The sequence below is a fragment of the Prionailurus viverrinus genome, chromosome X (genome assembly GCF_022837055.1).
Source record: "Prionailurus viverrinus isolate Anna chromosome X, UM_Priviv_1.0, whole genome shotgun sequence".
NCBI lineage: Eukaryota > Metazoa > Chordata > Mammalia > Carnivora > Felidae > Prionailurus > Prionailurus viverrinus.
The window spans coordinates 82,460,088-82,599,154 of record NC_062579.1 but is presented as its reverse complement, the minus strand read 5'-3'; the positions used below and the strand labels follow the sequence as shown (position 1 = coordinate 82,599,154).

At 40.5% G+C, this 139,067-nt stretch overlaps 2 protein-coding genes and 1 pseudogene across 2 annotated transcripts; 1 reads left to right on the top strand and 2 right to left on the bottom strand.

Annotated features, from left to right (window-relative positions):
- Window positions 1-7,404: 7,404 nt before the first annotated feature.
- Window positions 7,405-8,652, bottom strand: LOC125157504 (mitochondrial intermembrane space import and assembly protein 40-like). Its single transcript, XM_047844285.1, has one exon. It carries the CDS (start codon window positions 8,607-8,609, stop codon window positions 8,175-8,177), a length of 435 nt encoding a protein of 144 aa, XP_047700241.1. The 5' UTR covers window positions 8,610-8,652; the 3' UTR covers window positions 7,405-8,174.
- Window positions 8,653-27,223: 18,571 nt separating this feature from the next.
- On the top strand, window positions 27,224-116,955 carry GUCY2F (guanylate cyclase 2F, retinal). Its single transcript, XM_047844265.1, has 18 exons — window positions 27,224-27,953; window positions 38,244-38,545; window positions 52,368-52,722; window positions 54,117-54,201; window positions 58,086-58,182; window positions 63,341-63,472; window positions 70,546-70,635; window positions 85,936-86,112; window positions 88,343-88,499; window positions 93,909-94,058; window positions 97,036-97,184; window positions 99,415-99,578; window positions 100,358-100,550; window positions 103,821-103,995; window positions 108,080-108,178; window positions 111,046-111,140; window positions 116,691-116,779; window positions 116,868-116,955. Exons 1-18 carry the CDS (start codon window positions 27,224-27,226, stop codon window positions 116,953-116,955), a joined length of 3,327 nt encoding a protein of 1,108 aa, XP_047700221.1.
- Window positions 59,885-59,979, bottom strand: LOC125158053 (uncharacterized; annotated as a pseudogene).
- Window positions 116,956-139,067: the final 22,112 nt, after the last annotated feature.

The following is a 139,067-nucleotide window of genomic DNA, read 5'->3' as shown; positions in this document are numbered from 1 at the left end:
TCAACTGGATTCTCTCCTCAGACACCCCGGTGCTTGCCTGATTGACTCATGACTAGAAAGGACATGCAAGCAGGGTTAGAGGTTCAGCCTGAGCCTGGCATTGTAAAGCTTAGTAACGTTGATTCTGGCTACTACTCCTGCTGGATGTCCAACATGCCAATAGCATAGGCCAGTGCTGAGGCTCTGATATGGCACCATCCCCTGGGAAGACCAGTCGGTTTCCTGGTGGCTGGTTGATTACATTAGATTTCTCCCACCATCCCTGTGCCCACAGGGATAGACACATACCCTGATATAGAGTTACCCATCCTGTTCACAAAGTTTCTTCCCAACTGCCATCATTAAAAGATTTAGAGAATGATCTATCTGTGCCAGAACCAACACACTGTGATGGTTCATTTTAATGTGTCGACTTGACTGTGCCCAGACATTTGGTCAAACATTATTCTGGATATTTCTGTTGAAAGTGTTTTTTGAATGAGATTAACATTTAAATTGGTGGAGTTTGAATAAAGCAGATTGCCCAATGTAACATGGATGGGCCTCATCTAATCAGTGGAAGGCTGAAGTAGAAAAAGACTGACCTGCCCCAAGCAAGAAAGGATTTTCCCAATATACTGCCTTTGGACTTGGATCCCCCAGATCCACTCCTCTATTTTGTTTCACCCTGCTTTCATCCCTGGGAGCCTGGCCTTTATGGATTACATCAATAAGCTTCCTTGTCCTTTAGTTTCTAGTCAGGTTTGCCCATTGGGAGTCTATGGCAGAATATCATAAAGAGGTAAGAGAGTAAAATTAGGCTATTTATTACCCCCAGCTCTGCCCTTGTAGGGTCACCTAGAGCTGGTTGTGTCCATAGACCAAAAGTCACAATTGTTTTCAGAGTTCATTCTACATGAATCTTTGATTTATGAAAATCACTTCATTCCCTCATTCCTTCTAGCTTAGAGGAGTTTTAACAGCTCATTGCCTAGCGTTATCCCGTGTGGTTTTGATACACCCTGCCCATACCGTGTAGACCATTCTGTTTTAAACCCTCCTTGAATTTTCCTATTTCAAATATGTCATCTGTCTCCTCTGGGGACTCCAATATGTTCCTTCTTGTTTCCTCTCTGTTTTATCCCTTTTCTCCTCTAATTCCCTTCTGTAAATACTGTAGGTATTTACTAGGATTTCAACTATGACCTCTAAGCAGATGACTCCTGAATCTATAGTTTGCTGGCATACAGGTCTAAATCTCAAAATCATATTTGACTCATAACCTTCTCCCACTCTCACCTCCACTGCCATCCACCCTGTCCTTTCTAGTTCCATAGCTACTATGCCATACGGCATGGTGATGAAGAGCATGGGCATTGGCCTCAGTCAGACATAGGCTTGAATTCCATTATCTACTGCTCACTTGAATAAGTTCATCCCTCCGTTCAATGAATATTTATTGAGCATCGGCTTCATGCCAGGTACTGTTCTAGGCCCCGAGGATTCAGCAATGAAAAACACGAAATCCCTGTCTTCATGAGGCTTACATTCCAATGGGGACACAGGTTCTAAATACATGAACAAAACAATAAATAATTTCAGATTGTGCCCAGAAGAAAACAAAATGGAGTAATGGGAAATAAGTGTCATGGGAGGAGGAAATTTTAGAATCATAGGGAAGTGTGGCTAGAGAGGAGAAGAGAGTCCTGGGCCATGCTCTGGGACATGATAAAATTTAGAAGTTGGGAAAAATAATAGCAAATGTATTTATGGCTTTTACTAAGTGCCGGATATTGTGCTAAGTGTATTGCATACAGTAATTCCCTCGATCCTTGCTATAACCCTAACAGGTATCACTTTGACCTTTATCATCATTTTACCGATGAGGAAATTGAGGCACAGGGAGGTTAAGTAACTCACCAAACGTCATCTAGATAGCAAGCGGTACAACTGGGATTTGTACTTAAGCAGCCTTGTTTTGGAGTCCATGTTCTTAGCTTCCATGAAGAAAACTGTCCTCCAAGAAGAGAGAGAGAAGGAAGGGTTAGTAAGAGACCAAGAAGTAATATAATGTCCATGACCTCAGTTTTTCCATCCATGAAGTGGAAATAAAAATAGTGTACTTCACAGGGCTGTTGTGAAGATACAATTTTATACTGCTTGCAAAGTACATATCACAGTGTCTGTCAAGTAGTAGCCACTTGGTAGATGGAAGCTGCTATTATTACTTCTTAGGCTAGTGTAACAATTTCCTAACTGGCCTACATGGCTCCTCCCTCTCCAGCTGCACCTCCAACCCAGACTGAACAACTGGCTCACATAGTCCAATTTACCGCTATGCAGTGGTGTCATTGTGATCTTACATACTGGTCACCTGCTCAAAATCCTTTGGTGGTTCCCAATTGCCTATGGCAGTGATAGGCCAACGTTTTATGTAAAAGACCAGATAGTAAATATTTTTAGGCTTTGTGGGCCATGTGTTCTCTGTTGCTACTACTCATTCTTGCCATTGTAGAGCAAACACATTCAGATGTGTTCCAATAAAACTTACCAAGTCAACCATGGAAAAGGCTAGATTTGGCTCACAGGCCATATTTTGTCAACTCCTGGCCTACAGAATTAAGTTTGGCATCAGGACTCTATCTGCCTCTTACAGTCTTGCCTCCTACTGCTTCCAACTGTTGGTTCACAAACTGTACATGGAGGGAGAGGAGAGATCAAAGAAATAGGCAGGCCACTGCAGATTGGTAAATGGCAAGTTTAATAAGCCAAGGAGCTTACTTACAAGGTTTGTCTTGGATGGCCACAAGACAAGTAGATTTCCATACCTGCCCACCAGAATTTTAAGTTTTTACAAAGGCCTTGACTGGGTTCAGTCATGTATACCGTCTAGATGGTTTCAACACATTACTATCTCAGGGCTATGTCCTTGGGGAAGCTTCTAGCCTGGGTGAGGCAAGTGGAACACACATTCCAAGGACAGGGGAGGGGACGAGGAGCCTCCAAGTGCCTAGGTCCAACTTGTAAGCCAACCGGTGGTCATGTCCTCTTGATGACCTCCTCTAACATCAATCACCCATTCAAACACTCCAGCCAAACCATATGATGCTCTTCGTTTACACTCATTCTTTTATCTGAATTGCCCTCCTCTTCAAGCTCTGTCTATTACAACCCTATGTATGTGTATTGATTAGGGTCCTTTGTAAGCAACAAAACTGATTTTGGCTGTAGTATAGACAGCAGGGGCTCATGAATATCAGTGTTCTTTTTTTCTGGACGCCCACCTAGATTACATTGTCCAGCCCACCTTGCAGTGAAGTGTGGCCATGTAACTGAGTTCTGGCCAATGGAATATGAACAAAAGTGATATGTGCCATTTTTTCCATAAAAACATCTGATCCTGCCAGCTGAATGCAGAGGTTGCCTGTGGTAGTTAGTTCAAGCTGCTGTGACAAACTCCTATAAACGGAGTGACTTAAACAACAGAAACTTATTTCTCATGGTTCTGGAGCTTGGAAGTCCAAGATCAAAGTGTCAGCCAATTCATTTCCTGGTGAGGATTCTCTTCCTGGTCTGAAGATGGACACTTTATTTCTGTATTCTTGCATGGTGGAGAGACAAATCATCTCTCTTGTCTATTATTATAAGGGTACTGATCCCATTCATGAATGCTCCCCACTGATGACTTAATTACCTTCCAGAGACCCCACCTCCAAATACCATCACACTGGGGATTAGAGCTTCTACACATAAATTTTGAGGACACAGGAACATCCAATTCATAACTACTCCTAAGATCTAGAGGAGAGAAGAGCCAAAGAATGAAAGGAGACTGTGTCCCTGAGTAACTATGGAACATAGTCCTTCTGCTGACTCACTTTGGATAGGGCATGAATAAGAAATAAACATTTTTTGAGCCACTAATATTTCAGAGTTTGTTTATTTCTTACCCAAATTATTACACTGGCTAAAGGAATTTATTTGGAAGGCAATGGGTTAGCTCACAGAGGGAAAAACTAAACAACCAGGTCTCAGAAACAAGGTATCTTCTGGGATCTAGATAGAGAGAACTAATGGATCACTTTTCCAGGGCACCAGTGGCACTGTCAATCAGGTCTAATTGTTTTCCATCTTTGCATCGCTCAGCTCAAGATTTAAATTCCTAGGAGAATCTAATTGACTTGGCTTAGAACCTGTGCCCACCTTTTGACCAGAGGAATGCAGGGAATATCGACTGGCAGTCCCCAAATGCTGCATACAGTGGGGGTGGGGAGTCTTCCAAAAGGGATGACATAGCTGGCACTTGATATGTCCAGCAAAGGAGCAGTAAATCCTGGGCTTTATGTGGTCCATCTATTGAATTCTTAATTTCAGTTATTGTACTTTCAATTCTAGAATTTTCATTTGATTCTTTTTTATAGATTCTAGCATTCTGGTGAAAGTGATCATGTTGTCCCTTATTTTCTGGAATGTTTGTAATCTATGTCATATAACTGCAATAACTGGGTCACTATGAGTCTGTTTCTTTTTTTGTTAATTTTTTAAATGTTTATTCATTATTGAGAGATAGAGACAGAGCATGAGCAGAGGAGGGGCAGAGAGAGGGGGAGACACAAAATCTGAAGCAGGCTCCAGGCTCTGAGCTGTCAGCACAGAGCCCAATGTGGGGCTCGAACCCAGAAACCGTAAGATCACGACCTGAGCTGAAGTCGGACGCCCAACCGACTGAGCCACCCAGGCACCCCACTATGAGTCTGTTTCTATTGTTTTGTTTTTTTTTTTTCTTCTTGGACTTGTTTCTTGGCACATCAGTTATTTTTTTATTGACCACCAGACTTTGTGTCTGAAAAGGCATATAGGCTCTAGATGACCTTATATCCCTTCAGAGAGGATTCACCCTGTTTTCCTCAAGGCAGCAGAAGCACAAGTTACCTTAATCCAATCAACCACTGCGGTGACTTGAGGCTGATTTATAGCATTTGCTAGACTCATCATATCCTCAGTTGACCTGATTTCTAGGATATAGCTCTCTAAGAGGTCCCAAACGAGAGCCAGGAGGTAGATGTTTCCTAAGGATTTTCCTCCTTGGGAAGTTCTGAACTCCAATTTTTGTCTCTTCAGCTCTGTGAAACTTCCAAACACTCCTCTCTACTTTTGACCACTCTCCTTGACTTCTAATTTGTTACTCTGTGCAACTTAATCAGCAATTTCCCGGAGGGGAAAACCTGTGCTGAGTGTCAGGTTCACTTTTCTGTGCTTCTCCACTCTCTAGATCTTGGACATTCAAATTCTAGCTGGCCTTGCAGACTTTAAACTCCATTTTTTGTCCCCTGGGTTCTGTGGTATTACCTAAAGCCCTGGTGGCTTCTCTGCCTCTTGAGAGACACTTTCTACTCAGTGTCTGGTCCAAGAATTAGCAGTTATTCTAAGGGAAAAAAGCAACATGCAAGAAGTTGGTCTTACTTTGATGAGTTTCCCTTCTTTCTGGGATCTCACCTCTGAAGTCCTAGCTCTCTGATGCCTTCAGAAAAGAAAATTTTTTTTCATATTTTACCTGATTTTTCTAGTTGTTCTCAGAACAGCATTCGTTGGTTATAAGTTACTCCATCTTTAAAAAATTATTTTTATGTTTATTTTATTTTTGAGATGAAAGAGACAGAGCGTGATCAGGGGAGGGGAAGAGAGAGAGGGAGACACAGAATCTGAAGCAGGCTCCAGGCTCCGAGCTGTCAGCACAGAGCCCAACGCGGGGCTCGAACCCATGAACTATGAGATCATGACTTGAGCCAAAGTCTGCACTCAACTGACTAAGCCACCCAGATGCCCCCTTTTTAAAAAAAATTTTTCATCTACTTTCAAAAATATTTTATTTTTAAAATTAATCTTTATACCCACGGGGCTTGAACTTACAACCGCAAGATCCAGAGTCACATGCTCTACTGACTGAGCCAGCAGGTTGCCACCAAGTTACTCCATCTTGAAGCAGAAATCCCTTGAGTGCTACAATATATTTTTTAATTGAAGTATAGGTGACATACAATATTATATTAGTTTCAGGTGTACAGCATAGATGATTCTATATATTATGAGTGTTTACCACGATAAGTGTAGTTACCGTCACCATACAAAGTTATTATAATATCATTGACTATATTCCTTATGTTGTACTTTTCATTCTTGTTATTTATTTTATAACTGGAAGTTAGTTCCCTTCACCTGTTTTGCTCATCTTCCCACCCTCCTCCACTCTGGCAACCACCAGTTTGATCCCTGTATTCATGAGTCTATTTCTGTTTTCGTTTGTTCATTTGTTTTCTTTTCTAGATTCCACATATCAGTGACATCATACGGTATTTGTTTTTTTTTTCTGTCTGACTTATTTCACTTAGCATAATACCCTCTGGATCCAACCATGTTGTTGTGAATGGCAAGATTTCATTCTTTTTATGGTTTATATTCCATTGTATACATATAATACTGTAATAAGTATTGGGCCTCCAAGAATTTTCTTGTATATTTCTCTCATTTATGAGGTCCTTAACTGGATAGGAAACCAGATATTTGCAATACCTTAGATATATAATTTTTAGTTATGATGATGACAGTATGACACTGTGTGTATCAGAATTAAGTGCAGGAAACAGAAACCACTCTAAGAAATTTAAAAAGTGAGGGGCCCCTGGGGGGCTCAGTCAGTTGAGCGTCTGCTTTGGGCTCAGGTGATGATCTCATGGTTTGTGAGTTCAAGCCCCGCGTCTGGCTGTGTGCTGAAAGCTCGGAGCCTGGATCTGCTTCGGATTCTGTGTCTCCCTCTTTCTGCGCCTCCCCCTATTCACACTCTCTCTCAAAAGTAAACAAACATTGAAAAAATTTAAAAAAAGAAATTTAAGAAGTGATGCCCCTTACCTCTTTTTTTTTTTCAAAATGGAATTATACAACTTGTTTCATTAAATATATCATGTATTATGGCATACTTTCAGGGCAATACATATGCAGCCTTATTCTTCAGTTTGATCTATAATATTCCATAGTGTGGATGTCTTATAATAAATTTAACCATTCCCTTATTGATGGACACTCATGTTGTCTCCAGGGTTTTTGCCACTAAAATTAACACTACAGTAAATGTCATTATACCTCTGTGACAGTGAGTCCTGGTATTTTTATTTCTGTGCAGTGGAAGTTTCTAAGTGAGATTGCTGGGTCACACACACACACACACACACACACATCTTTAGCAGGCTCCACACTCAGGACAGAGCCTGACTCGGAGCTCGATCCCACTACCCTGGGATCATGACCTGAGCTGAAATCAAGAGTTGGACGTTCAACTGATTGAGTCACCCAGGTGCCTCAATATTTTTATATTTATTTATTTATTTATTTATTTATTTAAAATAATATTTTCTTTTTAATTGACTACTTAATTCACACCGTTTCTTCTCTTGGCTGCTACTTTGGTAACAATTAGGTCCCCACCTCTCAAGAACATTGCACTGAACAGGCTGACACAGAGCCAGTGTGAACACAGGCCCCAAACCAGGGCTTGTGGAAGAACAACAACAGCAAAACCAGCCTTTCTCTTCATTTAGAAAGGAACTGTGAATCAGAGGGTCCAAAGTTCCAATTTCCAAGCATGGAAAACCTGGAGCTCAAAGTGAAAATGGAAACCAAAATGCATCAGAAATGAAATATAGTACTCCTCACATACTCAAGGTCAAGATGGTTCATGAGAAATAAGTGATCATGTGGCCTTGTATTGGGAATGGCCCCACTCCAGCATTTTTAAAGGAAGATGGTTTTGTTTCGTTTCCCACAGGGGTATAAAATCTACAAGGGCATATAATCAATCAGAATAAATCAGCTCACTCACAAGACACTCCCAGATAATGATTTTTAGTTGCTGAGCATAGTCAGTACATTATTTCAAAGAGGAAAAATTCAGGATAATCTGAGAATTCAAAAGTGACAGCTACATTTGCTGATAGGTTTATGTGAGCCACACATACATTTTTTCCAGTGTATATGTCAAAGGACCAAGACCCCGATCATCAAAATAAGTTATTTTGTACATTATAGTGCACAGAACAACAGAGGGAAAGACACGTTCTTGGAGAATGACCAAAAGGCATCTTACAAAAGGTTCATATCACTCTAAAGGAGAAGGACTGGAGCCCAGTGCCTTATGGCCTTCATTAGCTTGACCTCTCCTCTTCTTTGGTTGCAGTGGCTTCAGTAGGAACTGTCTCTTCTAAACGTTCTGCTGGCTTCTCCTCCTCCTCCTCCTCCTCCTCCTCGTCCTCATCCTCCTGGGGATACAGGTCCGGGTATTTCTGCATGCATTCTTGCATGGCCAGGAACTGGTCTACACAGTCTGACCCCTTGACATCCTCTGTGCTATGGTGGAAGCAGGAAAAGGCCGACTTGAACTGTTCCCCACAGGGGCCACTGGCCATTCCCCCAAGGCACCGGCAGTTCCAGTTAATGTCTCCATTTGGCAGGATCAATCCATGCTCCTCGTACGGATCGTTGGGGTCATCAGCCACCAGCTCTGCATTGCTTGGAGTTTCATGGTCTTCTTTGGTCACAAATATGATTCGATCCTTCCCTTCCTGCCGGCAATAGGCCATGGCTGCAGCGTCGGCACTCAGACCTGGCGGCGAGAGCGGTGGCGGCGGCCCAGGCGGTGGCAGGCTCCTGCTGTGACCTCTCCCCCAGGCTGGGCGGGAGGCTCCGAGGCCTACACGGACCCGCCCCTCGAGGTCTGCCCCGCCCCGCGCCTGCCTGCTCGCCCTCCCAGCCCCAAACCCTGTTCCCCTCCGCCTCAATATTTTTAAACTGTAACAGACAGAATTAGATTATGTTCCAAAAAGTTTATAACAATTTATGGGAAGAGATTTAAAACAGAGAATTTAAGTCTTACCAAATTGCTGGAAGTTCTAAAAGAGCAGGGTATAGGCTAGATTTAAAAGAACAGGTCCAGTAAAATACAGAACTGAAAACCCAAGGGAGCTACTACCTTGGATGTCACCCCTAGAGCTCTGCCAAGAGTCAAGAACCTGCCATTGTAGCCTCTGTACCGGCTGCAGCCACCTCTAAATACTCAGGGAGATAGATGAACAGCATCTGTCGCCGCGATCCAGCAATTATAAACCAGATCAAGAAACTGCTGTTGCTGCCTTTGCTATGGGTAACCCCTCATTTTTTTTTTTTTTTTTTGATGCCCAGGAAGCTGGAAGAGAAACACTGCAGAAAAACCTCATGTATACAAACAGGACTGTTCTTTCTAGCTTGTGAGCTCACTTCCTTCCACCTGCCAGACATCACTTAAGTGCATCTACTTGGTGATCTCGAATTTAAATGCAAAACCCGAGCTCCATGAGATTGAGAAGTGGGATGGAAGTGGAATAAACCTATCCATAGTATTAGCACAGTCTGTGATTATTATGTAGTTTTACTGACTACCCGCTTTTGCATAAGGCTGGATAAGACACTAAGTTCCGGTATTCACTGCCTACCACTGGACTTTAGAAGTGAGGGAAAAGACAAAGAGGCAATTCACAAGACAGGAAATGCATATGACTTACAAAATTAGTGGAGAAGAATTTTTAAACAACTCATCGGTGATTCAAAATCAGTAGTAAAATCAGGTATCTCCTTTTTGGCTTATAAAATTAATTAATATAAGTTAGACACAACTTAAAACTAGTGACAGAGTAATAAAATGGACACTTTTATTTACTGTTGGAGACAGCATAAAGCTGTCCAAATATTTTGGAAAATAAAGAGACCATATATGTCAAAAGTCATTACTGATATTCATATACTGTGTCCCAGTAATTCCAGTTTGGGGAAACTATCCTAAGGTAATATTCCTAATATACTGAAAGGAGGTTTGCATTCAAAAATATTTATTGTAGCATCATTTATAATGGGGAAAGTTGGAAACAACCTAAATATATATAATAATAAGGGAATGGTTAAGTAAATTTTGGAACAGATACAAAATTAAATGTTTTGCAGCCATAAAATAATGCATAAGTGAAATGATCATGTTACCAGAGACTTTTCTTCTCTTTAAGTTAATTTATTTATTTTTGAGAGAGAGAGAGAGAGAGGGAGAGAGAGCACATGTGGGGGAGGGGCAGAAAGAGAGAGGGAGACACAGAATCCAAAGCAGCCTCCAAGCTCTGAACTGTCAGAGCCCGATGCGAGGCTTGAACCCATGAACCATGAGATCATAACATGAGCTGAAGTCAGATGCTTAACTGACGAAGCTTCCCAGGTGCTCCCAGAGACATTTATTTTAATCCACTGATCAATATGGGCACAATGCCTAAGTCATATGAACTTTTCAAGGACCTACAAAGGTAGCTGAAGTTTGACGAAAATTGCTGGCTTGAAAACATAAAGATAACTGCAAAATTAAAGTCAACAAATGTTCTGGGGGGCTGGGTGGCTCAGTCGGTTGGGCGTCCGACTTCGGCTCAGGTCACGATCTCAGGTCCGTGAGTTTGAGCCCCGCGTCAGGCTCTGGGTTGACGGCTCGGAGCCTGGAGCCTGTTTCCGATTCTGTGTCTCCCTCTCTCTCTGCCCCTCCCCCGTTCATGCTCCGTCTCTTTCTCTCTGTCTCAAAAATAAATAAACGTTAAAAAAAAAAGTCAACAAATGTTCAAGTAAATGTCGAAAAATGTAACATTTTTATAAATTATTACGTTTTATATCTAGAAAAACTACATATTCTTTATCCATTCATCAGTCGATGGAAATTTGGGCTCTTTCAATAATGTGGCTATTGTTCATAATGCTGCTATAAACACCAGGGTGCATGTATCCCTTTGAATCAGTATTTTTAGATCCTTTGGGTGAGTACCTAGTAGTGCAATTGCTGGATCTCAGGGTAGGCCTGTTTTTAATTTTTTGAGGAACTTCTACACCGTCAAAAACAAAATTTAAAATTTACTTCAAATTTTTAGCAAAAGTTGTATTTAATGTAGGATATGGGTACACCTTAAAGTATATATGGTAAGATGCAGGGTGACATCTCCAAAAGCAAGGGTGCTTAGGGTTTAGCATGGTCTTAAAATATCTTGCATGTTTTGAGCACCTACTATGTGCCAGAGAGGGAGAGAGCGAATTCTTTTTTTTTTTTTAATTTTTTTTTCAACGTTTATTTATTTTTGGGACAGAGAGAGACAGAGCATGAACGGGGGAGGGGCAGAGAGAGAGGGAGACACAGAATCGGAAACAGGCTCCAGGCTCCGAGCCATCAGCCCAGAGCCCGACGCGGGGCTCGAACTCACCGACCGCAAGATCGTGACCTGGCTGAAGTCGGACGCTTAACTGACTGCGCCACCCAGGCGCCCCGAGAGCGAATTCTAAGCAGACTCCATACTGTCAGTGCAGAATCTGACGTGGGGCTCGAACTCACAAGCAGTGAGATCATGACCTGAGCTAAAGTCGGACATTTAACCCCAACTGAGCCACCCTGGTACGCCTGTGCCAGACTGTTAATATGCACTATCTTCTTTATTTTTTTTTAAAGTAATCTCTGCACCCTGCGCTTGTGAGCGCTCATACTTGCAAACCCAAGATTGAGAGTCACATGCTTTACCTACTAAGCTATCAAGGTGCCCTGCACCATCTTCTTTAATCCCTACAACAGGACAGGGTTAGTTCTGCTTATTATAATTTTTTTTTATATAAGAAGAAACTTAGGTGTCAGCAAACTTAAGCAACTGGCCCAAGGTCACATGTCTGGGAAGGGTGGAGCTGGAGTTTGTAGGCAAGTGGTTTTGACTCCAAATCCTGAGCCCTTAGGATTGAGCCCTGAGCCCTGACAGACATATGTTATAGCATCAAAGTAAAAACAGAAATGAAAACAAAACAAAACAAAAAAAGCTTACAAAATTGTTGACATGGCTTAATTACAATGTTAGAAATAACACAGTGCTCGTTGAAAATAAAATATTTTTTCTGACTTTTACTGTTTGGCATTTTCTAAAAATATTTTTACAAAAGTCGTGTAACATTAACTTTTTAAAAATTGGGGTTTGCGAATGCTTGTATAATAGTGACATCCCGTGGCTACAAGGGATCATTACAGAAGTAGTCGTTAAATTAATGTAATTTCAATTCTGGAAGTGACTACTAGAGGGCAGCACTGGGCTTTGTTCTGGTCAAGTTTTCTGGGCTGAATGTGGCAGAAAGTTGGGTCAAGGTTCCACCTCTCCCCTCAAAACTGCCATAATAAATCTATAGATAAATAGATTGATCGATAAACGAAATACTCTCAAATAGCTTCTTTGCACTCTGAAGCAATAATATAGCAAAGTTATGAAGCTCTGAGCCCTGGCACCATGCTGCCTAAATTTGATCCCTGACTCCACCATTTACTAGCTGTGTGAACTTGCCCAAGTTCTATAACCTCTCTGGATGTTATCTTTTTCTCCACACCTAAAGTGAGAGTAATAATCGTCCTCACCGTTTAGGGGTGTTATGAGAAATAAATGAAAAAAAATATACTGATAGCTCCACTTGAGAGGAAATAATTGGCAATTATTATATTGCTTCCTATCCCCAACTATCTTTCTTTTAAGAACCAATATATACGTATTTTGTTGAGCGCCATAAGCAGAGAGAAAAATTTGTTATTACTGTTGAATTCACCAAAGAACTTTCAGTGGGGTAGGGTTTATATGCAACATTTTAAAGAGAGGTTGAGGATTGCAGTTCAGAGCCTTCACTGGAATCATGCAGATCCGACTTTGAATCTGGCCTGGGCAGGTTACCGACTCTGCCTAAGCCTCGTTTATCTAAAATGAGGAAAATACTATTACATGCATCATAGTTTTTTGTGACGATTGACATGAGAGGGTGCCTTTCATGCTGGTACACCATGATTGGCATGTAGACCTCACAGCTTTTGTTTCCCTCCTTATCCCCAGGGGGGTTATATGTGACACGGAAGCCCTTGTGGCAAAGTGTGGACATTTGTCTAACATCCTTTCTTGTAGTTTTCCTTCTACTGTCATTCGTCTTCCCCCACCTCCCTTGCTCCCCAGGTTCTCACGTGACTTCCTGACTGCAAGGAGCTACTTGTCCAAGCCTTGTTCTGGATGATTAACTAGGAATACATCATTCTGGACCTATTTTTTTTTATAGTCCATGCCCCAGCCCTGCAGAGCTATTCAATTTGTGTCTCAGTCTCAAAAGGAATACATAGATCCCAGGCTAATGCCCCAAAAAGCCACTTTCCCACGATGTATATAATTGGGGGTTCCCTGTAGTGTTTAGCAGTAAAAAAAAAAAATAACCCATTAAATGTGAAGTGACTATGTTTTTGTCTCTGCAACTAAAGTTAAGAGGGAAACTAGAGAGATGTGTCTGATTTCACAATTAGTCTTGTGGGGCAAGAGAGTGTGTCATTTGGATGCTTTCATTCCATGGCTTCTTAGGAAGATCATTCAGAGATAACTGAATTCTGTAAATTGTTAGGCTTCAATATTGGGAATGTAGAACAGGAACGGATATGTTTCCATAAAATCCAGTAGGATCCTATTAACATTCTGGTGCTTTAGGTCAACAAGACCCCCCATGGGGCAGTATGTAACCAGACAGTGTACCTGAGGTTTCTGACACAGTGGTTTTAAAAGTTCTGTAGGAATGATCCATGATTGTACTCATGCATTTGGAGTTATTGCATATTTTTAGACTCACAAGGAACCCAAGCAGTTGTTCTAAAATTGTCATTAATTATACTGTCACTGAAGTCTAGAGATCCAATGGGTATTTTTGAGCCTATAGCTAAACCCAATGGGCCCACCCTGTGATTTCTTTTATGAGGCAGTGGTTAAGGGTCTTGACTCTAAATCTAAACCACTTATTTTTTTTTTTCACAATCTGGCTCCACCACATACTAGCTGTGTGTCCTTGGAAAGTTACTTGAACTCTCTGTGTTTCAGTTTCCTCATCTATAAAACATGAATGATAATAATACGAACCCTACGGGACTATTGTAATGATTCAATTATTTAGTATATGTAGAGTGCATAGAGCATTGCCTAGCACACAGTGAACACTCAATAGGTGTTAGCTATTAATATTTACAGAGAGACACAAGTGTTGATGGAACTCTTAATTTTACAAAAATCACTTCAGAAATTTTTTATGTGCGAATTCACAGCTACTTCTACCTGTAAATTTGGAATTTCATGTCTGTTCAGGATTTGGGAGCATTCCTTGAATGATGGTTCCTTGAACATCTGGATCCCCATCAGAACTCTCTCCTGTGGAGTGTCTTCTGGGGGCTATTCATGGCACTGATAGATGAAGAAGGCTAGACGGCCCCTCACTTCCATGAACATTTTTGATCAGGTCACCCCAAATTCTACAATTAGGGATTATTTACTTTGGGTGGTCACCTTGTTTTCCTGGAGCCCTTGCTAAAGAGCAAGCAGCCTTGGAGAATTAGTATAAGAGCTGCATTAGTGGAATGTAGCAAGGATAAGCATGGGCTTCATTGGAGCCAAATGGCCTTGGGTTTGAATTATGACTGCACCACGGACCCCGAATCAGACTGTCTGGGCTTAAATACTGGCTCCACTGATTGGTGGCTATGTGACTTTAGGTAAGTTACTTTAAGCTCTCTGCACATCTGGAATTCACACAGCATCCACCTCATGGGATCATTGTGCAGATTAAAGGAGATAGGGCTTCTAAGAATGCCTGTCACATCATCAGTATTCAATAAATATCATTGCCTTATTTATCTGGGTCTTGGTGTCCTCATTTACAAAATGGGGAAAATTATATCTATCTTCATGGTTGTTGTGAACAGAAAATGAGGTGATGTACATGTAAAAATGCCGACCATACTAAAAAATAAAGAAAAGAAAACAGTGAATGTTGGCAAGGACGTGGAGAACGAAGAACCCTCACGTATATTGCTAGTGGGAGTGTAGGATGGTACAGCCTCTTTAGCAAACAGTTTGGTAGTTCATCAAAAAGTTCAACAGAGTTATCATATAACCTAGCAATTCCAGTTTTAGGCAGATACCTAGGAGAATTGAAAACATATGCCTGCACAAAAATGTATACACAATGTTCACAGAAGCATTATCCATAATAGATGAAAAGTGCAAACCACCCAGATGTCCATCCATTGAGAAACAAATGAAAAAAAGTGGTGTATCCCATAAAATGGAATATTATTCAGCCATAAAAAGGAATGGTGTACTGACACGTGCTGCAACACACATGACCCTTGAAAACATGCTATAAGTGAGGGGCGCCTGGGTGGCTCAGCCGGTTAAGCATCAGACTTCGGCTCAGGTCATGATATCGTGGTCCGTGGGTTTGAGCCCCAGTCAGGCTCTGTGCTGACAGCTCAGAGCCTGGAGCCTGCTTTGGATTCTGTGTGTGTCCCTCTCAGCCCCTCCCCAATTCTCATTCTCTCTCTGTCTCTCAAAAATGAATAAACGTTAAAAAAACATGCTAAGTGAAAGAAACCAGTGATAAATGACCACATATTGTGTTTACATTTATATAAAATGCCCATAATAGACAAATTCATAGAGACAAAAATTAGATCAGTGGATGCCAAGTAGCTGTGGGGAGGGGAGAATGGTTACAGGATTTCTTTGTGGGGGTAATAAAAATGTTCTGGAACTGGATAGTTGGTGACAGTTGTACAGCCTTGTGAATATATTTTACAACACTGAATGGTATACTTTAAAAGAGTAAATTTTGTGGTATGTGAATTACATCTCAATTAAGCTATTACTTTTATTTTTTTAATGTTTGCAGGATGCCTGTGTGACTCAGTCGGTTAAGCATCAGACTCTTGATTTCAGCTCAGGTCATGATCTCATGGCTTGTGAGTTTGAATCCCACATCGGGCTCTGCAGTGACAGCGCAGAGCCTGCTTGGGATTCTCTCTCTCTCCCACTCTCTCTGCCCCTCCCCTGCTCTCTCTCTTTCTCTCTCTCTCAAAATAAATAAATAAACATTAAAAAAATAAGGTGTCTGCCATATAGCAGCCCTAATTTAATACAAGTAGTTTTCAGCTACCAATCCCTCAGCTCTTGCCTTAGGAATCTAGAACAGGGCCCTGAATGAATGGTACCCTCAACAGAAGGAATGCTCAGGAAGAAAGGATAGATCTAAAGTATGGGAAGTTCGCCGAGGTATGGGGTAAATTGGAAGGAAAGGCAGTGAAGACATTTGAAGGAACTAGAAGGAGACAAACTTCACCTACTTTGAATTTTTCAGGGAGCCTGCCTGGATCATCTTTCATATCCTGGGCTGAAATTACAGCTGATGAATGTTCTGGCATTTAAGCTGTCCTGGAGAAGGGGCGACGTGTGGCTATTCCACAGAAGGGAAAAAGGAAGAAAACAGAGGCAAATCCGAGGGTACGTAAGTCTCATTTTGAAAGGCAGAAAAGGCAGTAGTCAGTGGAGAATGAGTTTATCTAGAGGACTCTAATTGTTTGTTAATCTCTGGGTCAATGGATTTAGGTCAGCACTAACTCTGCTACAGGTGGGATCAATTTAAAGGATTAGAAGTGTCTGTCTAAATCCTAATCCGGGTCTTGGTCTGGGGATGCTGAAGAGTGATTTACAAGAAGGTTTACTACCCCTCTCAATTATTTACCCCATTAATGGAATTTATCAACAGCCTGGAGTCCTTGGCGGATTATGAGCGAACAGAGGATGCACTGAAATGAACACACTGGGTAGCCATGCCAGAGATTTGCATGCGCAGAAGGGAAATTGAAGACATTTGAGCGGTGACTTACATGGTGAGTAGTTGACAGCTCTTGTTTATTAGAAAAATCATAATGGGGAAGAAACACAGCCCATGTGGGAGCTCAGACTTTTGACTGAGATATATCAGTTTTACTGCAATATGTTATAAAAATAAATGAAGCAAAAGAAAGAATAAAAGAGAAAAAGAAAGAAGGAAAGAAAGGGGGGAAGAACTTTCAGCACTTTAAATCAAGATTTGGGCTCAAATGTTCTCACTCAAGGTCTCATTTAGATTCACTCATGATTCTTTTTTATTTCTTCCTGATGTTATCTTACACGAGCTGTTAACCTGATTCAGGCTGTCACAGTAAAGATCAATCATCCATAGAAGTCCTCGGCTTGACAAGCTAGGCTGAGGAACCATTTTCCTCAGAGCTATTTTTCATAGTCTTTCTTTGTATATGTTTAAAGAACAGCTTTGTGAAATCAGCTTTCCCACCAGATTTTGAAAGCCACCTGAAATGAAATGATGTATCCCTATGCTCTAGCTACTTTCCATGGAAGCCTGATTCCATGCAGGTGTTGAATCTGTGTTACCTAGGCAACGGCCCCGGAAGAGCTGTGGGTCAGTAGTATGCTATCTCCAAATTTTCGTACCTCCAAGCTTTTACTTAAGTCCACATTTCCCATTAGCCCCAGGGGAGGCTTCAGCCTGATGGTTTTGAAAACAGTGTCTTTTACAAAGAGCTTTATAATTTTAAGTTCAAATCAGCAGGTGAATGCACAGGGCATCTCTCTCCTTCCTCCCTTCCTTCCTCCCTTCCTTCCTTCCTCCCTTCCTTCCTCATACCCTCCCTTCCTTCCATTCTTCCTTTTTTCTCTGTCTTCTTTCTCTGTCTTCCTTTCTTCTCTGTTTCCTATTTTTTTTTTAAACAATAAGTTTCCTTCTGCAAAATCTTGGGATCAGGAACATGACTAAATCCTAGAGCGATATAGAACTTTCTGGTTCTACAGGGAGTCCTACCAGAATTGGAAATACCACCCAATTCATGAAATAGAGCCCAGAAAAAAAATGGAGGGACAAACTGTCAGCAAACCGAGAACAAAAAGTCATGTGTTAGAAAGTATGTGACTTGAGGAAAGACCCATGTTATAAATGTGTTAACTTGGAAAATGTTATTTTAAACAGCACAATTTTTATTTATTTATTTTTTTATTGTGGTAGGAAGACTCAACATGATGTCTACCCTCAACAAATGTTTGAGTGCACAATACAACATTGTTAACTATCTGCACTATGTTGTACAGCAGATCTCTAGAATCTAGTCATCTTGCTTGACTGAAACTTGCTTGACTGAAACCCATTGAACAACTTCCCATTTCCTCTCCATAGCCCTTGGCAACCACTATTCTCTCTGCTTCTGTGAGTTTGGCTATTTTAGATATCTCGTTTAAGTGGAATGGTGCAGTATTTGTCCTTCTGTGACTGGCTTATTTCACTTTGCATAATGTCCTCCAGGTTCATCCATGTTGTTGCCTATGGCAGGGTTTCCTTCTTTTTGAGGCTTAATACTATTCTATTTGATGTATGTACCATATTTTCTTTATCCATTCATCCATCGGTGTACGTTTGGGTTGTTTTCTTATCTTGGCTATTGTGAATAGTGCTACAATAAACGTAAACGTGCACACAAGCAAAGGGAAAAATGAGAGAGAGAGACAGAGAGAGAGAGAGAGAGAGAGAGAGAGAGAACAAACTGATGGTTATCAGAGGGGGGGTGGGGGGTGAAGTAGGTGATGGGGATTAAAAAGGGCACTTGTCATGATGAGCACAGGGTGGTGTATGGAAGTGTTGAATCACTAAATTGTACACCTGAAACTAACACAAAAGCTGTATGTTAACTAACTGGAATTAAAATAAAAACTTCAACAAAAACACATAAATGTGCACACATCTCTTTGAGATGCTGATTCCAGTTCTTTTGGATATATACCCAGAAGTTGGATTATTGGATTATATGGTAATTCTACTTTGAATACTTTGAGGAATATCCACACTATTTTCCACAACTATTGTATCATTTTACATTCCCACCAACAGTGTGCAAAAGTTTCCAGTTTCTCTACATCCTTGCCAACACTTGATTTCTTTTTGTTTTTTGATAATAGCCATCCTAAGAGGTGTGAGGTGCTATCCCACTGTGGTTTTGAGTTGCGTTTCCCTGACAATTACTGATGTTGAGCACTTTTTCTTATACTTACTGGCCATTTGTATGTCTTCCCCAGAGAAACATCTATTCAAGTCCTTTGCCAATTTTTTAATTGGGTTATTTTTTTTATTGCTATGGAGTTGTAGAAATTTCTTTTTCTTAATGTTTATTTTTTTAATGTTTATTTTTGAGAGGAGACAGAGCATGAGCAGGGGAGGAACAGAGATAGAGAGGGAGACACAGAATCCGTAGCAGGCTCCAGGCTCTGAGCTGTCAGCAAAGAGCTCAACGTGGGGCTCAAACCCACAAACCATGAGATCATGTCCTGAGCCAAAGTCAGATGTTCAACCGACTGAGACACCCAGGTGCCCGAGTTGTAGAATTTTCATATATATTTTGAATATTAACTCCTTAGCTCATGTAGGGCTTGGAAATATTTTCTCCCATTCTGCAGGGTGTCTTTTCACTCTGTTGATTGTTTCTTTTGCCTTGCAGAGCTTTTTAGTTTGATGTAGTCCCATTTGTTTATTTTTGCCTTGTTGATTACATTTTTGGTGTTGTATCCAAGAAATCATTGCCAAGACTAATGCCAAGAAGATTTTTCCCTATTGTCTTCTAGGAATTTTTTTTTAAATTTTTTTTTCAACGTTTATTTATTTTTGGGACAGAGAGAGACAGAGCATGAACGGGGGAGGGGCAGAGAGAGAGGGAGACACAGAATCAGAAACAGGCTCCAGGCTCTGAGCCATCAGCCCAGAGCCCGACGCGGGGCTCGAACTCACGGACCGCGAGATCGTGACCTGGCTGAAGTCGGACGCTTAACCGACTGCGCCACCCAGGCGCCCCTCTTCTAGGAATTTTATAGTCTTAGCTCTTACCCATTTAGATCTTTGATCCATTTTGAGTTAATTTTTGTTTATAGTGTAAGATAAAGGTCCAATTTCATCCTTTTTCTTGTGGATGTCCAGTTTTCCCAACACCATTTTTTGATGAGACTCTCTTTTCCCCACTGTGTATTCTTGGCTCCCTTGTTGAAGATCAGTTGACTGTAGGTGTGTGTGTTTATTTCTATGCCCTTTACTCTGTTCCATTGGTTTATATGTCTGTTCTAATGCCAGTACCAGAGTGTTTTTGATTACTGTAGCTTTGTGATATACTTTGATACCAGGAAGTATGATACCTCCAGCTTGTCCTTCTTCCTCAGGAATGTTTGTCTATTCAAGGTCTTCTGTGGTTGCATATGAATTTCAGGTATTTTTTTCTATTTCTGTAAAAAAAATGCCATTGGGATTTTGATGAGGATAATACCAAATCTACAGATTTCTTCGGGTAGCATGATGGACATTTTGACAATATTAAGTCTTTAAATCCATGAGCTGGGGATGTCTTTCCATTTATTTGTGTCTTCTTATTTTCTTTCATTGGAATTTTGTGGCTTTCAGTGTATGAGTCTTTTGCCTCTTTGGTTAAATTTGTTCCTAAGTATTTTATTTTTGATGCTTTGTAAATGGGATTTTCTTATCATCATTAGTATATAGAAATACAACTGATTTTTGTATGTTGATTTTTTTCCTGCAACTTTATTAAGTTTGCTAATCAGTTCTAGTGTGTGTGTGTGTGTATGTGTGTAGTCTTTATAAGTCTTTATAAGTTTTCTACGTATAAGGTCAGACAATCTCGAAGCCAACATAATTTTAATTCTTCTTTTCCAATTTGGATGCCTTTTATTTCTTTTTCTTGCCTGACCTCTCTGGCTAGGAGTTCCAGTACTATGTTGGATAGGAGGGGTGAAGACAGGCATGACTGTCTTGTTCCTGATCTTAGAGGGAAAGCTTTCAGTTTTTTACAATTGTGTCTGTTGTTAGCTGTGGGCTTGTCATATATGGCCTTTATCATATTGAGTACATTCCTTCTACACCTAGTTTGTTGAGAGTTTTTAATCATTAAAGGATTTTGAATTTTGTCAAATGACTTTTCTGAATCTATTGAGATGATCATGTGATTTTTATCATTCATTTTTATCATTAATGTAGTGTGTCACATTTATTGATTTATGTATTTTGAACCATCCCTGCATCCCAGGGATAAATGTCCCTTGATCATGGTGTATGATCCTTTTAATGTGGTGTTGAAAATCAAACTTTTTAGAACTGGAGATGGGTAGGCATTGTGCTTAGGAGGAATGACCTAGATTATAACATAAAAATGCCAGTCTTACACCTAGAATAGATGGCTAGTCGCTTTGATCTGAGGAGCACCAAAGTCCCTTCATTTTTCTACTCAGAGTGCTCTCTCCTCTTTGCCTAACTGCAACTGATGCTTGAAATTGAAGTTATAACATTAGAGATTAATTCCTTTGGCATAAACTTTTCTTGACTCCCCCACTAAAAAAGAAACACCAGGGCACCAGGGTGGCTCAGTCAGTTAAGTGTCTGACTCTTGATGTTAGCTCAGGTAATGATCTCACAGCTCATGGGTTCAGGCCCCATACCAGGCTCTGTGCCGACAGTGTAGAGACTGCTTGGGATTCTTTCTCCCTTTCTCTCTGCCACTCCCCTACTCGCACTCTCTTTCTCTGTCTCAAAATAAATAAATACACTTAAAAAAAAAGAAACACCATTGGTTGGGGAGGAATATGGGAAATTTTCACATATTATTAATCTTTTACATATTAGCAGAAATTATGTAAAGAGCTTCTTTTTCCAGAGTTATTTTTCTTTCCATTAATAGACATGTTGGAGAGCTGGACTAGGAGTCTGAAGACAAACTTTACCTACTAGATAATTTTCCCAAAGGTGGTTCCTGACCAAGGCCTAAATTAGAACCTATTCAAGAACATAAAACATTTCATTTGTAATCTATTTCTCTTCCTCACCAGGAAAATGGGGGTAAATTTAATTTAATGCTTTTGAAGTAAGGGATTAAATAAGGTAGAATTCTGAGCACACAGTTGTCTTTCTTTTTTTAAGATTTAATTATTTTTGAGAGAGAGCCACATTGGTGAACATTATTGCCCCCTTACTTCTGATGTACCTACCTAGCTGTATTTCTTAAATTTTTTTTAACATTTATTCATTTTTGAGAGACAGAGAAAGACAGAGCATGAGCAAGGGAGGTGCAGAGAGAGAGAGGGAGACACAGAATCTGAAGCAGGCTTTAGGCTTTGAGCTGTCAGCACAGAGCCCGATGTAGGGCTCAAACTCACAAACCGCGAGATCATGACCTGAGCTGAAGTTGGACACTCAACCGACTGAGCCACCCAGGCACCCCCCGCCAAGTTGCATTTCTTAGTGAAATTTCAGGCCATATATTTTCCCAATTTTGTGGTTTCAGGCTTGGCACAAACCAGGTTCGTGATGTACACTTGTTAATAATGACAATAAGATAATGAATGGCTTTAGGAACCCAGATTTTCAGTGTAGCATAACTCCAACATTGGGGGGGGGGCAGTCACACTTCATATTGTAGGTATTTTGATAGAGGATTCTAGACCAGAGTTATAAAACAATCAGGAACTGGATCTGCCAGATAGAAGTAAGTACAAACCACTTGTGGGAATATGACACTAGTAAAAAACTAATTAGTACAGCAAAGGCTAGAGAATGTTGAGTGAATTCAGAAAGTAGGTTAACAGTGCAGAGGTTTAATAAAGTCACTGCCTGGAAGTACAGAGTTCCAGGATCAGTGTATATCTAAGAAGAAAGGGACTTGCAGATCCTCTAGTCCAGCTGAGGGGAAAAAAGAGAGATCTAGAAAGGAGGAATGATATGTTCAATATCACATGGCAAGTCAGTAGCAGAACTGGGGTCAGGACCCAGGCCTTCTGATTCCCAGTGCAGTCCTGTCTTTAAACAGCAAGGAAGAACTAGTATGTATTGAAAGACAATTGTTGGGGCGCCTGGGTGGCTTGGTCAGTTGAGTGTCCGAGTTTGGCTCAGGTCATGATCTCACAGTTAGTGAGTTCAAGAGCCTGATGCGGGTCTCAACCCGCATCAGGCTCGCTGCTGTCAGCTCATAGCCTGGAGCCTACTTCAGATCCTCTGTCCCCCTCTCCCTGCCCCTCCCCTGCTTGCACTCTCTCTCTCAAAAATAATTTTAAAAAAGAAAGACAATTGTGTGCTCAGCATTCTACCTTATTTAATCCTTTACTTCAAAAGCATTAAATTAAATTTACCTCCATTTTCCAGATGAGGAAATTGAGAATCAGAACTAACATTCCAAAGGTTGTACTCCCAAGACCTCCATTCTCAAACACTAAGATTAGCTATATATACAATACAGTGTGGCCGGTGCCCTCCACCCCCAGTGGTGCAACACTGAACCCTGACTGAGGGGTAAGAGAGCTGTCCCAAGACTGGGCTTGAACAGTACAGGTAAATTCCTTCTGGCTGGATAATGAATGTGTTTTCTCCTTCCAGTTTACTCTGCCTCTGCCCCACATTATGTAATGGGGGACCAAGGGAATTTTTTAACATCACAAAGGAATTATTCAAACTCAGTATGGGTAGCATAGAAGGTATAATAATAGTGGTCTCAGTGATTCCACGGATAAGGGGCTGTCAACAGTCTCTCTACTGTAGTGCTTAATCAACTGGGTTGCAAATCCCCATTCTACAGCGGTGTGCCCTCAGGAAAGTTACCATTTCTGAGCCTCTTTCTCATCATCTGTAGATGCAATCATCATACCTGCCTCAAAGGGCTGTAGTGATTTTTTTTTTGATTGAGTTTTAACAATAAGATAATATATGAGTTTAGCCCAGTGCTGGATACATAGCAAGAACTCAGTAAATCTTAGACTTTGCTATCCAATTGCTAATTTCTGGCTCAAAGGTACCACTTCTGGGAGAGAACTCACCAAACTGGGTGTGTCTGGGGAAGAAGAGGCAGTTGGTTGGGCCTCGTTGCTTTGTTGCTGTGAACAGGACTCTCTTCCCCATATAGAGTTACATTCTCTGTTGTCCACTCCTAGTGGTTGAAAGAGTGAGGTGCTCTAAGGACAAAGATACCATCTAGTTCAATATCCTTGTCACAATACAGACCAGAAATATCAACCTCTCCCATGCTATCCAGACAGTGCCCTGGCTCCCAAGGTTTGCCATGATAGATAAAAGATTGGAGTTGAGGGAGAGTGGGAACAGTATTGCCCAGCTTGTCATGCCAGGCTGGGAGCTCTTTGAAGGCCAAGTCTACATTTCATACCCCGTCCATTGTGAATCTCACCCTCATGCCTTCCACATAGCACACAGAATAAATCTGTTTGGGGGGATGGAGATTGGGCTAGATTATTTTGAAGGTCTAGGAATAGATTTGAGGTCCTTATGGATATAATCAGCCCAGAACCTTTCCACCACCCTGGAAGCAAAGTTGGAAGTTTTGCCTCTCCATCATATATGCCTTTCATCTCTGGCTCATGGTGTTTGGGGAGACATTTCCTTTCTAAGTCTTTCTTGACCTTCATTTTAACGCACTTTCACCTATTTACAAATTTTGGGGTATACTATTGCAGTAGGTCTTTAAGATCCTGCAAGTGTGTCCCTGACAGTCTCTTACGGAGTCAGGCTTTCTCATAAAATTAGGAATGAGACTCAAGAATCATAACCAACAGGCCTGGCACAGGCAGAATTGTTGCTGGTAACAAGCAACCAGTTGAGCTTGACTGGTACACACCAGCACTGATTATCAGCCCTGAAGAAAGCCATGCCATTGTTTTGATCTTTGGATGGAATTAAAATTTGCTAAGAAATTTCCTCATTAATATCTCCCCCAAGGAAATGATTCTTCTTATGGCTGCTGAGGTTATTTCTGACCTTGGATCAAACTTAATGTTTTATTAATTCATTTCACAAACATTTATCTCATAGCTACTATGCTGGGAACTTGCTTAGGCATTAGAACTATGAAGAAGACCGCTAGGAACTCCCAATCCAGTGGGCTCTGTTTCCCATATGGAGTTGCTTTCATTGTTGCTCATCCCTTGTGGTTGAAAGTATGGGGTCCTATAAATATAAGAGATACAGAACAATATCTGTGTCACAATATAGACCCAAAATAGGGACAGTTTATAAATCAGAGTGACACCTTCTCTAATGGGTAGAAGTATGAATATGAGACACAGATGGAAAAACCAATAAACTTGGTCTGAGGGTGTTAATCAAGACTGCACAGAGTAGGGAACACTTCAGTTGGGTCTTGAAGGTAAAGTTCATCAGAAGCCAGAAGTAGAGTGTGGGAGGAGGGAATTCCAGGCAGAAGGAATGGCATTTTCCAAATCCTATGCTTGATAGGCTATGTGATATAAGTCTGTAGAACTGCAAGAAATTTACTATAGCATCAGGTGAAAATAGTGGGACATGGGGGTATAAAGGCAAGGGCTAGATGGAGAAAGGCTTTGCATGCATCATCTTGAGAGTTCTCTACATTTACTGACTCCATTTCAATAGTTCCCATTCATGTTTGACTCACTGTAGTCCCTTAACTTGCAGCTTTACTCTGGGTCCAAACCCAATGGACAGATTATTTTCTCTGTTTAGCTTACTTGACTTCTCAGTGGAGTGTAAGATGTGATAAACACATTTCATCCTCAAAGCTTCATCTTCCTTGGATTGTAAGATATCATGCCATCTCTTGGATTTTGCTGTTTCTCTGGACTTCTCATGTAAGTTTTCATTATGACCTCCTTTCCCTCTGCCTGACCTTTAAGTGAAGTGGATTTTCAGGGTTTTGTCCTCTGTCTTCTTTCGTTACTTCACAACTCTCTTTTGTCAGTCTTCCACGTGTCTTCAATTATCCTGTATCAATTGATTACACTCAAATTTATATCTTTAGCTCAGCTTTATGTTATGAGATCCAGTGTATCAAATTGTCCACTGGTTATTGCCACTTGTATATTCTACAGGCGTTGCCAGTTCAACATGTCTAATAGAATGCATTATATTGCCCACCCCTTCCTTCCGTGTTCCCTATCTCAAGAGACTTATATCATTTTCCAACCAGTTGCCTAGGTCTGAAAGCCTCAAAATCATCTTGGAGTCCTTTTTTTCCTTACCTTCTCCATCTTGTCAGTCACCAAGTTGTTGTTGGATCTACTTTCTTAATCTCTTTGATATTTTTTTTTAAAGCTTGGTGGATTTCATCTCCATTCTTCTACAACTTCACAACCACTCTCTTGGTCTATCATCATTTCTCAGGTGGAATTACTACAACAGCTTCCAACCTGGTTTCCCTACTTCCAGTCTTACCCCCTTCCAACCTGCTCACCACATGGCTACTTGAGCAATCTTTTAAAAATGGAAATCTTGATTATACCATTTCTCTGATTAAAACTATTGTCTACGGGATTAAATCTAAAAACCTATGAATGGCATATAGGACTGTTGGTGATCTGGCTCTTGCCTTGGCTGATATCATAGATCTAAGCAGAACAAATGCCTTGGAATTCTGAGAATCTAACATATCTTTTTCTTGAACAACATTAAAAAAGAAAAAAAAAACCTCTGGGTCTTACTGTACGTTGTTCCTCCTGCCTGGAAGGCACTTAGCACCAATTCCCTCATAACCCTATTTACCCGGCTAACTTTTCTTTTAATACTTGAGTGAGAGACACAGTCCCTTCTCCTCCCTCCTCACCTCCCATGAAATCTGAGTTTGGAGGATGATCCTCTCTATCTTCCCCTGCTGAACTACTCCAATCATACTTTTATTTTTTTTACTCTGTGTTGCCATTATTTGTTTACCTCTGTGTCTCTCTCCAAGAGGCAGTATGATGGAGAAAAATGGGCATATTTAAACCTATAATAATCGTAATAATATCACTAATATAATGCTAACCACATGCCAGACCCTGTTATAGGCACTTGCTGGATGTTAATCCATGTAATCAATCCTTGCAACACTGTGAGGTGGGCAGCTATTGCTGAAGTTCAATCAACGGGACTCGGTGATAGATTGAATGTGAGGACAGAGAAGAAGGAAGAATAACAGCTGATTACCAGGTTTCTGATTGGAGCAAGTGGGCAAACAGTGGATGGAGGTGCCATCTACTGAGATAAGGAATATAGGATGTATTGGAAGAAGAGTTTGGGTCAGGGTAGGGGAAAGAAGCTTTCAGTTTGGGGACTGCCATTCCTTTGCCATTCTTTTATAACAAATATTTCCAGAAGCTTTAGGAATAATGCAATGATTTTTTTTCTGATTGACAGGCATTTGGGAACACCACTGTCCATCTCAGGAAAGCAGACTAACCTCCCAACATCTCTTCACTAGCTTGCTAGAAGTGGGACGGCTATGTTCTTGGGACCTTGGCCTTTCTTTCACCTTATGCTCTGGTTTGCAGCTCCCAGAAGACAGCGAAGACACCATGGCCTTGTAACTTTCAAGCTCCTGTGGTGTGTGTGCCTCCTGGCCCTCACGTCCATCCCGCAACAGGTGTGCGGACCCCCTTACAAGATAGGGGTGGTGGGCCCTTGGGCTTGTGATCCGTTGTTCTCAAAAGCTCTGCCTGAGGTTGCTGCTCGATTAGCCACTGAGCGGATCAACAGGGACCCATCATTTGACCTGGGTTACTCTTTTGAATACGTGATTCTCAATGAAGACTGCCAGACTTCCGGAGCCCTTGCCAGTTTCATTTCTCACCACCAGATGGCCTCAGGATTTATTGGACCTGCCAATCCCGGCTACTGCGAGGCAGCCTCGCTCTTGGGAAACAGCTGGGACAAAGGGATTTTCTCTTGGGCCTGTGTGAATTATGAATTAGACAATAAAAATAGCTATCCGACCTTTTCTCGGACACTTCCTTCTCCCATCCGTGTGCTGGTAACCGTCATGAAATATTTCCAGTTGGCTCACGCTGGAGTCATTTCCTCAGATGAAGACATTTGGGTGCACACAGCCAATCGAGTCGCAAGTGCTCTTCAGAGCCGGGGCCTACCTGTAGGGGTCGTCCTGAGCACAGGACGAGACAGCCAAAGCATTCGGGAAGCTCTCCAGCAGATTCGCCAGGCTGACAGAATTCGCAGTGAGTGCTTTCTCCTGGCTGACGTTTAAACGTGGCTCCCGGAAAAAAAATACGACCATCTCCAAAAGGTTTTCTACCCTCGCACCCCGGGATAGCACATCACTCCCCACTTTTTCATGCATTTGCCCTCTTTTACTCACACTCAGGCTCAAAGACCGTCCCGTTTCAACAGAGTCCATCTTATGAACTAAATAAAGGTGCAGAGAACTTGGTGGTTAAGATGCCCTTGGGTTCCAGTGCCTACTCTCAGCACCTGGGTAGGGGGAAGACTGTAAGAGTGACTGTAGCTGAATACCCTCTATGCCCTTAGAACCCCAGTAGTTTCAGATCAGCCAAAGAGGGTTGCGCTTATGGCTCCATTTTTGTCTGATCTTGTTATCTATTTCATCACATTTCACATATGCATCTTCCTTCTATCCTCTGCTCCCCCCCCCCCCCAAAAAAAACCAGGGCTTATCTCTTTGCAGCACCCAACTAGCTGATTTGGAGGGACCTAGCTGATAAATAGGAACATATTAAAATGAGGAGACTGCCTACATTTTCACCTTTCCTCTTCCAAGAGAAGGTTTATGTTCAAAGGTGATTCTTGCAGAGGTAATGGACAAAGTGTCAAGCAAAGGAATGACCCAGTGAAGCTGCCATCAGCAGAGTGAGTTGGGTAGATTTGGCGGAAGAGGAGTCCTTCCTAGTCCTCTTGAATCAGATGTCTCTTACTAATACTGATGGCAAGCCCTTGTGACACTTGGTTTTGATATTTTCTATTCCAACTTTTTTTGCAGATTATTTTATTTTTTTAATGCTTATTTATATTTGAGAGAGAGAGAGCACTGGAGGGGCAGAGAGACAGAGACAGAATCTGAAACAGGCTCCAGGTTCCCAGCTGTGAGCTGTCAGCACGGAGCCCCGATGCAGGGCTTGAACTAACGAGCCCTGAGATCATGACCTGAGCCAAAGTCGGACGCTTAACCGACTGAGCCACCCAGGTGCCCCTTGAAGATTTTATTTTTAAGTAATCTCTACACCCGACCTGTGTGTGGCTCAAACACACAACCCCCAGATCAAGAGTCGCATGCTCCACTGACAGAGCCAGCCAGGCGCTCTTCTATTCCAACTTGCCAATCTCCACTTTACCTTTCTCTGGAAAGTGGCAGCGATTTGTGGGAATACTGCTCATTTCTCTATTGCGGCCACTCCGCCACTTTAAATTGGACAGTTCAGCAACTACTTGTTAAATTGATTACTGCTAGGATTAGTCCTAGTCCCAGGCATTTCCTTACCATAACAATGGGTTTGTTAGAGAATGGTCCAGATTAGCCCGGCCTGTAAACAGAAGCCCATTTTAAGTTCCAAGTGTCCCCCCGGATTGGACCGTAATTATGATCATTATGGGAAGATAGGGGCAAGAAGTTTTCGTTCCAGGAACTACAGTAGTCTGTCTCCAGCTCCCTTCTACAAGATCCTATAATGTTAAGCAATCAGCGTGGCTCCGATTACTTCATAATAGAGCTTGATACTTTCAAAGCAGAGCACAGTTATTTTTTAAAGATCTAAAACCATTTCCAGGGAGGAGTCATGCCAGTAACAGGCTGACATGTTTAGTATCATAACTTTATAATATGTTACAAATCTTCACGGAAGCCCAGTGTCTCCTGCAAGTTTACATTCCATGAGTGTTTCACATCCCACCCATTTCTAAATAGTATGCTCTTTGAAATGACATTTTGGCCTCTACCATGAAATGTTAAATAAATCCAGGCGCTGAAGCTCTTCAGGCTGTCAGACTGAGAGAAGTTAGGACTGAGTGCTCACCACCCACAAGTCCTTTGAGGTGGAGAGGTAGCAAATGTACATCATCTTGCCCTGCTATTTGAGATGTGTTCCTTTAGGTCGATGGTTCTTACTCTGACTGCACACCAGAATTACCTGGATGTCTTTTCAAAATGACTGGTGCCAGAAAGCCACTTCCAGAGGTTCTGGAGGTCTGCAGTGGGGCACCAGTAAAGGCATTTTCAGTAGCTTCCCAGATGCATGGAAAATGCAGCCAGGGTTAAGAACCACCTGCTTTAAGTTAATGAAACTGCAAATAAATGTTCCTTACTTTAGATTGCCATTTTTGTCTTAATATAGCTATGTTTAATCAAATTGTTTTCTTTGTAACAGTATGGATCAGCCTACTGAAGGAATGGAAATTTTAAGATTGCTGGGTTGGGGGGGTGGTGGGCAGGGAAGCCTAGAGAGGAAGGTTTGTGGTTGTGGAGCAGAGGCCCACCCTGGGCTGACAGGACAGCAACAGGAAGTGAAGTAGGGACTCAGAAAGGGAGATAAAAGGGAGCAAAGACAAAGCTCTGCACAGCAGGATTTTGCTTCTGGTTTCTGGCAAAGCAGGGGCAGACTCAGAGGGGGCATGCTGGGACCTCAGTGACAAGAGACCGAATGCGAGTGGGGGAGGAGGGCACGTCAACTGAGCCTGCTGCATATGACCTCTGACAGTGTGGAGTATTCAAAGATGTGTGTGGCACTCACGTTTGGTATAGCCAGCTGTTGGCATCTGAGGCATGCCACAGCAGCGGGTGGGGTATGACAGCAGGAGTTGCAGAAGGACAGTGACTCAAAGTAAGGTAGTCTTGTTGCCTGGTGAGAGAAGTGTCTCAGCCAGCAGAAACATGAGAAGCAGGATCCAGGGTATGAACATAAATGGACTATCAGGACTTGAAGCAAGCTGCCTGGGGTACAGGGCACCTCTCCTGTCCCATCAGAAAGTGGGAGAGCTGGGGCACCTGGGTGGCTCAGTCGTTAAGCATCTGACTTCGGCTCAGGTCGTGATCTCACAATTTGTGAGTTTGAGTCCCACATTGGGTGAGCACGGGGTCCGGGTGAGCCCCACTTCTCTCTCTCTCTGCCCCTTGTGGGATTGTCTCTCTCTCTCTGCCCTCTGTCACTTGTGCCCCCTCTCTTTCTCTCTCTCTCTCAAAAAAAGTGGGAGATCTGGTGAGAAACCAAGCCAGAGGCCAGTGAGTATGGACTGGGACAGCAGGGCAGTGAGGAAGTTTACAGCACACCAAGCACAGAATACACCAGATCAAATCTCTGGCTGATTCTCTAGCCCCTCTCATCTGGTCGGACTGAGACTGCTAAAGTATTCGTAGCTGTGATCCTTCTTGATTGGAAAGGCACTGAGCTTTCTTGTGTGACCTCAGCTGAACCTCTTCCCTATTCTGCTGGACACGAGGCTACTTCTTACACTGTGGACCCCTGGTGAACCTTCAGAAGAGGACCTTTTGTGATGTACAAAATACGGTGGCAGGGATAAAAAAAATAGTTGAGAGGTGGGTTTTGTCTGATCTGCTCACAGTAACAGTGACCACAACCCCATGTGGGGGTGGTAGTGAGGAATTGTGCTGGGGGGGGGGGGTGTGTGTGGAAGGGGAGAGAAAGCTAGTCTACTACTGGCTGGCGTGTCACTTCTCGTTTTTTGTAAATTTATGTTTCCAATTAAGAAGTATTGCTGGCACCTTACTGGAGTCAGAAGAAATGTCTTTCTCAGAAACAGGTCTAAATTGTGCTTACACAAGACTGAGACAATGATAAAATTTACTAGTAAAGATGATAATAACAATAATGAAAGTTGCGGGGCCCTTTGGAGGAGAAACAGCAGGGGTGTTATTAGATGCTGCCATAGAGACAATGAAAGCAATCATAATACCACTTTACATGTGAACAGCTCTCTACAGTTTACAAGGTATTTGCATATAGATAATCTCATTCCATCCTCAGGATTACCCAGAAGATAGGTATTTCCTTTCAAGTTTTACAACACCTGTGGGTCTCACATAACAAGTAGGTAGGTGTATGCATTATTAACAACAAAGAATGGGGTAAATGAAGGCCCAGGGAAGGGGGGATTCAGCCTCTCCCAGATTCTAAGCTCATTTCCTTTAAGCTTCAAAAGCAATTACCAATAACCTTTGTTTCTGACGAAGTCAAATAGGAGAGATCGATCGTAATCAAAGACTAAGTCCTCGATTTACAGTCAGGGCTCTGTACGCGGTTAGGTAGGTTGTGCCCTGCACAAGAAGATCTAGCTGAGTGGGCATGAGGGCCCAAATCCAGTTCCTTCTCTACTGAAACCACGAGCCCTGGTGGAAGTTTTGATCCAATGGCATAAAAGAGCGTCCACTCACTCAACAGGGCACAGCACCTGTTGGATGGCAATTTCCCAGAAGAGGTGCTTTTGCTAATTCTCACAAAGGCTAGCAGGAGGCCTCGCTAAAAAGCTCTTTATAGAGAACTTTTCAAATGGCTATTTCAAGCCCTCCTCTCCTCTCCTCACCTTTTTGCCTATCAATGCCTGGCTGATTGTGAAATCCTTTCAATTTGGGCTTACCAGGTTGTCGAGCCCTTGGGGATTCATTTAAATCCTTTCAAATTGGGAATGCTTCATTACAATATGATATTTAGTAAATAGGACACCGAGTGGTCTTCCCTTTTTTGTCCAAAATGAAATACCTTGTTACTATGTTACTGCCAGGGATCTGGCTAGCCTCTTCCCATCTATTGAAGATTATTGTACATAAAAAAGACAAAAAAAGAATAGCAACTTTGGTAATAGTTAATATTTACTGAGAGTTTCTTGTGTGCTAGTCATTTTGCAAGAGCTTTGTATAGACCATCTCGTTCAATTCTTGCAACATCCCTATATAGTAAGGCTAACTATTATTGAACACACTTTATGGATGACTCTTCAGAGGGCAAAAGAGGTTAAGTAACTTGCCTAATGTCACACAGCTAGTGAATGGGAAAGCCAGGCCACATACAAGCAGGTTGGTCTAAAGCAGACCTCTCAAACCTTGGTGTTTACCAGAATCCCCTGGAGGGCTTGTTAAAACATGGATTGCAGGATTCCTTCTCCAGAGCTGCTGATTCAGGAAGGAGAGCTCGGAAGGGCCCCAGAATTTGCATTTTTAGCCAGTTCACAGTGGTGCTGGTGCTGTTGGTCCAGGGATCATTCTTTGAGAAACACTGGTCTCATGAAAGACTTACACTCTATTGCCTCCTGTCTCCTTGAGGTATGTCCCTAAAGCATACTCACTTGAGATCCTGGGTGCCATGGAGGGTGTATAATTCAGCTCTTCCATTTTTCTTTCTTAATTTTTGGGCTCACTGATGAAATTCCTTAAAGTGCCTCAAAGGTAGCAGGTGTTGGCCTGATTTTCCTACACTAATAACAACAGTGATGCTGATAATACTATGGCCAAGAACCTTACTGTTGTTAGGGAATTTGGTATAGGATTTGGTATAGATAAATGTAAGTAAATGTAAATGGTAAAAGGACAACTTGCTTTCATGAATGGGCCTAATATCAGATAAAATGATTGAAGACCCAGCATAAGAGGAAATCTCTAAAGAGGTTTCCAACATTTAAGAGGCCTTATCTGGACAGCAGTTTGAAAACGTTGAAGAAAACATATGTTGCAAGGTGTGGAAAAATAACAACTTATCTCAAGCTGGGCGGCCATTTGCAGGGTTTTATTGGGTGTGAGAAAACACGGTCTGATGTGGGTGGAATGGCCATTAAAGGTAATGTGTGTCTCCCATCATGCAGAGCTTCTTGCACTGGTTCAACACTGGTGGCAGGTACTTAAGTGGTCTGTGGACTTAGAGACAAAAATGCGTGTGGGTGGGTGTCCTCAGCTGATACAAACGGTCACACATCGCCTAGTGCAGTGTTCTTAAGTTGTGCTTTCAAGGCCTTCTGCACTGAATCACATTGGGTGAGGGGGCAGAACTGGGAAACCTGCAGATTCCAGAGCCTCCTACGCTCTTCTTATGGATCCATTTTATAGACTGGCCTTGGAAGAAAGTGGAGAGGAAGAGGGTCTGAATGTACTTCTTTCACTGTATGGCCAGATGGCTGACTCCTGGGGGAATATGAGACTTGGGATAAATCGCAGAGTATGATTCCCCCTCTCTCAACATTTGTTAAAACGAAATAGGTTAAAATAAATGTCAGTAATGGGAAATGTCACAAAAGGACTAAAATGAAGATAAAGAACCGTTGAAGTGGTGGGGTGTTTCTGTGGATTGGGAGCAATACTGCAGGGTCACAATGTGAATATGACTCCTAAGGACTTCTTCAATGCTAGCTAGTAGAACTATTTCCATTTCACAAGGTATGAGAGTGCACCCAGTTTCCTCCACTAAGGACTCTATAGCCAGTAATCTGTGAGAAAGAAAAAAAGTGAACGTTGCCTTTTGAGAAACACAGATCCTCTATCTCAAGGAAATATCAGACAGAATATTTCAATATGAGAATTTCAATTTCCTTCCTCAAAAGGAGGAGTTGAGCAACTTAGTAATTGGCTTTTCCTGGAGTTTCATAATGTTTCTTTCTGCTATTGTTGAAGGTGAAAGAGATGATTGATCCTGGACAGCCTGCCATAATGGATACTACCGTATGAAGACATAGCTGCTGGATGTCTTTCTAAAAAATGTTTATTTATGTATTTATTTTGAGAGGGACAAAGACAGAGATGGAGAGAGGGAGAGAGAGCGAGAGAGCAAGTGCATGTGCACACGGGGGGAGGGAGGGGCAGAGAGACAGGGAGAGAGAAAATCTCATGCAGGCTCCATGCTGTCAGTGCAGAGCCCGATGCAGGGCTTGATCTCACAAGTTGTGAGATCAGGACCTGAGCCAAAATCAAGAGTTGGACGCTTAACCAATTGAGCCACACAAGGGCCCCATAGCTGCTAGATGGCTTGAGTGGGGCTCAGGAAGTTCAGAGAAAGTGCTAAGATTATATCTTAGTGAGATGGTATCTCAGGTGGATGTATCTCCTGGTCCTTGTGTTGGCTATCGAGTGGCTGACTGTTAACAATCAGGATGGAAACTTATAAATTAGCATTATTCAGTGATCACTCATTGGCCCAGGCCTTGTCTAGGATTTAAGGTTTCTGTCTACTAATCCTTTCCTGACAACAACTTACAGGTAAAACCCCATTTTAATGAATGTAATTTTGAGATAATAAAACTATTTAGTAAAACCATCATGTAGAACAGATGCATCCACAAATCCCTTTCACAAAGCACTCAATCCATTAAATTAAATTGCTGTTGTTTGAATTCAGTATTGATGCTTTCTACTTTAGTCATGTTCAATGGCAAGGTCTTGCCATGCAACAAATGGAGGAGCCTGTGATCATACCTTCTCAAGGATTCCATTTTCTCCTCTGGAGAATAATGGGGGAATAAGAGGAAGTAGTAGGTCTCAAAGAGTCTTTCCAGCTATAAAAATTCTGACTCTTTGTCTGAAGTGTCCTTAGTGTGCCAATGGAAAAAAAAATCACAACAAGAGATTAAGGTAGAGGGTAAGGTCTTGAGCATAGTTAATGACTCTAAGCATTAAGGACAAGTATGGTAGAATTTACTTGCCCAGCAAATATCACTTCAAATCCTTCCTCCATACTAACAATCCAAATATGTCCATGCCTCACACCTCAAGGAACCCACAAATGATATCCAAGGGTACAAACTTTCTGAATTTTTCAGGCGTTCATTTAAACAATGTTCTTTGGGTTCATCATATGTACCGGGATACAGAGATAAATAAGACACAGTCCTTGACCTCAAGGAGCTCACAGTTTCATAGTAGAGGTTGACATAAATAAATAAGGGCAATAAATCTTGTAAGTGCCATGGTAGAAGTCAGTTCAGGGTATGATGGGGCTCTCCACCAGTGTGACAAGTCAGTGTCCTGGAAAAAAATTCTGTCAGATGGAGATTTGTGTGCAGGAAGCTTATTGTGGGAATGCTTTCAAGAGCAACATTTGTGAGGGAGAGAAAGCAGTAGAATGAGGCAGAGAGAGGAACTGAATGGTCATGTCATCACAACAAAGGCCTCAGCCAGTCCCAGTGGGAACTCTGAGCTGGGATGGCCCTTCAGAGTTGTCCAGAATTGAGATGAGGAAGGAGTTTTAACCTCTATGCCCCCATGTTGACCAGTCATTGGATACAGGCTGATGCAGAGAGAGGGGTACAATGTGATAATAATAGTTTGACAGCCAGCTTGTCAGGGGGAAAGTAGTCCTAATTGGTAACATTTGCTGATTTCCATGGAGTGATTTCCATAATCACTCCCACCATGCTCAATTTCAAGCTACCAGTCTGAAACGAACTGGTGCACAAAACCCCCCAAAATTTAACCACAGGCTCTTGGGAACTAGCACAAGCCAGCTCTAGCACACTTCTGAGAAGGTGTGACCTTGTGAGAGGTGGCTCTCATCAGCTGAGGGCAATTCTCAGAGAGACGTTAGCTACCATCTTCTAAACCCCACCCCCAGCAGCTAGGAGAACCAGTGCTTCAGTCATGAAGGGTGCATCTGGGTGGTACACCACAGCACCCAATGCACGTGGTGTATGTTATAGTATTTGCTGTATTTCAACCAAAACAAGTCACTTAATTCCATTTAACACATTCCATCTAGTGAAGTAATGCTAATATTCTTTGAAATACAGCAAATGAAATTTTATCTCTTTTGGTAATCTTGGCCAAGTCACCTAATCTCTGTTTTTGTAGAAGAAAGATGCTAATACTGAGTAACTTGCTAAGGATACTGGTGGATGAATTGGCCAACTACTTAAAGGGCCTCACTTAACTCATTTTCCCCCCTCAATGAGTTTGTTAGTGGACTAATCTGACCAAACGGATTCACATTTAATGGTGTAGCCAAATTTAGGGAGTTAGATGTCTTTGGTTCTAGTTTGTCCTTCTAAATCCAGCTCTTGCCTTGTCAAGCCTCTTTCGCACTCCATTTCCTCATTATGCAACGTGTGGTTATGAACGAAGGAGGCTGAATTCCTAGGGTGGCTCATGAACTCGCTCCAAAGATATCCCAGAGTATTGGAAGGAAGATGTGAGCATCATAATACATGTAAAACCTCTTAGGGACATTATATTGAGGGAACTAATGGTCATTTGAAAACTCAGGTTTCTGTGTGTGTGTGTGTGTGTGTGTGTGTGATTTAAATCATCTTCAGAACTTGCTAGTTACACCTTAAAACACTGAAAGGTATCAGCTGTAGGTCAAATGGGAAAATTTCTGGGGGTATTTAACCAGTGTAAAAAAGATTTCTGAAAATAGATGATGAAATATATAAATGCAAAAACCAGTCACTGAATGTAGTTAAGCATACTCATTTCCTGAGATTAAAGGTTCCGTGTAAGCACGTATAATTAATATTTACCAATAGCAATAGGACCTTGGCCCTTTCTGCAAAGAGCTCTGAATACTTGCCAGGCATTATCTAATTAAACTACTCAACGCACCTGTGAAATGCTTTGGACTCTGTATTTTAAAGATGTGCGCACTGAAGCACAAGTGGGCTTAAACTAAACTCATTTAGCATGCCAAGGGCGAAATTGGATAGAAGGCTTTCAGTCTCATGATCTTGCTTGCCATTCTTCAACCGTGGCTGCCTCTAATCCACTCTATTCTAGCATAGCTCTGCCAAACAACATAGCTTCATAAGTCAGGGGAGAATTAAAGAAGAGTGCAAAGTAATTCCAATTATAGGGAAGTTAGATTTTTAAAACTTGAGCCTATCACCCACAATATTATTATCATTTACAGGAGAGTGTGAGTTAGTGCCATTCACTGCCTATACTGGTCATAGTAAGGGTGGAAACAGTTGTGCGAAATCTATTGGAATGTATGTTTGCCAGAGCTGGGCAATAAACAGCAACAGTGGCTATGATAGTCTCTCCTATCCTCTCCCTCTAGCCTTCTTATTCTTAGGTATAATAATAGCTGCGATTTTTTGAGTGTCATGTGCCAAGCCTATTATACGAATTGCCCTTCAATCATCACTACCACCCCATAAAGTACATATTTTTGATCTCCATTTTATAAATGAGGCAGGGAGAGAGGTAAAGCGATTTAGCTAAGGGTAGACAGCTAACAATAACTAGTGATGTTAAGGTATAAGCCTGAGTCTTCTGATCCCAGAGCCTCTTCATTATGCTACCTCTCATTTGCTATAGTTGTTCTTGTTCCTGTCTAGTATTGGGCTCTGCAGGCTGTAGACATATCTGTATTGTCCCTATGCCTAATCCAGAGTCCCTGAACAAAGCCTTAGCTCAGGGCTTCAACATCTTGATCATCTTAGAGGCATACGATAAAAATAATTTAGCAATTGGTTGTAACACATTTATTTATTTCCCCTGGTCTGTGGTTTTTGGAAGTGTATTTTACTAACCTATTACTGCCATAACCTCCCTGCTTTGTTGGTTTCAGTAATCATCATGTGTATGCATTCGGCCTTGATTGGGGGAGAGACTCAGATGCATCTCTTGGAATGGGCTCATGATCTGAAAATGACTGATGGAACCTATGTCTTTGTTCCTTATGATGCCCTGCTCTACAGTTTACCTTATAAGCATACACCCTACCAGGTCCTGAGGAACAACCCAAAACTCCGGGAAGCCTATGATGCTGTGTTGACCATTACAGTGGAGTCCCAAGAAAAGACCTTCTACCAAGCCTATACTGAGGCAGCAGCTACACATGAAGTTCCTGAGAAGCTGGACTCAGATCAAGTAAGTGCAGATTCACAAGTTATAAGCAGAGGCCCTCAAAAATCGGGAAGGTAAATATTATTTCTATCAAGAGCCTCTATTCCATAGGAAGCTCCATCAAGAACAAGCAGCCACACACAAATTAAAAACATCTTTTGTTTGCAGAAAACATTTATAAAACAAAGACACAATGCCGGAGAATATTTTTTATTGTCACACCGCACACAATGACAGCATGCAACTATGAAGAATAAAGAAAATATACTTCAAAACAGGCAAACAAAGCTTTCATATATGCTAGTGCTGTTCAAGGGGGCTAGAGAGAAGAAGTCTTATTTCTGACCCAAGTTCAACTATTTTGAATAGTTTTGAATCTATTCAAAGTAAGACAAGACAGCTGGTATAATGAGACTCTACTAAGTTTATTACTGATAGAACTGGTATTTGAGAATGTGGCTTCTGTGTTCTTGGAAGAATTTGAGCTTCCCAATACAGAATCTGAGGATTACCCAGACTTTTCCATCTAGTCACCAGCATTGCAGGACCACCACATATTCCTGCACCACGAGGGCATGCTTTCTGTAAAATTTACAGCCTGGAAGAGCATGGTGAGTGTTTCCTATAGGTAGCTGGCTCCCAAGAGACAGAAACTAGGACAGGCTGGGCTACACATGCTTAGTTCTCCTTTCAAATTAACCAGTCAGATTAAGTCACTCCTCCTTTGTGGGAAGGAATGAGTAAGGGTTAAAGAGAGGTCAGGTGTTTTTTTTCTTTTTTTCTTTTTTTCTTTTTTCTAGCAGAGCTATCTCTGTATGAAAGGAATTATTTGGATTGGGGAAGAATTCCTCCTTTCTAATATGCAAGGCATAATATTTACACATGTATAAATGAATATATGTATAAACATATTTCATGTTCAAATCACAAACACTTAAGAGCTAGAAGAAGGTAAAGAAGTGGAGAGGGGACTGGGGTGCCTGGGTGGCTCAGTCAGTTAAGCATCCGACTCTTGCTTTTGGCTCAGGTCATGATCTCAAGCCCCTCATTGGCTGACAGCACAGAGCCTGCTTGAGATACTCTCTCTCTCTCTCTCTCTCTCTCTCTCCCTCTCTCTTGGCCCCTCCACTGCTTGTGTGTGATCTCTCTCTCAAAATAAATAAATAAACTTAAAATCTCAAAAAAAAAGGAAGTGGACGGGAAGAAAGCGAAAGGAATGGGGAGCAAAGACAAAAACAAAGAAGAAACATACAAAGAAGACAAGGAATATGAGAAGATGGGGAGGCCAAAGCTATCACTTAGATTTGAAAAAATACAGAGAGGGTTGTTATAGGTTGTAGGCCAGATGTAAGAGAAGGTAGTTATTTTCAGAAGTATTTAGAAGAAAACATAAGTAGGATTAAAAGTTCTAGCATTGGCTAGTATACTGTATCAGTTACAAAGCCTCTGGCTGCAAGAAATAGACTGTTCAACACAAAATGGCCAGTAATGTTTTTTTTTCAAAATTTGAAGCTATGGGAGCTCAAGAGTCAGTTAATTCATCAGCTCAATGATGTTATCAATGAACCAGGCTCTACTCATCCTTCCTCTTTATGAGCTATAGAGTGCTATCTTGACACCATGATTTGGTTGGTCTCATGGTCCCATGATGGCTGCCACAGTTCCAGACATCACTTATTATAGGTGGAACTGTCTACAGATAAAAATGGGGAATGTTCCTTTCTTGTGCCTCTAAGAGTGAGGAAATCTTTCCCAGAAGCTCCTCATGCAGACTTCCCTTCATACTTTCCTGATCATATTCGTGCCTCATATGCATACCTAAGTCAATAATTTAGAAAGAGGAACAAGACCATCATGATTGACCCTATGGCTGCCAGAAAAATGTGAACAGAATTGAGATTCTGTTAGTAGGAAGAAGGCTGTCAGGTAGGCATCTGATTGTGTCTAACACTCACATTCTCCATGATATTCTCCTTTTTATCCACCCCTTTTCTTTATCCTGTGGACTGCTTGTCTCTCTGAACAAATGATTTAGATAAAATTTAGGTTTAGTTTAAGTATTGATAACGAAGATGTTGCCAATTTTTGTTCTAATAAAATAAAGTAGTGGAGATATTAACAGTACTGATTTTCAACTTTATTGCTACTAATATGTTTATAATAAATATTTCTTTTAGGAGACACATGTATTTAAAAACAAATGGTCAGTTTGGTCAAGAATTGCAAGAATCCCTCAAATTGCTAAGAATGGTTGCCCAAACCATTTGTTTGGTATATTTATCAACAAGCAAAGAGATGGTGAATTTTTTTCTTAATTTTTAAAAACGTTTTATTTATTTATTTATTTATTTATTTATTTATTCCCATTTTTTAAAAATTTTATTTTTTTTAAATTTACATCCAAGTTAGTTAGCATATAGTGCAACAATGATTTCAGGAGTAGATTCCTTAATGCCCCTTACCTATTTAGCCCATCCCCCCTCCCACAACCCCTCCAGTAACCCTCTGTTTGTTCTCCATATTTAAGAGTCTCTTACGTTTTGTCCCCCTCCCTGTTTTTATATTATTTTTGTATCCCTTCCCTTATGTTCATCTGTTTTGTTTCTTAAAGTCCTCATATGAGTGAAGTCATATGATATTTTTCTTTCTCTGACTGATATTTTTGAGAGAGAAGAGAGAAAGAGAACAAGCAGGGGGGCAGAGAGAGGGAGACACAGAATCTGAAGCAGGCTCCAGGCTCTGAGCTGTCAGCACAGACCCCAACTTGGGGCTTGAACTCAAGAACTATGAGATCATGACCTAGGCCAAAGTCAGATGCTTAACCGACTGAGCCACCCAGGTGCCCTGAAATGGTGAATTTTTATACTTTTTAGCCAATGGTATGGCACCACATAGATACAGACTGTCTTTAATTTAATCACAAAATTGAGGGAAGGCGAAAGGTGTGTGTGTGTGTGTGTGTGCATTGTACATGTATATGAACAGATATTTTGATACAAAAACTCAGATCTTCTTCTCTTAATATTTGATCCAATATCTTTGAGGTTGTGGAAAGCATAAGATAATTAAGGCAAAAAAAAAAGAGACACCATTATCTTGGTTGCTAGGCAGCCTCTACTCTGCTTTAGACAAGAAAATAAAGAGAGCTAGAACAAAGAATCTAGATCTTACAAAACAGCTTGTTTTGAATCTAGATCTTATCTAACAGATTGTTTTGGATGCGTTTCCACCCCCACCTTGCAGGTGCCTATGCTATACCTTCATAACCAAAGATTGATAGAAGGATGAGACAATTATCTTCACATTTCTGATAAACAAAACCTCCTTTTCCTTAAATTATTTTCCTAAATTTTTGAAGGCAGCTGGTATAGCAGAAAGAGCATATAATAAGGAGTTAGACAAACATGGGTTTGAATCCCAGCTCTCACTCCTGCTAGCTGTGTGTCCTTGGGCAAATTACTTACACTTTTTTGAGTCTCAGTTTTCCCATCTGTAAAATGGGTTAGTGATCTACATCTTCTAAGATTATTGCAAAGATTAAACAAAGTCACACTTGTAAAGTAACTATCTAAATGTCTGGCTCACAGCTACCTTCCTTTCCACTTTCTCTTCCCTGGGGCCAGAATGACCTTATTAATTCATGGTGATTTATTATCCAAATTATAATCTGACTTGAGCTCCTTCTCAATATTCTCAGCTTTCGAGATGATTTTTGCTTTCAATTTTCTTAGATCAAATTATGTAGTTCATTGTTTGCTTGTCCCTGGCTCCTGATATTTTTCCTGTGTTCACTCAACAGATCAACAATTATTTACTGGGCACCTGCCATGTCATGCACTATGTTGAACTCCGAGATAGAATAGTAAGCAAGATTTTTGTTCGTGGTGTGTTGGAGCCAGTTTACAAAAGCTGACTTTGTGCATCTTTTCCCAATTCTCTTTTTAGTGACATCATGTTGATAGCTAGAAATCAGGCACTGGGAATATTTACACCACAGAAATAGGTAAATGATACAAGAATATTTTTTTACTTCTCATAGAGTTAAACATTTACTAGTCCATCACTTATTCCTGATCTTAGGGGGCTTAAATTCTTGTGAAAAAGACAGTTAGGAAATGAATAAACAAATATATGAAAAACATGGCTGTATTTCTCTCTTGCCAATAACTTCCAGTGGAATTGAAATTTCTATGGATGGACTATATTGCCTATAGCAGGTTTGCAATCTCTTTAATTTATGCCCTTACTTCTTTAAAAAGTAAAAACAAAGACTGTCAAAGTGGTATGTGCACATAGTTTTAAAGGTCAAGAAATCCTAAAAAGTTTGTGTCAACAACGAAGCAGTCCCTAGGCCTCCTTCCCACCTTTCATCAGGAACAACCACTTTCTTGTCTTTTTGCTCTTTATTCTGGTATTTACCTCTGGGTTGTTGACTTTCTGTTACAGTTGAGGATTTTTAGCTCTTATATACTTCCTTACCCTCCTTCGAACTTTCAATATAATTCTGTCACAATTTTTAGTTAAATTCATATTTGGTATTTCTAATATTATACCTATCAAAGTATCATTCGTTGCTGATCCATGTAGTATACTAGGTAACCATTCATTTCACATGTAACTTTTGATTTTTACTGAGGTTAATAATTGCTTTATTCTTTTTTTTTAATTTTTTTTAACGCTTATTTATTTTTGAGACAGAGAGACACAGAGCATGAATGCGGGAGGGTCAGAGAGAGAGAGGGAGACACAGAATCTGAAACAGGCTCCAGGCTCTGCACTGTCAGCACAGAACCTGACGCGGGGCTCGAACTCACGGACGTGAGATCATGACCTGGGCCGAAGTCCGACACTTAACCGACTGAGCCACCCAGGTGCCCCAATAATTGCTTTATTCTTAAATTTGTTTACCTTAATTTGAATTTGAAAGTCTTTCCACACTGGCTGATAAAGCTGTAGAATTCTTGCAGAACAAATTTTATATATCGTAAAACCCCTTATCAATTTCATTTGTTTTTTTCTGAGGCTCTCTGTCTTCCTGTTCCGATCTAAACTTACTGTTCCCTAAAGCTTCTGCACAACTATTATGCTAAGATCTCCCTTTTCATCACCCTGGAAGGTCCCTTTCTCCTTTTTTTTCTGTACTGCACCACTATTTCATGAATCTCGGGACTCCCTTTTTTTTTTTTTTTTTGTTTACTCTCTTGTTTTGGTGGAGCACATTCTCTAGTGAGGAAGGTACAAAGAAGGTAAATTTTTGAAATTTTGCATGTCTGAAAGTCATTATTCCAACCTCATTATTGATTGATAGTTTGAGTATATAAATTTAGGTTAAAAAATCATTTTCCCTGGGGTGCCTGGCTGGCTCAGTTGGAGAAACATGTGACTCTTGATCTTGGGGTCATGAGTTTGAGCCTCTCATTGGGTGTAGAGATTACTTTAAATAAATAAATAAAATCAAATAAATCATTATCCCTTAGCACTTTAAAGACATGGCACTTTGTCTTCTAATTTCCGTTGTTGGCACTGATAACTCCAATGCCATTGTTATTACTGAATCTTTGATGCAACCTGTTTTTGCTCCTCCTCATCTCCCCCAGAAGCTTTAAAGATTATCTCTTTATTCCTGATGTTATGAAATTTCATGATGATATTTGGATCTTTGACATATATTATGCAATATCTATTGTGAGGCCTTTAAATCTCATTCCACATGAGAAATTTTTGTATATTATTTATTTGATAATTTCCTTAACAACATTGTCTTTGTTCTCTCTGGAAACACTATTAGTTGTTTATAAGATTGTCTGGGTTGATTTTTTAATTGTCTGATTATTTCTCTTGTATCATCCATTGTTTTGTTGTTAGTTATGCTTCTTAAAGGAGTGCCTCAACTTTACGTTCTCTTTTGCTGATTAAAAAAAAAAAAAAACTTTTTGCTATCAAACTGTTAATTTCCAAGCTTTGATCCTTGTTGATTGATTATTCTATTTTCATGGCATCCTGCTTTTGTTTTGTAAATATAGTATTTTGTCTTATTTCTTGTCAGATACTCATTGTACTTTCTTTGAAATTTTTTTTTCCTGTTTTCTGTGTTTTTCTTCACTTCTAATTTTTCATGCTTCTTTGTTTTGGTCTTTCTATTTCATGTTGGAAGCTTTCCTTAATTCTCTGGCGATCTTGGCTGTCCATATTTAAGAATGAAGCTCTAGGGGCGCCTGGGTTGTGCTCTCAGACAGCAGGCAAGCTGCCAGTGTCAAACTCAGCCTTCCTACCCAAGTAGGCTTTAGCACCAGAAAGGGCTTCCTTTGGGTCATATGATGGGTAACATTGTGTTCCAAACACTGCAGGGGAAAGACAACAAATTTCTACTTGAATGCTTGCTTTTTGCCACCTAAAAACCAACAAATGGAAGACTGGGAGAAAACTCTAACAGGAGTACGGTAGTCTCTTTATCTGGTTATGAAGCTAGGTGCCTTCTTAACAAATTCTAAGCAAAGATATGGAGTCTACTTCTAGCCTCTTCATCCTTATTTTCCACATTGTGGCAGTTCTTGGAAAGAGATCTCTACTTCTCCTGAATGTCACATTATCCTTTAGAATTCCAGAAGCACTTCAGATCTTCAAAACTCTTAATAAGCAGTGATTTTTATAATTATTTTTAAAAGCAGTGATACTTAAATTTTTATATTTTAAAAACATGCCCGGGGCACCTGGGTGGCTCAGTCGGTTGAGTGTTCAACTTCGGCTCAGGTCATGATCTTGCTTCATGAGTTTGAGCCCCACGTCGGGCTCTGTGCTGACAGCTCAGAGCCTGGAGTCTGCTTCAGATTCTGTGTTTCCCTCTCTCTCTGACCCTCCCCTGCTCAAGCTCTGTTTCTCTCTCTCTCCCTCTCAAAAATTAATAAACATTGAAAAAGATTAAAAAAATATTGAAGCTCTAAACAACAGATTTGAAGTTGTATGTACATTACATGTTTGTTGGCCAATGGGCTTCAGCGTAGGGAAATTGGCTACCCAGCTGGGGTTGTTTGTCAATATATGTAGATCTTGCCTCTTGGGGTACACTTTTTTTCACAGAAGAATACTCCAGTCGCCTTGGGAGTCATAATCCTGGCTGTCTCTATTCTAGGAGTCATGTTAGGGGAAGGAGACTGGGACTCTCATTATTAAGTATAAAGACATTAACTTTATCATTCCTTTTGGTGGCCCATGTAATGTCTACCTTCCTTTGGAGTAAGTGTCCCAGTTCTGGAGCTGCTCTGAATCAATTTAACATGTTTTCTGCAGGAATCTGGCTTTCCTCAATAGAAGTGGGGATGGTGGATGTCGAACTACTTCTTATACAGCTATTCACACAGCTATCCCTCCTTTAGAGTTCTGCCTCACTCCCAATTCTATAGTACTTGGTGCCTCTAATTCCTAAGCCTTTCTGGGACTCTCAGGGGGAAAATCTGCTTGTTGCTTACCGATATTGCCCTCTTCAGGTACTCAGGTTTAATCGCCCTCTACTCTGCTAAATCAGTTACCACTTTCTGTCTTCATATTCTGTGGTTTGGAGTTACTGATGACTCCTATTACTAACAAATATGGAGGGTTACTGTTTCTGTTCCTTGTCCTCCTTGTTTGGGAGTGATATTTGGGAGGAGGAAGAGAGTGAAGAAAAAAATCTTGATTTCAGTATCTGTAATCAGGAAGTCATGAAAGATAAAAGAAGTCCCAAAAACGTTACTGGTGGATCTACCATAGTCAATTCATTAATTTAGCAAGTATTTATTAAGCTCAGATATGCCATGGTAGTTAGGAGCATGGGCTTTGAAGGCAGAGTGCTGTACATTTACGTAAGTTCTCTATATCTTTTTTTCATTATTTTATTTTATTTCTTTTTTTAACATTTATTTATTTTTGAGAGACAGAGTGAGAGCAGAAGAAAGGCAAAGAGAGAGGGAGACACAGAATCCGAAGCAAGCTCCAGGCTCTAAGCTATTAGCACAGAGCCTGATGCGGGGCTCAAACCCATGGACCGTGACATCATGACCTGAGCTGAAATTGGACACCCAACCGACTGAGCCACCCAGGCACCCCACCTTTTCATTATTTCAGATTGGAAATAATAATAGTAGCTACCTCATAGAGTTGTTGTGAGGATTAAATGAGTTAATACACACAAAGAGCTTGCCTGGCACCTAGTAATCTCTCAATAAATGTGTTTATTATTACCGGTATGAATGTTGTTCTTTTTATTATTATTGTGGGCTAGGCACTCTGCAGGTGATATCATAGAGAACAAAACAGAAATAAGGTCTTCCCCCAATAAAGGGGAACAGTTTTATCATTTCAGGTTGCTAAGAACACTGGGTCTAAATTTGGGATTTTTAGGGGTGCCTGGGGGGCTCAGTTGGTTAAGTGTCAGACTCTTGATTTGAGCTCCCATCATGGTCTCATGGTTCATGAGTTCGAGTCCCACATTGGGCTCCACACTGACAGTGCAGAGCCTGCTTGGGATTCTCTCTCTCTCTCTCTCTCTCTCTCCTCCCTCCCCTGCTTAAGCACTCTCTCTCTCTCTCTCTCAAAATAAATAAATTAACTTAAAAAATAAATAAAATTGGTACTTTTAGGTGCACCTCGCTGGCTCTGTCAGTGGAGCATGTGACTCTTGATCTTGGGGTCCTTTGAACCCTGCGTTGGGTATTGAGATTACTTACAAATAAAAAATCTTAAAAAAAAATAAAATTGGGACATTTACTTATTGGTCACAATTCAAGAGTGGGATGACGTACTTGAACACTACATTTCCGGGATATTACCAGAGTTCTGTGCTCCTCTTCTGAAATGCAAACAATAGCAGCGATCATGCATTCAATGCTTGCTCTGCACCCGCTAGTTAACAAAAATGGTCTCATCAAATCCTCAGATAAAGCCTTAAAATTAGGTATTATTATCTCTATTTTATGGATGATGAAACTGAGGCTCAGGGTAACCTGCTCAAGGTCATACAACTGGCAAGTGGCAGAGCTGGGATTTCGACAATAATCTGCTACTGGAACCTGACCATTTAACCACACGTTAGCCTTTCACCGTGTCCCATGTCTAATGATTTACTCACAGTAATATTACTAAGTGACTAATACTTTCATTTGAATGGGGTTTTAAGATTCTTTTCCTCTAACATAGGAGGTGATAGGGCTCTACCAGGACTCATGGAAACAGAACAATAAATCAGAATGGAGAGATTGAGGGTGAGAAGCCAGTGACAAATTTCCTAAATTAGTCTCAGGATGATTGGGCAAGGATTGTCACTTTGTACCTTTAAGCTTCGGCACAAAATAAACTTCTGAAGTATAGTTTTAGTGCCTGCATCCTTTATTTTGCTGCATTCTTGTGTTCAGTAAACTTCTATTGGCTATAAATACATATTGCTGGAACACACATTTTGGATAATTTTTCCAAATGTGGCTTCATTTGACTAAGCAAAGGAAATCCTCTGGATTTCTCAGCAAGCCCAGGGGGGGACCTTACACTCCTGCACTGATTGTTTTCTATTACCTTAAATAAAGGTGCCTGGCATGGGGATGGTTGGCTGAAGGTGATGTGGTTAGGACTGAATGAAGCATTCCAGGATAGGGCCCACGAGACAGCTGTCAGAAACTGTTGCCTGCAGCTTACATTGGCTACAATCGTCTTTGTGCATCATTCAATAAAAAATAAAGGTAATGTGTTCATGAGTATCATAGCAAACAGATTGGGTTATTTGCCATCTCTTGGCAAAGTCCAAGGATTGAAATCATTCATTGTTGGAGGTACTACCTTTAATAACAGGAACTCAATTACCATTTGGTTCCTTGCTCTCTGTATGTGCCTGGATTTTTGTTCAAAAGTGATGTAGAAAAAAAAGTGATGTTGCCATTTTGTCCTTCAAATGATATTTTCCAACCCAGGTATGTTTCAGTGTATGCTTCTAAGGACAAAATGCCTTGAAAGCCAGTTTTGTGTCTTTCAAGCACAGTAAATCTGAACTGATGATAGTCAACAACAGCATTGAACAAATTGAACAAATTTGAAAATCACTGCTCCTGACCCAGACCTTGTTCTCTGGGATACTACACTCCAAAAAGCCTAGGGTAGAGCTAGCTAATGTCAGTGAAAAACAGTCAAGGGTAAGTTTCTATTGTCTTTCATTTATTCATAATTCAATCAGGTTCAGGTCTATACAACAGGCAAAACCAATAGACTGAGTCATGAATTGTTTCACCATTCTGGGCTGTGATGTCAACAAGACCATGTGCCTGACAGAAGCTCCTGTCAATCCTGTCTTGCTTCTTTGGCGCTGTAGTCAGAAGCCAGGACAGAGGTTGTGGGTAGTGTCCTTTCTTCCCCTGTCCCACCTTCTACCTCTTCTTGTTCTCATTATTTGCAGCAGCTGCAGCTGGAGACCTTTTGTGACCAATGCTAACAGACTGTGAGTCTGACTTACAGGAAGGGGCCATTTCTACTGCTGAAGGGCTCAGTGGGTCAAACAGCAACACAGACCAGCTGGAACACAAATCTAAGCCCTCACAGTGACAGTGAGCCATTGTGACTGTTCTTTTTTTTTTAAGTTTTTATTTATTTATTTTGAGAGAGAGAGAAAGAGTGAGAGCGCACACGAGCAGGGAGAGAGGGGCCAAGAAAGCAAGAGAGGGCCAGAGAGAGAAGGAGAGAGGGAATCCCAAGCAAGCTCCACACTGTCAGTGCAGAACCTGACCTGGGGCTTGATCTCATGAACCGTGAGATCATGACCTGAGCTGAAATCAAGTCAGACGGATGCTCAACCCACTGAGCCGCCCAGGCGCCCATGACACTTCTTTTGCAACTGAATGCTGTTGTTATGCTATTGTTAACCTATGCCCTTTCCTTTAGCTTCAGCTCCCTCTACCATACTTTTGTGGCTGTGGGTGTGTGGGCATGCGTGTGTGTGTGTGTGTGTGTGTGTGTGTGTGAGAGAGAGAGAGAGAGAGAGAGAGAGAGAGAGATGATGGAGGCTAGAGTCTCCTGAAAAACAGGCTTCAGGTTTCAGTCATCTTAGAGAGTTGCCGTCAGTCAGCTCTAACAGGGGTCAATCCAAGAACACAAAGGACAGCATAGCCTGGCCAGCTCAAAATCCTGTAAGATGGGTCAACTCAGAGGTGAGGGTGTTATTTTTAATAGTTTTAATCTTTGCTTTTGGCTGTAGGTAGATGCATTCTCCTTCCCAGAAAGTTCTGTGCCTTTCAAAACAGAATACTAGCATTTTCTCTGCTTTCAGGGGCTTGTTGCCCTGTGGTATTTTACTCATTTATTTTACTAGTATTGATTTTATACCCCACCTTCCAACTTGAACTTATTGTCATAACCTACCAAAGCCCTAGAAAACAGGTGGGTCTTGCAGAAATCCTAAAGACAATTAAATGGAGCATCTGAGAATGTCAAAGGGAGAGTTAGTGGAAACCCCTCAAGAGACCTCAGTGTGTGCTAGGCAACTAAATGTGGATTCCTTGGTGGCAGCACATGCCATCCATTCCCCATGCCTATTTATTTAAAAAAAAATTTGTAATGTTTTTTGACAGAGAGAGAGAGAGAGAGAGAGAGACAGAACACGAGTGGGGGAGTGGCAGAGAGAGAGAGAGAGAGAGAGAGAGAGAGACAGAATCTGAAGCAGGCTCCAAGCTCTGAGCTGTCAGCACCGAGCCTGATGCGGGGCTCAAACCCATGAACCATGAGATCATGACCTGAGCTGAAGTCGGACTCTTAACCAACTGAGCCACCCAGGCGCCCCAGAATGGAGTAGCTTTTAACAAAGATGGGGGAAGACTCCTAGAGGAAGCAGGAAGATTTGAGGTGAAAATCAGGAGCTCAATTGTGGGTACATTGAAATTTGACATCCAGGTAGAAATACCGGAGCAAGCAGTTGACTTTTGAGTGTGGAATTTAGGAAACAGGTCTGAGATGGAAGTATAAATCTGAGATATATGGTATAGATGTGGTACTTAAAGCAAGGAGACCAGAAGAGATCACCAAAGGAATGAGTGTTGATAGGGAAGAGGACTAAAGATGGAACTGTTTAACATTCTAATGTTAAAAGATCAGAAGATGAAGAAAAAAAGAACATGTAGAGTCCAAACAAAAATGTCTGCAAGCTAAATTTGGTCCCTGTACTAGACCAGGTGTTAGGAAATTTCACAGAGGTTCATGCCAATAAAAGAACACAGGTAACACCTATTTCAATCAAAAATGCTAAACTAAAAAACAGAAAACCTGGGTTCTAGTCCTGATTTCATGTCCAGGTGAGTGACTTGGACAAATCACTAAACTACCTTGGGTCTCCCTTTCCTGTATAAAAAGAAAGACAGCTAGACCAAATGATGTCCAAGGTTTAGACATTCATGCTTCTAGACATTTCAGGGAGGAAGAAACTGAAGCCCAGAGAGAGTGGATAATAAGTGACTTGCCCAACATCCTGGAATTAGGAAGAAACCACAGGCCAGTGTGTCTTCTTCTATCTTGTTTTAAGTCCTTTGTGTATATTAGAATACCTGCGGAGCTTTTAATAATAGTGATTACTGGGTCCCAAACCTAACGTGTCTCATTTTGTTGATCTGGGTTGGGTCTGGCATTGGTGTTTTTGACACTACTTGGGTAACTGAAAACCCTCTGCTCTACACTAACGAGGCACGGCAGTGTCTCGCTAGTTGCTGTACCTCTCTGCATCTTGACTTGTATTTCCAACATGAAAATGATTCACTCAATTTTAAACCCTTTTATTCAGATGAAGTTTGTTATAGGAGGATAGCTTTCTAGATCTTGTGAAACCAAAGTAGCAAGTATCAGCTTTCTCTGAAGCTTGGTAAAATGGCATGACCATAGCTTTATTGAACTCCATCCTAGAAATGAAATGTTATGGAAAACCATGAATCCATGTTCTAGTGGGGTGGGGGGAGGAAGGAGGGAGGGATTGTTCTCTCTTTCTCCCTATCTTTTTGGAATAAAAATACAAGTTTGTTCCAAAAAATTTTTACTAATTATCAGTGCATTGAGCATAGTACACGAGTATTGTTGCTTTTACTATGTTTATATAGCAGGCAAAGTCATGTCGTCCACCTTGGAAGCCTTAATGCTTTACAGTGGCTTCTCACCAAAGCTTTGCCACTTTGGACACCAACATGAAGAAAAGGTTGCTTGATTAAAACACGCATTCTCCATATGTTGCAACATTTGGCTCTGTGTTTGTGGGTGCATATGTGTCAGGATGCATGTTTGCATGTGTATGTGTGGGGGTATGTGCTTAAAACCGTATTCTAGTGTTCACTTCCTTTGGGGAGCATGTGTCTAGGAGAATAGCCACTTTGGACTAAGACAGGACACAGACATGGACTGTGGAGACACATTATTTACAGTCTTCCCACACACACCTACCACTCTAGTAGTGTCAGTAAAATGATTTCACCATGCATAATGCACCGGTAATTAACGTGGTAAATTTCCTGTGCATGCCTTTTGCTGATTCCATTCTTTTTTTTTTTTTTAAGTGCCCTTTATAACTCTATATCACTTTCTTAGTTTAGGAGCATAAAAATATATTGTGTATTACTTGGTTTGCTCATAAAATTGTCATATTTGATATATTTAAAGATGTAAAGGCCTGGGGGAAAATAACAGAAAAATTCAGGGGAGAAACCAAGCAAGTCCTCTGAAACAATTGTTTTTTTCCTCTGGGTCTTTATAGTTCTACATTCAGATGTGCAGCCCATAATAATGAACACAGGCTTGGAATACACTCTGAGATTGCTCTAGGGCGACCAGAGCTCAAGATAATTGTAATTTTTAAAAATAGGTTTCACCGTTGTTTGGAACCATCTACAATTCAATTTACTTTATCGCACAAGCCATGAATAATGCTATGAAAGAAAATGGACAGGCTAGTGCTGCCAGCCTGGTTCAGCATTCCAGAAACATGCAGTTCTATGGATTCAACCAGTTGATAAGGACAGATTCAAATGGAAATGGAATTGCAGAATATGTAATCCTGGACACCAACTGGAAAGAATGGGAACTGTATAGCACTTACACTGTGGACATGGAAACGGAGCTGCTACGGTTCAGAGGGACCCCCATTCACTTCCCTGGTGGCAGGCCCCCTCAAGCAGATGCAAAATGCTGGTTTGCAGAAGGGAAGATCTGTCAAGGAGGTAAGGAATGGAAAATCACTGATAGTCAATTTGGCTCAGCTTGGGTTACCAGGGAACCTCTTTAAGTGAAGGCACATTTTAATATTGGAACACTCATAGAATCAGTCATTTGTATTCAGGTCAGATAAACATCTTGGCATTCCAGGTAGTCAATTTAAAATAATGAGGACAATGAGAGGTACTTTGTAGCCTCAAATAATCATGCACAATTTAAAAATCTCACCCCACCCCTCCCCCAACTCCTTTTCAAAGGATCGGCACTCCCAAAGAAGTTACTCTAATAGGAGGAAGGCATGAGTCTTCTCCTTGGTCTGTTGTTGACTATGACCTGTGATTGTTTCCACTGCCAGAAAGATTATCTACCCTTTCCCTGATGCATCCAAATCCTGTCAGTCAGGTCCCTCCACAGAAATCCTATTTCTATACCCTCTCCTCTCTGAACTCTCATTGAACTAAAAGTCTGTATCTCACAGCTTAGCACAAAATTGCTTTTCAATTGTTTCTTGTGTATTGATTGTGTCTCCCCCTCCCAAACATACTGCTCCTGGAGGGCATAGCTAATAATTCTTAGCCTCTCCCACCACCCAATACAGTCAGCATCCAATAAATACTTGCACTTTGATTGACTGATGGAACTCCTCTAGCTTGAGGAAGAGTGGAAAGTCCATCAAATCTCTGAGAGCCAGGGGGGAACTTTAGAAGGACCCATATTATTCCTATGTGAGTGTACACCACACTCTTCTAAAACCAAATGCATCTATTTGAAATGGGCTTCAATTTATCTTTTGCTTGAGCATGACACACCCAAATACCTTTTCATTAGCATCATCATCTAGTTCCTTCTGAAATCTTAGTAATCCTCCCAAATGTTTAGGTTTTCTAGAGGCCAATTTACATCTCAATGAAACAGTAATTATCAAAAACAGACTCACCCTTGAAGGACAAGTGCTATTACGTTTTTCATCTATAACTCACGAGGTCTATGGGCTCCCGTGAATTTAAAAGTTCTTTTATTTTATGAAGACAACATAATACTTACCCTTCACAGGTGAGATAACATATTTATTCTCAATAACTCTATTGCCATCCAACTTAAATTAAGGTACTCAAAGTTTTCCATTCGTGGACTTTTTCCTCCAAAGAAACACCCAGGTCAGGCTTAATTCATGTGATTTGTTATTGTCAGAGTGGTGAGTGGTTTTGCTTCAGAACAGTGAAATTGCTTTCTGTGTCCATGAAGTCAACAAGACATACTGTGCTGTAGAAAAATGGAATTAAGTTAGGTAAATGTGGTTTGATTTTAGAGTCACCAGAAAGCATGAGGAGTTGCTTCGTGGTGCCCTTTATTTACAGCCTTTCTGCGATAATGCCATTCTTCCTCTTGTTCTCTACAGACATCGACCCTGCCTTTGCCGTGATGGTCTGTCTCGCTTTGCTTATAGCCCTGTTGTCTATTAATGGACTTGCTTACTTTATAAGGTACATTTTTGTTCTTTTTGTATATGAAAGTACAAGACCATAATGGCTTTGGTAATATTTATTTCCTGGAAGTCATGTTTCAGTACAATTTCCTCATTACATGACCCACTGATTTTCCTTTTTTCCATGGTGATTTACCATCCCTATTGGCCCCATTTAGAGTGAAGTGTTTTCATGGTGCCAAGAATAACTTCCTCAGCTGTGTTGTCAGTGTTGTTGCCTGTGAGGAGATCTAATTCTCAACACTATTGTGAAATAAGAGAATTAGTATTTTAGAGCTGGTTTACTACCTAGCTGTGCTTCCTTTTCCACTGGCAGAGTCTCCTATACCCATCTCCTTCCCCCAAATGTATGGACAAATAGAAAACAGAATTGGGATGTTTTAACCAGCTCTAAGAATTGCTCAGACTTTGGCTGGAATCCAGGAGTTCAGAATAATGGTCCTAACTCCCAGGATCGTAGCAGAGATTCAATAAACCCAAGTAAGTAAAACACCTGGAATAATACCTCACTCATAGTGGATGCTCAGCAAGTGGTCAAGTCTCCCCTCCTTCCCAGGTGCATGGATTCTCCTGCTGATTGTTGGGAGCCCAGAATCCTCACCTTGCCACTCATGCCTTTTGCTCAGGGTGTCACATTCCAGGTTTGTACTGTCCTTCTTCCTTGGACAAAAGCTATCCTAGCAGATCATCAACACCATCATTATCAAGTCTTTGTCTTCCTCCCTGAGATCCCATGATAGGCAAGCAACTACTCTGATGAACTAATTCTGGATCAGGGGTAAATGGTTAAAGATGGCTTCATACATCACTCCTTTCTTATAACCTTCACATTTTAACAGATGAACCCTCCCCATATTAAGATGATTTTGGGAAAGTAAAAAATGAAATCAACCACAACTCTCCCATTTTACCCTTTCCATCCTACTAACCACACCTTTGTTATGTCTTTGCAAGAGTGGTCCTGACAAAAATATGACATGAATTTGGTAGGGAACAGAGTGGAGCTATTTTAGCAGGTTCCAAGAAAAAAAATGTCTAGAGTGTACTAAGAAGCTGTGGAAATTTGGACAAGACACTAAATCTTTCTTGGCCAGAATTTTCTCATTTGTAAAATGAAGAAATTGGATTAAGTGATCTTTAAGAGCCCTTCCAGCTCTGATGTTCTAATGACTCTGTGAAATCCTGGACTGAAACTCTTAACAGGTGTTAACTCTTAGTGTTTAGTATGTTGGCACCACTGTGAAAAACCATTATTCAATCTCCTCATATTAGAAGCTCGATAAAACCATACAGAGTGGTATGTAGCTTTTGAATTGTTAAAACATATTTGATAAAGACATTAGTTCAAAGGAAGTTTTTCTTTTAATTTCTGTGACTGTGAAATATCCCTTCTCAGAACAGAAATTTAATGTATTGAATTTAGCTGCTGCCAAAGACTAAAGGATTGAATTAACATCCTTAGATGCTTAGGGAAAATAAATGCCATCCAATCTAAAAGCTCCTCTCTCTAGGGAGATTTGAAGAGTAATGGGCTCTGGTTACCTAATGCCAAAACATCCCATGGCAAGGTGGAAAATGGAGTCACTCAGTTGCTTATGTTACTTGTCAGTCAACCTCCCACCTTACCCTCCATGACTGGTCTCCCTGGTCTTTCCCATGGAATGAACTGGTTCTTTGGGCTTAGAATAATGAGCTCAATCTGCAATTCTTTGGAAGCAAGAAAAACAAGTCTAAAAACCATGAGGGGTGTTGTTTGGAGCTTGTGGGCTGAAGGGCCAAGAAGACTAGAGTGGAAAATGATTGGAGAGGGACATGATTGGAGAGGGACATGATTGGAGAGGAAAATGAGTTTGAGACAATTGGTACTTCAAGTGGTCACAGAAAACTCAGAGATGGGAGAGAGACACATCATTTGCCAGAGCCACTTGGTCGGTGGTTCTTCAGCTAACAGAGGACAAAAGATGCCCTCTCTTTGCTGCCTTCCTCCCTCTCTCTGCCCACCACGGCTGCAATCAGAAGAGCTGAGCCTCTGATGAGTTTCTGTAATAGATGGTGATTACTTGCAGGAGAGTGACTCTCTGTTCCTTCCCTTTCTGTGTGTTTTGATTGTTTAAGTTTTTTTCTTTTTCAGAAGGAAAGACATGCAAAGAACCCAACCACCCCAAAACAAAGCATTCTTTGAACTTCTCCTTTCTCCCTGCTCTGAACCAGATTGCCTCGCCTTTCTATAAAGCTCTCCAGTGCTTTGTAATACTAATGATGATAATGATAATAATGAGCTCTTCTACTTTCATGGTGCTTCATGCTTTTCAGAGCACTTTCACATACATTATCTCATTTGATTTTCAAAACAACTCTATAAATCGGGTAATGCAGAACTATTATCCTGCTAGACAGATGAAGACACAGGGGCATGAAGAGGTTAAATTATTTAGCTAAGGTCATCTGGCTTATTAATGACAGAATCTGCACTACACCCCAGGTCTGTGGACTGGGAGTCCAGTTCTCTTTCTACTGGAGTGTGCTCTGGAGCATGGTTATTTTTACAGGTGTGCCTGCCTTAAAACAATTCACTACACATATGAAATAGATAAGTTAGGGAGCGATGTTTTACTTTGCCAAAAGATTCATGTGCTCTACCCAAGAATTCACTACAGGGCTCTTTTAATTTTCTCTGCAGGGTAGAAGCTCCCAGAGTGATAAGGGACATATTTGTTGGCAGGCAATTAGAAACACATTAATTGTTTGTTTACAAACCAGTGGAATTGCTGAGAAAAACCACGTTGCTGGTGCTTACAGCTACAGTGACATTGCAGAGTTCTTTAGAGCAACTTGACAAAGCATTTTGATTCAGTGGTTGTTTTCCCCACTCTGGAGCTAGCTTTAAAACATTCCACAGGGTGACCATTAAGGGGTTGCGGAAAAAGCGAAGCCAAACTGTTGCTGTCAGAGCCCCCAAGACAAAACAGAAGAAAACAACCACACAGACTAAATCCAAGGTACCCTCTGGGTCCTTGAGTTGCCAGGTCAGCTCAACTGAGATGACCTACCTGGATGTGTGGGTAAGGCATCATAAACTCTTATGTGTCTAGTAATTGATTTGTAGGAAATAATTACATTTGCTGCAAATTAATGGGCATGTTTGAAGAGAATCAGGTTTAAACTGTGTCTGTGTAATGCTCAGACAAGAGACCAGTTCAGTAAAAGAGAAAAAAAACCCAGTCAGCCCACTTGTTTGGAATCATGTAGACAAAGCAACCAACTGATTGCATTTTTCCACTTTTCAACCTGTTGCTTTGGCAACGCATAGATGCAACTTTGCAAGACAAGTGGTCTTGTGGGCAGAAATCTGGGCCCACAGCCAGGGACCAAGGACTTGAGTGAGTCCCAGTGCTGCCTCAGGCTAGGGGATCTCACAATTTGCCTAATTTTGTTTTGTTTCTTTAATGTGTTTTTGCGTCTATAAAATGGAGATGAATGATTCTTGGATTGGGTATTATTAGGATATATACTATGGCATATGAGAAAGGGTATTGGGCTCCATACAAGTATTACGAGGTATTGTTTTGAATGTGCTCTTGATGAGGGATCACCATTTTATTAGTCTGACCTACCATCTCCATGCAGCATCCTCACCCTCCCCTTTTGATGCCTTTTCAATACCATTTTCATTTCTCTCTTTCGCTCTTTGTAACTCCGCAAGTTGTGAGAAACAGGGTTGCAGTTTCTCTTTCCTGTGGGTAGTAAGGGAGAGATCTACGTGTGGTTATTCTCTCCATGATCTTGTATATTTCTAAAATTTCTATCATGGGGCAAATTTATCCTGGGTTTTCAAAAAAATATTCAGCCCCCTCTGACCCTCTGATTTTATGCTTATTTCAGGCGTCGTATAAATAAAATCCAGTTGATTAAAGGACCCAACAGAATTCTACTGACTTTGGAGGATGTGACATTTATCAATCCCCACTTTGGCAGTAAGGTAAGGAGCATCCCTTTCTCTTGATGCACTAATGTGGTATCCACAAGCCACAAATGACTATGGAGCCCTGAACGTGTGGCTAGTCTGAATTGAGATGTGCTATAAGAGGATTTAGAAGAGTTAGTACAAAAACCTGTGAAATATCTCATTAAATGAAAAGCATATATTAATTACACATCAGAATAATACTTTGGGATATATTGGGTTAAATAAAGCATATCATTAAAATTAATCTCACCCGTTTTGTTTTACTTTTTTTAAGTTTATTTTATTTATTATGAAAAACAGAGAAAGTGTGAGTGGGGGAGGGGAAGAGAGAGAGGAGAGAGCGAGAATATTAAGCAGGCTCTGCACCATCAGCACTGAGCCCTACACAGGGCTCGAACCTACGAACCATGAGATCATGACCTGAGCTGAAGTTGGATGCTTAACCAATTGAGCCACCCAGGTGCCCCACGTTGCCATGTTTTTAAATGTGACTACTGGAAAGCTTAAAATTATATATGTGGCTCAGGTTACATTTCTACTGGATAGTGCTATCTTAGAACAGTTTTGTGGAAGTGATGCAGTGCACTTTGACCAATAGTGTAGTTTTGATTTCGTATAGCCCTTCTTTGTATATCTGAGCTCAACATTTGGTTGCTAGTTCCTCAAGGGCAGAGGTACATGTTTTCTTAATGTTCATCCATAGCACCCGACATATATGCTGATAGTATAATAGGTACTTGTAAAAGTCTGGTGAATGAATCAACTAGCAAAAGACAATGGAGAATCGTGGAGGGTTCTGTTATGTTCAGGATTGTGTTCTAACTAGCCCTCTTCACTGAATGTCCATTACTATGTTCTGGCCCTGGGCTAGGCTTTGTGAGAGATGGCACGTGGTCCCTGCCTTCAAAGAAATTACTGTTAAGTGAGAGACAAATTATACCTCACAAGAGAGTTGATAGCTGCCATATTGCACAAAAAGACACTAGAAATATGGCAAACTTCAGAGGAGACATATCAATGGATGAAGGTTGTTTTAGAGACCAGCTTTGGTGCTGGATCTTCAACAAGGATGGATAGGACTTGTCTAAGTCACAGGTCACAAATGGGTAACCAGTTTTGTTTGACCCTTATAGTCATAAACAATAGTAGCCAGTATCTTGATATTGTGGGATTAGGAATAAAAATCTGGATTTCTGGGTGTTTTTTAAATGCTTATTTATTTTTGAGAAGGGGGGTGGTAGGAGCAGAGAGAGAGAGGGAGAGCAGATCTGAAGCAGACTCCAGGCTCCAAGCTGTCAGCACAGAGCTGGATGCAGGACTTGAACTCACAAACCGTGAGATCATGATCTGAGCCGAAATCAGACACTCAACTGACTGAGCCTCCGAGGCGCCCCTGGGTGGTTTTAAAGGTTGGAAGATATGTTAACCTTGGGTATCATTGTGACAATTAGCTGGAACTCAGTAGTAGTTGCCCTTTTTCTTTTCTTTTTTTTTTTTTTAATTTTTTTTTTCAACGTTTATTTATTTTTGGGACAGAGAGAGACAGAGCATGAACGGGGGAGGGGCAGAGAGAGAGGGAGACACAGAATCAGAAACAGGCTCCAGGTTCTGAGCCATCAGCCCAGAGCCCGACGTGGGGCTCGAACTCACGGACCGCGAGATTGTGACCTGGCTGAAGTCGGACGCTTAACCGACTGCGCCACCCAGGCGCCCCAATAGTTGCCCTTTTTCAATAGAAGATGTATCAGACATTAAATTGATAAGAACAGATACTACACTTGACCTTAGCCAAAAGGCCCAGTGACCTTTTTGGAAGAAGCATGCTCTCTGCAGCTTGTCACAGTTCCCATCACTGTCTATGATCTTCTACTCAGCCTATTTCATCAATTTATAGTTACCTTCCTGGCCCCTGTAGGCATCCTAGGCAGAGAAAACAGCATCAACCAAAGCTTGGAAAAAGAGAATGTGTAGGGAAGAATTTTGTGAACTATATCTAGTGATGGTAGAGTATGCCTCTTTGTGCCCAGTCTATGTGGCTAAAATGAAGACATTAGTTTTCTTAAATTCTAGTATTGTGGTAGCAGGATGTGAGGAGAGAATGTGAACACATCATATTGGCCCCATGTGCTATTTATTAACTTTAGCTAAACCAGTGTACCAGATAAGAGAATAATTATTTCTGTGACCAAACTGATCATTTGCCTAAATGTGACACTGAAGGGTGTGCTCTAACTAGTTGGCTGTGTAGCTGGGATCAGATGAAACATTCAGCTGTTTAGTTTAATTCTCAATTACAACCCTAACTCTTACTTGTTTAAATCATCCAATTTTTTTGTAAGGTTGATATCATGTTCCTGGAAATGTATTACTGAAAGCCAACATTATCACTGTGGCTGAAAGCTACATTCCATCCTCATGTCATAAAAATGCATTGATGTTAGTCTCTATTTTTGAAGCCACCAGAGGACCCTGGGACTCATGACACTCAAATTTGTCTGGATGTGCCATTCTCAATATGCCTTGTATGAAATTTCCCACCTTAATTAGAAAGGGTAGATGCCAAAAGTGCCAGTTCTGAAGCAATCCCAATAGATAGCTCCATACTAAGGAAACAAGTATTCAATTCTAAGACAAAATATTTTGTCCAGAAGTGGGGAATCAGTAATAAAAGCAGATGATGAGAAGTCATTGTTCAAATGTAGCCAATGTACCAAAGTTATGGTCAAAATCAATAAACCTATTTTTAAAATTCCTCCTTCTTTGGTGGTATCCATGTCAGAATGACAGTTCATGTCAATTGCCTACATGTTTTGGCTTTCAAGTGTTAGAACAACAAACACAAATCAATTTTGGGCTGAATTAGCCTCCTCTTTGTATAGGCCTTTCAGTAGTCCAGCAAAGTCTATAAAACCTCCACTTGTGCCTTCTCTCTTTCCTACTGAGACACAAACCATATTTGGGTTTCATGCCGATTCTCACAAAATCACCATAATTAACAGAATAGTACTACCTTCAGATGAACAAAATGCTTAAGTTTTAAAAATTTTGTTCATTATGATAGATCTTTTCTTTCTACTTGTGCATAAATTTTGATATAATGAGAGTAAAAAAACCCCACACCCAATCATCACCACTTTTCACCATATGAGTGAGAAAAATGAATAGCAACAGGGGTTGATAGCCTCATAGGGAATGCTTCTTCTTCTTTTTTTTAAGAGATTCTTTTTTAAAAAGTTTTATTTATTTACTTTGAGAGAGAAAAAGCACAAGTGGGGGAGGGCAGAGAGAGAGAGGGAGAAAGAAAGAATCTCAACAAGGTTCTGCACTGTCAGCACAGACCCTGAGGAGGGGTTTGAACCCAGGAACCAAGAGATTATGACCTGAACTGAAGTCGGATGCTTGACTGACTGAGCCACCCAGGCACTCTGGGAATGCTTCTTTTATTTTACACTATTTTGGTCCAAGTGGAAAAGGATGGCATTATCCTAGAACACAGCTCTTGGCCTCCAGATCCCTTTTGGCATTTGGCTTGTATCAGAGTTTCTGGTGGGAAAAGGTAGGGGAAGCATACATTTTCCTTAATTGCTGTGTAGTCACAAACTTGCAGCTGGCTGTGTCTAATCAGTCACAAAGCCAAGCCAAGAATTCCATCCAAATGGAATGTCTGAAAGTGTAAACTCTTGGTGAATATAAAATTAATTCAGTCTAGAAAAATTGGCAGGTCAGTAGAAGTCAGGTCAGGAAAGGAAGTTTTTAGAAGAAAGTAAAGCTGAAGCCCAAATGTATGTGGATTTTGGCAGATACTCTTGCTTTCTCCTTTGCTCCTTCATGGAGAGGTCTACGTCTCAATATACAGATCTAGGTGCTCCTGCTGAGATATGAAAATAAAGAATGAAAGAGAAGTAGATTCCTCCCTGGCCTTGCTCTGTTGAGGAGAGTTCAGGTCTATGCAAGGGTTATGTGAAGAGTCAAGTTTTACATCTTGTCTAAATCGCAAGCTGTTGGGATTTCAACACATTAGGGGCTGGGTATAGTTTGCTATTACCTTGGACCTTTGTGATAGTCCCATCTTGATAGAACTAACTTAAACCAGGGCTAAATCAACCAGCGATCTTCAGTTAATCAAAGACCATTAGGAGCAGAGTATGTGAAAGTACTTAAGATTAATTTGTATTGGCAAGCAAGAGTGTTAGATGTGAAGCACGATGTGTTAGAAAAAAACACAAGATCAGGAATTATAACATCACATTCTTCTTCCAGTCCCTATATCCCTCACTAGGTCTCTGTTTCCTCGCAGAATGAGGGTATTAGAGTTGGAGGTGGTCACTAGCCTAGACAATACCAAATATAACTGCTATCTCTGAATTGCTGTCATTCTAAGGAAGGCACATTTGGACACATGGAGAAAAGGAGGAACCTGTTGATTTATTATTTCTTCATGTGAAATAAGTCTGCTGGTTTAGGTGAGGACAAAGATGTTCAATTTTAAAGGTTAACACAGATTGCAGATAACTCTTCCTCATGTCATTCGACTGTGTACTTCCTAGTCCTCTCTTACCAGACTTATGTGGACAAGTTAACAAATCAAGGAATAATGAATCTGGTCTCTTTAGGCATCAGACTTATAAATCATGGGCAGATGATCTACTCACTCTCTACCATCTTATTGCCTTCTGGGATACCTTCTGCCATTAATCTTGCCTGTACAAAGAAGGATGCCATTAAAGATGGTATAGCAAAAAGAGCCAGGCCTGAGAGCCAGAAGGATGGGATTATGTCCTAGTTTTGCTACTGATTTTTTTTCAAAATGTGAGATGTTTATCTTCTTCTTATTTTTGTCTATAAAATGAGGGTCCCAGATTAAATTGTGTCTGCCACTCTTTCTTGTCCCCTAAATCTATGATTCTAATCCTCTCTAGGAGATGGAAGTGCCTGTAAACATTTACCTTTCTTTTGTGGTATATGGAGGTGAACATGGTAGCAATCCTAGCCAAAAAAAATTTGTGTGGGGGATAGGAAAAATTAATCTTATGTTTACAGAGTTCAACTCATATAGTTACTTTCTGAGGAATAAAAAAGAAAAGGAAATGCCAGATAAGCACAGTATCTATACCATAGCTTAATGTTTTGTCCTAAATCATATAACCTTTTTTTCCTACTCCTTTCACAGAGAGGAAGTCGTGCCAGTGTAAGCTTCCAGGTCACCTCAGAAGTCCAAAGTGGGTGGTCCCCAAGGCTCTCCTTTTCTTCAGGGAGTCTAACTCCAGCTACCTATGAAAACTCCAACATAGCAATTTATGAGGTAGGATATCCAAGAGCTATCTAATCTGCTGCCTTCTTTGGTTTTAAAATGAGACAGTGATTTACGACTTAGTCTTTGGGTGAAAATATTGAGGCTTTTGGTAAGTCTTTCCAGTGTTTGGTTTGTTATCCACTTTTGGACTTGTTTGGCTTACATTTTGGACAACGATTTTCCTCAGCAACTAATCTAGTTACTTATATAGCTTCATCAATCTTTCAAGTCCATCTATTTACTGTGCGTGTGAAAAAATGGTGGATTTAAATACTTAACCATGTCACTCATTCTAGGAGATATGGGTGTAATAATAGAAGAAATAGCTTCCTCGGTCAATGGTTTGCAATGGAGTGTCTAGAAACATGTTTGTGTAGAGTTTTGGGCAAACCCTACACTTCAAATTCTAGTTGTTCTTCTGATGCCTGTCATCTTTGGCTATTACTGAAATCTTTTAAAAATCATTTATTGGGGCGCCTGGGTGGTGCAGTCGGTTAAGCGTCCGGCTTCAGCCAGGTCACGATCTCGCGGTCCGGGAGTTCGAGCCCCGCGTCAGGCTCTGGGCTGATGGCTCAGAGCCTGGAGCCTGTTTCCAATTCTGTGTCTCCCTCTCTCTCTGCCCCTCCCCCATTCATGCTCTGTCTCTCTCTGTCCCAAAAATAAATAAACGTTAAAAAAAATCATTTATTTATTTCTTTTTCTCAGCCTGTGCTGCCTTCTGGAGTAATGAGTTACCTTCTGTTGTGTGAAATGGAAATCTTTTTTGAAAATTTTCACTTAAGTTTCTGTCTTTCAAGCTTTAAGAGGCCACCCCTGACCCCTTGTTCTAAGATACTGGAATTTGGCAACCAGAACATATCTTGCATCAGTTGGAGAGATGAACTGTTTCTTCTCAGCAGGAAAGAGTTAAGCAGGGGGTAAAAGGGAAACTAGTCCCTCCTAAGTGATGCCTTCCCAGTGTGGTTTCCTTGTTTTGTTTGAAGATACTCCCAAAAGCAGCAAACACTTTCAACTTCAATAGTAATTACAAAGAAAGTCCAAAACAGGACAGAATTAGTTTTTAGATAGTCCAACATATTGAAATTTCCAAGTGAGTGCTCCCCTCCATTGGCTAAATAATTGACAGAGGCCTAAAACACCAAGATCGGCATGATGTATATTTGCTCAGTGTACCTGAGTACTTTGACTTAAATTTGTAGCAGGAATCCTCTGGATCTGGCCTTGAAGCTAATTTCAAGAGGAGATTTGCTTCAGATGTAAGCTTGCGGTATTATGGAATTGACGGCTCTACTCTCTCAAAGACCAAAACCAAGATAATTACATAGATTTAAAAAAATGTTTATTTATTTTGAGAGAGAAAAAGAGAGAGAGAAAGAGAAAGAGAGAGGCAGAGAGAGGGAGAGGGAGAATACCAAGTAGGCTCCATGCTGTCAGTGCAGAGCCTGATGCCGGGCTCAATCTCATAAACCATGAGACCATGACCTGAGCCAAAATCAAGAGTCAGATGCCTAACTGACTGAGCCATCCAGGCACCCCTACATAGCTTTTGAATGTCAAATTCAGTGAGCTGATGGCTTTATGAAGATATTGACACCTCTAACATTCTGAAATAATGCTCAATAATCTAAAGTGGTATCTAGGTTTTTCATCTGTAAAATGAGGGATGGAACTAAATTCTTAATCTTGGCTACTCATTAGAATCTCCATGTGAAACTGAAAAATGTACCTGTGCCTAGGCTTCATCTTTAGTGACTCTGATTCTATGGGGTAAGCTCAGGCATTGGTATATTTTTCTTTCTTTCTAAAACTCTTTAATGTTTACTTTTGAGAGAGAGAGAGAGAGAGTGCAAGCAGGGGAGGGGCGGAGAGAAAGAGGGAAACACAGAATCCAAAGCAGGCTCCAGGCTCTGAGCTGTCAACACAAAGTCTTATGTGGGGCTTGAACTCACAAGCCATGAGATCATGACCTAAGCAGAAGTTGGAAGCTTAACCAACTGAGCCACCCAGGCACCTCTGGCATTGGTATATTTTTAAAGGTTCCCTGTGTGCAGCCAGGGCTGGGAATTGTTGGACTAAGAGATCTCTAAGGCCTCTTCTGGCTCAGATATGCTATGATTCCCTGATTCTGTAGAAGAATTTATGTGTTGAATTGTGGTATGTTTTATTTAGTGGAGATGGAAGGTTATAGTGTAGAATTGAGAAGGGAAAAAATAAACCTCTGGAGGTAACTGGCCTTTAAGAATCTGTCAGATATTTCCCCATTTCGGAAAGAGGCAGAAAGTTGAGTTAGTTCCCATAAATGACTGTTGGTCGGTCAGATCATGAGTATTTCTGAACTGTATAGGCCAAAGGGGGCCTTTATCTGCACAAAAGGAGGTTGTTAGAATAATACCACACCATGCAGTCAAGATTAGGCTGATGGCAGGGTGCGAAGGAAGACAGCGGAAGCTGGAAAACTGCCTGGCAAAGGCTGAAGAGGACTCTGGGAGGGAGTGTAAGTTAATTGAATCAACAGATCAAACAAAGCGGTTCAGTGTGTCTTCTGAAACGATCCTCTATTAGGAGTATTTTAAAGAAGATTCGTTATCTAGTTTCTATTTAAAATAAATCAGGTTTTCAAAAGAATTGTTATTGGAAGATCTGCACGTTCCAGATAACGTGCCTGGAGTAGCAGACAACTAATACTAGCAAAGGGCAGCCTTCTCTAGGATGTGCCATAACATTGTGCGACAGTGACACAAATTTGCACTTGGATTACGCACAGAGATGCACAATCTTAGGAACTGCACCATAAAATCAGCCCTTATTTCATAGATCCTCTTTGAGATAAGAGAGGAAAGCCAGATGAGCAGCCTGCTGGGGAGAGAGAATGTGAATTGCAGATACAGTGGGAACATGTCATGATCCACTCTAATAGCCCCCACAGTGTAGGGGAGAGGGGTGAGGCAGGCATTAATGCAACCCTGATACACTAGGTGAGAACCTATTGAACTTATCCTCCCCCTTCATCTCCAACTCGTTCTGCCTCTCAGCCTCTCCCTGTGTTTTCCTCCTTGTCTCATTTCTGTCTCTCCACTGCACACCCTCCCCATGCATCTTCCTTTCCCAGAGCCTCTTTTCTTCTATTTTCCCACCTTATTTTAAAAGTTTATTCATTTTGAGAAAGAGAGAGAGAGATCAGAGGAAAGCAGAGACAGACAGAGAGAGAGAGAGAGAGAGAGAGAGAGAGAGAGAGAGAATCCCAAGCAGGCTCCACACTGTTAGCACAGAGCCCAACTCGGGGCTTGAATCCACAAACCGTGAGGTCATGACTTGAGCCTAAATCAAGAGCTGGATGCTTAACCAACTGAGCCACCCAGGAGGCCTTCCCACTTTCTTCTATATCGCTTATACCTCTCTCTCCCACCCCCCTCTCCTTTCCACCAACCATCTCTCTCATCACAGAATTGTCCAGCTCTTTCAATAAGAAAACTGGGGCTCAGGCTGATTAAGTGGCTGCCCTAAGGTCACCCCTGAGTTTGAGGCAGAGCCAGGTCTAGGACCTCATTCTCTTTTTTAACTTTTTTCTTTATTAACATTTATTCATTTTTGAGAGATGGAGAGAGAGCACGAGCAGGGGAGGGGCAGAGAGAGAGGGAGACACAGAATCTGATACAGGTTCCAGGCTCCAGGTGTCAGCATAAAGCCTGATGCGGGGCTCAAACCCATGAACTATGAGATCATGACCTGAGCTGAAGTCAGGTGCTTAACCGACTGAACCACACAGGTGTCCCAGGACCTTGTTCTCTTGACTGTTAATGCTCCATGGCCTTAGTGCAAAACTGATGGACTTTAAATTACTTCTAAAAACTTTAGTGGGTAGAGTTTGATGTTTCTTCTTCTTAATTAAAAAGTGAATGATGAATGAACTATTTTATCATTCTTTCTCTTAAAACAAAAACAAAACAAAACAAATAGTGTATGTGTGGTGAAGATAAAACCTGCCCATTTTCTTCCGTTTCCTCATTATTCATGAAGTAGGACACACAGAGTCTCAATAAAAATTTGCTTATAAAGTTTGTGAGAATTATTTAAATCTTAAAACAAACACACACAAATCCCCCAAACCAAAGAAAGCCCATGAGAGAAAAGAGCAATCAAGTGGAAAGTGGAAGACCTTGGTCCTGTTACTACCTAGCTTTCTGACCTTGGGCAAGTCATTTAATCTCTTTGGACTTTAGTTTCTTTATCAAAATATGGATGGATTAGAATAGGGATATCCAAGACCCTTTCCAGCTCTCAAATTTGGTGATTTGGCTGGGAAAAAAGCTCTACTTAACTCTCTCTAAAAGCTAATAAGTCAGAGAGAAGGCTAACCCATGTCTATAATATGGCTGACTCCAGGAAGAAGGTATCAGGTACTGGGTTTTGGCAGAGTCTCAGTACTGATGTTCAGGTTGTGCACTGAACAAGGGCACCATGTCTAAGAGGGTGCTATTCACATTATAGATGTATACCAAGTTATATGAGAGTGGTGAAGGAATGGGCAAAGAGGCCCTAGTCTCCTAGCCTAGCTCTGGAACGAGGTGGGTGGGGGGTGGGAACTTCTTATACCTACATTTATACTAGCACACTTGACTATGAACATATGTAATCACTGGTAAACATATGTGCACCTGATTATATGCTATCTTGACTATTCCCTAGGAGTTTCTTGAGGTCATTCCTGTCTCCTGCCCAATAGCTTTGGAAGTCCAATTTCAGCTTCTCACCTCCACCCTTACAGCTTGACTCCAAACCTGACAAAGAGGCTCTGGGGCTTGGTGGTATGCAGAGTATCCATGCTGCTAGTGGAATGTGTTCCCTGGTATCTGGAGAATGTATGAGTAAACAAGAGTGTGGCACGTGCATGTATGTATACAGCCAGGGCTCCTGGCCAACATCACAGGGCTGCCACAGGCTGTAAAAGAATATTCTCACATATCTATTTTTTTAGTTGAGGGAAAGCACCCTTTCTTTCTTTCTTTCTTTCTTTCTTTCTTTTTTTTACTGTTTATCTTTATTTTTGAGAGAGAAAGAGAGACAGAGCCTGAGTGGGGGAGAGGCAGAGAGAGAGGGAGACAGAATCCGAAGCAGACTCTGAGCTAAGCAGGCTCCAGGTTCAGAGCTGTCCGTACAGAGCCTGATGTGGGACTCGAACCAATGAACCGTGAGATCATGACCTGAGCCAAAGTCAGACACTTAACTGACTGAGTCACCCACGTGCCCCGAAAGCACCCTTTCTAATTAGCACAAAGGTGCAATAACAACTAATAGTGACCATGGCCCAAGTAATATAGTTCCAAAGATGGTGGGAAGCTTTATTGTCCACTGGTATATCCTACACATTTGCTGACTTTGTGAATTCCCAATTAGAATTTTTTTCTTTCAGCTTAAACTTTGGCTTTGATCCTTCTAAAGGGCAAAGTCCTCTGAAGGCTACAACTTAGAGCTCATGTATGGCCCTCATGACTTCTATGATTAAATAAGTAAGTATGGTGGTGCTGAGTGGCTCAGTCAGTTAGGCATCCGACTTCGGCTCAGGTCATGATCTCAGGGTTTGTGAGTTTGAGCCCTGTGTCGGGCTCTGCACTGGTGGTGCAGAGCCTGCTTGGGATTCTCTCTCTCTGCCTTTCCCCTGCTTGTGCACTCTCTTTCTCTCTCTCAAAATAAATAAATAAACTTTAAGTGTGGGGTGGAGCTTGAGAATTGGCCTTTCTAACCGGTTTCCAGGTGATCACGAGGCAGCTGGTCTGGGGCCGCACTCACGGAATTTCTGAGCAAGAGTCTAGGAAGGCTGCCTTTCGTGCTCGACCATTCTGCCACAGACAGACACTGATCCTGGACTGCCTTGCTAGACTCTGTGGGTGCTGAGCCTGGCTGGCACAGTTTTGCCCAGTGGCTGAAGGCCTCTAGTTAAAGGGTTTCAAGCTCCTTGGCTAAAAGATGCCCTATAACACAAAGTGCGGGTGAGTAACTCAGATGCCTGCAGCTCCCATTATTAGCCTTTGCCTCTGGCAGGTCTCCAGATGCAGTACCACAGCTGGATATATTCCTTAATAAGAGAGTGGTTACACTCTCTTATTCTTGGAATTTGATTGCACAGAGCTCTCTGCTTTATTATCTCTACTCGATGACAAATTGGTGCAGCCTGAAATGGAATCTCCAGGCTATAGGTAATAGATGTGAAAGCCCTTCGAAGAGTAAAGAGCGCTGTGCAAATGTAAGGCATTATTATTATTATGGAGAAAAAGAGATCTATATTTGTATTGCTTTTTCAAAAAATTTGGGTCGGACAGAAACTAAATAGGGCTTGATGACTGATGAATCCTTGAGGCTATGCACGTAGAGGAAAGTTATCTGTCAGGCCCTGGTGTTAAAGTGAAGACAATAAGATAATTGTTGGTTTTTGACTTGACCGCAGCCTTAGCAATAGCTGCTTTGTGGTTCAAAAGTCAAAAGGACTTCTGGAAGAGTCTAGATTACTCCTATTACCACGGTGGTACATGTGTGCATCCAGATAAGAAATGTTTAAGGTACATTTAAGCCAACTGGTTTATGATTGAAGCATGAGAGTTCCCCCAAAATAGCCTGTCCCATGAGAGAAAAATGGATCAAGGTAAATGCAGACAACATTCGCTGCATTCTGTCTCCTGCCCTACATCTCCCAACACAGATGCCTCGAGGCAGTAAGAATCACAACCATCACCATTAATCGCAGAGAACCTGGTGCTACATCACTTAGCTATGAATAAAGGAAATGACCTAGCGCTTCCTGCAGTTATTGAAGGGAGGCATTGTGGAGAGAGGTATCATTGCTTTTCTGGGGTCTGCATACCTGCAGTGGTTTCCCTGTCTTTAGTTAGTTGGAGCTTACATTTAACTTCTCCGCATGGCCTCATTTTTACCTCAAACACAGAGTGTCCGTGTGGTGGAGGGTAATGGGGGAGGAACAAAGCATGTTTGAGTTGATGGTCAGATTAAAAACCCTGTGTATGGAAGAGCCTTTGCTCTGAAGGTGTTGGCAACTAAGTCTTATCACCCCCTCTTCCTTTTCTTTCCAGGGTGATTGGGTGTGGCTGAAGAAGTTCCCCTCTGGAGGTTTTGGAGACATTAAGTCCATCAAAGCACGTGCAAGTAATATGTTTGAAATGGTATGAGAAACCCTCATTTACCTACTCAAACCAATCCTTTTTCCAGAGCAATGAACACCAGCTGTTAGGAAGTCCCCTTAACAAATCAGTGCAAGGAAACTGCAGGATTGCTATTGGGTTGATATGACTGGGTGATGCTGTGAAGGAAGAATGTATGGACTCTGAAGTCAAAGGGACATGAAGGATTCAATTCTCAGCTCTACCAGTTCAGAGCTGTTTTAACTTGGGCAAGTCACCTACATTCCCTGGGCCTTACTTTCCTTGTTTGTAAAAAAAAAAAAATATATATATATATATATATATATATATATATATATATATAAATGTTTACTTCCCAAGGGTTGGTGTGAGGATTAAAAGGGAGAATACACATAAAGAATCTTGCACATTTCCTGACATATAGCTTCTTTGTAAGATAGTAGCTATTATGATTAAGTAGACAACCCACAATTATTCAAAATCTTCAGTTGCCAGGCCTGGAAAAGTCATTTTGTGATTATTTCTTGCATAAGAAAAATGATTTGCCCAGTCCCACTAATTATGTTTAAAGAGTCCTTAGATAGTTTGTTTAAGGAAGCAGTGTGTAGCTATGTCAGGGGTGATGATGATTCCTCCCAAACATTTTTTAAAAATTTATTTGAGAGAGAGAGAGAGAGAGAGAGAGAGAGAGAGGAGGAGGGAAAGAGAGAGACAGAAAGAGAGAGAATCTGAAGCAGGCTCTGTACTCAGCATGGAGCTCAACTTGGGGCTTGATCTCATGACCCTGGGATCATGATCTGAGCCAAAATCAAGAGTCCAATGCTCAACCAACTGAGCCACCCAGGCACCCCAGCTCCTCCCAAACCATTTAAAATCTTGGCACGTCCTTGAACTGTGAGTCCATAAAGATTTCCAGAGACTGTTTCTGGTTCCTTCAGACTCATGAGAGTGGGAGTTTTAGAAAGTAATGATAGATTTCTTCACATTTATGAAGCAGGCAAGTTCAAATCAATCCAAGAGGTAAGAATGATACACATCCAGAATACTGTACAAGTGAAAAAACAAAGAAAATGGAGAAATAGAAGATATGTGGCCCATGGTAGATGGAATGAACCCCAGGGGTCAGATGAGATGTTATGGTTTGGTATTTCTCTTACATGTGGTTTTGATGTCTGGAGCTGAAGGTAAAATAATGAGAGATAAATCTAGAAGGGGGACCAAAGTCAGGCTAGAATAGGAAATTCCACACTCATTTGATGATCCAGGATGCTAAATAGAGAGCTACATTCAAAGTCTGGAGCCAAACAGGGCCAAACTTGGGGGAGCTGATTAACTAGAAGTATGGAAAGAAAACAATAGGTATTGGCCCAAGGTACAGTGTGTCTGTGATTTTTGGGTAATTTTTACTTTTGATATAATTTCAAATCTACAGAAAAGGTGCAAGAATAATTAAAGGAATTCCTGTATACCCTATCCAGATTAAGCAAGTGTTTACATTTTGCCCAATTGTTTTTCATTCTCTACTTATAAATTTATGTATTATTTTTTCTGAATCATTTGAGAGTAAGGTGTAGACATCTGCCCTTCTACTTGTAAATATATCAGTGTGTATTTCCTTAAAAAAGGCATTCTTGTACATAACTATGGTATAATTATCAAAATTAGAAAATTGAATATTGATACAATAATGTTGTGTAACTAGTATCCATATTTTAATTTTATCAATGGTCATAAATACATTATAGCTAATTTTTCCCAGACCAGTTTCCAATCCAGGTTCACATATTGTGGTTAGTTGTCATGCCTCTTTAGTTGCCTTTTATCTGGAACAGTTTCTCAGCCTTTCTCTGTTTTTGTCTACACCTTGATATTTTTTATTCTATTTTTATTAAATTTTTTTTAATGTTTATTTATTTTTGACAGAGAGAGAGAGAGACAGAGCATTAGTGGGGGATGGGCCAAGAGAGAGGGAGACACAGAATCTGAAGCAGGCTCCAAGCTCTGAGCTGTCAGCACAGAGCCCAATGTGGGGCTCGAACTCACAGATTGTGAGATCATGACCTGGGCCAAAGTCAGATGCTCAACTGACTGAGCCACCCAGGCTCCTGATATTTTTTATTTAAAAAAAAAAAAAAAAAAAAAAAAAAAAATATATATATATATATATATATATTTATTTATTTCATTTTATTTATTTTTGAGAGAGAGCACACGAGTGACTGAAGGGGAGAGAGAAAGGGAGACAGAGAGAATCCCACGAGGTTCAGAGACAGAGGGAGAGAGAGAGAGTACAGAGCCCATAATGGGGCTCAAGCTCACCCATTGCAGGGCTCAACCTCCTAAACTGTGAGATGATGACCTGAGCCAAAGTTGGATGCTTAACCTACTGAGCCACCTAGGTGCCCCTTCACCTTGATATTTTTGAAGACTTCAGGTCAGTTATTTGATAGGTGGTCCCTCAATTTGGGTTTATCCCGTGTTCCTCATGGTTTGATTTAGGTTATGCATCTTCAACCAAAAGACTACAGAAGTGATGCATTGTCCTTTTCAAAGTGCTTTTTATTAGGAGGCACACAATATCAGTTGTCCCATTATTGGTGATGTTAATTTTGATTACTTAGTTTAGGTGGTTTCAAAATCTACTAGATTTCTCCACTATAGAGTTACTGGGTTTTTTCCCCACTGTAATTCATACATAATCTGTAAACAGATACTTCAAGTTTGTGTAAATATCTTGTTTTTCTTCAAACTTTTGCCCACTAGTTTCCTATGTTCTTTTTATGTTTATTGGTTGGTATTGTATTATAAGAAAGAGCCTTACCTTCTCTACCATTTATTTATTTATTCGTAGATTTATATCAGTGTGCATGTATGGGTTTTAATTGTATTCCTATCTATGTATCATTTATCTAAAACCATGAGTTCATATTTATACTTCTAATTATTATTGAATGCCACAGAGTTTATTTTGTCCTTTCCCCTTTCCTTATTGTAACTCTGTTCTTTAATGAGAAAACTGGTTCCTATTATTCTCATGACGTCTTTTTATGTGTGCCCTTACTGACTTGTGTGGCCATGTCAGGTACAGATAGCAACTCAGTTCTAGGGAGAAGGCCACAGTTTTCCAGAATTTACCATGTGAGAGGCCCTAATTCCTTTCTAGTGCTTCTATGGGGCAGGAGGCAGATCTGACTGTGCTATCACTATGCATCCAACACTGCCTTGACTACTTATGTGCCTTCATGATCTTAAAATTTTGGGACTGGATACCAGGAACCAGACTTGAAAGCAGATCTTGGGGAGCCAGCTATAGAAGAGTCGTGTACAATGAGACAGATGTTCTTGAAAGACAAACAGCTGGAGTCAGAAGGCCAAAGGACTGATGACTTTCAACACCTTTTAGGGCCCTGATTTCTGCAGAAGTATATGTAGAAAAATCAGGCCATGTCTCCCAGGCTCATGTTCTTCCCCATTGGCATATTCTCTGTACCATCTAATACCCTGGCTACTTAGTAATCTCTCTCTGTCTCTCTCTCTTTAAAAAATAAATAAATAAAACTTTAAAAAAGTTTAAAAACATTTCTTTTTTCTCTAGAAATTTCCTTTGTGTTCTTCAGTAAATTTGTGCCACCCCCCCCCCCCCCCCCAAAGACGGACCCAGTGTTCCAGGTATTTTTCCTATCTTACATTAATTTTGCTTATTCTGTAACCTCATAGAAGTAGTATCATACAACATACCAACTGATATTAATCAACGTTATTGTGTGTGTATAAATAGCTTGTTCCTCTCATTGATGAGTAGTATTCAATTGTATGATTATAGCACAATTTAATTATGCATTTTCCTATTGGTGGGCATTTTGGCAGATTCCAATTCTGACTATTGTGAATGTAGCTGCTATAAATATGCTTTATGCACGTCTCTCTTTTATTTTACAAGTCTTTTTATGGACACATTTTAATTTCTCTTGGTTAAACACCTAGGAGTGGAATTTCTATGTTAACGTATAGTGTACAGTTAAGTTTATAAGACACTATCAAACCTTTTCCCATTTTGATTTCCTGCATGCAAGTTGTAAGAGTTCCCTTTGCTCTACATCATCAGCAATATTTGTTACTGTCAGTCTTCATAGTTTTAGCCATTCTACTGGATTTATAGGGGTATCTCAATGTTGTTTTTTAAATTTTATTTTATTAAGTAATCTCTATGCGGAAGGTAGGGCTATAAGCTCATGACCCTGAGATCAAGAGTCAACATGTTCTACCAACTGAGCCAGCCAGGTGCCCCCTCATTGTTTTGTTTTTTAATATTTATTTTTAATTATGATAAAAACATAACACAGTGTACCATTTCTAAGTATATAGTTCAGTAGTGTTAAGTATGTTTACATTACTTTGCAACAGATTATCACAACTTTTTCACCTCACAAATCTGAAACTCTGTATCCATTAAACAACTCCCCTTACCCACTCCCTCCTTGTAACTCCTTGTAACCACTATTCTATTTTCTGTCTCTGTGAATTTAGCTATCTCATGTAAGTGGAATCATACAGCCTTTGTCTTTTTGTGGCCAGCTCATTTCACATAGTATCATTGTGTTTTTAAAATATATTTTTTATTCAGGTTTAATTAGATGTTTTACTCAATGATTTTTGACAGTTGCATATATCTGTGCAACCACTCCCCAAAACAAAATGTAGAGTGTCCATCATCCTAGAAAGTTTCCTTGTTTCCCTTGTCAGTCATTGCTCCTACCCCTACTCAACCTAGTGGTTGTCAGAAAAGGCAACCACTTTTCTGATTTCTATCATCATAAATTAGTATTTTTTTCTGTTCTTTGATTTCATATAAATAGGATAATACAGCACGTACTATTATGTGCCTGGTTTTTCTCCCTCAACATAGTGGCTTTTAAGATTAATTCATGTTTTTGAAGGTAATAGTAGTTCATTTTCTAAAATTGCTGAGTAGTATTTCATTTTATAAATGTATCACAGTTTATCATTCTCCTGTTGATGAACATTTGGCTACTTTCTAGTTTTTTTGGTGTAATGTATAAGGCAACTATACTCTTTTTAATTGTGAAAAAACGCAAAAGTACCATTTTAACTTTTTTTATGATGAATCAACTTTAGTTTCAGTTTCAGGTATAGAATTTAGTGATTCATCACTTACATAAAACACCCAGTGCTCATTACAAGTGCCTCCTTAACTATTTTTAAATACACAGTTCAGGCCTGTTAAGTATATTTTCACATTGTTGTTAAATAGATCTCCAGAACTTTTTAATCTTGCAAATCTGAAACTCTGTATTCATTAAGCAACAACTCTCTTTTTCCCCTCCCCCCAAATCCTGCTGACCACCATTCTGTTTTCTGTTTCTGTGAATCTGACTACTCTAGAAACCTTATATAAGAGGAATCACATAGCATTTGTCTTTTTGTGACTGGTTTATTCCATGCAGCATAATGTCTTCGAGATTCATCCTTGTGGTAATATGTGACTGGATTTCCTTCCTTCTTAGGGCTGAATAATACACCATTGTATGTTATTCACTCATTTCTTGGTGGACACTTTGGTTGGCTCCCCTTCTTGGCTACTGTGAATAGTGCTGCTCTGAATATGGGTGTGCAAATATCTCTCTGACACCCTGCTTTCAATTCTTTGGATATATACCCAGAAGTAGGATTACTGATTCATATAGCAGCTCTATTTTTAATTGTTTGAGGAATATTCATACAATTTTCCATAGTGGTTGCACCATTTAGTTACAATCCTATCAATAGTACACAAGGCTTCCAATTTCTCCATTGCCTTGCCAATGCTTGTTATTTTCTGTTTTTTGTTTTTTGTTTTTTTTTTTTTGCTTTTTTTTTTAATAGTAGCCACCCTAGTGGGCCTGACATGATATATCATTGTTGTTTTGATTTCTGCTTCTCTGATGATTAGTGATATTGAACATCTTTTAATAGGCAACTATAAATATTTTATAAGTATTTTTGTTAACATATGTTTTCACTCCTCTTGGGTAAATACTTAAGAATGGACTAACTGAGGGGCACCTGGCTGAGTCTGTAGAGCATGTGACTCTTGATCTCAGGGTTGTGAGTGTGAGCCCTATGTTGGGGGTAGAGATCACTTATGAAAATAAAATCTTAAAAAAATAGACTAGATGAGTTGTACAGCAGAGACAAATGTAACTTTATATGAAACATCCAAACAGTTCTTCTAATTAATTGGTTATAATATTTTACACTCCTTGCAGAAGCATATGGATGTTCCATTTGCTCTAAATTCTCAGCAGCACCTGTCTTTGATATTTGCCTTTCTGGTGTGTGTGAAGTGGTATCTTATTGTGGTTTTAATTTGCATTTTGTTGGTGGCTAAAGTTGTGAAACACTTTTTCATATGTTTATAATTTATTTGTGTATCTTCTTTTGTAAATTGCCCATTCAACTTTTTGCCATTTAATACAAAATTGCTGGGTTGTTTTTTTTTTTTGGTCTTTTAATTTTTGATTCAGAGACATTCTTCATGTATCCTAGATATAAACCTTTGGTCAGATATATGTTTTACACTATTTTTTCTAAGTCTGTGGCTTATTTGTTTTCTTAGTGGCATTTCTTGATGAGCAAAATTTTCAATTTTGAAGAAGTTCAGTTTATTATTTTATTTTATTGCCCAGAAATCCTTGCCTATTCCAAGAGTCTAGATTTAGGATGATGACCCATCTTGAATTACTTTTTTGTGTATGGACTGAGAAAATGATCAAGGTTCATTGCTTTTCCATAGAGATATCCAATGTTCCTTGACAACTGCTTTAAAAAAGCTTTCCTTTCTCCATTGAGTTAACTTTTCAATTTGGTAAAAATTAACTGACTATATATGTGTAGGTATATTTTTGGACTCTCTACTCTGTTATATTAACTCATTAATGTACTCTACTGCCAATATCACACTACTTAATTACCAGAGCTCTAGAGTAAGTCCTAAAGTCAAGTGGTGTAAACTCCTCCAACTTGTTCTTTTTCAAGATTGTTTGGATAGTGTAGTTCATTTTAATTTTCAATAAATCCTAGAATCAGCTTCTATTACTTAAGCAAAACCTTCTGGAACTTTTGATAGGAAGTGTATGAATCTGTAAATCAACTTAGGAATGATGGACATCTTAACAATATTGAATTTTCCAGTCCATTAACGTGGTATAGATCTTCATTTATTTACATTTTCTTTAATTTTTCTCATCAGTGTTTTGATGTTTTCACACTGTATTGAGTAGAAATGATGAAGAAAGACATCCATGCCTTGGTCTTTGCCCGAGAGGAAAATGATTTAATGTTTTACTCTTGGGTTTGATGTTACCTGAAGGTTTTTTCACACATGTCCCTATTTCTGATTTTCTGTGAAAATTTTTTTTAATCATGAAGATTTTTAAAAAATATATTCTCTGTCTTTAAAAGTTTATTTTTAGATTTCAAGAGTTTGACTATGATGGGTATACGTGTAGTTTTCTTTGTGTTTAATCTGTTTAGGGTTCACTGAGCTTCTTAGATGTTTAAGTTGATTTTCAAATGGCAGGAGTTTGAGTGTGATGTTCCTAGGTTGTATTTCTTCTGTTTGGGGTTCAATGAAGATATTCTTGGATATTTAAATGGAAGTCTTTCAACAAATTCAAGAAATTTGGGGCTACTATTTCTTTTTTCTTTTCTTTTTCATTCTCTCTTGTATTCATCTGAAACTGAAGTTACGTATGTGCTAGGCTGCTTGATATTATCACACAGATCCCTGCGACTCTATTCATTTTATCCCCAATCCTTTTTTCTCTGTTTTTCAGATTAGTGTATTTTTTATTGATCTCTCTTCAAGTTTATTGACTTTTCTGTCATCTCCTAAGCCAATCTAGTGAATTTTTTTAACCTCAGTTATTATATTTTCCAGCTATAGAATTTCCATTTGATTCATATTTATAGTTTCTGTTTCTCTGTGATGTTCCCTATCTGTATATTTATTTTGCATATGTTGTCTTTTAAGTCCTCAACTATTTTTGTAATATCTGCTTTAAAGTTTTTTTATGCTAGTTGCAACATCTCTATCATCTCAGGGTTGATTTCTACTGATTGCTTTTATTTTTTTGAGTATAGGTCACATTTCCCTGCTTCTTTGCATATCTAAGACTTGTTGGTTGATTGCTGAATATAACGAATGATACATTTTAGAAACTCTGGATTCTGTTATATTGCTCTGAAGAATGATTTTTTTTTTGCAGGCAGTTATCTTGGCTAGACTCAGTTTTCAACTTCTTCTCCCATGTGGTATGCAGTAACTAAAATCTCTGGTCCATACTTGCAGGTTTAGTTGTTGCCTTTTTATAGGGTCCCTGGGACTTTCCCTAAGCATGCAAAGATTAACATTCAGCCAAAGATTTGGGAAGATTAAAAAAAAAAACTTGCATTGAAGTAGAGTTGACATACACTATTATATTAATTTCAGGTGTACAACATAAAGATTCACAATTATATACTTTATTAAATGCTCACAATGATAAATGTAGTTTTGAATAAATTTTATATGTATATTTTGGGATTGAATTTTCTCTACAGCACATCACCTTCCAGGTATTCTTCCCTGACTTTCTAGGTGTCCTGTTGGCTCAAAACTTTGCCTTCTTACACCTCGAACCTGCCAGGATGCAGTTTCTGCCCTTAACTCATGTGCAGTTTGAGGTGCATGTAAAATCATAAAAACAAAACAAAACAAACACAAATGCAAATACAATTTTACCTATTTTAGTGTGCTTTTCAGGTTTAATTTTACCTCCATTTATGCTCTTGTTCACTCTCTACTGCTTTCATGGTTTTAAAAATACTGTTCCATATTTTATCAGGTTTTTCTTGTCTATGAATTATTTAAAGACATGTTCCATTGTCTTCTGTCTTCCATTGTTGCTGTCTCTTCAAATATCTAGTAATTTTTTTTATTATGTGGGTAGATATTTTATATAAAGACACTGTAGAGGCTCCAGGTAATATGTTCTACCAATGAGGGTTTTTTCTTTTCATCTGTTAGGTGGGTAGGGTGAGGGAGTAATCACATTAATTTAATCAGAGACTGAGCTGAATTGAAGGTGTGTTGTAGTTTTAATTAGACTCAATACACCTCTAGTCCTGTTATGTTTCCCAAGCCTGTCCCTTGAAAAGCCTGAAGAGCTCTGTATTCTTCACTTTGAAAGATTAGTATGTTCAGACTATGCTTCGTATCCTTTGGTCTTTACTCTTTGGCCTCTACCCTTACCCCATGATGCTTCTAGGTTTGGCAAATATCTTGAGGAAAACACCAGCCATGTGTTTGTGGCAACTTTGTGTCTTAAATATTAGGAGACTAAAGGAGGTTTCAGCCCACTTTATAGAAGCTTCCTAGTCTTCTATATAGCCTCCAAACTCAGAATATATACTGTGTGTGCGGGGGAGCCAGCTCACATTTAGGTCTCCTGAAGTTTATTAATTGTCATGCCAGTACTCCACAATTGCTGAAACTTTGCTGATTTTCTTTTTCTCAGAAAAACCCTTCTGGTAGGCTAAACCTGATCTTCAGCCTGTGTTAAGGATTAGCAAATGTCCCCAAGGAAGAAAATGGCTGGCAGCAGTCTCCTTATCTCAGAAGGGCTCCTGCCCCCCCTCAATTTTAGGTCCTATTTTTTTTTTTTTGCTTCTACATATCCTCATGGTCTTTTAAAATATGATATTTTTGCAATTTATCTGGCTTTTTAATGTTATGGTATCAGGAATGGTAGTCTGACATGACTTACTACATCCTACATGGTATAGAAATCCCTCTAATTGCTATTAATATAAAGAAAAAGCTATTTAAAATGGTCTATTAGATCCTCCATGGTCTGGTTCTCCCTTGCCTCTTCATCCTTATCTCATACCACAATATTTCCCTTGTCCTCTCTGTGTCAGCCACACTGACTTTTTTTCAGTCCCTGGATTGATATGCTCCTAGCACAGAGCCTTTTCACATGCTATTTCAGTCTCTGGAACACTTTTCTCTCTTTTCTTTGTCTGGTTAATTCCACTGATCTTTTAACTCCCAACTCAATTGTCACTTTCCAGGAACCCTCCCTCAACCTCTCTGATTAGTCAAAGCCCCAATTATGCACACTTACATTATGTATCTCCCCTTTATAGGACTTGTCAGAGTTGCACATTTACATTTATTCATGTAACTATTTAATTAAGAGGTCAGGGGCCATATAATATTTTGTTCACCATTTGTCACCATCCCTAAGCTGGCTAACTCAGTGCCTAACATATAATAAGGTACTCAACACATGCTTTTTAAGTTAATAAAGTGTTACCAGCAGGAAACATAGCATCAGAAATCTACTAATACCTGGTTAATATGTTCTACACAACCATTGACCTCTAGGTGGTAAAGAGTGAATAGGTTGGTACAAGGGTAGGAGGTCTTGAACAATAGCTCTCTACATCAAAACAAAACAAAATGAAATAGAGGAAACAGACATAAGCAGCCATTTAGTCCATGGAGGTAGAAAACCTTATTGCCAAAACATGTAGCAATGGCTGATATAGCAATGGCAGGTACTGATGTGGTATTGCAGCTGCAGTGCAAGTAGGAATTATGCTGATGTTACTATGTCCCAGAAACATTTTCAAGCAGTTAAAGCTATATTTAAGACCACTTAAGCTAATGCTTGACTCAGGACCAGTTTTTTTTCTGGTGATTGAATGCTTAAAGTTTTTATGTAGGTGCAGTACTAACAAACATCTTGGGAGACAGGACAATTGAAGTCTTGAACATTTGATGGCAACCACTTAGGGACATATTATTGAAGGGGTGAGGTACATGATTGCCCAGGAAATGTTGAGATGACCATCTTGCTAAAAAAAAAGGTGTTCCAAAGATTCTTTGCTTCCTTGGGCTGTCCAGAATATCAGTAGGACATGACTGCATGTAAGTATCTACCTGGTTCCTATGTGGGCTCTTCTCTATTGGTTGTAGCTGAGGACATATGACTGTAAAGATCTAGGGAAAACCCAGGCCTGAACTTTTTCCATGCTAAGGCTCCTAATGTAAAGCTAGATGCTGTGACAAATAGACCCCTAAATATTTAATGTCTCAAACATAGAAGAAGTTTAATTCTCATCCAAATAACAGTACAATGCAGGTGTTCTTTGTTGGCAGGTGACTTCTTTCCAATATAGGGATTTGGGGACCCATATCATAAGATATGACCATCTTATGCCTCTGTCTTCTTCTAGGACACTGCCATCATCTGCATTCATCTATACAAGTGAAAAATAACATGAAAGGCATATATTTACTTCTTAAAAGCCTTAGCCTAGAAATGGCACATGTCACTTCCTCTTACATTTCACTCCTTAGAATTCAGTCATATGGCTACAGTTAGCTCCAGGGGAGACTATAAAATGTGGACTAGATGTTTTTCGAATAAGAAAAGGAAATAGATTTGTGTTGAATAGCTGGCAGACATAGACACTTTGTATTCTGTCTTCTAAAAGAGGTTTAGAACCTATAGTATTGGCTGCTTGCTCCATAAGAGATGGTACAATAAAACTTTAATAGAAAGTGCCCACTTTACTAGTGTGGGCTGAATTTCCATGTCTGTCTTAGCTGGTTTAAGCTGCATTTGTACTAAATGACTTGTCATGGGTGCCAGGCTTTTATGCTTAAAAGGCACCTTTAATGGTTAATAGCTGCCAATTCCACTAGGGATAATTTAACCTCAGCTTACATCACCCTGTTGGAGAAGTAGACTCATATTCTAAGCCAGTGTACTCCATCTCAATAAATGTCCCACTGTAGTCTCAATGCTCAACATAGAATAATTTGTGATTTAATCCTTTTCCTTATTTCCCACATGAAATGTAGGTATAATTTGTGAAATATATGTAGAATATATATATCTTTGTATATCTGTGTAAACATATTAATAGGGTAAGTTTCTATTATTAATAATTTATTGATGGTCAAATTCATCAGCTACTTTTCTGTCTTCATCTTCATCTGACTTCTCTGGTATTGATAACATTTTCCTGAAATTCTTTCTGTCATTTACCTCAGTTTCCTGAAACTCTTTCTGTGGTGTTCATAATATTGTTCTAAACAGTCTTTTCTCCACTTCCCTGGCCTTATTTCTAAGTCTATGTAGGATGTTCTTCCTTTTACCATTTTTTAAATGTTGATATTTTCCTGTTCTCTTTTTGTTCTGTAGGCTTTCCTTGGGCTATCTTAGCCACTCCCATTAATTTCATATACCATGCTTTGCATGTTTACAGTTCCTGAGTTTATTTATCCATCTAGATCAGACTTCTTTCCTGAGCTCCAAACCCTGAATATCCAACTGTCTTTGGAATAGTTCCACCTTGATGTCCCACAGGCACCTCATTCTTAACAATTCCCAAGCTGAATTAATTTGCCTTCCTCATCACCAAAATTTTGTTTTTTCATCTATTTTAGGTCAGATTCTCTAAAAGTTGAGCCTGAGAGGAGATTCTTGTTCAAATTACTCATTGCTTCAAGAGAAAGGGAGTGAGGGAAGCAGCATAGGGCAGAAGTAATAGTTCAGCAAGTATGTGATCTCAGCTGGAGACTAGCTTCAGTGTGATCTCATGGGGAAAATGCTGGAGTGCAAGTTATATCAGGAGTCCCACCTTGAGGCCAGGGAGTTGGACTTTTGTACCATTCCCAGGGAGTCAATCATTGGCTAAGGTCTGTGGGTGGGACAAAACCTTTAAGGTAAGTTGGCTTCCATTTGGCTTGGACCCTAGGACAATTTTCCTGAGAATGAACAGCTGTGAGTTATCAGCCAACATTCACAGCAGCTGAGTGATGCACAGTAAAGGGGAAATGGGTGGGACACCAACATATCCATTACTACACCATCCCTGAGTCCCCTATATCAATATATAGACTGCTATCTGCCCAGGAATCCAGGTAGAAATCTGGAAGTGATCATGGAGCCCTTTTCCCTCTCATCCCCTTTAAATAGTAAGAATAGTAGATAGCAATTATTGAGTGCCCATAATATAAATTTCAAATACCGTATCAAGGTTGTCAAAGACCCATGGAATGTGGTTCCTGTCTCTCTCTTTCCAGTCTTTTGTCTCATATTCTTTCCCTTACACTCTGTTCTGGCCACCCTAAACCTGTTTCAATTTCCTCAACATAACATGCTCCTACTCTCAGCCCCTCCCACCCTGTCACCTTCATCTGGTCAACCCGTATTTGTCCTTCCTGGCAGTCAAGACATTACCTCCTCACGGAAGGCTTCTCTGATCCTTCAGGCTGAATTAACATCTGAGCTCCCCCAGCATGCCATGCAACCTTCCGTAAGAATACATTTCACAGTAAAATACAGCTGTCAGCTTATTTGTCTATCACCCCTCTTTGAATGTGAGCTCTTTTCATTTTGTGTATCTCTGCATCTCTAGCATGTATGTAGTCCAGTGCCTTGGACATGTGGGCACACACTGAATGCTTTTTGCATTAGTGAAAAAATGAATGATGCAAAGGGAAAATGTGGTAAAAATTCTAGATGTTTCTTCTGAAACAAGTTTTATAGAGTTTGGCCTGATGTTTATATAGGCTATCTATTTTAATAGACACTGGAGAGATGAATATCCACAAATAGACAATCTGTTATTGTATTAAACTTCTTTAGTTCTCCTGGCTCACTGAGCTCCATTCCAGAGTCCTCAACGAATCAGGAAGAAGGCCACAGACCTAATATTCACTTAGAATATGCTAAGATAGATCTCTCTCTAAAATCTCCCTCTGACCATTGCGTTAATTTTCTATCACTGCCTATGATACTGTATATATATATATATATACTACATATATATATATAATATATTTATAATATATATATTGTTTTCATCCTTATTTCTAGCACACAGCTCCTAAAACATTTGGAATTCCCTAAGTGAGGAGAATGGTAAAGGTGTATTTTATTATGTTAACGAGATGTTTGGAGTACATCTAAGGATGGTAGCTGGTTGCCAGGGGAACCAACCACGTGATTAGAAGGTTGAGGCTTTCAGTCCCACCCCCTTGACAATTGGGGAAGGGAGAGGGGCTGAAGGTTGAATGAATCATGAATGGCCCATGATTTAATCAATCATGTCTATGTAATGAAGCTTTCATAAAAACTTCAAGGGACAGGGTTTGGAGAGCTTCTAGGTTGGTGAACATGTGCAGATTTGGGGAGAGTGGCACATGCTTGGAGAGGGCATGAAAGTTCCACACCTTTCCCCTATACCTTGCCCTATGCATCTCTTCCATCTAGCTGTTCCTGAATTATATCCTTTTATAATAAACTGGTAACCTAGTAAGTAAAATGTTTCTGTGAATTTTGCGAATCACTCTAGCAAATTATTGGAACCTCCAATCTATTCCTGGTTTGTCAGAAGCCCAGGTGACCTGGATTTGTCACTGGTGTCTGAAGTGTGTGTGTATGGGAGCAATCTTGTAGAACTGAACCCTTAGCTTGTGGTATCTGATGCTATCTCCAGGCAGGTATTGTCAGAATTGAATTATAGGACACCCAGCTGGTGTTGAATAATTGCTTGGTTATGTGGGAAACCCCTTTCCCCAACAGACACAGTGGAATTGGTGAGCAGAACCTTTATGGCCATACCAAAATAGCACAGACTTAGTGGCTTAATACAACACCCATTTATTATCTCAGTGTTCTGTAGATCAGAAGTCTATGTGTACTCAGCTGGGTGCTCCACTTAGTATCACACAAGGCTGAAGTTAAGGTGTCAGTCACGCTGGACCCTTATTTGGAGTCTCTGGGGGCAAATCACTTCTAGGCTCAGTCAGATTGTCAGCAGAATTTAGTTCTGTACAGTTGTAAGACTGAAGTCCCTATTTCCTTGTTGGGTGTCAGCTGAGAGCTGTCTGCAGCTTCCAGAGGCTGCCCATATTCCCTGACTTGTAGCCTCCTTCCTCCATTTTCAAAGTCAACAATGGAGTGTTGAGTCCTCACACTTTGAGGACTCTTGCTCTGACTCTTGCTCCTCTGACTCTGACTCTTGCTCCTCCCTCCTCTTCTGGTTTGAAGGACTCATATAATCAGATTAGGCCTACTTTTTGCAATATAACATAACAATCACAGGACTAAAATCAGAGATTGGAGACAATGGGGGCCAAAATTCAGCTTATCACAGCAACCAGTCATAGGAAGAATGAAGAGAAGGGTATGTGCTCTAAACTCTAGTCCCCAGTTGTGACAGGACAGTTGTGACTTTTCTCTCTCCCTCTGTTTCCAGATGAAGGACCTACGTCATGAAAATATTAACCCTTTATTGGGCTTCTTCTATGATTCAGGAATGTTTGCCATTGTGACAGAATTCTGTTCCAGAAGGAGCCTAGAAGACATATTGACAAATCAGGATGTGAAACTTGACTGGATGTTTAAATCATCACTTCTGTTGGATCTCATCAAGGTTAATGGAAAGACTGAGGAAATTTTAGATTTTCCCTAGAGATTAGAATTTAAATGTTTTTGGGATGTTTTATTTTCCTTGGGTCATTGTGATGATCTCACTCTTCCACCTTCCTACCCATGGTCTGCCCCCATCCCTTCTCGTAGTCCCTTTGTCCATATCTATTATAAGGTACTGATATAGAAAAAGTTTACTCTTCCCACCCCTGTTCCTCAATTTGAGGGCCAGATTTGTCTTTACTTCCTGTTGCCATTGAGCACTCTTTGCCTTAAGCAATACTTTCTTCCATCCTGTTTCTCTGCGTTCTGGATGTGGAAAAGTACTCATTCCCAGATCCTTTGGTGCTGCTTAGCTTCATCTCCTGGTTCGCCTTCTAAAAGGTTCTTCAGTCTAGAAGTAGGTGACAGGTCTTTACATACCATTGGTGTAAATATAAAACTCAGCATGACCAGAAAGCCAAAAGACCATAGGGTCTATTGGGCAGCAACTCCATTCTCTGAGGCAAGGAGTATTGACAGCTAAGGGGGTTCATGGATGGGTCTATGTATTGGCTTTAGTGCAGTCCTTGAACTCCTTGGAATAATATGCAAATTTTATCTACATGCATTTTTATGGAGCTGAACTGCTTAATCAATGATTTGTTGAGCTTCCTGCATATTGACCAGTCTTGACCTTTCTATTGTGGCCTAACCTTTTTCAAGGTAGTTTTATAGACATTATCGCATTCCAATTGTCCATAAAATAAATGTGATTAGCCTCCTTTTACGGAGGTTCAGAGAAGCTAAATGAGGTATACTTTGTTATATAGTGTCTGCCATACATAGTAAGTGCTCAATAAATATTTATCAGCCAACTATTAAGTGGCAGAGCTGATAATAGAATCCAAATCTCCTGATTTCAATTCTAGTACTCTTTCCACTCATCCTATAAGCAAGGTCCCGTGAGTTAAGGGAGAATCTTCTAAATGACGATCCTCTCAGGCCCATGATAAATGAAAGCCAAGCATTAGACAACCCTGGGGGAAATCTCACCCACTGCAGACTTGGCTTGGAAGTACTGGGGACTGCAGATTTTCTGAGGGCACAGGATGTAAAGCATACAAATACAAAGGAGTGTCAGGCCACAAAATAGAGCAACGTACTTAAAAGGGCTCAGCATAAACAGTTCTGAGATGATTGCACTAGAATATGAATTGCATTTATATGTGAATGAATAAACCCATCTGATAGAGTCCTGGTGGATTACATTTGAATGTCATATAAAGTTGCCCAGCAAGCTGCAAAGATCAGCAGTATTCAGCTTTCATGTTATATTTTTAATTACAAAAATACCGTATTAAATGAAATTTAAAATCACATGATATAAATATATATGGGAATACATTGACATTTACTCAACCCTCTTTCACATCTTCCCCCAAAGTTAACCACTGATGACAATTTGATGATTAACCTTGCAATTCATTTCATGTGTATTTACATACATTATAGATTTGGTTGTTTTTAAAAATATATGCTGTCACATAGTTTTGCATCTTAGTATTTTTCACTTACTTTATGGCTTAGAGATGATTCCCTGTTCATACATACGGATCTATTTTATTGCTGTTAACTGCTGGAGAATATTCCACAGTTGGGATGCACCACAATTTGGACAGTTCCTTCTTGATACATATTTACTATAGTTTTAATGATATAATATTATAAAGCAGAGCTGCCTTGAGCATTCTGGTGTATGTCTCCTTGTGCAGATGTACAAGCATTTCTTTAGAGGAGAAGCAGAATCCTTAGGTCACAGAGTATGCATGCTTTCAATTTTGATACCTGTTGCCAAATTGCCCACCAAAAAGGTGAACCAATTTTCATTCCTGCCAATGGTGGATGAAAGTTGGGCTAGACCTTTTGGGGGGAAATCAGAATCTTTCAATTCTTGGAAATTATGTATGCATGGATCTATCCTATGTTTGAAATGTCAATAAATCTCCCAATAACAGACACTTCTCTATACATACAAGATACATTTATTCATCAAAGCATAAAATTTTAGAGCTGGAAGGGACCTGGAAATAATTCTTGTCAAAATTTTGCTTTGCCTGCATATAAGAAAAAAGGGCTGAATTCTAATTCTTGACTATAATAGCTCATACCATTAACAAGCTCAGACACTGGCTTCTAAAAGCACAAAATAGTTAAATTAGTTACTAAATAAATCCTGTTTGTATCATCTGCAGGGCATGAAGTACTTACACCACAGAGAGTTTGCTCATGGGAGGCTGAAGTCTCGGAACTGTGTGGTTGACGGGCGTTTTGTGCTGAAAGTGACAGATTACGGCTTTAATGATATCTTGGAAACACTAAGACTCTCCCAAGAGGAACCTTCTGCAGAAGGTAAGCAATGTATTATGCCCTTCTGATGCATACAAGGTAACTCCAAAATTCAAATGAGAATACGCACTGAATTAAAGCCTCAGTCCGATTCAACTACCCACTTTTGTTGAAAATTCAGCCTCATTTCCAAGCCAAAGGAGTTGAATGAAGTCTGCAGGCTGTAATCTCAGCACAGCCTACCCTTCAGAACAAAGCCAGTGCAATAATGTTGAGTTCCTGCTGTGGCAGGATTAGGCGGTATTGTTTGGAGACCCCAGGAGTCTCTGGAGGAACTTGCTGAGCTATAGGCACACAGTAGGTGCTCAATAAATACCTGTCAAGTTGAATGGAAGGTAATTTGGTAGCTGGACCCCCACGAAGCACATGCTGGAATGGGATGTCACTAGAGCCTACCCTCACTGTCTCAGTCTGAGAGAAAGAAGCAAGGAGGGGGCTCCTAACAAGTAAATACTCTGTGGGTTGTGTGGGATGGCTTCAGACAGAAGTATGGCCTTCTAGTAAATAAGTAGGCATGCCTGTAAACTCCCATTTTGTGTTTTTGTCTTCTGTTTAGGGCCCCGGTGGCAGCACCAAACAATGCCTGTAGGGGTCATAACAGATCAAAGAAAAAGGAGAAATCTGAGATGGGGAATTGGGAGTGGGTGAGTGAAAAATAGGAGGGAATGTACTGATGGAAGAGAAGAAGGAAGAAAGAGAAATAGTAGAGAAGGAGAGAATGAACTGAGTTAAATACATATAGGAAACTTGGGTATTAAAGGTTTTGACCAGCACTGCAAGGGTGAAGAAGAGAGTGACATAAAAACACAGAGAAACCGACAACCCCAAAAAGGCAGACAGAGGGACATATCAAGATTACAACATATACTCATATTCTTAAGAGTCTGTGGCATTGGAACTTTTCACACTGCAGACTTTACTACATAAGAGAAACGAAAACTGAAAGACACAGGGAGGACACATGCAGACAGACAGACAGACAGACAGCTCAGCCATCAGTGGCATCATCTTTGTGCTCTATAAAACTTATGGAATACTGAACTTTAGGGAGGCATCTAGTCCAACTTTCTCATTTTACAGATGAGATCACTGAGACTCAAGGTTTGCCCAAGTCCTGCAGCTACTTAGCAGCAGTGCCAGGAATTCAATTCAGGTTTTTGGAAGACTGGCCCCTACATCTAGCTAAATTATGGCTTATAATAACATTTTCCTTTCTCTGCCCATCCATACTTTGGAGGACTTGAAGCTCCTGGTAATCACAGTAAAAACCATGTGATATTCTCTCTTTCTCTCTCCACCCCCCACCCCCTTTCTGTGGACCTGTTCTTGTTGCCAACTTAGTCTTATGGTTATTGTTTGGCTAATTCCAATTTGAAATCTTGAATAGTTGCCTGGTGTTAATGCTGAGGATGTTGAGGACAACGGCTGCAGATTGGCAAGTACTTAGCTTCCTGTCACTATGAGTCATCTATAAAAGATAAAACACAATGACCAGCCACCCAGAGTTCCACTTAATTCACAGGTTGGCAACTTGCAAACTTAAGAAGCTCTGGTATTAGAGTGGGGAAAAGATAGTGCGTGTGTGTGTGTGTGTGTGTGTGTGGGTGGGTGTGTGTGTGTATGGATCCGGTCTGTCTCTTGCTGTCTCTCCCTCTTGCTGCTTCATTTCACTCTCCAAATTGCAATGGCAGTCTGGATGCTCAAATCCACTCTTCTCGCACTGCAGCCAGAGGGGAGTTTTCTCAACTGCAAATCTGATCATGTTACAGCTGTGCCAAAACTCACTGAATGACTTCCCATTGCTCCTAGGATAAAGTTCAAATTCCTTTACATGGCTTATGAGCCCTGTGTGGTTTGGGCCTTGTGGACCTCTCGTGCTTAATCACTCCCTCTCCACATCTGTGCTCTAGCAGTACTGAGCTCCTTCCAGTTGTTTACCCCAGGCTCTCTCTTACTTGCAGGTCTTCACACATGCTGTGCCCATTCCTTGGGATACTCTTCCCTTCCCAGTCTGTTATACACTCCTCTGAGTCTGGCTAAATTCTACTCTTCCTTCAGGGCTTAACTTTAATACCACTGATTTAAGAGACTTTCCATGACCCCCTTTGCTCAGCTAAGCTCCTCTCTTTATGATCCTTAGGGCTTTAAACTTTGTTGTTTTTTTTATATTAAACATTTAAAAATGTTTATTTATTTTTTGAGAGGGAGAGAGATAGAACGCAAGCAGGGGAGGAGCAAAGAGAGAGGGAGACACTGAATCTGAAGCAGGCTCCAGGCTCTGAGCTGTCAGTATAGAGTCCATCGTGGGGCTCCAACTTGTGAACCGTGAGATCATGACCTGAACCGAAGTCAGATGCTTAACCCTGAACCAAGCAGGTGCCCCTGAACTTTGTTGTAATACCATACTTTAAAAACATTTAAAAAAATGTTTATTCATTTTTGAGAGACACAGCATGAGCGGGGAAGGGGCAGAGAGAGGGAGACGCAGAATCTGAAACAGGCTCCAGGCTCTGAGCTGTCAGCACAGAGCCCAACACGGGGCTCAAACTCACAAACTGTGAGATCCTGACCTGAGCCAAAGTCGGGCGCTCAACTGACTGAGCCACCCAGGCGCTCCAGTTGTAATATCATACTTTGTTGATATGGCATGCTGTCTTCTCTCCCTTCCCAACCTATAAGCTCTGCAAAGGCAAGAAACAGGCTTGCCTCCCTCAGTGCCTTTCACAGCATCTGGCAAAACAAATGTTTGTTGAATCAGTGAATTGATCGAATAAAATGAAATAATGAACCTTACTGCTTCCCTCTTAGATGACAGGGCTAATAGAATCTTATAATTAGGAGGCCCTTGCAAATCATCTGGCTCAACTTTCATTTTACAGATGGGGAAGCTGAGGTTTGGTAAGGTGACCAAGCTAAGATTGTGAACCCTTGTCTCTTGACTTTCAGCTCTACTTTCTTTTGCACTTCACCACGCTGGCTCTCCACAGTTGATTTTTATCACCATAGCAAGGCTCAGAGTTAGTACTGGCATCAGCAGATACAAAACAAGCCAAAGTAATTTTTCTAGTTTTCCTGAGAGTTCAAGTCTAATGGCAGGTAGTGGCTCTTACTTGGCTCTGGAGTGGGGATGGGGAAATGGGGGTAGGTTGTAAGTGTATTCATTACTGTCCACTTTCAATTATGTAAGTATAGTGCAGATAAAGCCTCATTTTAGCCATTAACAACATACATGTAAGTGCTCTTTGAAAATACTATTTGGTAATGATTGTATTTAATCACCTTGCTTTTTACCAGAGAGTTTCTCCCTCTTTTCCCTTCTTGTGCTTTTAAATGTGCAGGAGAGAGGGTAACAGAAGAAGCAGCTGCGTTTTTCTTGCTCCAAGATACACCACCCCCCCGCCCCTCCAAACCATATCAGAAATGTATTCCTGAAATCCCACAGTCAGAAATGTATTCTTTTCACCAAAGTAATGTTCAGTCTTTTGGTTATTTGCAAATACAAATCCTCCTAGACAAGAAGATATAATGGCAAAATCATTATAGTAAAAATATCAGAGAATGTCATGAGGGTGGGAGAATGTAGGGGTGTGGGACAAAGGCTGGGGACATCTGGGAGACAAAGGGAGAAAGTGAGTACATGATTGGGGGTGAGGCTAGAATTCCCTGTTCCACCATTTTGATCAGGATTCGCTCAAAATAGGAATTTCCAGGGCGAGTTTCTCTTTCCCAAGTTTCACTAACAAATCAAAATAACCTCTGACCTTTCCATCCTCCGGCCTGCTTCCCATGGGCTAGTCCCGTGGGATCCCTTCTCAATACCCCAAATTTATAGAGATGAAAAGTTAGCCAGCACTTTCCCCCTGCACTCACCCTCACCCTCAGCAGACACTCTTCTCCAGACTGCCTTCCTGGACTTCAACCCCTTGTTTACTCCAAACATCTCCCCTCCAAGGAGCACATGAATCCCATCCCCAGCCGAGTCACTACCTTCATTATAGTCTTCCTGTGTATCTGGTTCCCTGTCCTGCTGCTGCTGCCCCCATCCCCCATCCCCCATTCTGGCCCCCGTCCCCTCGCCTCCGGCTCTTACTGTAATAACTTCCTAGCTGGTCTCCCTGACTCCAGCCTCTCTCCTTCTTCAATCCAGTTTGTGCAGGTTGCCAGATTAATCTTCCAAACACAGCTTTCATCAAATCCCTTTCCAGCTCCCGCACCCCTACTGCCTTTTGTATTCACTCCAAATGCCTTCATTTGGCTCTCAGGGCCTCTCACCTTCTGCCCTCATTCTTCCAGCCACTCTCCCTCCCCCACTTCATCAAGCCCATTTCTCGTTTCTCATTATTCCTTAACAGAGCCCTTCTCTTCAGCCAAGCTAATCTGCTTACCACCACCCCCATCTGCAATTTGCTCCTTTCTACTTCTCGTTCTTTTGCACGTACTGTTCTTTCTCCCTGCAAAGCCCTTACCCTCTCAGCTCTAGGAAACTGCATCCTTGACCTTTTGAACAAACTCCTTTAAGATTTAACTTTTTCCAGGAAGCCTTCCTGGATTAATTTGACCAGCTGTTTTCTCTTTTTCTAGTTTGAACTTCATGGAATTGCCAATATTCAACCATTTTTGACCCACAGAAATGGCAATTTCATATGATTCAATGTAAAAGGCTGCCTCCAACTTTTGACTAGTCCATTTATATTATTAATGTATATTTCTTTCTACATTACTTAAGTGGTCCTGCCGTGTATTGCAGTCAGGGGTTCACAGGTCTGTCTTGCCCACTGGTCTGTGAACTCTACGAGGGCAGAGGCAAGGTCAAATTCATCTCTGGCACCATCCCTGTACCTAGCATAGTGCCTCGTACATAGTAGACCCTCAATAAATAGTTGTAGAACTGACTTGAAGGGACTGTTGCACCTTTTTGCTCTGTGAGGAATAGAGGGAGCCTGGAGATCCTCTAATCCTCTTAGAGAAGACCTGGAGAAAGCAACTTGTGAATCCCTGAGCTCCAACACAATCAAATTACCAGGCACATATAGATCTCAGCAAACAGCAAATCCATGGCAACTAGAGTGGTTGTGCACTTGCCTTTCCCTGGCAGCCTGCCAATTGCTACTTGCAGGTTCAAGAGAGCAAGAAAGAAAGTGCCAGATAGTTTTGCTACTTTGAGCTTCTCTGCCCTTCCCCACACCTCTGCTGTGTCTGCCTGCATGGTCCTGGAGTGGGGAGAGTAGTATGCTTTCTCTGTGCGTAATTTCTTAGATTCATAGATTTGGACCCTGGGGGGCACTAGCATGCCATTCTATCTAATAAAAATATAAAGCAGTCAATGAAACAGCACCCTTGGAACCCTTGAGGGCATTGCAGATGCTGTCAGTTAATCCTTCCTGCATTTATTACACAATGCTTTCTTTTCAGAGTTGCTATGGACGGCCCCTGAACTGTTGAGAGCTCCAAAAGGCAGCAGGTTAGGTTCTTTTGCAGGAGATGTCTATAGCTTTGCCATCATCATGCAAGAAGTGATGGTCCGGGGCACCCCATTCTGCATGGTGGATCTGCCTGCCAAAGGTAAGCAGGAGGTGAGAAAAGGGCACTGGGGGCCACCATGACCCAGATCATCAGCCTAACCTAGGCTGTTGTAATTTGCCACAAGAGTGAACACTCTTATCTGTCTGTGCTAACTGCCTGCTAGTCTGCAAATAACTCGAGTTGTGTACAGGTGGGACTTGGAGCCAAACAGATTTAGGCATTTGGAAGAAATTCCGTAACCCAAGAAGCTGGCTTTTCCCAAACTGTGATGCAAGCCAAGGACCTACAGGACCTATGTTGGTCCTTTTTTTTCCTTTCTTTTTAGGAGCCTCCTCTACTTTGAGACACTCCATGCCAGGTATTTCAGTACCCCTCATGATGCTGGTGAATGGCAAGGTCCTTCCATATTTTCATACCATAGGCTTTCATCCTCATCTTTCATGAAAATGTTTGACTACCAGGCACAATCCATCAATGAATGGTAAAATCAGTGGGCAAAAGTTTGAGGGGAAACAGGATATTTGCATATTCTAAGAGTGTAAACCCTCTAGATACTTACTAATTACAGGTGGAAAAATAATACGTTTACTAACAGAGGATCCTGCAGACACTACCTTAGCCAAGTGATCAAGGCATGTCAACCTCATGTACCCCTTGAAGTGATACACCAAGAAGGGCACAATATCACCCTTGTGGAATTTTTGCAAAAAATGCATAACCTGAATCTAACCATGAGAAAACATCAGACACACCCCTAAGTGAGAGACATTCTGCAAAATAACTGTCCAATACTCATCAAAAGTCATGAAACACAGTGACAGAATAAGGAACCATCATGGATTGAAGGAGACTGAGACACAATAATTAACTGCAGATTGGGATCTTGAATTGGATTCAAGATTGTGGGATAGAGAAGGGATATTAGGAATAAAATCGATGAAATTCAAATAAAGACTAGAACAGTAGTATTAGTATTGTATCAAATGTTCATTTCCTTTGTACTATGGTTATATAAGCTATTAACATTAGGGAAGCTGAGTGAAGGGTATACAGGGAATTATTATACTACTTTTACAACTTTCCTGGAAGTCTAAATTCATTTCAAGATAAAAATTTAAAAATGCAAATAAAACAAAACAAAGAAACCCCAAGTACTTAACTATCCTTTGCCCTACTCAGAGTCCCATATCATTCCTCTACTCAAAACTCTCTAAGTATTTCCCATCATTTGTCAAATGAAGCCCAGATTCCTCACATGACATACAAGGCTCTTCATAATCTGGCCCCTAGCCACGTATCTAAGCTTGTCTTCTGTCACCCCCTGCACACCAGCGAAACCACATGACTGGATGCACCTTGGTCTCTTATCTTTGTGCCTTCAAGAGTGCTGTTAACAGTTCCTGGAATGCCCTCACCTCCCCACTTTGCATCATCCAATTTTTACCATCTGCCCTGGAAAACCTTTTATAACTTCTTTCGTGTGGGCGAGGTGCCCCCTCTATGCATCCCTGTGTATATGTCTGCTAGAAGGCTTATATTGTTGGTCATTGTTTATTTCCTCAATTGGACTATTAAGTCCTGAAGGGTATGAATTATGCTGAACCTCAGCAGAGAGGTAACCCATTCAACTCAGTGGTATTCTGGTAAAAGGATAAGGACTCCCTTTACCAGAGAGCAGATGAGGGCAGTCACACCCCAAGGGATTGGTTCACATGGAATCTATTACACTGAGGGCAGGGTGCTGCAGTAGAGAAACTATTCCTGGTATAGGCCAACCTGGGCTAAAGGAGCAGAAGTGTGATGTGACAAGGCACTGAGAAGTCAGAGGCAACAGCTGAAATTCTTTCATAGAAACAAGGGGACACTTACTATGGTATGAAGCAACACTGTTGGAGTGTTATAGCCAATGTAAGGGTGGGGAGGGCACACTGGTGGGGCAAGCAAGGTTTGGTTCATGATAAGAATATTGGAATTGGGGGTGTTGGGAGGTGTTTAGGGATAAGAAATGAGCTCAAGAGATAGGGCTTGGATTTTACCCTCTGCGTTATGAGAAGTCGTGAAAGGGTTTTAAGCAAGAAAGTGACATGGCCAGATTCGTGTTTTAAGAATGTTTGGCAGAAGGCTAGGCTGGTCCAGTTTGAGTGTGGGTTGCTGAGGACATTGGAGGCTAACTATTTTCTCCTACTTCCAGGGAGTTCTCTCAGTCTCCCTGATTTAGATCTTTGCTCACTAATGGTTTTTGGGTCTTGAACAGGGAGTTTTGGAACTCCTACTTGAAGTCTGAGGCATTTGGAAGCAAGACTGCCTGGGGTCAAATTCAAATTCTGTTACTTACTAGCCTTGTGACTTTGAGCAATTTACTTTCTTTCTGTCCCTCATTTTCTCCTTCTGTAAAATAAAAATAAGGATTCCTACCTCATCTGTTTGTAGTCAGAATCTAATGAAAGAATGCATTCAGTGTGGTTAGTCCATAGTCTGATACGTAGTAAAATTGCCACTGAAAGTGAAGTTTAAGGACAAGCAGTCAGAAGGATCCAGATGAGGTCTTGAACTATTGACTGGAGTTCTTAATCCTCTTTCCCTAGGGGCCAGGCAGGGCTCACAGCATGGATCTGGGCTGGGCCTGGGCCTTCAGGGAGGGTTAAGTGGGTCTACTGTGGAGACTGAAAAGTTTAGATGATTTGGTGGTCAGTGAAGGGAGCCAGATCATTAGAGGTGTGTAGTGTTAGAATCAATGTCAGATAGGCCACATCTAAAACCTAGTAGAAGCAGGATAAAGCTGTACCTAAATGATACTAATAGCCCAACTGATTATTTTCTTGTCCCCTCATCAATTGAATGACACATCCTTTGCTCAGATACAATTTATATTCAAGCCACCTAAGGAGAAAGCAAAGGAGATGGCTTTCTGTGATTTTTCCTGATTAAGCCCTTTCTTGGCTAAAACTCTATGATCTTTGCCAAATCCTAGTGCTTTTTCTACGATTTCTAAGACTTTGTTCTTGTTTCTGGACAGAAATCATAGACAGACTTAAGAAGCCTCCTCCTGTGTACAGACCAGTGGTTCCTCCTGAGTATGCCCCTGCAGAATGTCTCCAGCTAATGAAGCAGTGCTGGGCTGAAGCTGCAGAACAGCGACCAACTTTTGATGAAATATTTAATCAGGTAAGTACTCTCTGAATCTTAGCATTGCCCAGAAGTCATCCCAAAGCTGGCCTACCCAAAACTAAGTATTTGGGTTCTCATGATATTGTGAAAGGAATCTCTTGCAAGAGAGAAAATCACTCCTCTTGGGGAAGTAGCATGGGGTGGCTAGTTGGAGGCTTTTGATCCTGGAGCATTCCTAGCACATCCTCCAAGAGAGCAATGGTTGGTTTTAATGTTCTTTGGTATATGGACCTCTGTTCCAGACCATCCACAATCTGACCTAACCAACCTTTCAGAAATAAAATTGAACCACTGGGCATTTGCAAGGCAATGGCATTGAGACTGTTAAAAGATGGGTATCATGGAAGAGATGTGGACCTTCATAGAGCTATGTTTGCTTTGGAGATCCCAGAGAACTCTGCTGAGTATACCATTTAAGTGATGCCAGATGGTTTTGGAGGGTCAGGAAAGATAAATGGTGTTTGAAAGTGTGCTCATGATGGAAGAAAGTGCAAATGGGGAGTAGTAAAGCCTTTTTAGGTTCCTAGGGAACTCCTTGAGGCAATAGAGTGCACGGAAAATGATAATTTCTCTCCTTAAGATATTGAATTTCTAAAGAGTTTGATTCTTTCCCTATAGTTGGGGATGAAAAAGGGGAAATGAGGTAAGGACAGAGAGAGCCCTGCTAAGGGAGCTAAAGTGCAGTTCCTATGTAGGACATGCTGCTTAGGGCTTTGTTGAAACTACAGGATACCGAAACTGAGGGTGCTTTCTGTGAGTGCTGTGTCAGCTCTGGTGGAGAAGCTTTTGAGCCTGGCTGGAGTACAGCACTGAGATGCTTTGTGAGTGGCAGGTATCTGAGGCAGAAAAAAGAAAGAGTTGGATGGAAAGCCTGAGGGGCCCTGCATATGAAGTCATCCATGTCCCCAGCTAACAATGCCTCCATTAGCCTGGCTGGGTTTCTTGAGGACACTCAAACATGTGTTCAATAGTATGGAAAAGGCAAAGGACCATGAAGGTCACATTTCTGAAAACTTACCATGAGGCAGGAGAAAAGCATTTGCTCTTGTGTTGATGCTACAGATGTTATTTCAGAAGGCAGCAGAGAAGCTGGTGATAGACAGAAGGAGTGCACATCATACGGCCTTCAAACAAGACATTGGTGGGACTGCCTTTACTGAAATGCTTCGGTACTGAAAGACAAGGATAGCCTGCCAACTTCCTGCAGCTAATAAAACTTAAATGGAAAGAGGAAGAGAGGGAGGCTCCCTGGGTTAGGCAATGGGGGGGGGGGGCTTAAACAATTGAACTGGCTACTGAGATTACCTGTAGGACTTTGGTAGACATGTAGATGTGGACCAGGCTCAGAAAGGGACTCCTAGTATCAGCCTTGGGACACTGAGTGCTAAGGGGAGCATGTGTGGCCCAGCTGCATAAAAAGGGTTCATTGGGATAGGTTCCTAGACGTCTGCTCAGCAAAACTACCACCAGTCTTTTATTGTAAACACAGCCTTGTGCATGCTGACCACATCAGCAAGGAGGGGCTACACTCTTGTGATTCCAATGCTATGCCGCTCTCCCTGTCTCTGTAGATGGACAGAGTCTCAGGAGGGCTCATGAAAAAGCTGCGGCATGCACCCACCTCTAAAGGATCAGGGCATAGAATGGCTCAAGACCAGTTGAATTTCTACATGACCCTGACTGACATGAAGGGCAGGTGGTAGGGCACATCATTATTCCTGGACCCCATGGTAAGAAATAGGGGTAGATTTTACCATGTAGCTCTTGGGTCGTATTTAAGAGGTCAAGGAACCTCCCTCTGTCCAAGAACTGATAACACAGTGGCATTAGAAGTAAGGATGATTTCATAGGCTGATTATCTAGAAGGGTAAAACTGTGCTTCCTTCTCTCTTTCCTCTTATCCCACTCACAAATGGCCAGAGCTCAAGACCAGATCCTATTGTCTTTGAAGTGGCTACTATTCATGTGACAGCATCTGGGAACAGAACACCTTTGCTCAGATTTCAAAGAACCAGAAGGGTAGGGGAAGAGGTGCTCAGGGGAAAAGAGTCTTGTGAATGGGCCAGGTAACAATGAAGTTGAGTGGTGACTTTTCCTACTTATACCTAGGTTTACTTCTCATGCCCTGGCATTTTGGAGGAAGGGATTTTTGATAAGGTGTCCTAGCCATCATCTCTGAGTTTGTGGGTTAAGAATTCCCTGGCTCCTTTTTCTGTTTTACCTCCAGTTTAAAACTTTCAATAAAGGGAAGAAGACCAATATCATTGATTCCATGCTTCGGATGTTGGAACAATATTCTAGCAACTTGGAAGATTTGATCCGGGAACGGACTGAAGAGCTGGAAATTGAAAAACAGAAAACGGAAAAGCTTCTAACACAGATGCTACCACCGTATGTGTGAACACCTGAGGAGTGTGAATCCTTGTAACAGTGTGTTCTATTAAAAATAGAAAAAATTACCCATCAACTAACTGCTCCCTTCCCCTGTCCTGTACCCTCTTTACTCCCAGTAGGTTTGAGTCACACCTTCAAATCAAAGATGAATTGGAAACCAAGGGAGAAGAGCACACTTCCTAATTTCCCACTACCTGTGGATCATGCTGGTCATTTAAGTTTTTGGTGCTTCAGTTTTTCTATGTGTCACTTCATGACTTTGCCTGGAAGTTGACCAATTAAAAGGAGGCAGTTCTTTGAGCTCCTAGAAGAAAGTAGCAGAGTTGTTCTTCTAGGTTTTTTCTTCCTTAGTTCAAAGCCTTATCTGTTGATACAGTTTCCAAAATTTCCAAGGCACCTTATCATGTCATAAGGTAATCTTCTAGGAGACAATAGGGGAAACTAGTCTCATGCAAAGCAGCCACCTAGGAACATTCCCCAAGTGAAGGGACAGCTGAGGAAGAAGGATAGCTTGCTGAAAAAACTCCACAAAAACACAGACAAAGGCTGTCTGTTCAGTGCTGTATTCCAGCATCTGGAACAGTGCCTGGCACATCATAAACACTCAATATATATTTATAGAATAAATTAAATAATTAATGTTTTCATCCAGATGACATCTACTTACTCATCATTTACTTGGCAGTGATTTTTGGGGAAACTGTGCTCTAGCAGATGTGTGTGTGACATGCAGGGAGGCCTATATTCTCTGAGGAATAGTTGTGTCTGCTTTTCAGGTCAGTTGCTGAATCCCTCAAAAAGGGCTGCACGGTTGAACCTGAGGGTTTTGACTTGGTCACCTTGTACTTCAGTGACATTGTGGGCTTCACCACCATTTCCGCCATGAGTGAGCCCATTGAGGTGGTGGATCTTCTCAATGACCTGTACACACTCTTTGATGCCATCATTGGCAGTCATGATGTCTACAAGGTAAGTTACTTAGCAGAGACATATATATTCTAGAGAGGAAATTTTTGTATGAGGCTTATTGGTATGCATTCCAAAACTAAAAGGTAGGATTTTACTGAATGTGGTTAGTTAGGAAGTAAAATTTAAATAGTATACCACTTCCATTGGTACCTTATTAGAAATGAAGGCCGGATAGAATGCATACAATTTCACACTTTACAAAGTAACAGTATGAACCCAGCAAGAGATTGCTAGTTAGATTTCCTTTGAGCTGTTTTCTAGAACTGAGACTAAGAAGAGCAAAAAAGGCTTATTGTGTTTCAGTGGCTAAGTAACCACACTGTAGGCACTATCATGCTAGGTACTGAAGGGGAAGGGGAAGAAGCACTGAGCACTGATGTTTTGCCCCTAGTTGATGACTGCTACAGAGTTCCTCTTGGTAAAGCTTGTGTAGATCTAATACATGCTGCTAAAATTTGGTTTCCTCCCTTAGGTAATGTTTTTATACAGGGGGGAACTCTGGCATTACATATGTCAAAGAACTATTAGACCTGAGGCTCTTTGGGATTGCTACTGGGTAACCAAGAGCCTATTTAGTAGTCTGAGGTCTAGGGAAGTCATTAATTGTGAGGTTGCAAACACCTGCCCCCACCTTCCCCCCCGCCCCTCCAGCTGTCAATTTCCACTTTTCCTATCAAGGTTGCAGAAGATGAGCAGAGAACAGATGACTACATTCACTCATTTCAGGTGCCATGCTTCCTTACCCTTGATTTTATGTGTTGTCTTTATTGAGGCAGAAAATGACTAAAAATCTTACAGCTGTGCAATGCCATTTCCATGTTGTCTGCAACATGGATACTTGTCTTATTGATGGAGAAATATGCCCCAGGCATCCCAAACTTCAGACAGCTCCTCTGTCCCAGGAACCAAGGTAGAGCTGTGGAATGAGTACCTCCATTCATTGGATCCTTCACATTAGTCTGAAATGTTCCAACTCTCAAATCACACACAGGGCAGTGTGTTTACCTCAGATTAGGCAGGGCCCTTTCAGGTCAGGTACGGAGCCTGAGGGGTAGGCCAAGCTACCTAAATAGGGCTCAGAAATAGACATCATACCTGTCAATCAGCAGGAGTACAAACTAATCAAGAAGCACACATGGAAACCACAGTGTAGGAAAAATCCATGGAATCAGACTACCTGTCTTAACTTGTTCAGCTCAAGCAGCTTGAAGAGAAAAACAAATCACCAAAAGCTAATTCAATTGAAACTAAAATCAAAGATAATTCAGCATGGGCAGTAACACAGCCACTGGTTTAATCAATGAAGCTGATCCTGTTCAGACAATTGTTGGAAGTCTTAGGGCTGAGGCCATAAGATCTTTTGGTACTTTATGGCTGCAGAAGGGAGTTAGTAGGCTGTTTCCAGGAAAAAACAGGGCTATACAAATACAAAAATGAAATCTAACTTTTCACTGCTGTTTATTAAAAGCAACAGTGCGAAGGAAATAAAAATTAAACCAGAAGTGACTCACCAAACCTGTTTGTGTTTTCATTTTCTTTACCTATAAAATTGGAATCACCTCCCCTGGCACTTGATAATCTGAAATGAAAGTAAGAAGGTTACTTCAGAATTATGAAGTTGGTGCTTTGTTTACAGTTTCAATTGTCCTGCCACCACCCAATCTCAACCAGACCTCCTTCTATACATCCTCTGCTTTTTTTGTGTCCTTATGCTGGCATACGCCACCCACAATTCCCCACAGCAGTCTCACACCAAGACTAGGCAGTGCCCATGCTCCCTGCCTTCTAATATCTTCGTCCATACTGGTGGGGACCCCTGGGTGACTGAATCATTTGGGGGAAGAGTCAACCACTATTCTTTGATAATGGCCAGCCAGTGAGTCTCTCCCTCCCATGTAACATTTGCATCATAACCATTGCCTTCCTCTGTGCAGGCAGGCATACATATTTGAGGGCAGGGATCCTCTTCTCAAATTGCACCAGGTAAGGGAGGCCCTGGATGGAAGCATGGTGAGGAACAAAGTCCCATGGATTCAAAGCATTATTGTTATTGGCTATATAGAAAGGCATGATGAGGGGCCTATTGCTGATTACTAAACTTTCTCTGGAGCTGAGTCATAGCCACCATCCCATGGTTTATGTCAAGACATATCAGTTTGGTGATGATGATGATGATGATGATGGCTGCTGCTGCTGATAGCTTGCCCTTATCATCTACCAGACAGGTTTTAAGTGCTTTGGCATATATTAAGTTATTTAGTCCTTAGAAAACTCTATAAGGTAGGTACTGCCATTATCCTATTTTACAAATAAGGATACTAAAGCACAGAGAAGTTAAGTGGCTTCCCAAAGCCATGCAGTCTGTAAATGGTGTATCTGGGATTCTAACCAAGGTGGTATGACATCAGAATTTCATGGTCTTAACTATTGCACTCTGTGAGTGCAGTTGTCTAGAAGAACATGGATTTTAACTTGATCCAAACTTATCCTAGCAGAGCCTGACTGGCACATTTCATGGAAATCCTTTCAGCTTACTTATCTTTTGGATTTACTTGAAAAGCTTCAATTTACTAGTCACCTAAGAGTGAGGACAGTTCTGTTGGGAAGATGAGGAACATAGATTGCCTTTCTTTACAAGTATCCAGCTCTAACTGCCCCCTGCAAAGCAGTTGCGGGCACGTACTGCTCCTCCTTAGATAGGTAGCACCAGGAGAGGAGGAGGTATCTGGTGGAAAAAGACCCAGTTCTCAGACCCAAGGCAAAGCAGAAGGGACAATCTCTTCTACCTCCTTCCTCTCCCTTTCTCTATATTTGTCTTAAGGCTGCCCCAGCTCATTTACCTGAAATCATCTAGAGAAATGCTTTGTTAGAAGAGTGCCATATGCACTTTCAGCTAGGGGGCTCTTCCATGGAAACCCATGGGAGGTCCCAGAAATCTTCCCTTCCCCTTTCTCCAGGAATTACCTGGAGACTGATAGTTCTCTAGGAATGGCAGGAATCTGCAAAGTAGCTGCACCTATTTTAGAATCTCTGGGTGTGGGACCTATACATCAGTACTTTTTTTCCATAAAGCTCCTTAAATGATTCTAATGTGCAGCCAGACCTTGAACCACTGAGAGCCTTGCTCTGTCTTCCTCCCTTTACAAGAAGTAGGTCTCCATCATATTCCTTAAACTCTGTGAAACATAGACACATCCACATGTGTGCACACACACATGCATACAACACACACGTTATTTGCCTGCTAATTCTATTTCCCATAATTCCCAGGTAGAGACCATTGGAGATGCTTACATGGTGGCCTCAGGCCTCCCAAAGAGGAATGGCAGTAGGCATGCAGCTGAGATTGCAAACATGTCCCTAGATATCCTGAGCTCCGTTGGTACCTTCAAGATGCGACACATGCCAGAGGTCCCAGTCCGGATTCGAATAGGCCTGCATTCAGGTAACAGCCAGCTAAAGTAAAAGACATTCCCATGTGCTTCAAGAGAAGGGTAGAAAGGTGGGGGAGGGTATTGCTTCCTTGATTACTAGCAGCTGGTTTACCCATGTATCTAGCGCTGCATAGTTTCTTTATGCCTACCCAAATTTTACTCTCTCGCCAGCACCTGCACTACCCCAGTGGGCAGCAGTCCTTGTCCTAGGTCCCAAACCCTTTCAGTCTACCTTTCTTGTTAGAGCCAACATTTCCTACGTACCACAAGGGAAGATTAGAAAAAGGGTAGTACACCCCTGATTACTTTATGCCTAACACTTCCCTCAACTCACTTTTATGACATACTCCTCATTCTCTGAATGCCTTTTCTCCTTGTGATTTACTGGTTCTTTTAGGAATTCCTGCTCTCTAATTGTGGCTGCTCCCCCATTTTCTGCAGTGTTCTGAGTTGTGGTCTCCTTGCTCTCTGAACATCTTGATTTCGGTTTTGCAACCCACTCCAACCTGGCTTTCATTTCCTACCATTGTCTGATAATCTCTTCCGTCTCTTTCTGTTCCTTAAATGTTGATATTCCTCAAGGTTCGGTCTTTCATCCACTGTTTTTCTCTCCTCATGTACTCTTCTCTCATTCACGTCTATGACTTAACTACCACTTGTACACTGATGGCTTCTGGCCCCACACCTTCAGCACAAGTGTTCCCTCTTAAGCTTCAGTTTTGTCTTTCAAGCTTGCTGCTGAAATCTCCTCCTGAATGTCCCATGGAAATCCTTTCCACGGACATTAGACTCAAATCCAAAACAGAATTGTTTTCTTCCTACATAAGCTTCCTCCTCTTCTGGTATTTATTCTCTATTTCAGTTGGTGGTACTATCACTCACCTAGTTATTCCAGTTAGCCTTGGGAGTGATCCTCCTTGACTCCTCCCTCACCCTGACTTTCACCATTCAACCATTTACCAAGTCTTGGGCAGTTTACCTTTTATTTTTATGTGTGTGTGTGTATTAAAAAAATTTTATTTAATTTATTTTTAAATTTACATCCAAGTTAGTTAGCATATAGTGCAACAATGATTTCAGGAGTAGATTCCTTAATGCCTCTTACCCATCCCCCCTCCCACAACCCCTCCAGTAACCCTCTGTTCTCCATATTTAAGAGTCTCTTATGCTTTGTCCCCCTCCCTGTTTTTATATTATTTTTGTTTCCCTTCCCTTATGTTCATCTGTTTTGTCTCTTAAAGTCCTCATATGAGTGAAGTCATATGATATTTGTCTTTCTCTGGCTGATTAAGGTTAGCATGATACCCTCTAGTTCCATCCATATAATTGCAAATGGCAAGATTTCATCCTTTTTGATTGCCGAGTAATACTCCATTGTATATATATGCCACATCTTCTTTATCCATTCATCCACTGATGGACATTTGGGCTCTTTCCATACTTTGGTTATTGTAGTTAGTGCTGCTATAGACATTGGGGTGCATGTGCCCCTTTGAAACAGCATACCTGTATCCCTTGGATAAATACCTAGTAGTGCAATTTACCTTTTAAATATTTCTTGAATCTGTCTTGTCTCTACTCAACTCTCACTGCTCAAGTCTAGGCCACAAGCATCTCTTATCTGGGTCACTGCAGTAACATTTCCTTGCTTGTACTCTTGCTTCTTTCTATCCATCCTTCTCGTAGTCATCAGCATAATCTGTGTTGACTTGTCTTACCTTCCATTAGACTATTCATTTCTTTAAAAAATTTTTTTACATTAATCTCTACACCCAATATGGGGCCTGAACTCATGACCCTGAGATCACATGCTCTACTGATGGAGCCAACCAGGTGCCCCTACGCTATAAGCTTTTTGATGGCAGGAACCATATCTTACTCATGTTTGCATCCTGAATGCTTAGCACACAGCAAGTGTTCAGTATTTTTCTTTTAAAGAAAAGCCCTCATCTCTCATCTGTGCTTCAGTTTCATATCTCCAACCCTCCTTAGCACATCTCTTAGATGATTCACCATTATTTTGAATTCAACATATCTAAAGCTTTAAGTCATCTTTTTTTATTTTTTAAAAAAATTTTTACTGTTTTATTCATTTTTGAGAGAGAGACAGAGTGCAAGTGGGGGAAGGGCAGAGGGAGAGGGAGACACAGAATCCGAAGCAGGTTCCAGGCTCCGAGCTGACAGCACAAAGCGTGACATGGAGCTTGAACTCATGAACCACGAGATCATGACCTGAGCCAAAGTTGATGCTTAACCGACTGAGCCACCCAGGCGCCCCTCAAGTCGTCTTTTTCCACAAACCATAAGCCCATGCCAATTTCCTCATGGTTGTCAGACAGCCAGCAAGTCTGTTGGTTCTCCTTTCATAACGTCTCTCTTTTATCTCCCCTTTCTGCCTCCCCATCATCTCCTCCTTTCCAGTACTCATAACCTTTTGCTTGCATTACAGCAATAGCCGCCTAACAGGTTTTCATGATTTTTCCCCTTTCAGTGCATTCTGTACACTGATCTGAGAAGAAAAAGAAAAATCATTTTCATCATGTAATACTCTGCTCAAAATTTTCTAGTGGTTCAAGTTCCTCCATCTTGAACAACCCAATATTCAATCTTGTCTCCAGTTTTTCCCTACCCCCTGAACTAGGCAGATTGTTTTCTCAAAGAACTTCCCAAAATTCCATGCTCAATCCAAACCACAGACCAGTGATTCATGTCCCTTTTTTCCTATTCAAATCCTACCTACCCATCAAGAGCCAAATAAAATCCTACCTTCTCCATTAGACCCTTCTTGACTGAACCATGTCTTCCAAAGCATCCCCCTCCCATTTTATAAACTATTATAGTATTTTTGCCTGTACCATTTATCTTACCTCAACCATACATTGTTTTGGGTTGTTGCTTAATTCCTTCCTGTTCAGTAGCTTTTTCTCTTCAATTAGATATAAACTCCTAAAGAACAGAGACCATGTGTTACATTTATTTTTTTATTCCCCTTGGTGCCTAGCTCAGTGCTCAGTGAATGTATATGAATGGGTGAGAAATGAATTAAAATGAAAGATGTAAGTTTTGTAGTTCTTACTGATTTTTATCCTTATAAATTAAAGAAAGAACTCTTTGAAGCAAAAACAATTACTTTATTTAATTAAGGAAATAGCAAAAAGGTAATGCTGAATAATTTTATTTTATTTTTAAAGTTTATTTATTTATTTATTTTGAGGGAGAGAGGGGGAGAGAGAGAGAGAGAGAGAGAGAGAGAGAGAGAATCCCAAGCAGACTCTGTGCTGTCAACACTGAGCCCAACACAGGGCTTGATCTCACAAACCATGAGATCATGACATGAGCCAAAACCAACAGTTGGTCACCCAACAACTCAGGCACCCAGGCACCCCTATACTGAACAATTTTAAATAGAAACAGAGCATAGGCCAGAAAAGTAAGTGTGGAGAACTTTTTATATACTCCTGAATTAGGACTTCAGTACGGTGGCTGGGCTTTTTTTCACGTAATGTTCACTATCTGAACACCTAATATGGGCATATTGAGAGGTAAAAATAAAAACATTCTAAGGACAAATAGAAAATATTCTTAGATTATCTATATATACTGCTTGTCTATGCCCCTAATACAAATGACTGAAAGTCAATTCTACTTCTTTTTAGATTTTCCAATTGTCTTAACAATAATTCTCTTGGGAAATAAGCCCCATGAGATCCCTCCTTCTAATCCTAAGACATATGAAAGGGTTACATTTTTTCATTGTAACAAACATGCTTGGATCCCAAGTCCCTGCCCAGGCCTTTCTGGCTTGGGTTTTATGCTTTTTTGTCCCTGTTGACAGATACAAGCACCTTGGGTGTAACTGTTATTTGGAACAAGAGCGTAAATCAGAAAGGTAGTCATGTTTGCATCATTATAAATGTGCTTTCTTGTAGGGCAAAGGGTTTAGTACTCATTATAGCACTTCCTTCAGATTCCCAGAGCTATTTGGCGGCAACTTTGTTCTTTTATGCAGCAGCATTCCTTCCCTTGGCGGTGTTCCTCTATTAACACTGGATGTATACCTGTTGACTGTAACCCCAATCGACTGCTACTCTACAGGGCCCGTTGTTGCAGGAGTGGTGGGTCTCACCATGCCCAGATACTGCCTGTTTGGAGACACTGTGAACACAGCTTCTCGGATGGAATCAACAGGGTTACGTGAGTACCTAAGTGATGGGATCGGATTGGAAAAGTGATTATTCTTTGAGAGGGGGAAGGAGAGCAGGGTACTTAGGATTTTAATGTTTTTTTTTTAAATAAAACATAATTTGAGAAGATTAAGGAGATTCTATACACATATTTCCTGGTCTCTAATCGCAAGCCAGTAGGGGGTGATGTTGGATTAAACATGTACCTTTCTTGTTCTAGAAATGAAGCTGTAGCTAAGTGACACTGAAATAGTCAATTTTCTCAAAGCAACTAAAAGTGTCCTTTGGGTAAGGAAAAAAATTGGCCAGCCGGGTGGGTTTGGGGAAGTCATGTTGAAAAGAGAAATAAGTAAGGGACTGGGATGTTTAGTTTTTCAACTAGTTTGTGGAGACATACCCAGAGTAAGCTGCCTCCTACAGTGCCATTGTTTGCTGCTCTAGTCTTCTTTCTGAACTAGTCAAGATCCCAGGAGTTCTGATTTTATCAAATAGCACCCCCCCCCCTTGAATTGAGCTAGCAATAATCCCTCAACCTAAGGAGCGTGGAAATCTGAAATAATTAATTCCAATTTGCCTATATATGAAACCTTTAGTTTCTATTAAAACAGGCATGGTATCAAAGATACCATTTCTTCCCCCCTTCTTTGGGAATAAAACTGTACAAACCATTATGCCATCTGTCTGTTGCTGGTGCCTCTTTATTGGTTATTTACTGCCACTACTAAGGCAATGTCAGAATCACAATGTGCTTTTAACTTTATCATGGTTGAGGAAAGCAATTTGTTTATGCTAATATAGGAAAAGTGTAGAAAACAATAATAGGTTCTATATACAGTTTACATGGATTATATGTTTTAAAAACACTTAAGCTCTTAGCAACCCTGGCTCTGGCTGCTACTGGGCAAGACAAGCTCTTCCCAAACTCCAGCAGTATACACAAACTAGTCCCTGATAATATGGTGGTCTATATCACAGTGGGTGGTGCCCTGTCTGACCCCACTCCTCATCACTCATGTTCAGAAACAGGTTTGCACAATGGGTCCAGTCTTAGTCAATCTAGCCTGTGCAGCCATGATTAAGGAGGCAGCATGGAACTTAGAAGCTGTTGTCAGAATAAATTTTCTGGCATCTGGGAAAGTCTTCGAACTCCACAGACATGGCAGAAGCCATGGAAGTAGTCATCCAGGAAATGCTGCATGCATATGACTTTGTTCTTGAAGTGCAACCCAAGATGAAGTGAAATTGATCATGGAACCTCAATGCAGATTTGGCATGGTATTCTGGACTGATGTAAGCTTCTAGAAGACTGAAGTCATATTCTGGTCTGCACCAGGGAGACTCTACTCATTACACATTGGAAATACAGAGCTGAGAGAAGAAATTGAATTTTCAGATTTAAGCAGCACCTTGTCCAGTGATCAGCTAGAAAGAAGAAAATGGAGCGAATCATGCACAGCAGGTGTTTATTAAGCACTGACTGTGCAAGGAAGACATTGTGAGGGATACAAAGAAACATACACATGTAGTCACAGCATTAAAGGAGCTGTGAAATATGGCAGTAAGCTCCACACCTGACTGAAGATTTATAAAGAGGTAGCTTCATGTTGGATATGAGATCAGGACATGTCATAGATCTATTGAAAAATTAATTTCATCAACGTCTCCTTTATGCCCAGTTGAATTAACTGGTTCTGGAATGGAAGTAACTAGTGACTCAGTCATGGCGTGATTCTCCTTGCCACACAACTGGATGCTTGTTGGAATGAGCTATCTCTCTCTTTTGACCTGGGTATTCCCCACTAGTAGGATTATGACTGACGACCAGATGCTAGTTGAATGGCACACATAGTGCTGGCTAGGGACACCCAGATGAACATGTGGCTTTTAGGGACCCTTTTTGAGCAGAGGTTTTGGGTGACCATGAGTTAGTGAGGAAGACACAAACAATACTGAACTGTCAAAAGAAGGAAAATTATTTTAAGTACACAAAGCAGAAATTTCTTGCAGTTCTTTCTAGCCATGCCTTCAGGCTTTGATTGCTCTCAGCTTCTAAATGAATTATTTTCTCAAGTGTGTTTGTGAATGTCTTGAACTTTTATTTAAGATCCAACTTGAACAAGGTTTTACTTCATAGGATAATAGTTTTCAGGAAAGTCAAGGATTCTACCTCAGTTTATAAATGATTGTTCATCACCAAAGAATTATACTTGGTTTCTACATAAAATTTTTAGTTGTAATTCTCCATGTAGAACACTCTTATCCCAGGTTGGACTCATTAATTGGAAAATAATACATTTGTGTGTATACACAGCTAGATGTATCCATCCAAAGGAAAGCTATAAATGCACAATTGCCACAGAATGTTGACAGAGGTCTTGGGACATTTTTCAGTGATGTTTTATTTTAAGTGCAGCAATACTGAAAGTTGTATAGATGTGTATGAAGAAAGACACCTTTTTGTCTCTTAAGTAGGATATGTAGACCTTGGGAGCTCTGCTTTAGCAGCAGCCTGTGAAAGAAGCTGCTGAAGCCGAACTTTCCTCGAGGAGGTCACGTTTCAGCTGGGAGCACAGTAGTGGTAGCTGGTTTCTCAATCACAACCCTCGAATTAAATTAACACCTTTCTATTGCATGACCTTTCATCTCAGATAGTGTCCAGGAGGCTGATAGGTGCTACACCTAACACCTTATTTGGGTCTGTTGAGGAAGGCCATCACTCCTTGTTCCTCCTCCTGTGAAACCCTAACTGAAGCTCTCTCTCAGGCACTTTTCTTAGGGTCTCATTCATTTAGAAGCAGGGGTATTTATTACATTAATATTTTTCTCATTGATTTTATCTGAAAGGATCCAGAGTCATTTCTGTCTTTCTTTTTACAGCTTACCGCATTCATGTCAGTCACAGCACCGTGACAATTCTTCAAGCTCTAAGTGAGGGCTATGAAGTGGAGCTTCGAGGAAGGACAGAGCTCAGGGTATAATGTCCTTTTGTTTTTTTTAAAATCAAACCACTTGGACACACCTGCTTCTGGAGAGGTCATGGTCTGCTGAAAGAGTTTACCTGGATGTCTGAGACTTAGAGCTATAATTTGGGTAGAATATCCAGCCCTATTTTCAGTTCCCAAGAGATTGTTCCTTTTTTCCTCGGTTTTCTTCTCTTTAAGTATGGCTACAATAATGGGGGTTAAGACTCCTGAATTTTTCAGACTATGAGCTGTATCTTTCTCTCTTAAAGAATTGCCCTGAATTTGGTTTTTCAATGATCTGCACTATTATTTACATTTTCTAACTTCCATTTTGTTTAGTCTTTGGCAGTTCTAGACATTGTTCAATAAGCTAAAGTTATTAGTGAGTTTGGGCTTTCTATTTGCCTTCTCAGTGGCCATCCTTTCTAATTTTTCATTCACACCATTAACCTTCCATTTACAGAGAGGCTTTATGACTTTCCCCAAGGACCAGGAGGAATAAAGTCAGTTCCTATGAAAGACAAACATTTTGTAGCACATTTTCTCTCTGTTAGGACTATCAATTGATCTGGGATTCAGGATTAGAATAATTTCCCCCCTTCTTCCTCCCTTTCTTCCATCCGCCTTCCCTCACATTTTCCTTCCCTCCCTCCCTCCATTTTCCTTCCTTCCTTCCTTCTTTCCTTTTTCTTTCTTTCTTTCTTTCTTTCTTTCTTTCTTTCTTTCTTTCTTTTTTTCCCATCCCATCTCCACTGGATTCTTTTCATCTTCCTCTGGATAACCCCAGAGCCCCTGGCTGCCCCATTTATAAGAGACTCTATATATCTGATCATCTAACTTCTTCATTTTGAGCTGAAGAATCAAGGCCCAGAGAGGTGAAGTAATTTGATCAGGGTCACACAGTCATTTGATGGCAGAATCAGGCCAAAACCCAGGAAGCCTGAATTCCCACTCAGTACCCTTTCTATGATGCCATTGCACAGGAAAATTATTTTCTCAATGATTATATTTGGGCAAAGCCACACCTGGGTACTGAGTGATGCACAATTTGTTTCTGTCATTGGCATGCCTTCCTCAAATGGCAGCGATTTACATGTGAAAGGATTTCAGAAGTTAAAGGTTGGAAGGCTTGATTCTAGTTGATCAATTCCTTTTCTGGCTAGTTCTAGTTTGTCTCCTCCAATAGATCCTAATATCTTCTAGCAGGTCATTTATGAGGGGACAGAGGTTCCTTTCCCACTTCTGCAGAGAACTCAGTGAGAGGATAGGAGTGGCAATATTACTTGAACAGTGAATCAAATCACCCAAGGCTTTTGTGATCCCTCTATATATTGTCATTTCTCAGTAGAGGAGGACAAAGGCAGCTTTATCTCCTGTGGCACTTTCCTCTCTGTATTGCTGGGAACAGATTCCCTCATTTAAAAGCTGAAGAGCTGAAGAGGTAACACTTTTGCAACTGAAAAGAAAAAATATACCCCCACCTTTATGGTTTTTATTGTACCCCAAATTCCAGTCAGAAATAATTGCATCACTAGGTGTTTTGAGTACAAAAGCAAGACTACGTCAAAAGGGCCCTTTCTAGCTTCACATTTTCCCTTAGCCCAGGGAATTTGGGAATGTACTACAGCAAGTTGGAGGAAGAGGCAGGGAGAGACTTCCCCTAAGGCCATGTCAGGTCTTGCTTATTAAGGTGGTAGAGGCTTCCTGATTGAGAGGGAGATACTAAGAGAGAAGAGAGAGGGCCCCAGGGGAAAGGAAGGAACATGAGAAGAAAGAAGAGAATAGGAAGTAAGACCCAAAGAAGGAAGGGAGAAAATGGGAGCTCCTTTCTGCCTCTGTACCCCGGTCCCCCACCAGAGGCAGGTATTGGACATTACATAGTAGGGACTGGGGGACAGGAGATTCCTTGTCCCTTGGGGGCATGCAATATATCCCCAATAAGACCATATCACCAGCACACTTCACAAATTCTGAGCCAATATTTCCATCCCTCATTCAGTCTGTGTTGCTGGAAAGCAAGGAATGCTTTAGTACATGGGTCAGAAGGACCACACTTGATAGACCACCAGGTGTGATGGCAAAGATGATGGCTGAAAGCATCCTCTCCTTCCAGCTGGTTGAAGTTTGAAATTCTTCCATCAGAGCCTCTTCTCTTGGGCTCAAGGATTGGATCAACAACACTCTTTTCCCATTCCATCTCCTTCATTGGAGTGATGACACTTTAAGTTGTTTCCCTTAGTAGAATCAAAGGTGTAGATTGGATTGGGTGAGAGAAGAAAACATAGTATAGAGCAATTCGGTGGGTGGGGGTTACAAAGAAAGCTGTCAGAATGAGGAAACTGAGGTAGATTGGGGGAGGACTCATTTAGAGGTGACAAGCTCAGCCTCTCTGGGGAGTTGTCTTACTGCCCACTCCAACTCCCTCTAGTCCTGTACTGGCAACAAATCATGAGTGCTTAACTGGCCAATTCTGCTTTTTCAATATTTCTCTCCTAATGGCCTGGTGATATGTCATCTTATTACCTCTTTTCTTACATGATTCCTGTTTCAGTTACCATTTTTCTGACAAGTTGGAAGCTTCTTGCTGAGACCTTGTATATATCTAGACTTATCAGATGTGTTTACTAGGGCTTCTTAAGTAGATTTACATTCTAAAAAGACTTTCCCAAATGGTTGTTCTCAGCTAGTTTGTCCTTGCTGGAGGTGGACACCTGTGACCTTGTCTCTGAATTCTGGGGCTAAATAGTATTTGATTCGCAGACCCCTAAAAAGTAGTCTTGTTTTACTTGTGATTTCTTTTTTTCCCCCCAACCTCTTTCACCCCTACCCTCAACCCCTTACACACACATACACAAGTATACACATGTGTAAGCACATGCACACATATACGCACACACACACACACACACACACACACACCAGCCATCAAGCTAAGAAGTAATGAGATTGTATTGACATAGTCACAAAGGTCAGAAGGTCTGGGATGTAATTCTTGTCCCATCAATGACTCAATGTGTGACATTGGACTTTATCTTCTCTGTGCTTTCATTTCTTCACATAGAGGCCTCTTTTTTGTGTGCGATTATCAGGAAGCTCATTAATCACAAGGTTTAAAATTCCTAACGGTTGCTTTTTGGCCTCTAGACCTGTCCCTTGACTCCAGTGTGTTGGAAAAGCTCTATGGTATAGAAGGAAGAGCACTTAAAATTTGGAGTCTAAGACGTTAACTAGACTTACTGCGATGATCATTTTATAATATTGAATCATATTGTGCACCTGAAACTAATATAATGTTATATGTCATTTATACCTCAATAAAAAATAGCTAAGTAATAGTAAAAAGAAAATAAATAAAACTTGGAGTCTAGTAAAATTGGTTTCAAGTTCTACCTATGTTTACTTATTGATAAATCATTCAATTTCCACAAAACTTAGTGTCCTTATTTGCAGAATGAGGTTAATAATAAACCCACCTTCCAGAGTTTTTGTGAGAATTAAAAAAACACAGGAGATGCCACAGTGTCTTAAAGGTGTCAGGCCAAAAATAAGATGCTATTATTTAGGAGAGAGGGTCTCTGTGACTGCCTAGGGATTGATACCAAGTCAAAGGGTTTTCTTTAGGTTTTGGTTGTTGCATACTTGTCCCCTGTCCCCCACCTTTCTCTCTCTTCAGCAGAATTTTGGAAGTAGGGTGGGTAAACAGAGCTAGGATTCTAAGAATTTTCCTGGATGGGCTCCAAAACCTCAGAGAGCCCCTGGGGCTCCACTGCATACTCTTTCATTTGGAAGCTTGCCTGAGTCCATAACCTCCCATTCTTTTTTACAAGCATTAGTTTTGGCATCCCAGTGTGTCGCAGGACTCACCCAATTATCTGGACGATCCTGGCATTTACAAAGCTCCCTTGGGGATTGGCATGCTGTCCTGATAGCCTCTAGATCTCAAGAAAAACAGCCAAATATGCCTGGGGGTTGGGATCCTCAAGTTTGAGCTTTAAAAGCATGCTTTAGCTCAAAGAGGTCAAATGACACCTTGAGTATTCCAAGTGCTCAAGGGTTGAGTTTTTTAGTTAATTGAACAGTCTATTTACTGAGCAACTATTCTGTATGAGACACTGTACTACATACTGTGAGGAAGACAGCTTAGGAGGCAGAAGAGTTGGGCTTGTATTTAGAGCCCACAGCATGACCTGACAGTGTTTTTAACTATACTGTGAGCTCCTGAAGGACAGACCCATCTCTGTATTTCCAGACCTGGTACAGTAAGGATGGAATAAATGTAAGAATGAGTGATATGAGTATATTTTAAAGTTGTTCACTTCTTCTGAAAACAGAGTGGCTCCAAACAGCCCAATTGTTTGAGGTTTAGGGTGAGTTGGTTGCCAACTTGGACTGTTGTGGTATTCTCTTCCTACTTTCCTATACTGACCTTGTTCAGAGCCTTGAACCAAATATCTCCAAAATGCTTTGAGATTCTCCCATTAAACATGCTTATTATTATTATGGTTGTTGTCATTATTGTTAAGGAATGAATATATGTGATGTAAAATAGAAAACAATGGATTTGATATTTAAAGGGGGGAAAACTTAATTGGAATTTCTAAGTTAAATAATTTAGAACTGTGCCAAATGAGATCAGCCAAGAGTGAGACCATATTTCAGATTAATGAGTTGGAAACACATCCCATTACTTTTCTCAGTCTTAGTAAACACATTTTTTTTCTTATGGATTGGAGGCAATGAGAAAACAGACAAAAGAGAATTGAAAGGAGGAGAGTGAAACACAAAGAGGAGGGTTTATTGGAAAGAGGAGAGGGCAAAGCAGAGGCAGAAAATTTGGCTCCTCTGAGGTCATCACATAGGCTCTCGGGTGATCAGCTGGAGTTTACACCCTCTTTCTCTTCTCAGACCCATGGTTCTTGACAACCAAGGAATTGGGCTGTAGATGGAAGCCTCCCTGGGGTCTCTCTCTACCTGTAAGAATGCCTTTGCAAGAAGAAAAGAACACTACAGAAATGTAGACATCTCATAGCAGCCAGGATGCCCTGGTCTTTAAAGTTGCACATCCTGCTTTCCATTTCTATTCCATTTTTGGGGTTTTGTGAGAGCCTTTGGATGGCAAGTACTTTGGGGAGGTAGACTCTGAATATATGTACTCTAGATATGAAAGACAACAGGATGCCTAATGCGAAAACATAATGGCAGAAATGAGAAACAAAATCATGAATTCAGCATTCAGAAGTTTGGTTACTATGAAGCCAAAGAGCCACACATCCCAAAGATGGAGCTATGTGGCAGTGGGTAGACAAAACATCTGGATGACAGCTTGTAGTGGTGTTCACTTTTCACTTGCATGCTCTGTCAGCTTATGGAGCATGCCTGAGCCTCAGGTATAAATAGCAAGGAAGCTGTGTAGGAAGGAAGACTCCAGGGAGTGGTGACAGGGGAAAGCAGAGGCAATTTCTGAACCAAACTAAGTGCTTCTACCCCATTGACCATAAGGACATCTTTAGGAAAATCAGTTATAGTGTGTTTAAGATTTTGTGTATTTTCTATAATAAGGGCAAAGGCACAGAAGAGACCTTCTGGCTGGTTGGAAAAAAAGGCTTCACAAAACCTCTTCCTGTGCCCCCACCAGTGGGCAAAGATGGGTAAGTAGAGTTTTGGCTTAATTAGAGTCTTCCCATGCTGGCTCTGCTTCACTCTGTTCACTATTTTTGTGTCTTTCCTGCCCCACAGGCAAGTAGGCCATGGCCTGCAACCAGTGGAGATTGCAGCCTTCCAAAGAAGAAAAGCAGAAAGGCAGCTGGTGAGAAACAAGCCATAAGGTAATGGCCAGCAGGAAAACAGAGCACGGGAGCTTGCCAAATTTTCAACGCTGGGGCTCTCTTTGGCATGGGTGCCAGTCTCAGCCTACACTCGGTTGGCAGAGTGTGACGGAGTTGGTGAATTTCCAAGCTCCACTGAGTTGAGCAAAAACCTAGTCGGGAGGCCTGTTGCAGAGCAAGCTGCATCTGAGGGAGGTCAGCTGCCCTGTTCCTGAGAGAGACCTTTGCCTCCCGCACTGATAACATATTTGAATGTCAAAGCTGGCCTCGTTATCCAGTTAATCAGGCAGGTGCACCTGTCTGTTTCATTGTTGAGTACCTGGACCACATGATGAGCCACTTCAGGTCTTTGTAGATTCACATCTATCTAAGCAACACAGCAATATTATGATGATCTTATTTCCCCAGGATCCATTGGCGAGACCATCTTTGAGGGGATGTTATGTCATTTCCTCTGGTGGCATGCTTGAGCGCTTCTGAGGTTGGCATTGCCAACCAAAATAAGACTGGTTACACCTTGACTGCCTGGCTTGAATTCAGGACCATTTCCCCCATCCCTCCTCCCCTACTAGAACGGTACGATTCCAGTAGCAACAACAGACTAATTATCAAGAATTCTCCCCATATATTTATCTTTGAGGAATCTGTTGCCTTCTGGGGCTCCTATCAGCATCCCTTCTCTATCGTTCTTTCTTATTTTCTCTTTTATGGAGAATTTGACCCTAGTACTCATTTCTCCCTCCACATATTTTTGGAAATCACAAGCTTTTAAAGTAAACATTAGGGTATCTCCACACATTCCTGCTCCTTTGTTTCTTAGCATGTTTCAGAATAATCACAATTGTAGCAGCAACTACCAAATGCATCCACATACCTCCTATTTTCCCATTAGCCTCTATTGACTTTGTCAGATCTCTATAACTCTTTCTCTCCCAAGGAAACCCAGTGCATCTTCATTTCTGCAACTATCACAGGTACCCTCTATAAGTCATAATGCTCCAGAAAGGCTTCTGTACTGAGTCTGTGGCTGAAGCTCCCTGTAACACCCCTTGCAATCCTGCAAAATGGAGGATCCTGCAATCCTGCAATCCTGGACCTTGGCTCTGTTTTTTCCTATTGGTAAATACAAGTAGATAGGCAGCTGGGACACACATTCACCTAATTTCCAGGAACGTTCTTTCCTGTAGGGAAGGAAACACACAAATACACATAGACACACAGTCTCTTTCTCTGCCTCTCTTTCTCTCACAGCAGGCGAGTTTTTGGAAGCTCTTGAAGGGTTTCCCCTTTGGTAGGGTGGCATAGGCATTGCAAGTACTGTGTAAGAACCTATCCATTCCTAAGAATGTGTTGGAATTTGCAGAAGACACTGCAGCTGACTCACCATCATTGGCTGTGTGCTTTCTAATGCTTCCCCAGCACTGCAGATGGATGTGACTTAGGCAATTTATACACACTCATCTGGACCCCCTTGACAGAGGGCAAGCTTCTGTGGACTGTGAGTATATGGAACAGATTGAAGCCAATTGGCCCCAAAGTGGATTTGACCTCTGGTCTTAGCCTCATTAGCACTTATACTTTAATCAACATGTTAATTGACCACAGTGGCCTTGGCAGGCTTTGCAAATCACAAAAATCCTCAAGAAGAGTACCCTTGACAAATATCAGAAGGCTTGCCCTAATTCCAAGAGCTCTCAGACATCTCACATCTCTCATTAAATGTCCTATGTTGATGTAATCCAGTAACATCACCTATTCCACAATGTTGCTAATGTTCTATGAATTTTTAGGCTGACTCATAATGAGACAAATCCAACTTGCAAAAGACCCACAACACCAATGACTATCTCTCATATGCTGTTGCTGTCATGGGAGCTGTTAGGGGAAATTTTGAAACCTTTAGAGAGCCCTCTGGGGTCATACAGGAAGGAAAAAGAGATGCTGTGACAGGGACACAGCTTTGGTGAACTGACTGCAGTGGCTGCCTCTCAGGCAAGGCCCTGATGTCTACCCAGTATCTCCTTCCTCATGTCCCCAAATATCCACCACTTTCCAAACCTTCCTAAAGGTTATCACTTCATCTGGTTACTTTCCCTAAAATTTCACCAACTGGGCTTCATTTGGGGTTAATGACCCTTTCAATCATAGATGTACCTTTTGGAGGGCAAGGGAGGACTAATCACTCATATCAGAGTGGAAGTGAACTGAGCTGGATGTTCAGGAGAACTTGTAACTTTCATTTTGGTTGGGACCAGGAGAAATGAGGAAGTTTGGCAGTTATGAAGAAAAGAAGGAAGGTCATAGTGGAGGTTTTGGGACAAGAGCAATGGATCCCTGGGAGATGGGAGAAGAGTGAAAACAAGTATGAGAGTGGAAAAGTCAGTTTAGATTACCCCACTTTTAAACCTTTGCTCTGGGTTTTCTTTGGACCCAAATAATAGGAAGAAAGCATGCTTTTCCTTCTGCTCTCAGGACCTAGGACCTCTGCCAGAGCTCTAATGTAACTGCTCCATGTGGGTTAAATCAGCCTTTGTAGACTGGCCCAGAAACTTGACCACCACATATATAACACAGTTTCTATGGAGCAAGGCATTCCAAGTTCCAAATCATTGACTTATAAATGTTCAGGACACATCTCATCAGTAAGTTGAAGATTACTTATATATTAACATGCCCCCTTTTTTTGTTAAATTTGTAAAAAAAAAACCCTTATAAATAGCAACATCTAGTTAGGCAAACCTGACAAATATAATAATGTTTATTTTTTCAGTGATCCAGGAAAGTTTAGTAATTTGTAAGCTCTTCTTGTAGAGTGGCGTTGTGTGGCTTAGAATCATTCATATTGAAATCCTGTGAAAGGCCTAGGATGGAGAAGGTATACTTACTGTTTTCTCTTTCTCCCACCCAGAAGTGAAGGGCTGCAAGATTAGAATCTTCTCTTGGTGAGGCAATGGAAGAGCTCACTCCAGTTCAACAAATTGTTCTTCCTGGGCAAGAAATTAGTGAATGACTATATCTCTGAGGATGACCAGTCTACAGGGTTATTTAAGCCTAATTCCATTGTGAGGGGGGCTCCTGGGAAGTAAATTTAATAAGTTTTGTTCATTACACAGCTATCACCAAAAAGGCCACTTGAATGTAAACTGCAATGGATGTGAACCTTAAGGAAGGGGAGAGAACCACCTACCTCCAAGTTTAGTCATTCCAAAATAACAGGCCCAACTTGGACTAAGATAAGAAGGTCTATATTTTCACAGAAAAAAAGTAGGAGGCACTTTGTTTTCTTTTTCATTTCATTTGAATCTCTAGAAAGTATTTAATGAGCATAATTTATAACTCGGATACTATGAGATTAGTGCCAGGAAAAAAAATCTTCCAGCAAACATACATCTGAATCCACAGTCTACTGTGACCTCAGTTGACTGGAATGCCTAGGGAATAGGGGGGAGGAGAAGAGTCTGGTTAATTGTGTTGTTTGAATAATTCAGGGATAAGAAGAAGTTCTTTTGTTTTCTTATTGCTTATTATTCAAACTCTTTCCACAATTGTCATGGTCTCTTTTCCTGTCTAAGTAAGGGGAGTTTAAGGAACATAATTGAATTGTCCTTGCTAGATAGGTGAGCATCTTACTGGGCCTCAGGGTTATATTCTGAACGTGAAAGGAAGAGATGTAGGAGATACTGTCAGGATGAAAGATATAGAAATAGTGGATTGAATTGAGCAATTCCGTTTGTTTTGTTCTTTTTCTCCCTTCCCCTGTCCACCGTGCCTTTCAAGCCCCTACCCTGGCCCCTAAAATAAATCCCTTTGAACATTTGTTTTTACTTTGTGCTTTTAGTTTTCCAAATTCTACTTTCAAGGGGTTATTGGCAATGGCTTGCCACAATCACATGGACCAAAACAATAAGACTTAAGTCACAGGCATGTTTAAAATAGTTAAGCAAACTTTTCCTCCCTTTTATTGTAAAAAATAATCTATTAAAACAGCTGAACTCAAACATATCAGCCAGTAAAGCAGTTAATTCTTTTAGAACAAGATTTTTTTTAAGAAATGCCCGAGGTATAATTTGATACCTTTCTCACTCATATTTAATTTTTTCCATTATCAACTCACCCTGAATCTAGGCTTAAAGTCAAAAGTTCTTCCCAGCAGTTTCCCCTCCACTTTCAGTCAAAGCACCCTTGGACTCTTCACAGGAGCTTAACCTCTCTCACCCTAAGGTAGTCTATTTACTATGCTAAAGCTGTTCAAAAGGATGCAGAAAAGGCTGAAGGTGCCTTTCAGCTTCCTTGATCAGAGTTTCTAATTCTTTTTTCTAGACATGGCAGAGGGAGACATGAAATATCATCCTCTACCTGTGGCAAAGGTCTCAGTCAAAAGCTGAGCATTTAAGGATTTTAGAGAGACAAGGTCTAAGGGAAGTTTCCAAGAAAAATGCCAAGTCAAAAACAGGACTTCACTTCTCTTAGAGGAGGTGGCACTGCCCTCTAGTATGAATAGAAGGATCATTGAGGATGAGGGAGGGGAATGGGGCTGCACCTATAGGCTTCAAGGATCAGGATTCTCCCAAACACAGTCCAATCCTTTAGCCCAGGAACTATAGTCCCAGGCCTAGGCCTGCAAAATATTGAGCAACAAGACCCACTGAGGGTGATCCATTAGCTCTCTGTCTGATCCTGTCCCCTATTTCCCTCTTTGGTATTTCACAAGTCTGGTGTGTCAACCAAACCTACCTTTTATAGCCTACTAATCCTGTCTCATGCACAATCACGTCTTCCTTTGTTTGATTCTGTCATGAACCCCTATCTAAAACCACTCCATCCTTTCCCAGGTTCTGTTTCATTAAAGCCTTCTGCATTGACCAAAACTAAGCTTCCTTTAATCTGCCTTAGCATTTTAATTATCTGTGGAGAAGATAAACACTCTCTACTCCCATGATCCATTTGACTTAGTGGAGTCAAGCCTACTTCTTATATACTACTGATTATTTCTCTCTTCACCTGTTGCTACTAGCACAATGGCTTGAGTTGGTGGTTAAGAGGGACCTAAATGATTTTTTCCCTCACAGCTCTTTTCTAGCTTATATTCCTTGTACAAAACAAAATATTTAGAAAACAATTTAAACAATGTATTTTTTGAAACAGATTTGAATTTGTTTCATTATATCTCCTTGTTTTCTTGTGATTTTCCGCTTTTCAAAATAGATTATTGGAAAAAGAAAGACAAATACTAATGAATTGCAAACTGGGTTGTGCTTATTTGAGGTTTTTCTGTACTTTACCATGTAATTTAACAATTTGATCATCCCATGAGGCATTAAGTCCCTTTAGATTTTTTTCTTCCTGATCTCAATGGCAATACAGGTTCATTGTAGAAAATTTAGAAAACACAGAAAGGTTTATAGGAAATTTAAATTGCTCAAATTCTCTTTAGATCTTTTATTCTAATTTTTCCTTGTTTGGGCTCAACTTCATACATTACTGCATGTTATAACATCCACTCAGCCAAATGATACCTTAAGTCAGCTGATTCTCAAATTAGTCCATTATACTTTTATTGCTGGCCTTGTTAATCCATACTTTTGGTGTAGAGGATGAATCAGTTTCAAATTTGGGCAGCTTTCAGTGATCCACTTATTCCTTATTTCACTTGGCATAGGTAAGTAGGAGGAGATAGCAGACGGTTATACCTCATCAGAGAGCCATAACTTGGTTTACTACATAAAGCTACTCTACCAAAAACTGTTGTCCCCAGGACTCCCATTCTGTCTACCTTGTCTTAGTCTTAGTACAAACAACTTTATTACCAAGGTACTCATCTCACCACATTCCTGTCTCTAATCCAAGTGGAATCAACTTGCAAGGAGTGGGATGTGGCAAACAGCCAAATGGTAATACTTCGTGCACTGGGAGGTCACATCTATGTGACATCAAACAATTGGATGTAACTTAAACACCTGGTTGAATCAAGTAAGCATTAATTAGATGAAAGGCCACAATGGATTGACCATTTTATTTTCCAGTTAAAGCTGGTTGACCTAATCAAGCACATTTCCCATCTGGTTGGTTGCTTCTGGCCCATTAAAATAGTGGAAACTCTGTAATAGAATTCTCTCTTACCCCTTCTCTGGTCTGTGCCATCTTTTCAGGTCAAGATAATTGATAAGTAGACCACAGACACAGACATAAGTTACTTTAAATAATACATCATATATCTGTTGTTTGTGTATTGCTTGGGTTTCTCTGGAGGGTTTGTAAAAAACCCTGCTATCTCACCTCTTTTCCAGTTCAGATTTACTGCAAGCAAGCAGTAGTGGACCTTTTCCAAAGCGGCATTGAGAATAGAGGTGGCCATTAATTTATATTCTCACTTTGCCTCACTGCAAATTAGAGTGGCTCCAGATGCCATTAAGAATTTTTCAAAGGTGATCTAATTCCAAGCAAATAAATCTGCACATAGAATCATAGAGCTGGAAGGGCTTGGAGATCATCAACCCTGTTGAAAGGTAGGGTATTGGGGTCCGGAGAAGAGAAGTCATCTTCTTATGATCACCATCTAGTTAGAAGAGGAACTGCTCTTACCAAAGTCAAAAAGAGATCTGAGTTATCAAGGACAACCCCTGACACTTAGGAACACTTCTTAGAGATCCTGGGATAAGACCTCTAACCATGCATGTGGGCACAAGCTTGGCAGGCATATTTTGGTTTACAGTGTTTTGAGTTGGTGACTCTGTGACATCACAATCCAGAGAGAGAGAGAGAGAAAAGATTGCAGGTTCCTTGGTCACTAGATCACCTCTACCAAACAGGATCTTATCCATAGCTATAAATATTCCCAAGTTGATTTAGCCCAAATGTATGGAAAACAAACCTCCAATTATTCCCAGGCTTATGGATTCACTTATAGTTTATAACACATGGTCTTAGTTCCATTTATCAATTTAGTCTCAGAAATACCTGAGAAGAGGCCTAACTTGAGAGGATATCTTAAGAATATTTTCACTGTTGGGGCGCCTGGGTGGCGCAGTCGGTTAAGCGTCCGACTTCAGCCAGGTCACGATCTTGCGGTCTGTGAGTTCGAGCCCCGCGTCGGGCTCTGGGCGGATGGCTCAGAGCCTGGAGCCTGTTTCCGATTCTGTGTCTCCCTCTCTCTCTGCCCTTCCCCCGTTCATGCTCTGTCTCTCTCTGTCCCAAAAATAAATAAACGTTGAAAAAAAAATAAAAAAAATAAAAATAAAAAAAAAAGAATATTTTCACTGTTGCCCATCATCCAAATAAGAGCTCCAGTATATAGTGAGAGAAGTCAGAGGAGAACTAAGCTCACAAACTTCAAAGCAAGATTAGAATTTAGAACTAATTCAGATTACTATTGTTGACACCACCTTTATCCTCCAGAGCCATGAAATCTGAGTTGTGGGGACAGTTGTATACCCAGTGAGTATAGGATAGCTAGATAGGTACTTTGCTCCTGTGTTCACTGATTTCAGCTGTTTTCAGGGGTGACTGAGCCCATCATGTGGAATAGTCCAAGGTAAACTTCCCATGATCATGCCTTCCGGGAATGAGAAATCAAAGGAAAAGCAGTTGCTCCAAGCAATTTCTGGGAGCCGTTTAGGGGGCTAGCTGATGGAGTTAAGTTCTTTATAAATGGCAGTATATTAACTTCATGGGGACATTTTTAGTGTGGTTAAGAAGCAAGACATACTTGTTCTTTTGGGTATTCCTCAGTCCAGGAGCAATCTAGAGTCAATTTCTTGAGATGATTGTGAGTCTGTAGAACCTGCTCCATTGGTCAGATTTGGGTTGGCTTAGGTACTGACCTCACAGGACAAACATTAATATGGAATATCCTCATTTATGCCTATAATTTGAACATATAATATTATTTGAATGGTTTATAGTGATAGTATTCCAAAAGAGTGTGATAAGATGGTTTTGTTACTTCTGGGAAGTAATTTTTCCCCCTGTTTGTATCTCTGTATTGCAGTGCACTTTTCTGTGATTAAAGTTCAGGACTTATAATTTTCCTGTTCTAAAAGTTTTAATGTTTCTACACTTTTATAAATTCCTTAGTTAGGTTCCATTCTAACGTCCTCTATCATTCTTACAGTTTATGCTCTAGCCCAAGCCTATTATTTGTTCTTTCCCCTGACCTTTCCTGATGCCATGCCTTTTTTGTACTTTTCCCTCTACCTGAAATTGCTCCCCTGCTTCCCACCACCAGAGGCCCAAATTCAACCCTTCCTTGAAACTCTAGTCAAATACTGCTTCTTCCATAAAGATTTCCTTGTTCTCTCTAGTGGTATGTCCATATTTCTGAATTTCTATAATAATTTTACCTATACTTCTTTAATGTTTATATAATATTAATTTGTTTTATAGCTGTTTGTGTACTTGTCTCTGTTATACTTTGGTCTAGAGAAAATAATACATGTTACAAGCCTCTTGAGAGCAGGAATCATGTTTGAGTCATCTTTGTACTCTGAAAAATGCTTGACACATATAGAAGGCACTCAATATTTGTTGAATAAATAAATGAATGTTTCTATGCCTCTCTGCATACTAAGACTAAGGGACTAAGAGGGGCCATGATCGTTTTCTTGATATCTGTGAAAAGATACCATGGGGAGCAGGGTTTCACTTTGTTTTACGTGGCCTCCGGAGATAGAATCTGGATCAAGTGATGGAAGCTGGAAGCCTAAGGTCAACATAAGGAACAACTCTAGTAATCAGAAATGTCCAAAAATGAATGTTTGGATCTCAAAGATAGTGAGTTCTCTGTTACTGGGGGTATTCAAACAGAGGCTGAATGGTCATGTTCTGGGGAAGAGTAGCTGATATTTCTACCATTGTATGGAGGATTGGGATAAATGATCTTTTGAGATTCCTTCCCACTCAAGTCTTTGGTTCTATGATTTCGTAACATGCCTCCTTAAGATAGACTTAAGCAATTTTCAAATGTTAAGAACACATAAAAACAGATCAGATTAATTCAAGTTAAAAGTAGACAAGGAGTTATAATAAACAGAATTAGAGGGGCGCCTGGGTGACTCAGTCAGTTAAGTATCTGACTCTTGATATCAGCTTAGGTCATGATTTCATGGTCGTGGGATTGAGCTCGGCGTTGGGCTACAGTGTGGAGCCTCCTTGGGATTCTCTCCCTCCTCTCTCTGCCCCTCACCCGCTCGTGCATGCACACTGTCTCTCTCTCAAAATAAATAAATAAACTTAAAAAAAAACAGAATTAGAAGCTTGAGATAGCCCCATGATAAATCACTGTATTTGACCATGAAATTTTACTCCTGAGTTTCTTGGCAGTTAAGGTAAAAAGGGAGGAAAACAACAAAATTGAGTCACATGATTGCCTATTAAGCAAAAAAGAAAAACACCTATGAGTTCATCTGCCTAGACAGATTTTTTTCCCTGCCACTGAATTCTAGAAGGAATTTATCATGTAATTCCTTGTATAATAGGTAGTGTTTATTATAATGGGCAATGTGGTTTTACAAAAGATATAGGTATAATCTTCAAATGAAAATGTCTTTCCTTCCCCTTCAAAAAAAAAAAGAAAGAAAAAGGAAAAAAAAGACCTTAAAATGTCACTTCTTAAGCCAGTAGGAGTCTTTTTCCCTCAGAAAGCTAAGATGTTATAGTTAAGATAAATTGCTTTCTGTTGATTAGGCTTAATATAGAGACCTGGCACAGAGAACCTAAAAGAATGGACAGTTAACATGATCATTATCTGCTCTCAAGTATCTCCTGTATCAAGTTATCCTTTGGATTGCAGACAATTTATTGTTAAATTCCCTGAGGAAGGTATAAAAAAAATAGAGGCTAGGAGCCTAAGGATTTGTGGTCTCTGCCAGTTACTTGCTGGCAAAGGACAGTAGAGATATGCATCCTGGTCCTACCTACCTCATAGGGATGCCGTGAAGATGGAAGAAGAGAAAATTGATGTCAAAGCACTGTGGAAAGTTACAATTTCTAACCAAATGTCAGGGATGAGGGATAATGCTATTGCTATCAGACTGCATCTCACGAGGGCCTAGGCCTCAGGGAGGGCTTTGATGGTTAGCTACTGGGAAAAGCCAATTTGTCAGATCTGCTATGAAGTGTCATTGCATATCTACAGGGGCAAGGCATTCAACGTCAGAGAAAGATGATTTTATGAAATTAATGAAACTTTTATGGAGTAAAGACCCTTGTTGACCAGTGTCAGAGTAGTGTCTTGGTCAAAGACAGAGTCTAGCAAACAACAGTAATTTCAGAATAATTCATATTCTCACACTAATCAAAAACCACGAAGGGGATTCAGAGAAACTCATTGAAATCCCACTTTTTCTCCTGTGTTTTTTTTCCATCATATTCCACAGGTATCTAGGGTCTTTCTCTTTAATTCATCACCCCCTCCAACTTTTTCTGGACCTTCAGGCAGAACAATTATCTTTTCTCAATATTCCCCTTCCTCCAAGCACTTTATTACGTACACTGACTTAGAAGTCAGCCTAAATCCTTTCCTCCTGGCTCTCCTGTATTCCTGCTGTCTCTCTTCTTGATTCTTCATCACAAAAGGCCAAAAATAAATTTTCCAAACACAGGAAGAAGAGTTTGGAGTGGTAAAAATCTAAGAAAACAAAAACCAACCTCTCCTTGATGCACTGAGACATGGAGAAAGTTGTTAACATATGTAATTATTAACTAATTAACTAATTAATTTTCCTTATTTTTTTAAGTTAATATTTCATCCTATTACACCATGATATGGAAGTTTAGTCAATTCTCCATTACAGACAAATAGATTACCAGAATCACTCAGTTTCACTCCCTTTTGTTATTAAGCCAATCTCTCTCCTTTCTACTCCAACTTACATAATAGACTTTCCCACAAGAGTTGGAAAAAAACATTTGGAAACAATAGTTATAGCAAAACCTGCTGGTGGATGTGGTCAGGAAAGGCAGTAAGGCTGGCAGAAAGGCTGAAGCCCTTCTTGGACTAGTTCTATACATCATTCTGAGAGATGCCATCTTCAGCATACATAGGAGCAAAGAGGGGCTGGCTAAACTTCCCAGTGCTTTCTACATCTGCCCTTTGCAATGCAGCTTCAATATTTGGCTTGTGGTGTGAAGTCCCTAAGCATGAGGAATACCTCTTAAAACAAAATCCAACCCCAAATTCTAAAGCCAAATGTAAATATTTCAGTAACCAATCTTACCATTCTTCTCTATTGACACAAATTTTGGCTAAGAGATAGAAAATTGAAATAAAAACACTTTAAAGGCATGAAGAAAACATCTTTATCCTCGCATTTATGGCCCTAACACTAGCTGTAGAAGTAAAGAAATGTCAGCTTCTGGGGTGCTTGGGTGGCTCAGTTGGTTGAGCGTCTGACTCTTGGTTTCGGCTCAGGTCATGATCTCACAGTTTGTGAGTTCAAGCCCCACATCAGGCTCTGTGCTGGCAGCTTGGAGCCTGCATTGAATTCTTTCTCTCCCTCTCTCTCTGCCCCTCCCCCACTCACCCTATCTGTCTCTCTCAAAATAAATAAACTTAAAAAAAGAAATGCCAGTTTCTATAGATTATAGAAAAGGTAAAGGCTAAATTTAGTGTGTCTAAATTTCTAGATCTCTCCAAGATTCTCACAGATTAACAAGGTAAATCATTTCAGTGGTCTTTCTAACCTTACTATCTCATGTAAGTCATGGGATTTTGATACCAGATAGGATTTGCAGTCTGATTATACATATGAAGAGTAGTAGTTGGCATAAACATAGCAACAAGAATAACTCAATGATTCATGGCAGTGTTGACACAATGTCTCAAGAGCTTAGCAAAGGCTTTCACATGCATTAATAAAAATACAGGTCAAGCTTGATGGTTGGTGACAATGATATACATTCTTTATCATCTACCTAAATATACCACCTACAGGACCCCAAATAGACAGTTTTTGCATCTTCTTATTCCTTTTTGTGTTCCCAATAAATAGATTTATAGAATTTTAAAGCTGTAAAGGACCTCAAATATCATTTAGTTCAACTTTCTTATTTCACAGACTGGAAAACTAATTCCAGAGAAGAAATTATCTTCTCCAAATTTGCACAGCTGGTTAGTGGCAAAGCTGGGACTAGAACCTCCTTTCTGCTTCAGGTGCATAGTTACTATTAAATTCAAACATTGGCTATCAGCAGAGTATATGCTATTGAAAGGCACTAAGTGTCCATAATAACTTCTGTGCTTCAGTTCAATAAATTCTGAGCTTCTGCACTGCAAAGGAAACAGCAACAAAACTGAAAGGCAACCGATGGAATGGGAAAAGATATTTGCAAAAGACATATAGGATAAAGGGCTAGTATCCAAAATCTATAAAGAACTCACCAAACTCTACACCAGAAAAGCAAATAATCCAGTGAAGAAATGGGCAGAAGACATGAATAGACACTTTTCCAAAGAAGACATCCAGATGGCCAACAGACACATGAAAAGATGCTCAGCGTCACTCATCATCAGGGAAATACAACTCAAAACCACAATGAGATACCACCTCACGCCGGTCAGAGTGGCTAAAATGAACAAATCAGGAGACTATAGATGCTGGGAGGATGTGGAGAAACGGGAACCTCTTGGACTGCTGGTGGGAATGCAAACTGGTACAGCCACTCTGAAAAACAGAGTGGAGATTCCTCAGAAAATTAAAAATAGAACTACCCTACAACCTAGCAATAGTACTGCTAGGAATTTACTCAAGGGATACAGGAGGGCTGATGAATATGGGCACTTGTACCCCAATGTTTATAGCAGCATTTTCAACAATAGCCAAATTATGGAAAGAGCCTAAATGTCCATCAACTGATGAATGGATAAAGAAGATGTGGTTTATATAAACAATGGAATACTACTTGGCAACGAGAAAGAATGAAATCATGCCATTTGCAGCAACGTGGATGGAACTGGGGGGTATTATGCTAAGTGAAATAAGTCAGTCAGAGAAAGACAAATACCATATGTTTTCATTCACACATGGATCTTGAGAAACTTAACAGAAGACCATGGGAGAGGGTAAGGGGGAAAAATGGTTACACAGAGGGAGGGAAGCAAGCCATAAGAGACTCTTAAGGACTGGCAGTAAACTAAGGGTAGATGGGGGTTGGGGGAGAGGCAAAAGTGGTTAATGGCATTGAGGAGGGCACTTGTTGGGATGAGTACAGGGTGTTGTATGGAGACCAATTTGACAATAAATTATATTTAAAAAATAAATTAATTCTGATCCCTTTCATTATGAAGCCAATGAATCACTAGCAATTGATTAGGTATTTGTGTTGCAATATAATTTCTAGTATGCTCCATGATCTTGCATTTTCTGTCTTCCTCTTTGGCACTGACTGAAAAAGCTACACAAACTATTTTTTGGATGAGCTCAGTTGGTTAGTTATATCACATCAGTAGAAAGGAAAAGCCTCAACTTTTGATTATTTAGTCTACACTCGTAAGAATTTCCTGACTTATACTTTCTAAATGGACTTAGTCTTTAGACTTTACAAGGAAGTAAATCATGCTTATGTGAATAATACATTTATTCAGCTTTTTTCCCCACCATGGGAGAAAGATTTGAAATTGCCAATCTATGGATCAGTTTAGGATCACATGTCAACTGGTTAGTTTCCAAATCCTCTCACCCAAATCTTCTGACTGTGAAAAGATACAACTAGAATAAGAATCTGCTAACAGCTGCCAGATCTAGGTAACAGTTTTTCAGACTAACTTCTTAAAATAATGCTTTCGTGATGGTAAGTTAACTGATTTTAAAATTCTGTCTTGTACGTATGCTAGTGAATGCTAATTCAGCTATTTATGACACTCACTAGAGTGATATTCTCTATCTTGGGAAAAAGAGAATTGAATTTATTCAAAATCAGTTGTAGGCAGTGGTAACATTAAGTTCAGTGGAACTGCAATTCTGGCTTGTCCTCCCTGTCCCTCTCTCTGGTCAGTGACATAGAGATAAACTTAGTTTCCAAAGGACAATTTAATATGTTGAATGTTAACTAGTGAAACAGACTATTACTGAGAAGTCTCATATACTATCCATATACCTGATTACCATGGAACAATTTGGAATAAGCTGTCTTCTAGAGTCTGTCCAAGGTCGTCTTCATTAAAGTAAGTCATTGGTTAATCTACATCTTGTGACATCAGCTGGGTATTCATACAGCTTGGCAATCCTGGGCATGTGCTTGGAAGTTCCTCCAGTCACTTTTTATTACAGTGTCAAAGAGGTAGTGCCAAATGGGTAATAGTTGTAGTGTCTTTTCTGCTTCTCTTCCAATCCATTTCTGAGCCAAAGAATCAAGGTAAGCTTGACAAATATGGAAAATAAATCTGGCAAATAACCTTTTAATCAGAACCACAGAAGCAGCCAAACCAGATAAATGGTCTCCAAAGTGGATTTTTGTTTATGGTAGGTATGCTGAAATGATCTGGGCTGTCTATTTATGAGAAATAGAGTCACTATGGAATTTTCAAGCTCATCATCCTTGGAGTAAACATCAACTGTGGCTATTAATTCCAGGCATCATTAGTTTACTGAAGAGCCAGTTAACAACATACCATTTTCAAATCCAGAAATTGCTAATCTATTCCTTTTAGCAGAAAATCTTATCACTGTCATTAGCACTATCACTATGTACCTACTGTGTGCTAGAAACTGTATACACATGATCTTTTCCGGTCCTCACAATGGTCCTGGGAAGCAGGTACTATTATTAACAAATTATTATTTACAAATGAAGAAACTGAGGCTCAGAAGTGTTAAGCATGTTACCCAAGGCCACAAACATAAGTGGCAAGCAAAATCAAAACCAGTTCATCTTGATTCCAAAGCCCATTCACACTCTATTGTACTCACATGATATGAAATTATCCAAGGAGACCAAAATAACATTTTCACTGCAGACTTTGCAAGGCACTAAACTACTCGGAATTCTAAATTCTGGGAATTTTTACCCCCACTTGAGGGAACAGTTTCCTAGCTTTGAGGCTTAATTCAACAGACACTTGATGGATGAGGCAGATACTGGAGAACATGGGGGGGGGGGGAGCAAGTATATTAGGCAAACCAGAGTCAGAGTGTGTGCTCCCTGGGTTCTGTCTGGACAGGTAAGTGGAAATAAGTTTCCCCAAAGTGTGAAATGAAAAAGGCAAATACAAACCATTAAATCACATTGTTGTTAACTGAAGTTCCAGCCTCGTAGATGTATTGTTTCAAAACATTTAACCTAGGAAAAACTGTTTACTGAACCATTAAAAAAACCCCTGTCATATAGAGGTGCCTGGCTAGCTCAGGCAGTAAAGCATGTGCTCTTTGATCTTGGGGTTGTGAGCCCCATGTTGGGTGTAGAAGCTTCAAGAAGCTTCAAGAAGCTCTATTTCTGCTTACAGAAGGGGTCTCTGATGGATATTGAATACTGGAATTTGGATGGAACCAAACCAAAAACAAAATGCTAGGACTAGCCATACCCATTTGCTAAGCTGCACTTTACCAATTGAAGCCAAATATTCTCACTGAACTGTAATCTGAACTGAGGTGTGTTGTTTATCCAAAAGGATGAAACTGGACCACTTTCTTACACCAAACACAAAAATAAATTCAAAATGGATTAAAGACCTAAACCATCAAAACCCTAGAGAAGAGCATAGGCAGTAATCTCTTTGACATAGGCTATAGCAGCTTCTATCTATATATGTCTCTTTAGACAAGGGAAATAAAAGCAAAAATAAACTACTAGACTTCATCAAAATAAAAAGCTTCTGCACAGAGAAGGAAACAATCAACAAAAGTAAAAGGCAACCTACTGAATGGGAGAAGATATTTGCAAATGACATATATGACAAAGGGTTAGTATGCAAAATCTATAAAGAACTTATAAAACTCAACACCCAAAAAATGAATGATCCAATTAAAAAATGGGAAGAAGACATCAATAGACTTTTTTCCAAAGAAGACATACAGGTGGCCAATAAACACATGAAAAAATTCTCAACATCACTGATCAGTAGGGAAATACAAATAAAAACTACGAGATATCACCTCACACCAGTCACAATGGCTAAAATCAACAGCACAAGAAACAACAGGTGTTGGCAAGGATGTGGAGAAAGGGGAATCCTCTTGCACTGTCATTGGGAATGCTAACTGGTGTAGCCACTCTAGAAAACAGTATGGAGTTTCCTCAAAAAGTTAAAAATAGAACTACCCTATGATCTAGCAATTGCACTGCTAAGTATCTACCCAAAGAATACAAAAATACAAATTCAAAGGGATGCATCCACCCTGATCTTTATAGTAACATTATCTACAATAGCCCAACTATGGAAACAACCCAAGTGTCCATTGACTGATGAATGGATAAGGAAGATGTGGTATATAGAGATATGCAATGGAATATTACTCAGCATCAAAAAGAATGAATTTTTGCCATTTGCAATGACGTAGATGGAGCTAGAGAGTATTATGCTAAGCGAAATAAGTCAGCAAAAGACAAATACCATATCATTTCACTTATATGTGGAATTTAAGAAACTAAACAAATGAACATAGGTGAAAAACAAGAGTCAAACCAAGAAACAGACTCTTAACTATAGAGAACAAACTTACCAGAAGGGAAGTGGGTGGGGGGATGAGTTAAATAGGTGACAGGGATTAAGGAGTGCAATTGTTGCAATGAGTACAAGGTGATGAATAGAAGTGTTAAATTACTATATGGTACCTGAAACTAATATAGCATGGTATGTTAACTGGAGTAAAAATTAAAACTGAAAAAAACAAACTGTGTTATTGTTGTTTTCCTAACATATGATGAATTGATTCAAACTAGACCCAATGTTGGGCATTTTCTAAAGTGATTTAACCCAAAATAACACAGAACTTCAAAATAATCTTAATATTAAATTTGAATTGATTTGATATATTTGTAGTCCAGTCAATTTCAGTTCTTGATTGATGATGCCACTGAGCTTCCAGAGTTAGAGCCCTGCTCTGTTTGGAGAGCTCAGCTCTGTCTTAACTGAGTAACTCCTGTGTTGCTTCCTGGGTCATATTACCCATAAACCCACCCAAATTCTGAGAGCATAACCAATAGACTAAGGTGGAAGACTGTTGTCTGCTTTCATACACAATAGAATGTCTGTGGATGTCATTATAAAATATGCACTGACCTTCTTACTGTTCTTCAAACACACCATGTATATTCTTGCCTCAGTTTTAGCTATGACACATGCCATTCCGTCTGCCTGGAATACATTGCCTTCACATAATTTGCTCTTCCCTTTTTCAGGTGTCTGCTCAAATATCACCTTAATGGAGAATGTTTTCCATGATTATCTTATCAAAAACATCACCCATAACACTTTAAACATCTTTTAAATTTTTTATAACGTCCAACACCATTTGACAAGTTATACCTTTGTTTGTTTACTGATTGTTTTCCCCCACTGGAATGTCAGTTCCATGAGAGCAAAGACTGTTTTGCTCACTGCCTTATCCCTAGTTCTTAATATAGTGCCTGGCATGTGGTAGGTGTTTAGTAAATATTTGGAAAAAAAGGAAACATTACATAAGATAATATGGCACAGTCCAAAGAATATAACTCTAGACTTAGAAAACTTCAGATTTAGTCTAAACTCTGTTATTAGCTTGTTGCAGTCTGGGACAAATCATGTTACCTTTCTGGACTTTAGTTTACTCACTAGACAAATGAGATTATTTGTTTCTTCTTTATCTCATTAATGGAGATGTTATGAGATTCAAAAGAAATAATATATATGGAAGTCCTTGGAAAAATAGAAGCTATGAGATATGTGCATGTTTCTTTCCAGACTATCGAGGTCAGGTGTTCTGCAGCAGAAGCCATTTTCACTGGTTCAATCTCATGCAAACATCATGTTGTCTTCTCATATTTCTAAATGAAGATAAGCCCCTGGGGCAAATAAGCTACTAGTTAATGGGGCTAGTTGGCCTTAATCCTTAGAAGAGCATGCCCAAAGGCCAAAAGACCAGTCTAACTGAAGTCAGAATCCAAATTGATTCTCTTTGCCAAAACTTTCACTGGCCCTTAGAGTGAGTTGCATATTTGAAACAGGTATTGAAAGCAAGGACATATTCAGTTCAGCCATCTCATGAACCAGGCTAGACACCCCTTAATCCTTCAGAATTTGGTCAGTCACCAGTCTTTTAGATGGCCTATAATGACTAGACTCAAGGAAGTAAGCAGTTCAACTCTTTCCTGGCATCTTGTTCCACCCTCCTGTGGCTTGCCATGGGCATACACTGAATAAGTCATCAGAAGTCACTAGATATCTCAGTGTCCTCCAGGTGGGTGTCTACCCACCCGAACCCAAATCCAATACAGCTAAACAACAAGCTGTTGATGAAGTCCTTGAATTAAATTTATGTGAAAGGTGCTATAGTCTGTATATACAAAGATTCTTATTCATTTTCCATTCATCACCTGGGCATGCCTTTAGGGATCGCAAGCTGGCATGGTTACTTTGGTGAAATATGAAAACAAATCTGCTTTCCCCCAAAGTCTCAAATGAATTGACTGCACAGTCATTGGCTAATGCTTCAGATGAGACTGACCAGTCCATGCTGCCAGAAGGATCCTGAGCTTTTAAAGGCAGTGGGGAGTGGGGTGGCTAGAGAGGGTGGGTGGTGGGTAGTAGCTGAGGCTGCCTTTTGAATAAATAAGAGAGAAAAAAAGAACATTTAAAGAGTCCTCTGCCCCTTAAGTCCTCTGAGTATAAAATAGCTTTAAGTGTAGGTTTTGAGCTAGGGGAAAAGGGGCGGGAGATAGATTTCCTCATTCTCTTTGCTTACAGTTCAACCCATTGCAACTCTGTCTCAACCACTCATTACTTTGATTTTCTTGTTTCTGGAGATGGTGGGAGTATGTTGGTGATGGTGAAACAAGTCCATCAGTGCTCCTAGGAGTCAGCTGCAACTCCTAGACCCAGCCCAACCTGGGAGGAGTCCTTATTGCTTTGCTTCAGGCTGACCACACGAATCCCTAGTTCAGAAATTTAAGTGCTCTTGGCACCTCTCCCTCTCAGATGTCTTTTGGCCTAAGCCTATCTTCCTTCTTCAACAGTTTAAACTGGCCCCAAATCTACATTCACAGAGTAAGTTATTTTAAATTACAAAAGACATGCATACTTGTTGTCAAATTTTCAACAGTACAAACATAGTATAAACTAAAATGGGAAAGATCCCTTTTAAGCTCCCAATCTCTACCTCATGAAATAATACTATAAGCAGTTTGGTATTTATAGCTCCAGAAATATTTCTATGTACTGTAAGTTCAGGCAATTGAACCAGGGAAATTCAGTTTTGAATTCTGGTAATGCCAGGTGCTACAGACAACAGGACAATTAGGAAAGCTAAAAAAGCCTTGGCTAGTATGGCATGGCACTTTGAGACCACTGCTGTTTGGTGGCAATGCATGTGCTGGATAACTGGTTGGATGTCCATTAATAAGATGCTTGATGAGACATATTTGGGACCCTTATATGTCAGCAAGTAGTTACTGATGCAGGCTAGAACACAGGCTGAATATTTTTAGCTTACATGGGTTGTGGCTAAAGCCAAACATCCATGCCAGCCTGATAGATGTCTTGGTGAAGGTAAAAGGCCAACATCTTTGGTGACATGACTTTTTGTGGGTGACTTTCCATGTTTCTACTTGCTCTGCTCTGGTCTCTCTTCCCAAAACAAAAATCCTTAGTCAAATTAGTTAATTTAGTCAATGGAAAGCTTAGTTAGAGTGAACCCAAATAAATACAATCAGAAATGAAAGAGAAGTAACAACCGACAGACACCACAGAAATACAAAAGATTATGAAAGTACTATGAAAAATTACATGCCAACAAATTGGACAACCTAGAAGAAATGGATAAATTTCTAGAAACATAGAATCTTTTAAAACCTAATAAGGAAGAAATAAAAAATTTGAACAGACTGATTGCTGGTAACAAAATTGGTAATCAAAAAACTCTCAACAAACAAAAGCCCAGGACCAGAAGGATTTGCAGATGGATTCTATGAAACATATAAGGAAGAGTTAACACTGATTCTTCTCAAATTATTCCAAAAATGTAGAAGAGGAAGGAAAGCTTCCAAAGCATTCTTTAAGGCCAACATTACCCTACTACTCAAATCTAACACACTATAAAAATAGAAAACTACAGGTGAATATCCCTGATGACCATAGATGTAAAAACCCTCAACAAAATATTAGCAAATTGCATTGAACAATACATTAAAAGTATCATTCACCATAATCAATGGGACTCATTCTGGGAATGCAAGAATGGTTCAATCTCCATAAATCAATCACTGTGATGCACCACATAAACAAAATGAAGAATAAAAATCAAATGATCATCTCCATAGATGCAGAAAAAGCATTCAACAAAATTCAACATCCATTTGTAATAAAAACTCTCAACAAAATGGGTTTAGAGGGAACATACATCAACATAATAAAGGCCTTATATTGAAAACCCACAGCTGCTATCATACTCAATGGTGAAAAACTGAGAGCTTTTCCTCTAAGATCAGGAACAAGATAAGGCTGTCTACTCTTGTCACCTTTATTCAACATAATCTAGAAGTCTTAGCTGTATCAATCAGACAAGGAAAATAAATAAAAGGCATTCAAATTGGTAAGGAAGAAATAAAACTGTCACTATTTGCATAAGACATGATACTATACATAGAAAACCCTAAGGACTCCACCATAGAAAATATTTGAAATAATAAATAAAGTCAGTAAAGTTGCAGGATACTAAATTAATATACAGAAATATCTTGCAGGGCACCTGGGTGGCTCAGTCGGTTGAGTATCCAACTTCAGCTCAGGTCATGAACTCATGGTTCATGAGTTTGAGCCCCACATTGGGCTTGATGCTGTCAGCACAGAGGCTGCTTCAGATCCTCTGTTACTCTTTCTCTCTGCCCTCCCCCACTCATGCACTCTCTCTCTCTCAAAAAGAAATATTTGTAAAGTAAGTGTTAGTATTTGAAAAGAAGAAATCTCTTGCATTTCTATACACTAATAATGAAGTAGCAGAAAGAGAAAAGAAGAAAACAATTCCACTTACAATTGTACCAAAAAGAATAAAATACCTAGAAATAAACTTAACCAAGAAGCTGAAAGACTTATACTCTGAGGACTATAAAACATTGATGGAAGAAACTGAAGATGATACAAATGAAGATATTCCATGCTTATGGATTGGAAGAATATTGTTAAAATGTCCATACTACCTAAAGTAATTGGCAGATTCAATACAATCCTTATCAAATACCAATAGCAGTTTTCACAGAACTAGAACAAATAATACTAGAATTTGTATGGTACTACAAAAGATCCTGAATAGCCAAAGCAATCTTGAGAAAGAAGAACAAAGCTGGAGGTATCACAATTCCAGATTTCAAGATACACTACAAAGCTAAAATAATAAAAACAGCATGATACTGGTACAAAAATAGACATATAGAGGGATGCCTGGGGGGGCTCAGTCTGGTAAGCATTTGGCTCTTGATATTGGCTCAGGTTATGATCTCACAGTTCTTGGGTTCAAGCCTTGCATCAGGCTCTGTGCTGACAGTGCAGAGCCTGCTTGATATTCTCTCTCTGTCTGTCTCTCTCTCTGCCCCCTCCCCCCTCTAAATAAATAAATAAACTTAAAAAAATAGGCACATAGATCAATAGAACAACATAGAGAACCCAGAAATAAACCCATGGTTAGATCTTCAATTAATCTATGATAAAGAAGGCAAAAATATATACAATAGGGAAAAGACAGTCTCTTCAATAATTGCACAGCTACATGCAAAAGAATTAAAGTAGATCACTCTCTTTCACCATACATAAAAATAAACTTAAAATGAATTAAAGACCTAAATGTGAGACCTGGAACCACAAAGCTCCTAGAAAAAACATAGCAGTAACCTCTTTTTAAAAAATGTTTATTTTTGAGAGAAAAAGACAGAGCATGAGCAGGGGAGGGGCAGAGAGAGAGGGAGACAGAATCCAAAGCAGGCTCCAGGCTCC

Bases quoted from the DNA above. Each gene is read 5' to 3' on its own strand.
- LOC125157504 (XM_047844285.1), bottom strand. From the start codon at position 8,609: ATGGCCTATTGCCGGCAGGAAGGGAAGGATCGAATCATATTTGTGACC.
- GUCY2F (XM_047844265.1), top strand. From the start codon at position 27,224: ATGTTCTTGGGACCTTGGCCTTTCTTTCACCTTATGCTCTGGTTTGCA. The intron at 27,954-38,243 runs GTGAGTGCTTTC...TGTTGGTTTCAG, and splicing joins CCAGGCTGACAGAATTCGCA to TAATCATCATGTGTATGCAT. The intron at 88,500-93,908 runs GTAAGCAATGTA...CTTTCTTTTCAG, and splicing joins AGAGGAACCTTCTGCAGAAG to AGTTGCTATGGACGGCCCCT.